The following is a 144,179-nucleotide window of genomic DNA, read 5'->3' on the forward strand; positions in this document are numbered from 1 at the left end:
TCCCCTGGATCCTCCTTCTTGCCCTTCTTGAAGGTAGTAGTGGCATTTGCTTTCTTCCAGGAAAGATAATCAAGAGTGGCCTCGCAATGACATGCTATTAAGTCATCTGCACTTATTTATGTCCAGTTTTGAAATGTTCCCTAATCTGATCCTTCTCCAACAAGGGTAGGTCTTGTTGCTCCAGAAAAATGCCGTAACAAGAGTTGCCAGAGTGTGATGGGGTGACCGGTCTAATGGTATACAGCCCATTTTCAGGTGGCGATGTGTTCACAAAACAGCCTTTTTTTTTTTGTTAGAGTTCACTTTAATGTAGGCTATATTATTTATTTCAGCCTTAATTTTAAAAATCAGACAGAAATACCCCACCATAAAATCCAATCCAATGATCTTTCTTATGAAAAACATAAGCCCAGTCAAATTCAAATGCATAAATTATATCCTCTAACAAAGCTTGTTTATTCATATAAAGTTAGGAGGAGTCATATTATAATACGAAATTGTCTCCTGAGGAATATGGTAGAACATTAACTTCATTCTGAACAGGACTGAATAAAATATTGTTCTTTGTGTAGAAATATAGAACAAGACATATTAACAAGAGAGTACTCGATGACCATTCACTGATCCATACGTGTACACAGGATTTTTTAAAATAAGTAGGGATGTTGTGAATATAATTCTGCCTATTTATTTGGAATACTGAAAAATATAATTGGTATTTACATGTCTGTTCCTCTTAGAATGCAAGGTAGAAAGTTTTCCTATAAATTTAAGATTATTTCGATTTGAAAGATTTACACCAGGGGTAATGCAAGAATTGGCTGACAACTTTTTTTTTTTTTTACTGTGCCCTTTTGAGAAACTCTCTGCAGCCCAAGAAATCAGAATGAAATTTCAAAAAGAATCTTCTAGATTGGAACATCATATCCTAGATCCAGGAATTTCCTTGCTTTGTAGAATACACGGCAGCAACCAGGAATGGTTAACTGGCTGTGGCTTCATTTTCTCCAGATAATGGAGTGGTTCATACTTCTGGAAAATATCCAGTACAATATTAAACAAATGAGTGAGATAATTCCTCAGCTTCAGTTCTCCCACCTGCTTCTGCAGATGAGTAGCTGTCGCTGGGGGCTATGGATACAGGGAATGCTGCTTCTGTGTCATTGCAGTCCTTTCCATCACTCCCAGAGCCCATGACTACCCTGAATAGTTTGGACCCCAGAGTTCTGGAAACAGAGATAGCCAGGATGGGAGAGCAAGAATGGCGATTTATAGCAGGCTTCCCCCAAGAAGGGTGGATATCTTTTCAGATGCCCATACGCAGTGCTCCAGTAGCAGCATGCTGGCAGTCCCCGTGGACAGGGGGTCTGCTCAGGTGTGGGGTGGTCCCTGCAGGATGTGTGCCCGCAGAAGGCACAGGAGCACAGGGGAGCATTCTGCTGGGCAAAGCTATCCTTGGGCTCATGAGTCAGAACACTGAGCTTTTCTCCCCTTAAAAGGCAAGATTTAGTACTTTCTCTCCAAGAGGTCCCTGTCTGCCCTCTCTCCTTACTAGAAAAGCCTGAGAGAGGCTAAAAGAAGTGCTGACTTCATTACTTGGACCAAAATCAATGGGAGCAGAACCAGGCTCTCTGGGGGTTTAGATAGGTTTGGATTTACAAAATGTATACTTTGTACACAAAGTGTACAAATGTATTTCATTGAAAATGAAATACAAGTAATGATGCCATAATTTTTTATTCAGTAGCTGTCTGAAAAAAACACAGTTGGTTGTAATGCAAATATGCCAACCCATACAGACTTTCTTTCCAGGTATATGCCTTATGTATTAAAAGCTAATGCCCTTACAGTGCCTTCTAACAATTTGCATACACTGAATCCACTATGTAGAGCAAAAAATATGACTTGATAATGAATTGCACACACTCAAAAAAGAAGGTATGCAAAATAAACACATCAACTAGCTGAATACTAATTACCTATAAGCAAAATCTGGAGACACTCAGTATGCAGAACCAATCAGTTATTGCAGTGAACACCTATAACTAATTTCCTCCAGGAAGAAAATTTTCCATTAGCTTTAGTGAATTTATACCCATTATAGAAAGGTTGTAGCTAAATAAATATTATTTTAGTTTAATTGGATTAAAAATTAGAAATGCAAATTCTGGTGCACCATGTCTCTAAGTCCTTGTCTCCCTTTTTATGGTAATACCCTTCTAATGGTTTAAGCCTATGAAGAAAAAACACTGAAGATTTTAACTAGCAGCTTTGCAGGGGGGCAGAAAGGAGCAAAGAAGATTTAGTGGTGAAAAGAGCAAATAAATAGGTGCTCCAAGATTAAAAAGAGGGTAGAAGTGCATGCTGAGCTGTTGAAAGACCTCTCTGTGTTTAAAGAAAAATATTGTTTGGTTCTTTCACCAGTGCATGATCAAAATAAGAGGTACAAATTAGTTCATGGCTGCTGAAGCTACAAAACATCATGCAGAGAGCTGTCTTTGGGAACGTTTTAATGAGGAGAAGAGGTCATCAGACTGTGACATTGCTTTTCAGAATTCTTCAAGAACAACACAGACTTCCTGTTCCAAATGTGGTAAAGAATAAAACAACCTTAGTAGTAATCGTACAACTTTTGAACCGTGTTCCTTGGAAATACTGTACCGTGCTCATTTTGTAGCTTTAGTTAGCTATCTCAAAGGAACTCTTCCATATTTTCCATGTGCCCTTATTTCAAAAGTACAGTGAAATGGTAGAGCTTCAACAAGGATTATATTTATAAAATAAAGTTTTATTCAGTCTTCTGAAGAGATTTTAATGTTTTCATTGCTCTAGGTGAAATGGTACACTGTGGCTCTGTTCATTAACATTTAGCATCAGTGCAAAAATCAAGGATTACCACATACAGTTTGAAAGGACATCCAAAATGACTTTGAAATTAAATTCACTACAATCTTAGTTTTGCAGCATTTCAAACATGATTTTAAAATGTATAAGTTAAGCAAATGGCATTCCGGGTCAAATATCCCCAGCCCCCTAAGAAGTCCCACATAGAATGTAATTATTTAAATTTGTGTCATACTGTATATGCTGATTAGGATTAAGAAGTCTGCTGTAAATTTAATAAATAAGATGTATACTACAGTGCAGTTATTGGAGAAAAGCTTCTTTGAGGATATTTAGAGAGACTATTAGCAGTGAGAAGATACTGGTGAGTCAAATAATTATTCTAAGTTATGGGCATCATTAGCAGAAGTCTCACAACTGGAATGGCTTCAGGATTGCCAATAATTATAAAAATGCCAGTAACTAGCAATTGACAGTGGTTTTTACTCCTGATAAACAATTGCTCCTGTGAAAGAAATAGGTATCAAAATCATGATTTCTAAACCTCTTTTTCAAAGGTTTCTAACAGTAAGAAAGAATACAAATATATGTCAGATAATGTTCATGAATCAGGTGCTATAGTTAATAATTTGGCTAAAAACTGACTTACTTATCTATTCATTAAAATAGAAAGAGCTGTATTACAAACCAACCCTTTTTCTTTTTAGAATAGTTGTAATAAAATTGCATTTGGAAAAGCATCAGCAACAACAATACAAAGCTGGTGTAGATGGACTATTGCTGCTGCCATAGAAATTCCATTGTAATTCTTTCATTGCATATTCTTTTAAATTATAATCATTATGTTAAGAGAAGAAAGGATAACATAAACCATACTGTATGCCACCTGTCTCTTCCTTTTCCACCAAATAAAGGGAGAAAATGGATTTGGTAACTGTCTTCTGTAATCAGAAAGGAAATCTCTGTCATAGTGGTTTAACTCCCCCCTTTTTTCAGGTGTAAAGAGCACTGGCAACTGTCTGCCATCTGAAGTATGTAATTCTAACCTGAATATTGAAGGTCTACAAAAGAAACATATATGTATTTGTTAACAAAGGCCAGTAACTGTCATTGCCATACATTTTAGTAATAAATATTTATTTTTATGCCATTAATCTTACAACTTAAAATATTAATGATTACCAGGTCATCGCACCTTGCAACATTCTCCCATGAATCAGTTTACTTAAGCATTTGCACTGATTTTATGTTCTGTGGTATAGTTTTCTTCTCTTTCACATGAGGTACTAAGTAGGCATTTGGAAATATTTTAGTTGTCTGTTTCACCTCTAAAAAAATCTCAGTGCAAATTTTTCCCACAAAGGCTAACAAGTTTGTTGGTTTTCAGTTAAAACCTTTAATCCTGTTTGAATGGATTGATGTCTTTTTCCTTGATTTACCAGATTCTTCTGTCAGTGATTAGGGCCTGGGAGTTTGGGCTAATCTGAGATTTCTCCTCTTCCTGTATTGTCATTCTAGCACCCATTATTCTTCTCTTTTTTTCCTTTCCAAGAATACCACTGTATTCTATTCAATAACCATTGCTTGCTGAAAGAAGATGTCTTAGATAGCCAATTAGCTGTTATGCATAGAGTTTTTAGCCAGCATGGTAGCAGTATTTGTTACAGGACTGTAAGCAAAGCATTGAAAAGTAAATGTTAAAAAAGAGAGAGGAAGGAAAAGGAGATTCTGAAATTCTGAATTTTGCTTTCAATTATCCCAAACTACATCTACAGGCAGTTAATGACAAGTGTAAGTTTTGTGAATCAACATGATAGGAGAAAAGAATCTTTGATTCAGTGGATAAGCTGTGATGTAGAATCCTGCAGCAGTTTTACTAGTAAGTATGCTTTTATAATTAGAGTATCAATGGTTCTCTGTCTAATGCAAAAGTGTTGTAGGGTCCTTCGATATCAAATGTGGGCAGCTCTTGGAAACTTTTATTTAGCTGTCATAAAACAAGACACTACAAAACGTTCCTGAATTAAATGCCATTAAATCCAATTAATAACTTCACTGACCGCAACAGATTTCTACTGATGTAAACAAAATCAAAAACTGCTCCTTGATACATAAAGATGTAAGTTTTGAAAAAACCCCACAATTACAGACAGTTATAAAATAAATGGGTATAATCTAGGGAAAAAAACGTATATATGTGTTTGCTGTAATCAGAGTTTAAAGTGCCAGTCTCTGTCAAAATCTTTTTTGGGTAAAGAAAACAAGCAAAACCCATAACAACATCCAAAAGCATTATTTTAATTTTTTCATCAACATGAAGTGATGTTCTTCATTAAATGGTAAACATATATCCTCAAAATGGAATGATACATAAACTAAAATATCTGTAAGATTGTATAAACTTCATGGTATATGCATATAACTAACATTATGTAGTATTATTAGTTGAGTATTTATTTGTATTACTATTAGTGATTTGCTATTTATTAATAAGCTTATGGTTTTCATGCATATATTTTATCTTTTTAATTGAAACATATGAACTGTAGTTTGATATTCTTTCATCTATCATTCATTCTATCAAAATATTCTATCAGAATATTTGATAGTCTTTCATTTGACAAATGACTTAAGATGTTTCAAGTTTTTTAAAACTTAAAAGTTTTAGAATATTATGTAAAATTCATATCTTTATATAACTCTTCTGAAATTTTATCAAATATCAATTGTACAGAAAAATCATTGATACTTGTATCAAAATTATTTTTGCAGCTTTATGTCATCCTGTTTTGGTTTTTAGTGTGAATTTCTTTTTTTTTTTTTAGTAAAAAAAAGTCTGCAATATTTTTGAAACAGACGTGTGCCATTTTGGGCAAAGTATTACAGCAGATCTTGAAAAAGGAAGGTCAATCCCTATAATACAGAAAAGATTTCTTGGGAACTTTCTATTCTAGAACACGATGTTTTAAACACAGCATTTTCTATGAAGATGCCACTCTAAATGTCTACTGGTACTAAAGGAAATGTCTGTTGGTACCAAAGTAACTGCACCCGTGTTTTAATATTGCTGGATTAAATCCAGTATATACCACATCTTGTTGGATTGTTCCTTAAAATTTTAACTCTGTGAAAACGGACCATTCCAGTGAACTACACCTGAGCGGTGCTTAGCAAGCAGATGTATACATCTATGTATATTATTGTGCACTGCATAAAATAGCACACTGTGTTATCATACCGTGCATGCTTTATGATCTTGTCAGGGCTTATGAAAGGTATTTTATGAATGTGAGACGTACAGAAGGACAGTCTAGGTGCTGTACGCTGCTATGGAAATGATTAGTTCATTATCTTAAGAAAGTACCAGTGTTACCATAGGGAGCTGTGAGACATTATGCATTGCAGAGTTATTGTCTGGATGAAACATAAACCTAAGATTGGGTTTCATTGCAATTGCCACAAATTACATTGTAGTTTTAGCAGGAGTAGGAATGCTGACCCCTGTACCCTAACCAGACTCCAGATGAATTGGTTAGATTCTACTATTGCAAGAAAATACATCCATGGGGTTTCTCACTTCGCAACGTATTGCACAGTGCTGCTTTGCTCTGTAAAAAGCTGTTGTGTCACAGGTTGCAAGCCTCTTAGAAGGCAGTGCTTTGTACATAAATGGGAGACACCATTTCTAAAATGTGTTTCCATAAAGAACCCGTTAGTGCTGAGTACCTTGAGACAGGTGAACAGGGAGGATCCTAAATCAGAACATTCCATGAAAGGTAGCAGCTGTAATTAATACAGAATAAATCTTAAGACCTCAGTAACTGGTGTTTCTTCTACTGATGTTTATTTTTTATATATATATATATATATTTAAACCTTGATGTTTATTTATAGTACAACAGTGTATGTGTAATCAATCACTTAATTATGTTCAAGGTTTCTACAGTGCCAAGACAGGCGCATTGATCTCTGCTTCCGTCAGCAGAGAGCAGTTGGGTGGCATTTAGTCTTCTCTTGAGAGTAATTCTGCTTGTCCTCGGGACCCTCTGCGCATTCCTTCCATGCAGCCCTGTGGTTCATGCTCAAAGACTGAAAGGTGAAAGAGAAGAGGAGAAAATCTTTCAGAAATCTAACAGAAGCAACCTAATCGACAGTCAAAGTGCAGTGAGGCAAGGGCAGCACAGTGCTTGAAGGGGCCCTGATGCGCAAAGGTAAATGGACTTCTAGTCTGTCATAAGATCCAGTAATTTAGGAGGCCAAACTTCCATTTTGTGGCAGTCAAGGGAAAATAATCTGTATCCCAGAAGAACAAGAAGGAAACTCTCTGAGTAAAAAGTATCAGCCTGTTATCCCTGTCAGTCCAGCACGGAAGAATATTACTCAGGGAGAATAATGAGAGAGAAGAAATAGACCCAGAGGGAAGGCAAATAGCGAGACATATAAAGAATGTACAAGGTCCTTATAACTGATGTTATTAGCCTGATGCTGCCAATTTCGTACTCACACTGGTAGCTTAAACGTAGTAACTATGCATCTGTGGTGGCATTTATTAAAGCCTCATCACTAAGATTTTAAATCCTGGTCTTAGGACTCATTTAGATGCTTATAACTATAGGTAGACAGCGGCTTTGATCCTCTTCCCTAGCACTGAGTCTCACTCCATGGCTGATTGCTGGTGAGTTGAGAGAGAAGTTCTACCTGGTGCCTTGCACACACCATATCAATACCACCCAGTATGAGAAGTTAGGTGGCATTTGCTTATATTTCTTTCCAATCTACTGCAGGACACTTGTCCTACCTATATTAAATAAAAGTTTCAGACATTTTTCTGTTTCTCTTTTTCTCATACTTGCAGACACATATCCTAGTTTTAAAATTGGGATGTGTGCCCTGCATGTAAACCCTTGTTCACTCTCTAAGCCTTGAATATGAGTAATGAGAAACTGTGTATAGTATCCACAATCCCTAAGTCTTTTCAGCTACCTGAGGGGATGCTTTTCTATTCATATGCCATGACTCTTCAGAGTTGAGAAGGCAAAAATGAGGCATGTGTAACAAGAGGAAGGTAAAAACATCAGGTTTTTGTTCCTCTAAAGCGGTTTGCTGTATTCACAAAATGATATTTATAATCTTGTCCAGGTTAAAGTTTGACAGTTTCTGTAGATGTTATAACTTTCTAGCAAGGAAGCTGCAAAATTGCATATATCATTTTTACAACATCACAGATTGGAGTAGAATTATGAGAGATCAAGTGTCCTGAGAAGTGAGCTCTGCATGCAGGAAGTACATATCAACATAACTCAGCACTGAGTCTATCCATCCACCTCCCTTGTCATACCAGCACCTACCATGAGGGAAAAGAGATCTCGAGCAAGAAAGCAAGATATCACAAATAGATAGGGCACCCTTAGAGAGTGATATTATGCTTAATGCCTGAAGTTGTTACATTAGAATACAAATTATCCTGAAACTTACAGGAGGAAATACTTGGGCTACATTAAAAGTTTTTTAAAAATATCTCTGTATTCTGGTGAACCTGACAGCAGCACCTATTGTTTAGATTGTCTAAAATTGTTAACCATGTGATTGTTCCTGAACTATTAACCGTTTGTGTTGAAATGTTCTCATTCCTGGACATGGCCCCAGGCAAATTTCTGTGTGCATGTTTCCGTAGAAAAAGCACCATCATTTCTGAGAGCAAGGTTATGGAGAAAATACATTTGGCCAATGTTCAAACCTCTTACAGCTCTCTATCTGAAAAGCAATTGTGCTACCATGAGGTGGAGATGGTACTTTACATTTGCCCAGCAGGCTACTGAGGATCAGAAAGCTCTTATATATGTAAACCCCCCCATAATAATAAAAAAATAAAAATCCCGGATTATTAGATTCAATAGTTGTAGATTGCATATAATCTTGGGGTTTGTTAAACTATAGCAACAAAACTCTTGCATCCCTTTGAGCATTGCTCCAGCATATAGTTGCAGAGACTAAGGAACAATTTTTGCACAGCTGATCTTTTGCCTGCTAGAGGTCACAAAAAGAAGATCAAAGAGATGCTTCAGCTTCGCTTCCAGGACTCCCCTTGGTACAGAGACTGGGAGATGGAGAAGAACATAGAGGCAGGAAAGTCAGCTATTGAAAAGTTGAGAAATGTCAGGAACTTAAAACTGGCCAGCAGGTATTCACACTGTATAGGTTAGGCTGTCTGCTGGAGGAATTTTTGTGCTCTTCATCTTATTTAATATGTAGCAACTGTACTTCTGGTAGCAGTTCTGCTGCACACCTTGTTACAGATTCCTCAGCAAAAATGTAAGAATGACAGGATTCTGCCTTGCTCTCAGTTTCTGTGGTTGGCTGCTGCCAGGCTAGCCCATGGTCTAGAGCATGATGACCTGTCATTTTTTTCCTATACAAAGGAGACTCAATGTATTAGAGCGCAAGGCCATTTTGGGACATCATGGCATGACCATTCATGTCACTGGCAACTTTTATCAACTGTATATGCCTGTTTATTGAACGTGTTACTTCCTCTTCCCCTCCTTCCTCAATATTTGGCCTTAAAAAGTTTAATACTTGGTGTAAAAATACAACCAGATGTATTCTTCAGCGATGCAGCCCCTAACAAGGAGTGTGATTGTACATACAATTAAGGTATTTTTGTTAGTATTATGCTCTTTTCTGTTTTTTTTTAATGCCTCACTCCCTCAAGTTATGTGAGTACAATAGTATCTCACACATTCTCTCTTCCAAAAAAAGCTTTTGGCTCTTCCAAGACTGAAAAAATCTGAAGAGTTAAGAAGCTTAAACCCAAACTATGATCTTTTAAAATTTATTTCATGAAATAGCATGGGTTTTTGTACAGTTATTGAACTCAATGGATTCATAACACTGTTTTAGATATACTTTGGATAAGGAGGGACTGTCAAACTTATCTGATGTGAATTTATACTCTGGACTGGACACAGTGTATTTTCATTAGAGGGTCTGTGAAACTTGAATTTGTTCTTCATTCATCCGAAAGACCCTTATTCTAACACAGACCATGGAGACTATTGCATTGCATTGCCTAGGAGGTCCTAAGGCCCGTACTGAAGGGACACCCAAGGGACTGCAGGAGGCCCAGCTTGGGTCAGGAAGCAGCCTGTGCCGTGGTGGTGAGGCATCCACACCAACATAAGGGTGACTGCTTTTGGGTGGAAGTGGGAACTCTGGAGGGTACCACATGTCGTGCCTTTTGATTTTAAAGAGATGCTTCTGTGCTAGTGTGTCACTGTGCTTGCAGTGTGGTGGTGTCCATTGTCTGGCCATGGGAGGGCTGGGAAGGTTGTACATGGTCGGCCTGGGCAGTGAAGCAGCCCCTGGAGGAATCCAGAATCAGAGTTTCTGGCAATACACCTAGTTTTGATCAGGATGCATGCAGACTATCAGCAAAGGTGGACTATCTTGCGAGGTAAGCTTTGGGAATGAAGGTGGAGAGGGCTGTGTGGAGCCTTCCTCACCATCTCTAGGCCATATATAGCCCCAGGCATTTAATGTAAACTAATCCCGCTGCTTCGCTGAATCAGACTTCATGATGTGGTGCCACAAATCAGGAAAGAGAGGTTACTTCTTCCATCTGTTTAGGTTAGACAGGACACTTGTCTTGACAGCATCAAGTGTATTGATCAAAGGACTGTGTGTTTATTTCTTTACTGTTGGTGGTGGAAAGCATTAATTTCTTTTATGGAGTTACACAGTTCTTTAAGCATGTATCCTTATAGGCTGTATTATTAATGTGCATGCTTTTATATTTTCAAACATAACTAGCTGTATTGATTAGTGAGTTATATAAATGGAAGAAAACAATAAACTAAATTGAAGAGCTACATCATTCATCTCTGGACTCTAGATTGCTGGTGAAATTTGCTTCCTTCAAATAGCCCCGAGAAGCCCCTTCCCAAGGGCTGAACTGCCCAGCACAGTGGGACCACCTTGCCCCCAGCAGCCCTCACACAGAAGAATTGCCATTGTACTGGTAATTACCAGATCTTCTGGTTTTGGCTCTGTGGGCTGGAACCCCAAATCTCAGTGTATAAACAGATTCGTCCCAAGCTGAAAAGAAACTTTTCAAATCAAACTATACATTCAATGTCAATATCCGGACTGATCATTTACAACAGCTATAATATTTTTAAAGAGATGCCTATACGTAATATTCAGTCCCTAATGTTTTCATTAACAAAACTGACAGTACTAATCAGCATTTTAATATACTAATTGGCCATGTGCTGTCTTCATTTCCACTTTGAGTGCTGTAAGGCAATGTTTCTCAGTTATGAACTGTGGATTGTTGCTAGTGTGTAAGATATCAAGGAGTGATTCATGAAATTATTGCAAAAATACCATATATGCAGATGTACAATTGAAGAAAATAGAGAAAATAAGTAAAAAAAAAAAGAAAATGTTGACATTTTAGCACGTTTTTTAGGCTAAGAGATTAGATGGTCTTTGATTTAAAAAACCAGAAAATACTCTTTTTTTTTTTTGGTAGTCCAGAGAATGGATTAATATCAAGGACTCAGGGACAAATACTCTGAGGAACTAAAACTCCTGGGAGGTTCTGAACACCCTCCACACTGGCAAGCACTGTGACAGCTGAGAGCATCCAGAGCTGGTGATTTGAGGTTCTCTATTAATCATATTATAGTCCCTGATGTCTGTTATTGTGTTAAAATACTCCTTTGAATAAATAATTGGGATTTTATGTCCTGTAATCCTGAATCTGCCATTGATGCTGAAGTCAGGAAGAGGCACTGATGTGGAATTTTCAAACCCCCTTGCTGACTGAGGAGCACATGCCCTACTGAAAGGCAGTGGGACTTCTGTTATGGAAACACTCTCCTTAGACTTACACCACAAGATTATGTTAGCTAATAAATGTAGTTCAGGTTGTAAACTAGTGGTGGCTCTGATGCATTTTAGCTTGGGCAGAAAATGTGCATGTATTTACATGAGTGTGTATTTACACATTCAAAAAACACAACGAAAGTTGAGGAGAACAGTATCACAGTATCCACAGAATACAAGTGGATATAGGCTATTCCTTATTAACATAATGCTAATAGGGTGAAAATATCTAGTTGTTATATATTGGAAAATAGAAAAAATAGCTGTTACCTTGCAAAAGACTTTGTGACTTTATCCTATGTACTCCTTTCCATGTTCAGCCCAAGCTGCCACATCTTTGTCTCTGCAAGGTTGGGGTTAACCAGTAAAATCCCCCAGTGGCTACTCTGCAGGTTTGCAAATACACAAGAACTTTGCAATGGTTTTAAGCATTAGTTTAAAAAAAAAAAAAGTTATGAAAACCTGCTACGTACTGTAACATGTTATAACTTGTTACGAGCTGCCTTCATTGTTTCATGTTACCTCTTCCTTGCACGCTATTTCCTTCGGGTTACGCTGCTACTGCTGTGACATGCAGTAGCTATGACAGGAGGACAAAGAAAGATTTCAGTGAGGTTATTAAGTTCTGGTGGGGATGGACCCCATTATCCTCAATATAAAAGCCACCCTTACTGAATCCCTCAAAATAAAATAATTTTGGAAACATTTAAAGATGTCCTCTTGAGCTGAAATGCCTGTTAGTCTTCTGATGTGTTTGCTGTTTGTTGCTAACCATTAATGCCACAAGTCAAGAAACACATTTATTTTTAACCTCTCCGTGCTTCAGTACTCCTGTGCAACAATTTTTCTGGCCTTTGAAAGCTATGTCAAAGCCAACTCTTTCCTCTTTTTATGGCACAGAGAACGTGGGAGCTGCGTGGCTTGCTAAGGACCTTCAGGTTTGAAAAAAATTTCATTCTGGAAGAGAAGCCAAATGATTTTCTTGTCCTACTGGTCACATTAAAGCTTAATGAAATTTATGGCAACTGGGTGCCTGAAGGATTTTCAGTGGCTGTTACGATATATGAATACCTTTTGTAAGGCTAGTACTGTTCTGGTGCAGTGGGGCCTTATACAGTTGGCTGATTGTTAAAGGTATTGGTGATGTACACTGCACAGGAGACAATCCCATCTCCCCAGAGATGCTCTTCTGTGTTTCCTTATAAGAATGTAATAATTGACCATAGTGGATCACACCAGGCATCCTTCTGGCTCAGTACCCATTCTTCAGCAGTCAGTAGTAGTAGAAGCCTAGATAAGAGTCAAAGGATATCTCCAGAAAGCAGTCATACTCCTCCAGGAAACAATCCCATATTCAAGCAATCTGTAGCTCAGGTAATTCCTGAGCCAGAGATATGGTATCTTTGTAATTTACAGCCCTTGATGTTTTTCCATTAGTTAACACAGTGACTTTTCAAACCTATGTAACTTTTTCCTCTCTACGTAATCCTCTGACAAAAAAGTACCACAGTTCAGACATAAGTGAAAATGTTTTCCTTTTGCTTGTTCTGAGCTTGTCCTGTGGTCATTTAGTCATGGATGTGATGGTCTTACTTCTTAACTAATGAAAAGTATGAAGTGTTTTCTCTTCACCTTCTTCACTCCATGCATGTTTTACACATACCTGTATCCTATCTTGCCTGAGGTGTCTTTTCTCCCAGATGGAGAAATTTGTCTGCTTACCTGATCCTCATGAAGAGTCACAGTATATCTTCAACCACCTTTGCTGTGCTTTTTAGTACCTTTCCATTTCTGCAGTGTTGTTTTTACACAGATTGACAAGAAGGACACAGTATTTGAGGTATGAATGCACTGAATTTAATCCATGACATTACCTTGTTTTCTGTGTAGTTTGTTTCTTATACTGTGTCTGCTAGTTTGACTGCCACTGACCATTGGATTTGCCATCTTAGAGAACTTTTTAGCTTCAAAACTCTTTCCTAAGTGGTAACAATTAGTTCCATAAGAGCCTCTGCCAATAGTGTATAAAGTTAGAAATGTGTTCCCCCAAGTACATCACATAATTTTTGCTGACAGTGAATTTCATCTGCCATTTTTTAACTGTTCAGTCAATGTCATGAGACCCTTCAGTTATACTACTTTCAATAACCAGCAAATTTTGTTACTTTCCTCTTTAAAGTTTTCAGAGACTATTTCTGAACATTTGGAGCATCCAGTGATGTCTCTGGGGTTTTGCTAATGGCAAAAAGGGATCTAGATAGATTGGAGCACTGGGCAATGATTACTGGGATGAAATTTAACAAGTCCAAATGCTGGATTCTGCACCTAGGATGGCATAACGCCAGGCACAAGTATAAATTGGGAGAGGAGCGGCTGGAGAGCAGCCCTGCAGAAAGGGATCTGGGGGTGCTGGTCGACAGCAGGCTCAATATGAGTCAGCAGTGTGCCCTGGCAGCCAAGAGGGCAAACCACATCCTGGGGTGCATTAAATACAGCATAACCAGCCGGTCAAAAGAGGTGATTATCCCACTGTATTCAGCGTTGGTGCGACCTCCCCGGAGTACTGTGTGCAGTTGTGGGACCCACAATTTAAGAAGGATGTGAAGGTCCTTGAATGCGTCCAGAGGAGGGCGACAAAGCTGGTGAAAGGGCTGGAAGGCATGTCCTGTGAGGAGCGGCTAAGGACTCTGGCCTTGTCTAGTTTGGAGAAAAGGAGGCTGAGGGGCGACCTCATTGCTCTCTACAGCTTCCTGAGGAGGGGAAGTGGGGAGGTGCTGGGCTCTTCTCCCTGGTATCCAGTAATAGGACATATGGGAATGGTTCAAAGCTGTGCCAGGGGAGGTTTAGACTGGACATTAGGAAGCATTTCTTTACCGAGAGGGTGGTCCAACACTGGAACAGGCTTCCTAGAGAGGTGGTCGATGGCCCAAGCCTGTCAGTGTTTAAGAGGCATTTGGACAATGCCCTTAATAACATGCTTTAGCTTTTGGTCAACCCTGAAGTGGTCAGGCAGTTGGACTAGATGATTGCTGCAGGTCCTTTCCAATGGAAATATTCTGTTCTGTTCTATTCTATTCTATTCTATTCTATTCTATTCTATTCTATTCTATTCTATTCTATTCTATTCTAATTTCATTGAGAAAACTGACAATTTATCCTTACTTTTTGTTTCCTGTTTTTCAGCCTGATATCAATCCTGGTGAGGAGCTCTCTTGTTCTGTGCCGCAGTCCTCTTTAGCCACCTTTAGTGAAGGAACTTTCTAAAAGCCTTTTGGAAGTCGCAGTGAACTGTGCAATCTGCCTCCAGTTTTTCCACATGCTCAGTGACTGCCTCAAAGAAATTTGAGATTTGTAGGGCAAGGTTTTTTCCAGCAAAAACGTCATCAACTCTATCTCCTTATATTGTTACAGGTATTGCATGTTTCTAACAGCGTCTCCCTTTTATAACTCTAACAGTTTGTCTGGCACAAACATCGGATCCACACATGCAGTCAGTTTAAGAAAGAACTAACACTAATCTTTCCCTCAGATGAAGCTGGCAGCAAATCAGAGGGCTTTCTCCTCAGTTTCAGAAGGAGGCAAGATAGAGTGGCTACATGCACAGCCACCTCCACTTCTGTACGTCATCAACTGGAGGCTTACTGATGCTGCCCTTTCTCTGTGTCTTTTTACACTTGTGCTTTAGGCTGGCCACTTCTACACAAGGTCAGCATGACACACCGCCTTAATCGTGGTGTAGGCAGTAATATTTAGTTGTCCATTCACATGCTGTTAGGCTGACACCTAATGCATTTGAACACATTTCTGATGTAGAGTGGAGGTAGGAAGCCCTGAGTGAAATCTAGGGCTGATGGTCAGACCCTATGGTCACAACAGACCCAGGCATTACAGACCTTTATAACCAGTAGTTGCTATCCTGTCTCACCACCTCCCGCCTTCGTAACAAGAAACCCTAATTGTCATCAGGGTATTGAATTTTCCTGAACACCTTCAAATGAAATAGCTTTCTTTGGTTCTAGGTTATTTCTCAAACATTACTTTCTAATGCTGTCAATTTTTAAAGAAATACTGGAAACAGCGTAGACGGGCAGCAATAAAGGTTTTGGTAGGAGCTTTTCTTCAAAAACTTGTTTCTATGTGAATGGTAATCAAGAAAAAAAAGTTTGTGCATGAAATCCTGCTACTGCCTTACCTTTAAGACCTGCATTTTCAAAACGTTGATGGCAGGGGACTGTACATTTTCTTTTGCTGCTACTCCAGCCTGATCCCTCTGCAGTAGTGACTTCTACATTTATTTTGCCTTTCAGTGTCTTAAAATTTAGTTTTCTGTGCAGCCATTCACACTGAGCCCTGAAAAGAAAATACTTATATATTTATAATGATAAAAGAGAAAGATTTATTGACTGTCATGGGCTTCTGATATTTTATTAGCCAAGTCTACGTTCACCCTCACCCTTATGGGTCTCCCTGTGGTAGCACTGAGCTCTGCTGATCTCGTAGACAAATGATGGAAGCATCTGACTTAGAGCCTTTTAGAATCAAAGAAAATTGAGAGGGAAAAGACCTGCTAGGTCATTTTGTCCATCCCCTGCCAATACAGGATCATGACCTACTATACAATAACTTCACTAATGTTTTGCCAAGTCTCAATTTAAACAAATCAAATGATGGGGATTATGCCACTTTCTTTGGGACAATATATCCCTGTTGCTCCATATTCTCTATGAAGAATTGTTATGATATTCTACTTAATATTCTTAATATCACCATGATTACAAGGATAACTTATTTTCTTCTTGTAATAATTGTTTCTTTCTTAGTGTTCGTATTTTTCATATATATCATGTTAAAAGCACTGTATTTGTCATGTAATTCTTTCCAGCTTTCTTCATAACTCAGCTCCTAAGTCCCTTATCAGTGTTTGCTGTTTACTTTCATTTAACTTCCTTCCACTTTATTCATCTTTCTGGTATAGGCTGCTCAAAAAGATATGTATTGCTCATTAGATTATTCTAGGTGTGATTCTCAGGTATTAATGTTCTACAGCAAGGCTTTTGCCTGAGTCATAACGTGATGCGTCTGGATATGTAATTCCAAATCTCCTGGGTGTCCCCCTTTATAGCTTAATGCAGCTCTCTCACTAGTTCTCATTCTTGCCTTTTATTGCACCAATATACCTTTTACACACTGCTGAAATTCTATTTTAGTGAATCATCCTTCCAATTCTCAAGTAAGCCCACTTGTTCATTATCTTCATCATTTAATATTCTAACTCATCCTACTTATTTCCCTATGCCCTTTTGTAAAATATAAAACTTTTTTTTGCAGAATTTCTGTATCTTATGTTTTACTTAAACTGGAAATAATAAAAAAAAATTATGCCAGACTTTGAGTTACATAAACTGTATTGAATTTTTAAAAATAATTTTAGTCTTTTCTGGAACTGCAAAGACTAAACTGCTATCGACATAAACATACATTTATTGCTTGGCATTGATACAGATCAGAGTTAAGGTTCTTTGGATAAACTAACTGGATATATCCAAACTAGTATATATTTGCCTTTCATTTAAACATAACCTTCATGCAAAATTCTTATGAGATTTTTCTACTTTTAAATAACTCATACATACTTTTAATTTTAACACAGCTTTCAAATTTTTTTTGTTTCCATTGGAATTCTTTGGCTTAGAATCATAGAATCATTAAGGTTGGAAGAGACCTCTAAGATCATCGAGTCCAACCGTCGACCCAACACCACCATGCCCACTAAACCATGTCCCTAAGCGCCACATCTACATGTCTTTTAAATACCTCCAGAGATGGTGACTCAACCACTTCCCTGGGCAGCCTGTTCCAATGTTTAACCACTCTTTCAGTAAAGAAATTTTTCCTCATGTCCAAACAAACCAGACTTGTTGGTCTGACTAGAAAATTTTTAAAGCCTCAAACTATCAACAAAAATAAAAATATGAAAAATATATTACATGGGTTTTTTTGGGTGTTACTTCTTGATCAATTCTGAAGAAAGCAGCATGGGAAGAGGCAAATTGTATTTTAAATGACTGCAGATATTAAGTAGGATTAACTTTGTTTAGCTATTTGTAAGCTATTGTGCAAATCCTAAGTTGGATTTCAGTTTCAGATTATTAATTAAACTTAGTTTTTACTTTTTTAATTGCAAAATTGCTGAGATAAATAAAACTTTTCTAAATGGAAATATACTTGAAGTTTCTGTATGTCTTTTATACATAACATTTGTATATGTGACTGTCCTCCTCCTCCCCCACTAATATAACTAAGGGATCATAAGTATGCATTCCTTAATAAACACAGATTCCTTCACTGTCAAAAGTTGCTCCAGGCAAAAAGTTGGCAAGCAAAGAGTTAACAAAAAGGTCAATGAAATGTGAAGAAAACTGGTCCTCAATGTGTACAAAAATAATATTTGTAGTTTTAGATATCTTTTATGTTTCTATTGCTCAAAAATAGATTTTTTTTGATTGAACATTTTCAGCCTTCCATTGACTGAAATAGATGACTGCCTTAGAGCATTTTTGAAGAGGAAAACTAAAAGAAAAATAACTGAATTCCTTTGTTCAGAACTGCTGCTCTGCATATCCAGTGAATTTTTTAATACAAAGACATACCAGTCAATGGGGAGTTTTGCTTGCAAAAGGACTGCAAGATTAGGTTCTTAGTATGCAAGTGTGACCACCAAATAGGCATGATAAGGCTGCAGTGACCAGGAAGGGGCAGTTACAGCCGTCTTCTCAGTTTTCGTGTTTCAGAACTTTGCAGGTATTCACATTGGAGTAGTCTGGCCAAAACAGGAGAGAGGGCCAGTGAGGGAAGGAAGAAAAACCATTCACACTGCAGAACAGCTAGGAAGCAACACTAGCTAGTCCCATGGTTGAGGCAGCCTGGTGCTCAGACGCAAGAACAAGGTGACCTTCCGGGAACGTGGGAAGAGTTCAGTTTTTGCTGAGCTTTAGCATGGAGCTGACTATTCACGTACCTGCAAAGCAGGTAATTAATCCAGGCACAATGGATCAAAGGCTGTGTACTAAAGGACTAACCATTTACTCTTTGTGGCTAAGGAGCAACATTAGCAGTTAGGAGATATAGCACATTTCTGTTCTTACTTTATTTTTGAAGCAGCACAGATGACTTAGCTAAACTGTTCCTCAGCTTTCCCTCTTGCTTGTATCTATTAGAAGAGGCTGCTGTGAGAAGCAGTGCTGTAGTTTTTGTTGTGTATTTACATCAGAGCCTCAGCTGAAGATGATCTGAAAGAACAAAGCCAGATCCTTGTCCTGACATTTATTCTGGTCACGCAAGGAGTGCTCTATGCAGAATCGCAGGGGTCAACATTACTGGAATAAGTTTTAGAAGTGGTGTTTATTTTGTGAGCAAAAAGAAGAGGTGATGTTGGAGTGTTAAAACTTACATTTTTCTTTACAGTTATCCCCTCTTTAATGCATATTAGCCAGTAAGAAATACACTGTAAAAGCCTTGATCAAAAGGAAAAATCTACAAGGCTTTCTTCTTCTCCATGGCTGCTGCTGGCACTACCAAAAATGTTCTATGTAATGGTTTAAAATTTTTGTTACGTTCTTGGATATATATTGACATCTTAGCTCATAACAGTTACTTAATGGCTATTACAGTTTAACAGGTTCATAAAATGCATTTTTAAAAAGACCATAAGCAGGCATTTGTATAAGAGGGGAAGGGATTCTAAGCGTCAGAAACATAATACACATTCTAAAAGGTCCTGTTGATATACATTGAAACATTGGCTAAATTAATAAATTCCATTTCAATAGAATAGAATAGAATGGAATTAGAATAGAATAGAATAGTTCAGTTGGAAGGGACCTACAATGATCATCTAGTCCAACTGCCTGACCACTTCAGGGCTGAAGGCGGTTGGTTGGTTTTTTTGGCGTTGAATCTGGAGAGGGACATGAATGGCATCACGAAGGGTTTCTACAGCTAGATCAACAGCAAAATGCAGACTAAGGAAAAAGCAAAATCATGCCTGACCAACCTGATAGGCTTCTACAGTGAGATGATGAACTCGGTAGACAAGGGGAGAGCAGTGGTTGCTGTTTAGCTTGACTTTAATAAGACCTTTGAAGCTGTCTCCTATAGCATCATCATAGACAAACTGACAAATTATTGACTAGACAGTAGATGGTGAAGTAAATTGAAAATTGGCTGAACTGCTAAGCTCAAAGTGTTGTGATCAACATCACAAAGACTACCTGAAGACCAGTAACTAGGGGTGTACCTCAGGGGTCAATACTGGGTCCAATATTGCTTAAAATCTACATTCATAACCTAAATGATGGGACAGAGTGCAAGTTTGCAGACAACAGGGAATCAGGAGGACTGGTGGCTATACCACATGATTGTGCTGCTCTTCAGAAGGACAATCTGGAGAAATGGGCTGACAGAAATCTCAAGAAATTCAACAAATGGAAATGCCAAGTCCTGCACCTGGGGAGGAATAACTGCATGCACTAGTGCAGGCTGGGGCTGACCATCTGGGAAGCAGCTTTGCAGAGAAGGCCCTGGTGGTCCTAGTGGGCCATGAGCCAGCAATGCACCCTTTCAAAAAGGAAGCCCAACAGCATCTCCTTAGGTGCATCAGGAACAGCACTGCATCACCTGCAAGTTAAGGGTGTGATCCTTCCCATCTCCTCAGCACTGGGGAGGCTACAGCTGGAGTGCTGGGTCCAGTCCTGGGCTGCCTGGTATGAGAGGGAGATGGATGTACTGGAGCGAGTCCAGCAAAGGGCCACAAAGATGCTGAAGGGCTTGGAGCATATGAATTACATGGAGAGGGTGAGTGAGCTAGCATTGTTCAGCCTGGAGAAGAGAACGCTCAGGAGGATCTTCTTCATGTGTATAAATACCTGTTGGGGGGGGGTAAAAAAGGTGGAGCCAGGCTCTTCTGAGTGGTGCCCAATGACAGGCCAAGAGGCAATAGGCACAAACTGAAATGGGGGAAATTTCAATTCCCCCATAAGAAAAAACTTTTTTTATTGTGAGGGTGGTCAAACACTGGAATGGGTTGCTTGGGGAGATTGTGGAGTCTCCATCCTTGGAGATATTTAAAACCCAACCCATGGCCCTGAGCAACGTGCTGTGGCTGACCCTGCTTTGAGCAGTGCAGTTGGACTAGATGATCCCCAGAGGTCCTTTCCAACCTCACCCATGATGGGATTCTGTGGTTCAGACGGTTCATCGTAATATATTCTGCTGTGGTCATTAAAGATTTTGGAAAACTTCTTTACTCCTCTTTTTTTTTTTCCCAGAGAAAATCATGTCATCAATAAACAAAAGGCGGCTCACACCATGGTGTACCACTTCCCTCATTTTGCTTCCTATTTATCTGATAATGCTTTCTGCCAGGGCCTGGGCCAAGGAGCAGGAGATCTAATGTCTCATGCTGTTCACACTGCAGTGAATTAGTGATGGTGTTCAAGCCTCATTGTGTTTCCTGGGGGCAAAGGCAGTATACACGTACTGCAGTATAAATGTACTTTTTTTTTAAAGGGTTGGAGGCTGATCCTACAAACCCTTTCTAGCGTGAGTAATTCTGATATAAAGTTTTCTTCCCCAGAGCTATTCACTTTTGAAAGGGTTACTCTTCGCAGGAACCAATCCTTGTGTTGTATGTGGCAGTTTAGAAACTGGACTGTGAAAATATTTCTTCTTCTAAACATAGAATGATAATGTGGATGGTTGTTAGCAACGCAATTCCTCCAGCAAACAGGAATGATTACTGCATACAGAATCAGTTTTACCTTCATTACTTTTCAGAGGTTACTTAAATACATATCATATCTGCTATACAGCAAGTAGGAAACAGAATGTGGAAAAATGAAGGCTTCTCATATCAATTGTGGTCCTTTTTTTTTAACTGGTAGTTGTTCCTATTTTCAAGTGTTTGTTTCTACTTTAATGAGGATACCAACTTTCATCCAGTGAGATGTGTGGGTCACTTTGTTAGCGCACTTGCACACACCAAGGCAATACACCAGCTGGAAATTTTGACTTTTAGCTGAATTATTTTTCCCCAGCAAATGGCTTTCCTTTTGACATATTTTAATGTACTTGCACACTGAGAGGAAGAGTGGGTGAACAGAAAACAGACTGTTTTATTAACCCAGCAGTCACCTTTGAGATTCATACATGTCCACTTTTTTCTCGCCTTTGTACCTGATCCCAAGAGACTGGTACCTGGCTTCCCTTGGAATAACAAAGTCAGTCAGAAACCTCCAAACATGATTGTTAACTGAATGCCAACTGTTTCTTCTCATCTTTTTTTTTCAGTAGTATGTTAGGGATTGTGTCCTCATGGGTGCCCTATAACCATAACATTAATTTGGTTTTATATTTAAGGATTTTTTTTTTTTCAATAGTAGAGGTACATTGTGCAAGAAATTAAATTGCTGCTTCTATTTTGTGTGTGTGTTTTATAGTGATTTTTTCAGCTCTGCTAATAGTGGAAAGGGAAGAAATAAAGCAATGCTGCAGGCGCTGACTGGACTACAGTTTCAGCTCAGAGGAAAGCTACAGAATCAAGAGTGGACAGACAAGCGCCCTCGAGAAGAAGCCCATGCATGTTATTCACAGTGTCATGTGCCAGTTTCACAGTATCCTGGGTTCAATGGATTTTTTCCGGTGGGAACACACTTTTCATCAGACAAAGCTCCAGCAATTTCAGAGGTACCTATATTACCAACAGATATTTACAAAGCAGATTTCTGAATGCTGTGTTACCTGCAGAAAGCTATTCTTAATTGTAACATAATTAGCTCATTTTGAAGTGCACCTAAATGAAATCCAGGAGGGAGGTGAGGGGTGAAGCCTTTGGAATTAACATGTTCTAAAAAATACGTAGACCTCAAGCAAGCAAATGCTGGGGTGATAACTAACTAGGTCTTGTCCCCATGCTGTGTCAAAACATGCTCCTTGAATTATTATTCTTAGGATCAGCTCTCTAATGATCTAGGGCTGACAACTTACACTCCATCTTCCCTTTGGATAGTGGAATGTCTTTGGAGTTTTCTTTCCACATCACGCCGTATTTCCAGGCAGCAGACAGACTGAGGTCCAGCTGGGGGGGAGCGGGAACAGGGCCCAGCAGCTCCATGTTTGCTCCCTCGCTCTGTGGCAGAGCAGGCAGCTTCTCATGACATGGGGACAGAAGATGCTGCCTCCTGGAAAATCTGTGTCTGGCAGATGTGGTTTTGGCATCAGCCATTTGGGAATACATTTTTTTCATGCAGTGCTGTTGACAGCCTGGGGCCGTCCTGGACTGTTGTCTGCTCTCCCAGCTCCAAGGACGAGCGATAAGGAAGTGGTTTGGTACAGTGGCCACAGTGTCAGGGGCAATGTCGCACAGGCTGCCCACTCCTCGGCCTCAGCAGGGTGTGCACAGGGGTGCAGAGCTGCCGCACGTCAGCCATGTCATCTCTTGCGAGCTGTATGTTACCGAACGGGTGCTTAAAACCATCACTGAACAGATCAGATCACGCCACCATATTTCTCTCTATTCGAATGGGAAATAACTGTGGTATTTCAGATACCACATGGTGGCAGCTGTTGATAAAGGCTGGTTCTAGTTTGTTTTTCATTTTTAAAACTGAGAAGTGATTAATTGCAGTGAGTGGAGCAGCCAGGTAGCCATTTCAGAGATGTTACATCAGGAATGTTCTGATAGCTTGGTATCTGATGCATTGACCCTTTCTTTCTCATTTAGCAGTGGGAAGGAAAATAAAAAGATAAGTAGAAATTCAGCTACTATCCAAACTCTGAATCCAACAATGAATATTTTAAACCTTTCTTTGACTGCTAATAAACTTTCCCTCCAGTTCTTGCCACTCCCTTTCTCTCCTGGGCTCTCTCCGCTCTCCTGTTCCTCCAGTATTCCTCACTGTAGCCTGGGAAAAAGAAGTTTAAGAAAAATAGTAACATTTTTATTTATTCCTTACAGCTTTTCTGCCTCTGTGGGCATTTGTCTTCCTGTCTGGCTAATGTGCTGTAATGAATCTGCTCTCTGCCATACACACACGTATCACCCTATCAATCAGTGAGACGAAATGCTGAGTATGGTGAGCACTAACAAGCACTCAGAGGGGTCAATACACCGGTGCACTACAGTGGCATGCTACTTTCCCTACAGGCTGCTTTAACTGGGGAAACATAAATGAGGCGGCATGTGGCTGGCACCATGTCTTCTTGCCAATGTGCGTGCTTTGGCAAGCTGACCCTCTCTGCTTCAACTTTCAGGGCAGTGCTAACCCTCCTCTTGCTCCTGCTGGAAGGCAAGTCCCTCTCAACCCCTTCGGAGTCTCTGTGTTAACTGGGGCAGGTGGAGCTGCTGGAGGAGCTCGCTTGCAGAGGCTAACAGGTGATCAAAGGGTGCTGAAGAGCCTGTGGGAATAGCACTTCTTTGCAGGCTGGAAATCACAAGGAAAAGAGAAGTGGGAAAAGGTGGAGAAAAAGTAAGGAGGGGGCTGAGGAAAAGTAAAGCAAGGGGAGTTAGGAGAGGGAAATGGTGAAAGAAATAGGAGATAGGGAAACTGCAAGGACTGAGGAAAACTGGTGAGAAACCAAATAAGAGGAGAGGAAAAAAAATAAAGCAGCAAGGACAAAAAAGATGTGGAAAGTCATATATTACTGGAGAGAAATACTAGAACCAGAAAAAAAACAGAGAAAACTAAAAATATTCCTGTGCAGAAGTCAGGGTGGACAGGAAGCAACATGTCCAAAAGGTCTCAAAAAAGGTCAGTTCACCAGAGGAATTTTTCAAAGGCAGGTTTCAGGTTTTAGACAAGAAATCATGCCCAATCCATAATTAAGTAGCAGTGTTTTAAGTTATATTCCTATAGACAGGTTGACTTCTAGACATGATTTCTTTTCACCCATTTGTGGGCTGCCAGCATGCCATTAAGGACTGACTGTCATTGCTCTGTAGCAAGACTTATGATTGAGTAAATTTTCTACTGGAGGCTTCACAGCAAAGCCAATCTGTCCTTTGTTGGCTGGCTGGAAGGTTAAAATGGGATTTTTTTTGAAGAATAGAGGAATTATAAATCTCTAGGGGTTATAAAGCCTAAGGTGGGAACTTGGGGTTAACAGCATGTAAGGACAGACTTATACCTTTCTGAAAGTCCCACATTTTCTTTGCATGCACAGAAGTTCTGGTGTTGGTAGGTGTAGCACATTTGCATGGCAGTCAAATGATAAGAAGTCTTACCGCAGTTTTTCATTGCCCAGAGTGAGCACTAACGAGGAATCCATCTTGAGTGAAGATTTACCATAAAATACCATTGAGAACACTGTCTTTGAGATCAAGGATTTGGAAAGGTATCAAGAAAGGGTTAGTGTGGTATTTTAGAAAAACAGTAGCAAAGGCCTAAGAAAGAGAGTTCGAAGTCTGAGGCCTCTTGCTGAGGCCTCTTTTTGTGACACAAAACCTGGGTCCAGGTTAATTTCTGTGTTGATCAAAGAGAGTCACCTATACTCTCCAGGAAGGCAGGTTAGCCTATAGAAATACCAGAGGCAGTAAAAGAGCTACTAGATTTTCTCCTGCAGTATTTGTAAGCCCTATAAACTAAGAAACTTCGACTTTAGCAAACATCTGGATTGGAGATTTTGAAAGAAAATCTAGAGGAAAGTAGGATGCCATTTGTGACTATAAAAGTGCGACTTCTGCTCTTGAATGAATGCCTGATGAGGAGAAGGGCAACGTGTAGTGAGAAATGCCATCCTTCAGTCAGTGGGCAAAGGCCAGGTTCCTACTCTCTGTGTTTACATCCTGTCACCCTTTTCTCAGGAATGTTCCAGTATCTTAGTCAAAGTTCAGCTTAGATAATGACTAGGAACACCCTTTGAAGGAAAATTTGTTTTCTTTAAGAATGGCTTTTATCAAATATTAGTTTTGGTGGAAATTTTAGTGTCTTTTATTCTTCAAGCAATCAATCAAAGCAAATTAATTATTTAGCATTTCAGGTTGCAACTTACCTTGTTCCCTGTCTCATCCTTTAATGGATACATTTGAGTGGAGGTTAAATTATTTAATTAATATATATATTCCTTCTCCAGCCTCTCCATTCTCCATGGCATGCCTCTGTTGTCAGTGATAGACTATGTGTTTGCAAGTTCAGGATTGTGCATGTCCTTTGTAAAGACCACCGGCGACTTTTAGGTAAAAAGAGCAATACAATATTATAGTAATTTTCATTGCTAAAACCAGAAATAATCATTAAAATACAAACATTCAAACCAAGATATATTCCCTGGTGAGAAGGTGTTATGACTGGAAGAAATCTATTGTTAAGGCAGTATTTTAAGAGAGTTAACAGGTTATTCATCATAAATAGCAAAAGAAAGGCTGATATGGGACTTGCTTAACAAAGAATGAAAGAAAGATAATGTGGCTTATGGAAAATTGATTTTATCAAACTAACTTTGTATCTATTTTGATCCTATTTCAAGTTTGGTTGATAGAGGTAAGATTGTTAATATCATATAGTCAGACTTCTTTAAGGTGTTTGGTTAGTACCCATGGCAAATTAACTTTCCATGCAATAATTGGATTAATAAACTAAATAACTGACAGATGTGAAAATGGATTTGGAAATGGGGGATCATTGCTGATTTCAGTGTAGTCCTTTGGAGTAGCACAAGAATGAGACCTTGGCCCAGTGCTACATAAATATAGTATCAACTACTGAAAACAGTTGACGTGTCAGTGACTTCTTTGCTGGAGTGGAAAAGAGTGCAGAAAAATGCCACTGGTATAGAACAGCATGGGCTTTTCAAACTGTCAAACTGTGTGCACAACTAAATAATGTGTATTTTAATGAGAGGTACAAAAACTGCACCTCCGGAAAATGAAAAGCTCTATCAGGCCATAACAAGATGGGGGCTTTATCCTGGGAACCTGTAACTTTGTCAAAGACTTGGGAGTCAGAGACCTGGAAATGAGCTGCCAGAGCAGCACTGCAGCAAAATAATTAATCAAATTTGTATATTTAAAAATGTCTAGAAATAAATAAATAAATAAATAAATAATCCTTGAATAGGACCGGGGATACTGGTTTACCTGTGTATTTGGGGATGGTCTGACCATTACTGGATGCTGCATCAATTCAGCTCTCCCCAGATCCAGTAGGAAACTGGTAAGAAGGTAAGAACTAGACAGAGAGTCCAGTAAATTATTAAAGTATAGAAAGATCTAAACTATCATGAAAGATTTGGGGAGCACCATCTGTTTAACTAGTGTAAAATGAAGTTTAAAGGTGACCTCCAGAAAATGCACCAACAGCTGTAGAGATACCAAAACATTGAGAACAGGCTCTCCCATATACACAGCAAAGGTATGCAGGGGACAGTGGTTGGAAGCTGAAGCTGGAGTCCCTGGATAAGAATCTTTTCACCCGATTTCAGGCACCTACAAAATAGGTATTTGATAAATACTTTCCCATAGTTCGCAGTGAGGCCAGAGTGATGCTTGCCTGCATATACTCCAAAAAGCTCTGCATAAGGGTCTGTCTGTTAACCAGTTTAAAATCCCCACCCTACTATGATCTTCTGTATGAGTGGATAAGGAGAATAATACTATTGCAGTGACCTGGGACACTGAGGAAGCTTGGAGGTAAGCATCTCACACAAACGTGTCTATAAATGGCTACCTTTCTTTTGGAAATAGTTGTTTTAAAGCTGCTGGGGCTTAATTTTAAAACTTACTCTTTTAGAACCTTTCTGCAGGCAAATTTTATATTTAAAAACAGAACAGGTCCAGCCCAGAATTGCTAGAAGGAAAGTTGTGGCTTTTTTAAAGTATTCTGAAAGGCACAAATATCTGTTATACTTAAAAGTCCTGTGCTGCCTGCCTTATATTTCCCATGTAGGAAGTCTCATTTACCCAGTGTCTACTACACTGACATCTTTCTGGTTCCTTTTCTCATGTCCTCTGTTGGTTGCAGTGACTCCCACATTTCATACAACAATGTAAATACTTCCTAAAGCCAATTTGTTTTTTGGTGGATAGGCACATAGTTTGATAGATTTTTGACAGATTAGGAGACAGCATGAAAGGGAGAACAGAATGGCAGTGTCTTACTACTCCCACAAAAATATATCATTTGAAAGCATGAAGATGCACTATATAGCCAAGAAGATCCTTTTCGGATCCAGGTATATATCTAATCTCCCTCTGTAGGCTCTGTAATACCATCTTAGGGCTTTGTTCCAGGCCACAACTCCTGTGTAAATGACATATTAGCAGCACGCAGGAACATAAGAATACTTAAGCTAGAATAGATCAGCTGTCCATATAGCTCAATAATCTGTTTCAGAATGCCTTCCTTGGGATCTCCCCTATCTCTGAAACAAGTGTCTAAATCTGAACTAGATGCCTTAGTGACTTTTTGTAGGCAGTGGGGCAAGCAGGCCCTTTTAAGATCCAATTTATCTGGTTTATCTTAGGCATTTACTTTCAAGTAAGATGGATTGCACCCTCAAAGTGCCTTTTTTCTCCCTGTTGACCGAAAGTCTAGATAATTAGCTTGGACGTAGGCATCTTCATTTTCTCATACACACAAAGTCAAATGAATTCCACCTCTATGTCTTTTGCTTCACAGAAGTCTCAAAACTTCTTGATTCCACTTTAAAATTAGCTTATGAGCTGATGCTTGAGGGATAAAATTTAATTTTATGTCAAATTACCACAAGTAAAGTAATTGAGGTTATTATGCTTTTTAAGTCTTCCTGAACTGTTTGCTGAAGCAGTTTCTAGCGGCACAGCTGTCTGTGTGTTCGCTGAATTCACATAGATTTTTTCATGGCAGTCATTTGAAATATGTTACTTTTTAGTTCTATGGACTATAATATTTTTAATGTAATACATTTATTGATATTAATAAAATCCTTATATTTGGTATTGATATTTATACCATGAGAAAGAGTATATAAAGAAGATGAAAGGTGGAAATGAGGTGAAGGGGTTCAGAAATAAGAGGGAAAAGGAAAATAAGAAGGAGAGCAAAATACGTTTTGGAAGATCTGGAAAGAGGAGGAGCAGAATGGAGACCAAAAGATACGGGTAAGTGGGAAATAAATAGAGAGATCTGTGTAGGATTCTCAGGCTCACTCATTATTTTGTAGACTTTTATAATATCTCTTCTTCTCCTTTTCAAACTTCACAGACTTCATCTTTTTAACCTTACAGTGTGTAAAGTCCACAGTCTCCATTCTTCCTCCCATATACCTCATCATTTTTTGTCATTTTTTTAGACCTTTTTATTTTTGCTATGTCTATTCTTGCACACACCTCTTCACATCTGAGCACAGCTGTTGACCTACTTCTGTGCGATAATTCCCGTAGCATGGAAATCACTGATGTTGCTGCTACTGAGAGAGTAAGTTCAGCAGGTCCATCACCTTCATCAGTTGAAGAAAGCATTAATGCTGGATCAAAATTTGATTTTTGACTCAAAATTAGAATCACAGGTAACGATTCTCTAAGGACTTGAAGCTGTCTACTGTTAGGATGGTTCAATCTAAAGAGTGATTCTTTGTATGAAGGAGGCCAAGAAGTGTGGATGACAGGTGTAAGAAGAAAAATAAGTCATGCTTTAATCACAGGATCTCCTGATTTCTTCCCATTAATTCTCAGCTCAGAACCCTGAGCAGCAGTGAGCTGTCTGTCCACACTTGTACATTTAAGTATGTCCAGGACATGTCCAGACAGTCATCCTCTCAGCAACTCTTAGAAGAGTTCTTGGCACAGTTTTGGCCTATGCCAACTAGTGCTCTCCCTCAGTGAGGTTTGGAAGTTACATGCTCCTGGGACAGTTCATAACTGGCATTTTGCAAATCATTGTGTTCTTGTAGTTGGTAAAGAATTTACTGACAAAGATATGGGCTCTTCCATGACTTCTGGGCTCAGTGCCCACCGTCATTTCCAAGCATATCAATTTTATGAATAAAATTATAGCTTGAGAGGGTCCTGTAAAACTTCTCTTTTGACAGCCATGTGCTGTTCAGTGTATATTTCAAAATGGGTGGTGCAAATAGGGGCAGAACCCATTTGCAAGAAAGGATGAGCAATTTTTATTTTTTTTTTCCATGGGGAATATTAACAGGTCTCAACTGGAATTAATAAAGGTTTTGCAATTGTAAAGTAGAGAACGATAGTGCAAACACTGCTGTCCCTACCTTGAGGGTGTGCAGGCTTTTCCAGTGTTAATGAAAGGAGGCTCAGTTTCTTTTCACCTGCAACAGAGAAAATGAATCAGCTCCACAGACTTGCAAAGCAGATCAGCATTTTTTGAAATGCTGGCCCAGGATTAAAAGCATAACAGGACTCCCAGCTTCCTATTGACTTCAGTGGAAAGGTAGGAACCATGATGGGAGTTAGGAGTCTGATATAAGTCTGTACTTGACTTGACAGTCATACTATTCCTGAACTGACAAATGGCAGCCAAGTAAGAAGTAGTCAAGCTGAAGGGTCACTAGGGAAAAAAGAGCTTTGAAACAGCAGTGCTAGTCTCTATGACAAGAGCTATAGTAATTGAATTTTGAAGAGACCTGACTGTTGAAATATTATTATACACTGCATTAGTAATTACATAACAGATGATATTAATGATTCTTATGCAAGTGTTTGTTAAACCTGTAATTCAGATTTAATGAATAACCAATGGCCTTTGTTATAAGAAGGAAACCCACACTTCATTTGTGAGATTAATCTTATTTAAAGCAAAAATTCTCTCTCTGAATAGCTGGTGGTATTCAGCCTAAATTAGCATCTGCTGAAGTGAGCAGTTGAGCTTCATCTGATATTTATTAGGACAAATGCATAAAGGCTGTCCTGTGGCAATACCATTTAATTGTCAGGGCAATTAGTTGCCACTTTGGATATCAGAATTGTCACTGAGTTAAAAAAACAAAATTAAAGGAAGAAGCTGTTGGTTGTTATGAAGACCCAGCAGAAATGGTTTCCTTTTTAACTGGAAATTGTGTCTGAATTTTACATTGCTCATAAAAGTGAGAATCTGATGGTATAGACCGGTCTCAGGCATAACAGGGAAAAAGTAATCATTTTAACAGTGGTTGGTCTACTTCTTGTGACTTCAAACCAACTCTGACTTTTATAAAAAATATGTAAATCACTGGATGCTAGGGGCAAAGTCCCTGTAATGTTTATGGTTCCCTTACCTCCCTAGAAAAATCAGGATTATTTGTTTCCTTTTCAACTGTAGTAATATATTAAAAATAACAAACCTTTGTGTCCTCATGCATTATTCTGTGAGCCTTAGTTAATTTGCTCTGCAGTTTGCGTAGATCTCCCTAAGCAAATCAGATGTGCAAGTTGTCCAACAGTTTGACTCTTATCTCTTACTATAAGAGCTTTCTTATTCTGAAAAATATTCATATGGTTATATTCTTCCAGTATAAAAGTAAACTGGCCATTGCATGAGAAACTCCTCTTCAGCTGCCCTCATTTATTGCTCTTTTTGTTCTCAGATGTTTTCTAAAGATCTTTGCAATCAATGTTGCTTATCTATGTTACTTTCTGTAAAGTTAACATAGAAGAGCCAGAAAAAATCCAGCGTAGAAATGGGAGTCCATTTAGCTCAAGGCTCTAATCACAAGTGCAGTGTCTGGATGCCTATACTCTGGCAGCTTGTACAATGGCTGGCCTTTGGATTAATATAGGAATGCAGAGCTACAAGTCCCTTAATCTTCATAAAGAATGACAACCATCTCTACACAGCTGGAGTCTCTGTTGTGTGTTCATCCTGTCCTTTTCCCCTCCTCACCAAAGTGGGATTTATTGGTTCCAAATCTGTCCAGATCAACTTCTACAGCCTGCCTTTTTCACGTGTTGGTCACTTCTGTAGCTGGACAGATCGGAGAAGGTGATTAGGTGATTCTCTGCTTTATAAAGGGGGAATTTTAGATCAAACTCTAGAAAGAAGATAGTGAGATTTTTATTTTGGATATGCCAAGACCTCTGGGCTATGTTGTGATCTGGCTGTGTAGAGGAAGAATTTTGCTATCTCAGCTGCCATTTACTAGCCCTGCAATGGTGGTAATGCATCTCATACATTCATTCAAAACTAATTCCAACCATCCCCAAAAGTTCAGTATGTTTTTACCATGAGGCAGATGATCCTGTCTAATTAAGTGGCCTGTCTACTTTCTGAGCAGTGCCAGACAGGGTTAGGTTCATTTAAAGCTATATTATAATTGAATTAGCTTCTGTACATTATTTTCTGAGCAAAGATCTAGGATCTGTGGAGGCCAGCACTTCAAAACTTGGCAAAGTAATACTTTTTCAGAGGCAGAACATTAAAAATGTCTGCTACAAAAACCAGACTGAATCCTTGCAATTTACAGATCAATTGGTTTCAGGTTAACTTCTTTTGTCGGAGTGAGAGGCAAAGAGATTGAAATGAATAGAAACTCCAGATAGCCTCTACACGTAGTTGAAATCAAACTGAAATATGATTGAAATAGTGTCAAGATGTCATGATTTATCTGTGATTACCTGTAGTCCAGCAAAACAACAGAGGCTGAAGCCGATCAAGAGATCGCACACTTTTTCCTTATTTTGAAGGTTTGGAGCTGAACAGACCATTTTCTTGGTACTCCGGAGTGCTGCAATTGGTAGCCCATATGAGTTGAGGTATCTCTCTGTATCTCCATCATGGTTTTTCTGCTCCTTTTATTGCCAGGCCTGTTTCTTCTAAACCCTTGTTGACCTCTCGCACGTTGTGATCTTGACTACACCATCTTTCCTCATACTGATTGCTGTTATACCCACTCCCATGAAAATTTTTTGTTGGTGAACTTAACTTAACTTAAATACAAAACAGTCTTTAACAACCTTCCTGGGTAATCAGCTTTACTCATGGAAGTACTATTCTCTCTTTTCTTTTGTGGAGTTGTTTTCTGTCATAATATTAGGGCCAGATTTTGGAAATATGCAACCACTGATGCCCATTTCCAAATCTCTGTAGCATCTTCTTGTACTATTTTGAAAAAAGAGCATTTAGTCATTCTCTGTTATTTCCTGAAGTGCATTTTTCCAGAAATGAAACACATGGTTATTGTCAGCAGAAACCTGTGGCCAATCTTGGGCTTTATTTCTCCACTAGTTGGAAGGAAATAAAAATAGCTAAGTGTGTCACTTCCATCTGTCCTGACTCACAGCTGGTTCTGGATCTCTTTAGCTATACTTCAAATGTCCTGCTGTATGAGTTTTTGATAAGTAAAATATGATGTAAATCTTTCATGTTTGCCTCTGAGAAAAGGATACAAACAGCTCTTTATAACTGAGGTCAAGCAATTTTGGGGAATTTTAGGACATTCCAGTTTTATCTCGGAAGTCAAATGTACTCCCTAAAACGGAAAGCATCTTCAGTTTGGGGCGTTGTATCGTACCCTGTAGAGGCAGATACTCAAAACACAGTGAAAATGAAATGATTCATTGCCCATCAAATGCAAATACAAAACAAACCACAAACACTTCAGCATGGGTAAAGTAACACAAGAATTCTCTTCCACCAATTCAGTTGCCTGCTGTTCAAATCTGTACTATAGACACATAGCTTTGGTCCCCATGACACTTTTCACCTATAAATGGGCATATTTATCCTTTCTCAGGAGACAGCTATTTGAATGCAATAATTTGCATCTGTGGGATTGCTTAAATTTCACAAAGCTGAGAATAATACAAATTTGGTAATGGAGAAAAGTGTAACAGACAGAAATGGCTTTGGTGGTCGTCAAAGGAGAATACCTGTTGTGAATGGCAGCAACTTTTTCTAGTGTCTATAAACCTAAAGGAAGAAAAAGTAGTGTTATTCTACAGCCATGATAGTTTTCAAAGCAATGCAACCTGCAGAGGTTGTCAAGAAAGCAAAAAACCCACAATAACCCCCACACCTCTAGCATTCCACATTCCACTTATTTCACCCAGGACTGCATATTTATTTTGAGATTAATTTGGTACATGTAGTGTACATTTGCCAAGTTTTTTTTTTCCTATTTAAATCTTCAGTTCCAAAGCTATGTTTTAATCCTATTACTGCTAATTGAGTGAAGTCTGCAGTCTTTTTGAGTTAGGTGAAGTTCAAGTTGTAATTGGTATCAAAGAAAGGCACAATGCAAGAACTGAATATTAATATTTAACTCTTGCCATTTTATTATTTCCACTTGAAAATCACAGCAGTGGTTAAAAGACCTTTTTATGAGTTCATGAGGGTAGTGAATTGGAGACTATGGGATAAGATTTTTCATTCATGCAGCAAGATTAACAAAAATTACTTTGTAAGAAGTGTAAATGAAATATTATACTAGTGCCCGGTAGTACTGGTTATAGCTACAGGTCTCTCAGTATTGCCATTATGAAATTTTGCCTGTAGGTTAAGTAGCTGCACTGTAAAATTTTGCTCAAGGCTAATACAGCATACCAGATTCTAACCAAGGAGCTATTTTGTTTCAAATCTTCCATTTAGCCTTTTGCAGATAACTGAAAAGTATGCCAGTTTTGGATGATGTTTTGGATTTGAGTATTTTTTAAATGACTGTGATTTTAAAGCAGAACGTCTCATAAGATATGCACACAATGGTGGATTAATTGCTTATGACTGAAAACAAGGACAAAGACCACCCAGGACAAAGACCACCCCTTTGATTTCAGATCCCTAAACAAGTACACTTGTTTGCCTAAAATAAGTTGTTCAAAGACACAAATGGTTAATTTGTTCAAAGGTCAAAGAAATTAAAAGCAAAATGGCCATTGACTTGGTGGCTTTGGAAATAATTTTTACCTGACTAAAGAATATTTGGAAAACCAGTAAATGATGAATTTCTGTAAGTAAGTTTTATTTTCTCTATTATTCTGATTTTTTTTCATTGGGAATTACAGGCTTTTGCTTTAATCAGACTAATAGTGCATATTCGCCATTACACCCTTGGGACTGCTATAATCAATGATTTGAGGTCAAACTGCTTAGAGACCACAACACAGGAATCATTCCAGCAGCATAATAACAGCAACTATATTTCTCAGAACTTTATCTTGCTGAAATATCACGAATAACAGGAAAAAAAAAAGGTGCCTGAGGGGAAGAAAAATGATAAGAAGTAATGCTGGAAGTCAGAGTAAACAAGCAAAGAGATCAAAACATAGAAAGGAAGCAAAGAGGAGATGAAAAATTAGGCAGAGAGAAACACATTGAAAACAGCAGAGCAAAAAGGACACAGCTGGAAATATTGTATCTCCACCATTCACTTTACATTAGATGTGATAAAATGTGGTAATTGTTGCTTATTTTTTTCATTGAAATTGTTGTCCATCACATGAACATTGCAGATTGTCTAAACAAGTCATTTAGCCAAAATGTATAACTAGCAATTGTAGCAAAGCTGGTTCCAGAGTGAGGTATTTGATTCTAAACACTTGCTCTGTGCACTGTGATTTCAGACCAATGTACAGATAATCAAAGCTTTGTCCATTTATACACCAATTTTTCCATTAATATTTTAATATTTATATGTTAATTTACTGCAGAGTTTATTGCATTGAAAGACCTTACAAGGTTGGATCAAAACTGGGGTCCATTCAGGTCTAGTAACTTTGTGAGGTTCATTAATGCATCTGTAGTCACAGACAATTCCTTATGCAGAACAGATCTCAATTGCTTTCTAAAGATGGGAAGGTTTGGGTTTTGTTTTGGTTTTTGGGTTTTTTTTGACAAAAGATTATGAAACTAAAACTGGATTGGAACCACATGATAAATATAAGCTGGTAACTTTCATTAGTGCTGTTACGAACCAAGGACATATTTCTAAAGAAGAACAGACTTCACATTTTCTTCATATCTAAACCATAAATAACTGAACTGTATTCTGCCTTTTTAGAATCGAAAGAGGCAGATTACAGTTATAGGCCAAAGGGTGTGAATAATTAAAAATAGGTTACATTAGGTCTTGGGATAAGCTATGGTATCCAACACATCGAGAATGAAAAAAAATAATGAATATTGCTACAATCTCCAACTGACTTAGTGAGAATTTTGCCTTGAAAAATGCCTTGAAAATTTTGCCTTGAAAAATTCAGTGGGACTGAATACAAATAAGCAATGTCATCCACTTTGTGCTACTGAAAATGTGGATTTTGTGGCTTAAGTGGTAATATTAATAGTTAAAAGACATTTCATACAGAGTGCTTGAAGTATCATCCAGTTCATTCAGACTCCAAACTTAGTCCTGTCTCTAGATTTTTCCTTTAGTTAGTAAAAATGCCAACAACATTAGAATACAAACATTCAGTTCATACCTCTTGGGGGTTGGGGCTCATTGCCTCCAGCATCCTTTTCTGTCTATTTATGTCAAGAAATTTTCTGTCCCGCACTGACATTTTGACAACATCATATAAATTTTAAAGTTTCACCCCTCACAGTCTCACTGTAAGGAAGGTGTCACATTTTACAGGTGAAAATTTAAGATACAGAGACACAAATTCAGCTCCTCATAGTATAAGGCTTAGCTTCCACAAATACCTAAATGGATCCAGCTTTTTAGTCATGTAAATAATAGGTGTCTAATTAAAATTAGTTGCCCATTCATCCCCCTGTGATGAATGGTAACAGATAGGCACCTCCAGGGGAATAAAAAAAAAAAAAAAAAAAAAGTCCTGCCTTTATATAAAGTCTCTCAGAGTTATCTGAATGTGATTCACTTGCTGGAGGTCCTTTCTCTTGCTATTGTCCAAAAGACAGACTTTTTCTTAACTTAGACTAGAAAACTACCTCTTAGAGATGAATGTCACTTGTGATGAATGCTCAAAATTATCCAGGGACCCATGTTCAGGTAGGAAATTGCACCAGACTCTTTGAAATCTTTGTGTAGCAGGTAACCACTGAGCCATTCTTCGTGCAACCCAGATGATCTTCCTCCAGAGACTCAGTCCACTTCTCTCACATCCAAGTGAAGCACGAAGTCTTTTCTCCCCTTCAAGTCAGTAATATGTACTTCATTCTTTCACAGCAGGATCAGCACCTATTACAACAAATACTGCTCCACAAATGACTGCGGGATGCTAAAGCTCATATTTTAGGATAGCGATACGGACAACTTTATGACCTGCCTGATAGTATGCTCGTCTTAGAGCCTTCTGCTCCTCTGGTGCTGACCACTGGTAGAAGTAGGACAAGACGAACTGGTAAATGTGATGTCTTCCAATATCTAACACAAAGTATTTCATGTTAGATGTTGTGTGTTAATTATGTGGAGTATTCACAATGTAAAAAAGTTTCCTACAGTAGTTCTGCAATAAAACAAATGTAGTTTCCCTGCAGGCTGGCTAAGGATTGTCACCTGCGAACTGAAAGACCTGGGACCAGTTCCAAAGCCCACTGAAAACAATTTGACTTTACTGAGCTTTACTTTCAGTCTACAAAAGCAGCATTTTTAGAGTTACAAGAAGAATAATTCTGTGTTCAAAAAGAAAAATAACTCTGAAAACATTTTGAAAGCATTCCAGCCAGTGATACTTCCAAGAGACTTGGTCTGATCAGACACTCTGCTGATTTGTATTTAAATCATTATTAAAAAACCATGCTATGGAAGGTATTATTTTGGATCACAGGTAATAAAACTTAGGGGGAATCCAGCTCTTTAAAGCCCCATGACTGTGTGAATAAAATTGAACACATATAAAAGGAAAAAAACCCCAAACAAATCCACAAAACTTTTCTGTACTCTTATTTGAAATCTTTATACCGAGTCAGGCCTCCATGTGTACAGGGCTATTTTAAGCACACTTTCTACCTAAGGAAGTGCTGATGACATTTCAGAAGTGATTTCCTCACTGCTGTGCCACAGTTAATGGGCCAGTCTTGTGATAACAGCAGTATTGCTTCTAAAAATGTGATGATCCTCTGCAGATAGAAAGCTCTTTCTCTGCATTATGCCCATTGATTTAAAAAACAATACTAAAACACTTCTCCGTGGAACACGGATTTGGAAGAAATAAGGCTTAACTGGACTTTATTCTCAAAAATGACAAAAGAATGAAAAGAGAATCTACTAGAAGGGGTAGGCTCTTGCCAATCATTTTTTCTCCTTATTATTTGGTATTACCTAATATATAAATATACATATCACCCCCTCCATGCATACATATATCTGCTTAAAATATCTTCTATATGTATGTGTGAATGTGTGGAAGTGTATATAAAAGTCAAAAGCTGTGAGGATTGGTCCATTGTCACTCCATGGTATAAGACACTGTAAATATGCATATGAGCAGTCAGTCAGGGCCGCCAAATCTCTGCTGCCTAAGGGTCTAATCTCTGGCTATTCCTAATGGATCAACAACAGTTTCATTACAGAAATAAGGATTCCCTCACACATAGCACCTGGTAGTCAAACAAACAAGTTGACATATGATTGCTGTTAAGGTGGTTGCGATAAAATATTTACTACGTTCGCATTTTTATTAAAAAAAAAGCTAGTGGCTAGAATTGACCTACTGGTTATTGTTGCAGAAGATAGACATTCAAAATTAAACTCCTAGATCAGATGTGCCTAGATCTTAGATGAGGCACGTTAAGCTGAGATTCTCAAAAATGCCTGCGTGACTTAGAAATGCAGTCTCAATGACTTCAGTTAATTAATGAGTGCCAAATTATGCAGCAACCAGGTGAATATATGTAATTTTCTTCATTCAACAGTAATACCTAAATCTCTCTGATGTGTCAACAACATTCATGTAGTTAACCTGAGCTACACTACCAATTATTTTTTTCTACACTTATTTCTTTCACAGTTGGAAGATGAAAGTGGATTTTCTTTATAGCTCTATGATGTTCCTCTAAATATAGGCATATTATTAGTCTCTTATGCAGTTTCCTTGCTGCCATTGCTGGCCGTATGCAGCCATTCGATTCACTGGCTTTCTTTGCAGCTCTTAAGTTCATCATGCATGTTATTTTTTTCAGAAAGTATTTCTGAAATACTCACTGAAAAGGGAATTTTCCCAGGTGAAGTATTAAATGGTGCTCTTCAAGACTTCAACAAATATAATATACATCTTTAATGTAATGTGTTTCAGTAAGCAAGTCACTATAATTTCAATTATTAGATATTAGTCAGCAACTAGATCATACAAGACACTGATGGTATGTTTGAACAAATCCTAATACTTCAGAAACTTAATAGAAAGATTTGAGCTTCTGTCCACCAGCTTGAAAATCCAGTTTAGTGTAGATTGATTAATATCTGATTTTCAAGAGGTTTTTTGGTTTTTTTTTCCCCTCCAGTATTTTTAATATTAGTGTTTTACTGCATCAGATTTTTTTTCTTATACATGCCCTTGCCTAAAACCTTTTCTACCTTTTCTGACTGCTATTTGCTACATATTAAAAACACTGAAGTTATATTCTCAATCATATCTATTCTTACCTTTCAGTTAGTGTTAATATTAGACAGTTGTTCCACAGGAATTCTTCACATTATGAGAAAATGCAATGGTTTTTCAAAATAATAATATTTGCTTAAAGAATATTATTACTTCTGTATTGTCTCATCTTCATATCATTGTAGATATGTGGTCTTGTAGCTTGTAGCTTTTCTGGGATTCAAAGGATACTATGGTGTCTTCTCTGAAATCAGTTGAGAGTTTTGTATTTTGGGTAAAACCCCCTAAAATGTCTATAAAATCAGATTCAATAAATAGATCTGATTTTTGTTTTTGTAAGAAAGTACACTATAGAACTCCAGTTTTTCTTCTGTTATCTCCCACAGGGATAAAATCTGTGGTGCTTCTTCAGGTTGTGTTGTATTAAATAAATAAGAAACTTTTGAATATGCCTCATAGTGAAGCAGTGTTCCAGGAGGCTCAGTTTCAAAGTGGCATCCATCACTTTCCCAAGGCAGCAATATTTGACCATTTTTAGCATAGCTTCCTAAAGAACTGTGGCATTTGTTGACAGCAGTTGCCATCTGTTTGCTCATCATCAACCTTTCTTTCCTTCCACCTCAATACTTCTTGAACCTGCAGGCCAATTTCAACAGAAGTGCCTTGAGATGTCATGGAAATTCACAGGTGGGTAGGAAAAAAAGCATAAATTGCACCACAGGGAAGGAAGGCTGTTAATGACTCCGCAGAGTCGTGAGCAAGGGCAGCTGGTGTGTGTGGGCTCCTGGGCTTACGTGGGGCTCTGGCTCAGGAGCCCGTGTGCTGCAAGCTCCCTTCCCAGGCAGCAGATGTGATCAACCCTTGGAAGGTGCAGTGCAGTGATCACGAGAAACAATCTAAAATAGGGTAACTGAGAGTCCTGGGAAAGAAAGCTTTAAGGGAAATATAACAGAAATCCATAGGAAACAGCACTGTATTGGTTTCAGTATTCATGGGCCAGCTTGTTAATATGCAATATTAAAATTATATTGTGCATATGTAACGTTGTCATGAGAAGAGGGACAACTGCTACATTTTATTTATCATATTTCTTCAGCTCACATTCATTTTGAGGCTGATCGTCTGTGTCTATTTTTGTACTGCAGGTTGTTAAGGTGGTGTAACAAATCAATGCTTTTAACTGGTGAGTTGAATTTCGAACCGGGTTTTGTATTTAGTTGCTATGCTTACAATGTTCCACATGTGAAAGTAGACATCCTTTTCCTCTGAAAACTTGAGGTGCCTCATTTACTTTATCAGAGTCCTGTGCAGTGCAGAAAGTTCATAGAAAATGTATAAAAATAATAATAATAATAATTCCTGTAATTATTATTAAGGCAAAGTTCCTAATCAATAGCAAGAATTTAAAAACAGACTGGTAGGCTTTTGCCACTGTTTAAATAAGATATACTGCTTATTAGCTAACAGAAAGGATCTAAAAATAAGATGCAATTGCCAGGGAAAAGGCTCAATTTCTGAATTGCGTTACTGAAAGAAAGGTGCGTTCATGTGGCTAGTTTCAGAATCATATAATATCCTTGCTGTATTTAGCAGACAGCTAATTTTGGACTGTAGCATTTTAAATTAATTTAAGAAGAAGGTTGATATACTCCTTAATGTATCTTATTTATTGTATTACTGAGAAGATATTTAATTTGTTTCCACTTTGGAAAAACAGGTGGGTTTAGCCTAATGATACTCAGTTCCTACAAGGTTCAGATACTCAGGCTTAAGTCCACTAGGGCAACATAATTTACATACAGTTAAGACTCTAGTTGAGAATAGCTTGGACTTTTTCTCCGAGCACTTTTATTGCTGTTACCACTTTTCTTCAAGTTCGAATCAATTGCTCCTGTGGCAAATCAACCCCTATTTCTGTTCTCTGCCGTATTCCATATCTAGTGCAAGTTCAGCTTATGTCATGGCTCTTGGAGGCCCTTTATTAGTGTGTTCTGATTTAGGAGTTAAATATTAATCTGTAAGATGTAATAAGTCTATTCACATATGAATTTCTGTTCTTCCTAATTACTAAGGGAGGAAATAATTTACGTTCCATACTGCTTTATTTATAGAGAAAGGAGTCTAGAAGGCTTCCAAACTTAGCTACCACACATGAGATGGGACTTCTGAAAGACCTCTGCGCGGGGCTGCTCCTGCGGAAGTTGTAAGGAATTGCTATTGACCTCAGCAACAGAGCACTTTCAGAAGCCTCAGCCGTGCCTGAAAGAGCTCGTAGTCAGAAGTTATTGGATAATTCTGGTTTCTTCAACCAGATCAGTGCCCCAGTGTGCAAAGCATTATACAGACATAGTGAACCACTTCCTTAAGGGCCTTACAGCTAAAAGGACTTTATTGACAGAAAGCACATCTTAGACTTCTAAAGTCTCAATGTCAAATCCAGCAATACAGAAAAAAGTGGAGAGGAAAGCAGTAACCAATGTAAATCCTTAAGTTGTATGTTTGTTTAAGTCAATGTCTTACTTTTCTACATTAAAAAAGCAGTTGGAGGTATATCTAAAAATAAAGAACTGTTCTCTGAAATAAAGAGCTGTTCTCAGCTCTGGGGCTCACTTCAAGGAGTGGGCTGGGGGTTCTGGAAAGTCCTGAAATATTTCTGTAACAATTAAATCTTCCTTAAAACTAGGACTCTGTGCAAAGTATTTTTTATTGGATCCTTCAGTGTAGAAAAGCAATATTTAGAAATTTAGAAAACCGATGTATAGAGATTATCTGGTGCACAGAGTCTGCAAATTCTCCGCGGTATTGCCCCAGAGTGGGTTATTTCATCCCTGCTTTAAATGCTGTGATGTGGTTCAGGAGAGTGGGGTGTCAACCTATGTGGTCAGATGCCCCCGCCGCTGAGGGTTGTGTGATACTGCCTTAATTTAGCAGCAATGTAAGTAGTCATGCCAGCTGCGTTTTTCAAGTGAGAGAGGAGAAACTAGTGGGAGAAAGCAGCCACATGCTGAGCTGTGGATAGTCTTCTGTGAACAGCTCTCTGAGGTTAGACCCCAGAGGACCAGAGCTCCTCCTAGCCTCCTCTACCCGGTGAAGGTGTTCCTCAGCACAGCCGCTGATAACACAATATATGGTGGCTCCCCCTCTTATGTGATATATTCAGCATTATCAAGGGATTCAGAAATCGGAGGCTAGATTTTCCAAAACCAATTTTAGCCATTTATGGATTTGGCATAAATCTCCATCTCTTTTAAGGAATAATTCTTTGGGAATATTTTAGCCTTCTGAATTTTTAACTTTATAGTATCACAAGCCCAACTCTGCACCATTGACTCAAGGTACTTTTCTGCTTTAGAGTTAGATAACATTCTCCTATTTCTATAAACTATCTTCATTTTCAGATATAAAAAATTACTGTTATTTGAAGAGAAATGACTTGATATCTGGTTTACCTGAATTACATATTAATGAGACAGAAACCTTATCTTTGTTCTATTCAATGAGGAAAAAGTCAAGTCATGGAGTGTGAAAGATCCATATTTTATGCATGGACACAACTATGTAAAAATAAACTACTTCACAGAACTCTTTGGTTTTAGTTTTGATGCTAACGTGGCTTATGAAACCATGTTTGAAATTGAACGCTTAATAAGTATGAATTAATGGATGATCAGTTTTGCATTAGTCCAGTCAACAGGTCAGCCTAAGAAGTGAGGTCAGAGATAGTATTTTGTTTAGACTAACAGAAATATTTTGCACACCATTCACCTGACGGTGGAACTTGAGTGGTTCTGAATATATATGCAAAGTATAACTCGTTTCACAGAACTGTGATTAATAACTTTCTGTTTGGACTTTGTATAGGGAAAGAAGCACCACCTTAAACTTATTTAGATTCTTGTGGCAGAAAAATGAAATCTATAAACAAACTTTCTTTCTTTAATCTTCCTCAACTACCCTATGCTCCTGGGTGTTTTACACATTCTTATATGACTCCTGTAATTATTGAACTGTTCTTTTGACCTGGTTGCTTGAAGGATATTGGATTTCTGTTACCTGCAAATGGAGATTAGCAGTCAGATCACCTGAAATGCTAAAACACTGCTAATTTTTTAAACAGATTTATTACAAAATCTTCCCCCCCCACACACACACACCTTGGACTTCTGTATTCACATTTAACTTATTGTAATATCTGTTCAGTGTAATTCAAGGATGACATTCCCTGGGTAAAATTTTACTAAGCACTCTAATGTCTGCAGTTCAATGTTATAAACTAACTGGTATCTCTGAAAAACAATAATTGCATAGTTGAATAATTACCTAATTAGGTACCTAATATTATGATTTAAAATAATTAGAGCATGTTCTCTGTGGCTGCTGTTTTCTGTTTTTTTCAGTGACAACTTTCTTAAAGGACCTCTTGTCTGTGCATACTGAATCTCAGAGTATTCTCTGAGGACCCAGTTTTACCTCTTTTCTTTAGCTTCCAGCTTTTCAGGTAAAGCCATTGATTTCACAGTTCCCAGCCACATGGCAGTGACTATGAGGGCCTAAAATTACTGATGTTGCCTGTGGTGGAACTACTTAGAAAGTCGGATATACCTAATTATGAATAAGCTTGGTCTTAATTGTGCCCCTTCTGATTTGTGCCCCCAAACTATCATCCCAAATTCCTAATTTTCTAGGGCTGTAGGAGCAGGAATGTGGGTGTCTGTGGCAGCAGAATAACAAACATGGAATTAGTGGCCAAACCCAGGAAACAGACATCTTCTTTCCCATTTTGGGTGAAAATGAAGAGTCCTAAGTGCGCATTTTCTGGAATTGGAAGCCCATGAACAGTTACTGAGTTTGTGAACAGGAGCCCAGGCTTTGACCTCACAGAACAGAAAGTTTTTATTTCCCTATTTTGTAATCTCATGATTACAATTTATTCCTTTTTTGTTACGAAATTTTGAACATGGAAGTATTGCTAGCACTAATATCAACAGAGAGATGTGATATTTTCCTTTTGTTAACAAGACTATTCCTAGAAATTGTCTCTTAAGATACAAAGCGATATCTACCTCTCAATTCAACAAAGATCCTTTCTGACAAAAATGAAGAGTGGGGAGGGGCAGGGACAAGAAAAATGAGATATTGTAAAATAATTCTCATTTCTACATATGCAATAAAAGTACTAGACACTATGCTTGTAAATAAAGAGACAAGCATGTGGGGATGAAAACAGGGTTGCTAAGGCCAGTGACCTCCACAAAGAATGAAGAAGACAATTGTAAAACATTATCTATCCAGTTCACGAATCTTCTTCAGCCTCTGTTGTACAAGCCTGAGTGAAAACATTTTAGGCAAAGCTTTAAAAGAACCTGGAGGACTGTACAAAAATGCCAAGAATTGGATTAATTGGCATAATACAAGGTGGCTGGGCACAGTTGGGGAAAGTGTCAGTGTAGGGAGAATCCCCACCAAGTAAGACTGTCTGTGCAATTAGCTATCTGAACTCTAACCCTTCCAGAATAATTAATGAATAACAGAGGGGATCAAGACAAAGACACAAAGTGATTTGGTGGGTGCTAGCAAGTAATACATCAAAGAATGCTGGTAATTGGCCCTGTGGCTTTCATTCTTTGCCCTATTTCTTTCAATTCATTGACTCAAAATAATGGGTTCAGGTTCATTATCAACAGGTTTTAGCTGCAAGAGCACAACACTTCAACAAAGCTATGATTGTAGCAGTGCTGGTGGCTAAGTAAAAAGTTGTAGGCTGTAGCACACTCCCTTGAAAGGGAAAGTAGCAGCATAGTCATAGTCTTTGTCTTACATGAAACACGAATTTGCTCTGAGTTTTCTAAGACTTGGTGTTCACTGAGGTTACAATGCTGGAATACAGTTGGTATGGGCAGGTATGTATAACTCCACTTCAAACCCTATTATAGCAGCAGCATCTATATTCTGTTCCTTCAGCTGTAAGAAATGAAATAGAATTCTTGACATCATGTGTCACATGTACATGACATTATTTGCATACTAATGGAGACAGTTTAGAGGCTTCCCCCCCCCCCCGCCCCGTTTTGGCAGCATCGCAGTAAAAGGAAAATTAATTATTTTTAATCCATAAAAATATCTTCCTGATCCGCAAAATTTGACTTGGGGGTTTGAGGGGTTTTTTGACCAAAATCAGAAATGGAACCTCCACTGTTCTGTTTTGTTTCTAGTGTAAATGCTGTTGTAAGATGTTGATGTAGCTGATGAGGATGTATTTAGTTAATTAGAATCGCTTTTCATAAAGAATAGAAGCAGCAGAATATTAGAGCAGTCATCTTCAATGAGTGAATGATGTGTATTTTTACTCTGCTGTTTCATTTTGCCATGATTGTTTCTCCCTATTTACAGACTATAGCATATGTTGTTTGTTATTTTATTACCATCACATTAAATACAATTGCATTTATGGTTAAAAACTGTATGGCACTATGGTTAAAAACTGCCTTTTTGGTTTAGCATTTGAGAAACCTGAGAAGTAGTTTAAATTTTAGAAACATGCTTATGAGCACAAATGGATGTGAAATTATTTTTATTTTAAGTGAAGAGATGTTATTTTGAATTTGGGTTCATAGCAAATAAGCAAAATGCTGTAAATATTTTAAATACCAAATTGTGCTCCATATTCTTATGGACAACAATCTAAAAACTTCCCATTACCTCTGACAAGTCTGTTAGGAGGTAGCTGCTGGTGCAACTATTGGCTGCCTAAGTGTTACAGGTCAGATTCTGATCTCCATTATATCACTGTCTTTTCTGAAATAGCTTAAACAAAATTTATGCAGAATTTAATTTCAAGAGGACTGTATTTTGTAATTGTGAAATCATAAAGTAGAATCTTGAATACTAATAAAGTTAGATAAAAAGTTTCTGATACAACTTGCAGTATTTCATTTTGATCTTAGTTCTGTTTCTGAGAATAACAATTATGTATGAAATAGTCAAATAAAGGTATGATTTACCAGTGTATAAATACAGCTATAAATATGATGCATGACCAGCAGCCTCCCCCACTTTAAATGCACTCATACTGTTTGAAATAATGTTGTCATCTATCTGTGTGTAGTACTTCTTTGTTGTTATCTTCTATCATGCAGATGCATCCGTTAGAATACATGCCTTAGCCATAACTTTGTCCATGCCATGGACAAAAGTATTCCAGTTTTGGAAAAGCTTTATTAGCACATATTCTAAATTGACTAGTTGTTTTTGATAAATTTGAAGTAACACTTCTTAGAATTTTTTTTAAATTTTAAATATTTGTAGTAGGACACTGCTTAGCACTGGGAACAGTGCTACAGGGCTAGTGTGACAAAGCTGTTAGTCAGAATGTTTGCTTTCCCCTCTCCCTGATTCCAGCTGGTTTTGGTAGAGTTTTCTTGTGTAAATCTCAGCATGACTTAGACGAGGTATGAAATACTTTGAGACAATTTCAGGATTGTTGTTCTTTTAAGTTCAAATTCTAGTTCTTATGGAGGCTTTTCATAGCACTGAGGAAGTCTTTTCCATCTGTTCACGTTGGGACATGGATGCCATAAATATATCATCTTCACAATAATTAATGTTAAAGATGGCAAACAAACAGTAAACTGTGATTTATTTTAGTCTTGCCACTGTTATATGTTGTTAAAACAAATATTTAAAAACTATTTGTATTGTGGAGCCATACTCACAGTGCCTTCTGTGACACATAAAATACTGGTTGATCTTGTCCCAGAGGTTCTCACACTTTTTCAGAAAGTTGCTCCTCTTTTTGTGTAATTTTACCTTCAAGTGAATAACAAGACTTTGGGGGAGAAGGAAAATCATTATTAAAAGTACACACAGACTTGATCAAAATAACTTTGATGGCTAGAATGATGAGAACAGTCATTCCCTCCCTTTGACAGGCATTTTTTGGTCTGAGATTTGAGGGCATCAATATTGATTTAGAAAGCTCTGTGGCTCAATTTTAAATGAAATGTAAAACTTTTCCATTTTCTCACCTATCAACCTCCATAAAAGAGCAGCTGCTCTTGCAGGGAAAAGTGCTATTCTCACTTTGGTTATCACAATGCATTTATGATGTGAGGCTTACCTAAACAGCTCCCCTTTATGTGACTAGGAAAAAAAAGCCTATCTTTATTTAGGGTAGGAGTTCTGACTGTAGCAGCTGGATACAAGTCTGGATCCCAGGCTGGGATGTGGGATCTGGACCCTCTTGAGGGCATCCTTTCCAGCAGCTACCCCCTGCTTTTCTCCTCTCTCCTGGAAGTGACAATGGTAGAAGGCTATTCTCTGCTCTCCCTCTCCTGCGAGCAGCTGCACCCCTGGTCCTGACATCTACTCCTTCTCCTCTCCAGAGAAATGGCAGCAAGCTGAGTGTGCCTGGGCAGTTGCTTGGATCCTTGTTATCCCACAGAAAGTTTCCCAGAAACACACAAGGAGTTTATACTTTGTACCCCTGATGATCAAAAGTACTCTTATACACTGAAAATGGATTAGGTTTGATAGCAGAACTCAGCATATATGGGAAAGGCAGAGGAAGAGGAGCCGAGGGACAGTCCTGTCTCTCAAACGTGCTCAGTTCCTGTCTTTTAGTGAGAACAGGAACAACTCCAGGCTTTTAAGGACATTTAGCAGATGAGAATTAGAATATACCCCATTGCGTTGCTTTCTAATAGAAAGTGCACGAAGACAGCAAAAGAGAGGAGAGCCTTGGTTGCTGAAGGTCAGTTCCTGTTTCAAAGGCTGACCTCCTTTGAAAAGAGGTCTCTCTGCCTAGTGTTCCCATAGGAAGGGACCCAGCAGCTGGATCCATGCTGGTCTGCGGTCAGGGAACTGTTGAGGTTCTGTTCAAATCACTGTTCCCTGAAAAAAAGGCATTTCAGCATACCCTTAGGTGTCTTTGACTAAAAAACAGATGCTTTCTAAAGTAGGGTCTTAATTTGGCTGATATTATGTGCTTGAATATCTCAAAGGCTGTAACTTAGCAAAATCCAGACTCTTCTTAGACATGATTTTTTTATCTTCATTTGGTGTGGTTTCATTTGTTCTGTTATCCACTGCATAGTGCCTTACCAGGACTGTTAGTAAAATACGGGCTAAATGGGTCTGGGAGAGAAAATCATATTGTTTTCAGATTTTTAGGTGCCAGAAAGGGAAAAGCATAGGATGGCAGTAATTAGACTCAGGGAGTGCAATCTGTGTTTCTGAGTTTTATTTCTAAACTGTGTCATATACCGATTTTATTACGAAGTGTCTCAAAGATGACAATATTTACCAGGACAAAGCCTTTTGAGATTCTTAGATGAAAGGTTTATGTAGCAGGGAAATATTACAATAATGACATTTTAATGTAATTATTTCTCTAACAGTGAAAAAAGGAAATGTTCATAGCTTGGGGAGAGGAGTGAGCTGACCTCTGTTATCAGTAATGTTTGTACTTTCTCACAAAGTGCATTCCTTAAACAAAAGAATAAGGAATCACCTCTGGATCTCAGGGAAAAGGGTGGCAGGTTTCTGGAGGGCACAGGGTTGCTGAACAAAGAGTCCTGATCAGCCATTTCTCATGGAAATCAGTGAGGTGGAAGCCACAACAGGGAACACGAGGAGAATGTATTAGATGTTGTATCTGCTAACGTGTCATTGGCCAACCAAGAAGAGAGTGACTAGTCCATCTCTCCTCTCTCCCCTAAGGCCAGGCCTTCCATTTCTGTCCCCTTTGCCACCCTGATCTCCTTCATGATGGTTTTTATATCACTTGCCAGAATTTTCTCTGGCTGGAGGTCCAAACAGGTTTTCTCATGAAAAAAACCCCAACCTTCTGTGAACACTGTCTTGTTTGTGGAGCTTTGAATCCATCTCAGCTTTTCAAGTGGCCCGTGGGGAGCTAGGCTGTCCCTGTCTAGAGCAGAGCTCAGGTGAAGGCAAGTGCAGGTCTCATGATTTTTTTTTGAAGCTTTGCAATGCTGTGAGAGTAGCAATGGCATCTTCAGCAGCTTTAAGAGAAAGCAGCTCTGTTTCAGTGTCCGAGATGGACAGTGTCCGAGTGTTTTATCTCTGATGGTTTTGTGCCTGTATAACTTTTTGCCATATTGGACCTCTTTCTTGCTTGGTGAGATCAGAAGCACTATTAACTTCTTTTAGTATTGTTACTAAAAATTGTGAGCTGCTGTTTGAACCACAGCCCCCTTGCTTTTAGTTTTGTGCAATGCACCAAAAACTTGATTGTGAGTGTGAGAGCTTTCAAAGTATTTTAGCGTCTTTCAAGTGAAGAATAATTAAAACAGGAAAATACCGTGCTAGTTGTAGCTCATCTGTCAGTGCTCGTGTACCCCAATTCTTGCCTCTCATGAAGGGTTAGATGAATCCTTCACTCTAACTTTACACAGAGAATAATACAGTGTGAGAGAAAATGGGTGTTTCCCAAACAGGACTCGGGGATGTAACTCCCACCTTTGAAAGTGTTTGAATGTGAAGATTCAAATATACCCATAGCACTTACAGGAGTTACAAAAACCGGGCTTAAAAGAGACAAAATTGCCTCCCTCAAGGCTTTAGCATATAGGCACTACTTTAAGAAAAAAAAAAAGGCTTAGGGGACTTAGTGTGATGTCAAGTTATTAATAATTTGGAGGAAATCATTGCATTACAAGAGCCTATCCTGATTACAGAACTTTTTAATCTCAATCCAAGATAAACATGTCTTCAACACCACGTACAGCTGAGTTGCCCTTTTAAATACCCCAAACCTTGATCCATATTCAGGGTTTTTTTTCTCGAGTCTCCTTGCTGTGATGAAAGAGTCATCTCATCTTGTATTAATTTTGTCTTGGTACACGGAATATTATTGTGCTATAGCTTTTGGGGCAGATTTTCTCATATATTTCTGAGAATTTTAAAGCTGTTAAAGTAATAGCTAAAATTTCGACCTCACTTCCAAAAAACATGTTTTGTTTGTGAGAGAAAGGTGGTGTTACGCAAACTTTGCCCTGAGCAATTGTCTTTAACAGCCATCAAAAGTCAAATATAGAACCAAATTTCGAGCAGTTCCTTAAGAGACGAACCTTGTCCCCACCCTTTATGGGAAGGGAAGCAGGATCTGTGAAACCCCCGGTGCTTGCTTCCCTCGGCATTACTGACCGCCAGCTGGCCGGTCACGTCTGCCCCCCACGGTATGGCTAAGGAGCTAGGGTGAGTATGGGGACAGGCAAGTACCTGCCTCCAGGGATCATTCTGCTTCTCGGTGGTGGGGACGACTAGCTGGCAGGGTCTAACCTGGGTTCAGGGACTGCAGGAGAGGGTGCAGGGCCTCTCAGCGGTGGTGGCAGCCCTGGGGAGAGCCCGAGCACCCATCCCAGCCTGGTGGGCAGTGCCTCGCTTCCCGGCAGGGGTGCGCGAAAGCAGCAACTGCACAACAGGGCTTAATTGTGTAGTCATTAATAATCGATTTTAATGCCTGTATTTTAACTGCCATTGAATTTGCAGTGTATTTTTGTGGCAGGAACTGGTTGGTTAAAAAGACATTTTCAATGCCGTTTGGATTTGGACCGCATTAAAATTAGACTGTTGTACTTCTATAGCCATAGCATTGCACCATAGCTAACGGGGTTTAAGTTAGAACATTAACTTAATAAACTGCTTTCTGAGGAGACAAGAAGATTTCATTTCCCTGTTTTATAAAATTAAATTTGTTGAACTATATAAAACAGTACGTGCTCTTTACTGCTTATTTACACAAAGCTTCTGTTGAGTTCAGTGGCAGTTTTGCTGACAAATTCAGAGCAAGACCGTATTCAAATAATACATCACGCCACACTTTTCCATTATGCAGTTTACCCCTTCCCCTCATACATTTTATATTTAATTATGAAAGAATTTTTAGAACTATGGGGACTTTAACAGTCTTGTATATACAGATGTTAAGTCCATTTATATGGACGTATAGACAGCTATATTCATTCAAAATTAAACTCTCTACCATAAAAACTTGATTCTAAATATAGACAATTTGTCCCTGAGGGAAAGGAAAATCTAAGGAAAAAAAAAATAGTGCCCCTCTGTCCCCCAAACTTACAATTACTATTTGGTATCTAAAGAATTTAATCATACTTGGTCTTTTTGCCTCCATGGTCATGGACAAATCTCTCAAATTTGGATGTCCAAAGTGTAGATGAATTTTCAAAGCCTGAAAGTGATTTAAGAGCATGGTCTACAATAAGATCAGTGGGGACTGGCATTCTTGAGTCACTTCTGTAGTTCTCACAAGAATATCCTGAATGTATAATTTCACATCAAAGTCAATATGCTCCCTGCAATGCTGAGAGGAGCAATTGACTTTTGGAGAGCTATACACAAAGCTATTCTGGTACTACTGTGGCAACTGACAGGACTGAGTACTAATTTAAATGCCTAATTTTAAATCAACATAAATTAAAAAAATCCATACTTATTTATCCCAAGTCATGTTATAAAGCTGCTTCTAGTTAGCTCATCTTATCTGGGGGGTTATAAAAGTTTGACATCTGGGCTAAGCCACTTGTCATTGTGGAGAAGCAAGATCTAACACAGAGCAATCAACCTGCCAGTTTTAGACATAATCAGGTCACAACTCCCTAATTTAATCCAAAACTTGTATTCTGGAACCGACATGCATTTGTATGGAAGAAATATAGCAAAAAAAAATTGGTAATAAGGTTAGATTTGAAGCCATTCTTTTCTCTTCATATTGACCTACTGCATGCTCCCCAACCTCAAGAATGCCCAACACCTTTGCTGACTGGGAGAAGACAAATGTGACCACCAGTCTTGGGGAATAACACTTGTTTACTAGAGACACACTTACGTACTCTGCTCCAGGGTAACTGGTCGTGTTGGATGAATGCAGGTGTGAGGGTGTACACAACTGTAAATGCAAATGTATTTAAGGAAACGAAGGTGCAAATTAGAAGTTTCTAAACCAGGTCAGTAAAAGGCAAGGTTGCCCTTGAGCTGTGCTTTGCCCTGGTGTGTTGTGTTTTAATCCACCACTCTAAGTTGCTTCACCTTTATAGAGTTGTACTGCCAGTGCACAAGACTGTAAACTTTCCCTAGCAGTCGTTTTCCCTGCAGCAAAAGAGAAAGGGAACATCTCTGTGAGGATCCTTTTGCACAAAGGCATAGGAGGGTTGTGTCACCAGAGTGCTGCAAAGCCACCTTGAAGCAGTAAGTGGTGAGCAAGTGGGCAGAGGCCCAGGATTTGTTTCGCAGTCATTATGTTACTTTTGGAGGCTCCTTGGGGCTGTACCAGTGTGATGCCCATCTAGCTGATAGGTAATCTGGTCTGGGCAATGCTGCGGTCACATCTGCCTGTAATCGGCCTTGTTCCAATGGGACAGATTCTGCTGAGTCGTGAAAGCAGGGGAAGCAGCACAGGGCTGCAGGCTATTGTCAGCACGAGGCTGGGAACTGAACAAACTCTTTCCTGCAAACGATAATTATACCACGGTTCAGTAAAGGAGCGCTTGCAAAACCAGGCACAGCCAAGCACAAAATAACCTTGCTGATCAAGCAGCCATACCCACTGGGATCCATGAACTTTTCGTCTTGCCAGAGACTATATAGGTGTGTTCAAAACCTGTTGGTTTGATGTTTTTTTTCAGGAAAAAATTAAGTGTAGGCTAAGGGGAAGCTGCTTCTCAAGTCTTAGCCTACACGTCGTATGAAATACTTGTCATTTTCCTGAGTTTTGCATGATGTTTCAAAACCTCCCTTCTTCAGAGGGTGTTCAATGCAGCTGCCCACCTTTGCATAAGTAGAATCCGCCTCTTCACCTCCCTGCATGGCTGGACGTGCTGCAAAGGCTTTAGGGGATGAAGCGAGATATTGGAGCACAAAATCATTTTCCCCTTTTTAGGTGTTTAATGAATTGTGACTTTGAAATGAAGAGTAAATCTGCTCAACTAAAGCAAATCTAACCAAATTTACATAAAACTTTACTTAGGGTTGTATTAAGTGTCTAAATGGCTGCACAGGTTGTATTTGAGAGACTTCATCTGCTCTCATGTCTGTGTCCAGAAGTTGGATGTCTTAGCCTGAGTTACTAATGCCAGGTTGCCTTCATAACAAATGGAGTAGAGGAGAGAACTCAGGAGACCTCTGTGCAGTCCTCAGTTAGCTGTCTACAGCTGGTCAAACAAATCACCTCCTGGAGATTTCTTTCCAGTAAGAGGATCACCTCAGGTAGAGATATCTATCTTTGAAGTATCTAAACTTGGGCAAGATGAATCCCGTCACGTAAAAATGCATGGCAAGAAATAGGGCTTGCCTTGAAGAATTTATCATTTATCTAGGGAAGGCAGGCAAAAAGGCAGCAGAAGGAATTGGCCAAAGTGACCCAGCCCCTCAGTCATTGCATGGGAATACACCCTTGCTGTCCTGAGACAAAGTTCTTCACCATATATCTTGGATCCATTTTAATCTAGTGTATATTATTAATTTTGCCATGCTCCTCCAAACTTCCTTGTTAAGACAGAGTCTTAAGCAATAGCTGAAAGCCTGAGGGTGGGGAAGGGGAGAAGGAAGGATGAGAGGAGACTTCTCACACTTCACAGCCTAATCTGAAAAAGGAAGTGCTGAAAGTTTTGCAAGATAATCAGACCCTCAAAAAAAAGTTCAGCCTGTTTTGCAGCCAGTTTCAGAGCCAGTTTAATGGAGGCAGTGAGCCAAATGCAGTTCCACTGCAAACCAGTTCAGCAACGGACTTTACTGCAGCTGCTTTCACTTGTACTGATTTGAAAATGGCCAAGTAAACAAAGGAAATATTATTTTTTTCTGATTATTATACAAACTGATGATGACAGTGCTGTAAGTGGAAATTCACATTCTATAGCACATGGGTTATGGGTTGGAAATGTGGAAATACCTTTCAGATCATTTTGCACATTTTTTCTTCTTGATTTCCATTGGCTAAGTGCAATCAATATGCCTGATAAGCATGAAATATGCTTCCAGTTTTGTTTTTTGCAGAAATGTAATTGCTTTAGGTGCATCATAGATGGTATGTGAATGTAAATAAAAGGGGTCAGTGGACTATATTGACAGTCTTCAACATTAGATGTGTTCCACACTGGGAAAAAAAGGAGGGAAAGCAGGAAACAAAATGAAAATAATTTCAAAACCAGGCAATTCACCACCCAACACAAACATGGATGAGATGGCAGACTGAAAAGATGAAAATTATGAATGATTTGTAGAATTAAATAAAAAGATGTTGATAAAATTTAAAAACATCAGCATTCCAGATGTTTACTTAAACAAAATTTAACCTGTGAATCAAAATTTTCCCTCCCTGTTCTAAAATGAGTCTTCTAATGAAAAACTTCAATGTTCTTTTTCATCTTAACTTTTCTCAATCTTCAGTCTCCGGGCTTGACGTCTATTTAAAAAAAAAGTCTAAAAATAGGACAGTGAAATGTAATGACTTTGAGCAATAATGGCATGACTCAGACTACTTTTTCTTAGAGTCCACTGTCAACTCAAACTATGGGTGGCCTCTGTTCAGTTTTAATTGCTAATATTAGGCTATCTTTCTTGCAGAACTTTGGTAAAGACAGCTCAAATTTTTGTTGTATAAATTATGATGCCATATAAACTTTAATTAAAGGGATCCAGATACTCAGCTACTATATCTCAGGATTTAATGAAACGAGTTATAGCAAGTCATGATCTGAGCCAATGTGACCAGCATACAAAGATAGGGATGGTCATTTACCTTACTCATGTGAGATAACTCCAAAACCATATAATTGACAGCATCTGTAGCTCATTGGCATTAATATATTTAATGATGATAAAACAAAGCCTTTCCACTGCAGCGTGGGAAATTTTCACGTTCTGTTTCCATAAATGTTGCAGGACCTTGGGGGTAACATAATTCCTGCTGCTGGTATCTGCATGTTTGAGACCCCACTCAAGGAGGGGTGTCTTGAGGTGGGTGGTGATAGATGAGAGGCTGATACGACAGTAAGAGGAGCTGTTTCCCAGTCTATTTAGGGAACCACAGGCAACTGGGATTGACTCTGCCACATGTGCGCCAAATGCCTCTGGGGTGTTTTCTGCTCCCTCTCACAGTGGATGATGTTAGGGTTGCTGCTCAGAGCACCCATGAGCTGTTCAGCAGCTGGAAAGAAAGTTACTCTTTCTTAAAAGAATCCCTGAGAAAAGACAGAACCTAAATACTGGCTGTCTCCCCTGAGGAGTAAATAATTCTGGTAGTGCCTGTGGCTCCGTTACCTTAGTGCCTACAGATGTTTGCTCAGGCCTGCAGCTTTTGGTGCTTTATAGTGAAGTCCTTGAAAAAAGATGTCCAACCAATTATAAACACCAACAGGAATTTTAGTTTATCTTTATAGTTACTAACATGACAGCAAGTTGAAATACTCCTACTTTTTAACCAAACTGAATTAATCAAATTTATCTTTTTCTTTGATGTTCACGACTCCTGTTTATTCTGCAAAATGCTCAAAGGGTTAAATTAAAGATGAAATAGAACACAGTAACATGCAGGAGAGCCTCCCCCTCCTTTAAATCATATTTAAATGATAAAAAGCCTTTCTACAGGGTTAGATCCAAACTGTAGATTTCCTGTTACATTTAATAATGTAACCTCATACATAATGATAAAACTTAATTCTTATAAATTCAATTTTTGGAATTACCATAATTATTTATGTCAGAGAATAATTGAAACAATTTATTTTCTGTTTGTTTGAGTATTGTTTAAAGTTGACTATTTTTATGCACATTTTTCTATCATTTTTTTTCACAGGAATTTAATTTTAAAGATCTTCTTTAATGTTAATTCTATTGACTTCATTATTTTTCTCCACGTTGCTATTTCTGAATTCATACCATTGCAATTAGAATTTATTTTAAATTTTAGCTGAGGAGAAATTATGTTACATTTGTACATTAGGGAGCTGTGCCAAGAGTGTGTGACAATGAGGACAACCACGATTTCATATTTGGAAAATGTCAACAACTTTATTAAATGAAATTAAATAAGATAGCTTCAAAGACTTACATATTCAGCAGCTACTGAAAGTCTAGGAGTACCATTGCTTTTTTGCTCCTTTTCATCAACCAGGTGCAAGGAAGGCTGTCAAGGAAACTAAAAATATCATATAAACATTGTTGTTATTTAAGATTTTTGAACATAAGTTTATATGCCCGTGGAATCCATCACTACAGATGTGCAGACTTTGTGCAAGTGAGGAGCATTCATAACTGAATGTTATGGAACGTTAAAGTAAAACATCTTCAGAGAGCTCCTATTCAGAACTTCCTATTTCACCCTCACTAACTTTCAGCTGTAAGTTGCCAGTCACTAACTTTCAGCTCAGTGAATCCCATTATTATTTGGATTGTCTGTACAGCTGTTCTCATGGTCATATAATTTCCCTTCCTTTTCCTGAATACCTGGAAGTGGACACCGTTTGAGACTAGTAAATAAGTTGGACTACTTTTTCTCATTGTTATGTTAGCTTAAGCTGCCTAAACTGAGCCTGATTTGTCCAAAAAATGTAGGAGCTCAAGGTTAAGTGACCAAAACAAACTCTGATTAGAGATGTGTATATATATATATGTAAATATATATATTTAATTCATGAGACAGGATTAAAACTCAGATCCACAATGGTGCTTAGGGTATATTTAGGAATCGGTTTCTACCGGCTTCCACAAAAATTAAGTATTTAAAAAGGAGTGATCCAACCGGGGCATGGAATAGAGCTCTCTTGGTCTGATGATGGGACATGACAAACACACTGCTCTTCAAATTACACTAATGCCTCTAGAAAATATAATCACAATTGGTGGAAGTGATATTTCAACTACTCCTACAAAGACCAGAATAATATAATGTGATAAGAACTAATAAACTGCCAAACTATTGCAATCCTCATAAAAACTAACAGTGGGATTGAGAGTTTGCACAAGAGCCCAACAAAACCGGGTAGTCACTGTATGTAGTATCCAAAGGAATTCTCATCAGTCAGCATCAAACAGCCATGTTTCTATTTGCGTGGTAAAGATCAACACCCGACTCGTCTTTCTGCTGACTCTCACATTTCCTTAAAGTACTTCTGTCTGTACGGAACATGAAGCTGCTACCTGCATCCAGGACAAAAGAGATTCAGAGACTGATCCTAACTTTGTTCTCCTGTAATGGCCTTTGTTCTCTGACTTGAATGTCAATGTTATGTTTTGTTGTTTTTTCTAAAGTGTGCATATTTTAGGTTTAGCAGGATTAAACCTAAACAAAATCTAATGAATGCTATCATGCAATTCATGTTATAGGTCACTTGAATCTATGAGAGCTACCATGCTAATTAAGTTTTGACTAAGAAATTCAAAGCACACTTACTCCCCAGGTGCATGAACAGATGTCTAGGATAGCAGAAGCATGTATTTAATGCTAGTTTCGCGTGTCATGTCTGCACATGGTCTTTAATGCCTGAGCTAAGGTTGTCTTATGTCCAGACTTCCCCCTCTAATTTCACATTTAGAAACCTAGATAGCAGTGCTCCTGAGAGTGGCCACTGTCTATGGTATTTTGTAGCCCATATAGCTTTCCATGGTGGTGATTTTCCATACTTGTAACAAGCAGTCCATTTGCACTGGATGTCCTAAAGAAAAAGTGAAACATAACTCTCAAAGGACATGAGTTTGAATATTTTGCTCCATCACATGTGTGAAGTGCATTGATCCGCAACTTCAGTGGAGGAAAATCTGGACATGAGCCAGCAATGTGCACTCACAGCCCAGAAAGCCAACTGTATCCTGGGCTGCATCAAAAGAAGCGTGGCCAGCAGGTCGAGGGAGGGGATTCTGCCCCTCTGCTCTGCTCTGGTGAGACCCCACCTGGAGTACTGCATCCAGCTCTGGAGCCCTCGGTACAGGAAAGACATGGACCTGTTGGAGCAGATCCAGAGGAGGGCCACAAAAATGATCAGAGGGGTGGAACACCTCTCCTGTGAAGAAAGACTGAGAGAGCTGGGGTTGTTCAGCCTGGAGAAGAGAAGGCTCCAGGGAGACCTTATTGTGGCCTTTCAATACTTAAAGGGGACGTATAAAAAATATGGGGACAGACTTTTTAGTAGGGCCTGTAGCGATAGGACAAGGGGGAATGGTTTTAAACTAAAAGAGGGTAGATTGAGACTAAATATATGGAAGAAATTTTTTATGCTGAGGGTGGTGAAACACTGGAACACCACCAGAGAGGTGGTGGATGCCCCATCCCTGGAAACATTCAAGGTCAGGTTGGAGGGGGCTCTGAGCAACCTGATTTAGTTGAAGATGTCCCTGCTCATTGCAGGGGGTTTGGACTGGATGACCTTTAAAGGTCCCCTCCAACCCAAACCATTCTATGATTCTATGATTCTATGATTCTATGATTCTACGAAGTGTTGTCAGGATTGTTAGTTCCATGTGTCAGCCAGTGTCCTGCCCTGTGTATAACACATGCTGAAGACTAACAGTATGCTTGCATCCTGTGAAATTCCACAATGGAGAAGAAAATCTCATTCCCATTGTGATCTGTTCAGTTTGTTCATTAGGGTTGTCGAAGCAGCTCTTGAAGTTTTTGCATCTTGTTTTCACTGGGTAGGAATTTAAATAGTGCTTGACCCACCTCAAAGTTTTGACTGCATGAGGAGTTAGTGGCTCTATGTACTTACTTCAGGTATTTGGGTGTGGTTTATTTAGATATGTCTCATGCTCATTAAAGCTGTGTTTTGCAGTTTTCTTAGTTGTGATCATGGACTGATTAGTAGGGCTGACTCCTCCTGCTCCACTCTGAGAGAGCTTTTGTTGTCTACAGAGTGCTACTGATGGAAAAATGGTGAGATTGAGCAGGGAACCAAGCTCATAATTTGAAGCACACAAAGAAAGCAGACTTTTGTCTCAGTTTGAGGGGAAAGCTAATTTAGAAATATCAGTAATCATAATAGACCTGACTTTTTCATTTCAGGATATAAAAAATACATGTTGAAGCCAAGAAGATTAATTAATATAATAAGATGAGAAAGTCAAGTGCATGGAGAGTTTTGAGATAAACCACAAGTCTTTTTTTCTGCTTTAAAAGCTCCCTGTGTGTTTGCCCATCTATAGGAAGGCATGTATGAGAAACAGAAATACATACATATGTATTTGTATATTATATATATACTGTCTACAAATTACCATTTAAGTTTATAATTTCATTTACTCATTCTTTACTGAACAGAAAGATGGGAAGGAGATTTTCTCTTTTACGGTTGGGTAAAGGCGAGTTGTGTTGACCTGCCCTACAGATTCGTCATCGCCTGTTGGGGCATCTGTTACCAGCACCGTGGTAGAGGTGGATGTGAAAAGAGGGCCTGTACAGGAAGAATATTTGTGGAAAAAGTCAGAATAAGAGACAAACTCACCAATAATAATAGACACTTTGATTTATAGAGAATTGTTTATTAGATTTTTTTTGTATGAATAGAATATTACATAATTATGTTATTGCAATTTAATTCAATTCACTCAGTCATGAGGAGGAATTCTGATAAGTGTGTAAGATCCAATTAGAAAAAAAAAAAAATTCATCTTCTGAATGCTCTAAATGTATGTCTGTCTGCCTTTGCTCTGTGCTCAGGGACAGACCTCTCGTTTGGAAGGGAGGAGGGAGGTGGAAAGGAGTAACAGATGTCTTCAAGTTAGGCACTGCCTGCCTAGCTGTATGATATCTACATCCCTTTATGTAGCTGAATTCAGAATTCCTGCATCTAAAAATGAAAACCACCCTTTGCAGGGCAAGTGAGACTGCCAGAGACAGTCTTTTTCATAAACAGCAGCTTATCCACTCTGCTTTCTCTAGAAGAATAGGAGTCATGCTTAAGTGGGAGTCACTGTGCCTTTGTATGTTTACCATACCTCTTAGATACATTTGGAAACCGTATCCCTGTTGATATACTTGTTGTGGGAATGTAAAACTTTACATAACATTTTGGATCTAAACTAGCCCATAAATGGACAGCATTATTTTTTTTGGTGTCGATCCTATCGAGTGCTATTGTTTCAGAATTCCTACATTGAAAGATGCAGGTCTACAAACGTGCTGTAGTTTTGAAAAATTGTCTGCATATGTTAACTAGTCCTTAGCCACGTAGTCCTATTGTGCAAACGCTGCATAAGGTTGTGTGGACTGTAGAGCTAAACCCCAGTAATTGAATAACTGGTGTTCCAGGTGGAGCCTGAGGTGGGATGCAAGTGTTTGCGGTGTCTGCCTGCCTTCTTCCTACATCTGTCTCACTTTCATGAGCAATACAATTCACACACAATTATTTTTTTCTGTTAGAAAAGTTGAACAGTTGGTGCCAGCCTACATAATGGCTGGCTATTATAGTGCCTTCTTTTTTATTAACAAAAGCACTCTGAATATTCATAAAAAGTTGACATTATTTCATTAGCTGTTGCAGGTGTATGAGTAAGCCTACTGAAAATAGTATCATGCTCTCTGCTGGATATGTCCATGAATGTTTCTAAAACACGACTTCCCACAAGCACGGAGGACCATATAGCAAGGCAATTAATAGGCACTGAATGTGTATTCCCAATCTCTTGTTCCTGCTCTCTTTCTTGTTAGTTCAGAGCTGTATTTATTATTACTTCTTTCATAAATCTGCAGGATCCTAATCAAGTGCTCCGATAGAGAGACAGAAATGGGTGTTTGTCAAATTTCTCAGCCTTTTTGACTTCCTCAGTTTTAACAAAGAGGTTTTTATATATTGGATTTTTTACCACTATTACAGAAACAAGACTTTCAGCGTTTATTTCAAAATCAGAGTTGCACTCCAGGAGCTCAAAAATTTCCAGTCATGTTCAAAAAGCAGGAAATCTGCCACATTGTAAAGCTGGTCGTTATAACTATTGGCTGATTGTGCCTCCTGAGCAAACTGCGATGTGGGGCAGAGCCTGAAATTTTGTTCTGAGTTTGTGAAATGTATAGCATGAGGGTTTTCTGATGTATTACAGGCTCTTAGGAGCGACATGGCTACTGAGTGTCCATACACTGCAGCTGCATGGATCAAACGGCTTGCAGGTGCTGGGCTGCCAAGATGGCGGGAGGTAGATATAAGTGGTGATGATGGGCTGGAACCCCATTTCATTCCTTGCTTGTGCTCTACCACTGCTTCTCTGTGCTGCTATAATGTGATTAATAAATAATAATAGGGTTTAATGGACAGCTTTGGCCTGCTGACATTTTGAAGTAGTGTAAATGGGTGGAGAGCTTCTGATGAGAGAGTTAGGATGTGCAAAAATCATCTTGTATTGGGCTCATGGAAGAGCTATTAGAAAGAAAGATCCATAAATCTCTGCTGTAGTGAGCATTAATCAGTCTGGGGACCTGATGCATATAAGCAAATGTACTGGTTTTCCCATGAGATTTAGTTATACTTTCAAGAATAATAACGACTTTCTGAATTTTGGCTTCCTGCCCCAATAAAGTCTTCTGCTCTCTGGCCATACAGGCATTGCTGTCAGCCTCAAATACACCCTAGCTCTGTGTCCTGGTTTCGGCTGGGATAGAGTTAATTTTCTTCCTAGGAGCTGACACTCTGTCACATCCTATACTGAAAAAGAGAGTGCCCATATTCAAAAGCAAATAAAAATGACACAGTAAAGACGAATCATCAGATTTTTTTTCTATTCTGTGCTTTGCAATAAAACTCCAGCAGTTGAGGTTTGTGATTCTGTCCATTATTTCCAAGTCCCTATGCTAATTTTTATCCATTGCTTTTCACCTCCACATGGATTAGCAGCTGCCTGTGAACTTACAGCCTGCAGATTCACAGAACATGTTGTAAGAGCTGCAAATCGATAGAAAGCAGCTGCTTAGCATCCCTACATCACCCTACACAGAGCAACACACTCACAGCACATCACTGGGGGATGAAGCAGACATGCAGAGGGAGTATAGTGATGCTGAACATTTGTTATCTCTTCCTCGTCCTTTTTGTCGAGGGTTCAATGGTTCCAGAAAACATAACTGCTGTAATAATGATCCAGCAGGAATAATTTGCAAGAACTAGACCCAGAACATTTTTTTACATGTACTCTTCTCATGAACTAAATGGCCAGATCTCTTATTATGGAAATCAATTGTTCCCATGCCTCTCTATATGTTGTCTTGCTGCTATGAGGGGCAGGCTTACTTCTAAATCTTCAGTATGACACTGTGGCTGAGACTAGGTTTTAAAAAAATATACACACACAGAGGTATAACAGAAATAGGTTTTAATCCCAGTTCTATCTGAACTAGCTTTATATGAACTCCCAGTTATTTTAGTTGTAAAACTGGTGAATGATTTTTATCCCCCAACGTATGAAGCCTTTTTGCATATTAATGGCAGTGAGCATTAGTGAAATATCAGGAGCAGTCGGTGGACTTGCTGGGACCACAAGTCGCGGTGTCTGGGTCTGGGGTTAGCTGGGACTCGTAGCCAACTACTACTGCAGGGACTGGGAGACAGCCATGTCTTCCTGGGGTAGATTCATAATCTGTATTTTTTCCTACGGCAGGCTACAAAAGCCATAAATTTGAACAGACAGGCAGCTGTGCTCCACACAGGGGTTGGGGTTGGGGTTGAGGTGAGACTGTGTATAATTCATTCAGTTCTGGAGTTTTTCGCATGGTGGTGGTTCTGTTACTTGTATAAACAAAGCTTTTTAAATGCAAGTTTTAGGGTTAAATAAGAAACAACGAATAACGTTTTCCTAATAAGTGAAGCCAACTTAGAGATTCTTGAAATACTTTTGGGAAGCAGGGTTGACAGAACGATATTTTGGGGACACGCTCCACCACTTCATAAGAGACTTGTTCTGAGCTACTAGAACTGTCTACACTTCTTATTCGGTCAGATCCCAGTACTCCGTTCCGCAGCTCTCATATAGGTACAAAAGTGGAGAGGACTAAAAAGCCTGAAATATATATTTTTTTGTTGCTGAAGACAATGACTTCAAAAAATATAAAAGTATAACTTGTCATCAGGTGTAAGTGGGTTTGGCTGCCTTTGACTCCACTGCAGCTGCATTGATTGACACAACCTAAAGACCCGAGTCTAAATTTCTTTATATTTCTCTCATAGTTTTGAAAGCAAAACCACTGTTTGATTCTTTCTTTTAAAACAAAGAATACATGTAAAAACATGTCCTCTGTGTTCATCAGACATACTGTTGAATTTGATAGTCCTATCATTTGTAAGCTACATATATTGTTGCTTTAATGCATTCTCTCACTACTTTGATAAAAGCCTTAAGATGTTGCCACTCGTCCTTTGATGTTTCCTTCTGATGTTACAGTACCTCTTTTTTTTCTCTTCCAAAAAATCTGTTTTGCATAAACATGAGTGGGCAAGTCATTTCTAGTTAAGGATAGAAACATCAAGTTCTATCAATAAAAGGACAAAACGAGAAGGTATATCCAGACTTTTATATACTCTTGCCAAGCCCTTATAGATGAAAAAATACCCTGCATGGGTGTTTACATTGTAAGCATATTAGAGCAAACATATTTCACTAGTTAAAAAAAAAAAGCAACTTAGGCTGCGGTGAATTTTTGTGTGATGTAACAATTCATTTTCTAATATGCTGTTATAGGAACTCTGGGAGAATAAATCTTGTACTGGTAAGAAAATACTTGCATGTCTAGTCTTGTCCATAAACTACCAGTCTACTAACAGGGATTAATTGGTTATCGTACAAGAGAAAAGACTGAATTTTTATATTTAGTTTCAAAGCTGTATGTCTTATCTTGAAAAATAAAATTGCGTAGTCTGATTTTTTACTGGGAATAAGTAAGGGATTATTATTATTATTTTAGTAGTAGTAGTAGTAGTAGTAGTAGTAGAAGAAGAGATGTTTCAACTGAAGGTCCCAGTGAAGAGGTGGTGCCATTGTCCCAATGGGACTGAAATAATCCTTGCCCCAAAGGTTTTCCAAAATGAAAAAGATATAATAATAGTGATAAATAAATATTATTATTCATATTTATCAAGGAAAATAGATTAAATGTTTTGCTCAAGCCCATGCAGGGAAAATGTAACAAGGCAGGGACTGAATACACAGAACTCCTGAGTACCGATCCACTGTAATTTAAATTACTGGCAAGTGTTGTGGAAAGAGTGATTTTCCTATGAATGGCATCACTGTTTTGCTGCATTCAGGAAGAACCCAGTGTAGTGGAGCCACAGCATGGTCTGGTGATTAAAGAATGTTAACTTAAGCCAAGAAATGCCAGCTTGTCATCTTGCTTCTTCCAAGACATACATGTCCTTTGGCTAGTCAAAATGTTATGATCAATTCTCAGTAATGTAAATAGGCATAAAATATGACTTCTTTGTCACACAACCAAAGCGTGGTATACTTCTTAAGGACTTTTTTCATAGCTCACTAATGCAGGATGCCCTTGACAATTACTGCTTAAAGCTTCAGTCCTACAAGCAATTGTCCATGTGAGTATTTCCCTGAAATCAGTGAAAGCCCTTCATAGGATAAAATGGGAAAAGTGTAGGCAGTTGCAGGATCAGGGCCTAGAAAGGTATTAGCAAGGATAAAGACATTCTTGTACCAATAAGCAGTGATTAAACAAAAACAAACAATTCCCCCACTTTCACCCCCCCATGAGATGGAAGTAAGTAGAGACAAAGTAAGCTCCTACTTAGCTAAGGGGAAATTTGGGAATTGGAAATAAGTAGGTTAAATAAAAACTATTTAACTGTAGAATCAAAAACTATGCAACCACAAAAAGTTCTAGAGGAACAGAAAAATGGAAGGAACCAAGTGATTCTTGAGAATTAATATTTGTTAAATGCATTTATTTCTTCACCCTACCTCAAATCAACTACTGCTTTTGTGTCCACCACCTGTCTTCACTGTGTTGTTAAAGCTACTGAGTTCGGACTTGGGAGGATGGAGATGTGGCCTTCAACTTCCATTGATCACTAGTAGAGAAAGTCACAACTCCAAAAGGTCCCTTTTTTTTTCTAATCTGCAATACTCTGTATACTCTATTTTAATACTGATTGATTTTATTGTACAGCTGTAAAACAGAATCTGGAATTCATGCCATTGATTAGAATGTGAATGATCTCTATATCATAGATATAGATCTCTCTATATATATGTGAAGGCTTATATGTAGACTTCTATTTCCTACTGCTGTGCAGGCCACTTCTTGCTGTAATCCTCTGTTTTCACCTTCTTACCAGCCTTTCTTTTTTGCTTACCCTCCACACATTTTCCTCAGAGACGGTGTCCATATCTGAAGCCTACAGTAAAAAGACTTAGAATTTTACTGTACAGCAGTCACTGGTACCATGAATCATTTTAACTGGCCTTGCTTCTATGCAAAGACCTTTTTCTATATCTGTCACATCAAGGGAATCCCAGGGTGTCTTATACCAGACCTCCCAGATGGTGGGCTTTAAAGATAGGCTTAGGAAACTAAGATCCACGTTCATCTCTCTTGTAACACACACTTATTCTTGAAGTCTAAATCCTAGGACTACTGGACACCCCGTACACTGAAATTGAGATCTGTATACTGGAACTGAGAGAAGAAATGTTTACTATGGAGTTTTCTGTGGTTTTTACCAAATCCTCAGCCAAAAAAAATCCCAGGTCGCTCACTTCTCAGTATCTGAAGTATGGTTAGTAACCAAATTACATGTTGCTCAGGGCTGCTCTTCCATGAGACACCTTTCCCCTCCCATCCATGGCAGTTTTTGCACAGTGGACACACACCTCGCATACTTTGACATAAAATCTATTTCAAGTAAGTTTCTGTGTACATCCTCTAAACAGTGTAACCATACTGCTGGTACTGCCTTCTTGTTTATGAGGGAAGATAGACTGGGATTTGCTTTAATGAAGCAGTTAAAGCTTTAGATTATTTGCCTGCCTATTCACTGTCTGGTCCAAAATTTGCCATCTTGAAGAAAACCCTAGCAACAAAACAACCAGATCTACTTTGGATACATAAGGTGATCAAAAACTCTGCTGGCAGCATCACTGTTTCTTGTTTTGTTGGTAGTCTTTTGTATGATCCCCAGCCCATGCTGGCAAAGGACTTTCTGGCTGATGTAGTCCTGTCATCTCTTCACCTTCAGGTGTAACATGGGGACCCTGTGTTCTGTGCAAATACAGAAAGTGAGCTAATCAGGATTTTCTGCATCCAAGCTTGTTTTTATGTTGAACACATTCTATTTCTTTGTTTTGTTTAATAATTAAACATTTCTTCTACATAAACACCCAGGACATTTTCTTGTGCCAAACTGGGAAATCCAATCCTTTATGTTTATTATGGCAGTACTGCTTTGTGCTGCTTACTGCCATGGCCAGTTTTAGACTTGGCACCTAAGTAAACTATCCACTAGAAAACTGGAATTGGGTCTAAATTTCTTCTTATTATTATTATGTTCCAGCATTCTCTGGTTGTTATTATTTTGTCTACTTCCTGGCTTGTGTACTTGCCTTACCTTGGTTTTCCTTTTCTTCTTTTAAGGTTGTTTAGTTTTCATTATGATGGCAGATTCATCTTTCTTTTCCTTCACAGTTTTATTCTACCTATTTTCTTGGTGAAGATCTTTATTTTTGCTTTCAAGTATTCTGGCTAGGAATAGAGGGATACCCAAAATACCTTCTAAATAGAAACTGAACATGTTCTTTCCATTGCTTAGTCTTCTGACCGCTTTTTATCGAGCCCTAATTTTTTCTACTTACATTATCAGCCTAATCTAGCCAGTTGGTCTAACTTTTCTAATTTTTCTTAGTCATAGTGTTTTCCTCTTTTGTAATCGTATTAAACCCAGTTCTCATTTTGCGCCTATTCATCCTGAGTCAGCATTTCCTGCTCTTCCCACTACTCTGAACACTGCCTCAAAGCTTTCCAGCAAATAGGAGGATAATGCCATCTGCAAATCTCAGGTGACTTGAGTATTCTCCATTGATACTGCTATGCCTAGTTTCTCATTCGAGGTTTATGGAGACCTTCGTGCAAGAGAAAAGGGGGTTGGTGATATAATTGAAAAGGACCTTTTCACTTACCTTGTCAAATGTAAATTTCAATTCAACTGCAGTATAAATGTTTTTGGAGAGAGAAAATCTACAATAACGTAAAGTGAACCTTTGGAGGCGAAAATGAAACTTTAGTAGTCCACATTAAAATCTTGCTTCAGGAATTGAAAATGTGGGTTACCTTTAGCTGGGCTGGAGACTCATGGATTAATGTGACAAGCTAAATTCTTCTGCTGGAGATCCAGCTGTGGGGAGGGACAGCAGGAATTCTGCACTTCAGGTAGTGAGATTTTGTAATCTTTAGGGAAGGATACCTTTGCCCATTATAGAGACCATCCTGACTGTAACAGTGAGCTGTGCACTCGTGCAGCTGTGGTCAAAGAAGCAGGGACAAGGCAAACAAACAGCTCAGAGACCAGCACAGCTACAGTCTGAGGCCACATTTACCTATGCTGTCCTTTCTGTCAGTTTTCTGTAAGAAAGCCTTCCCCACTCTGGCAAGCAGTTATGCATCCATTAATTCAGTGGGATGGTCCTGAGGGCCACCAATGTAAGGATAAAATCTGGACTTGACTGAGAAAAATAAGAGTGTTACCAAAATGTAACCATCTTACATATATGCTCTGCATATAGCTAAGGAAAAGGTAATGAGCCCCAGTAAATCTCAGTAAATTGTGGTGTTAAACTGCTTTGAAACAGTGCTGAATAAACTGGGACTGTGAACAGGGTTGAGCATAACCCTAGTGTTTGATGTTGAAGATAATTATCTCATTCTAGATTATAATAATGAAAGACTGTAATAGGAAGAGTTCCGCCTCTGTGTTTAGGCTTTGTGGCCTTTTGAACGGCAACAGTGGTGACAGACTGACAGAACGATTGAAGGAAACTGCTAACATGGCCATACTATTATGCTATTGATTTCTTTCAACATCTGTTCCTCAGTTAATAATGCATTTAAGACACAGATAGGAAGTTACTTTCCTTAAAAGTGTTGTATCATTTCTTCTTCTTTAACTGAAATTCCAGCCAGAGTTAAGGAAATACCCTTATGAACCACTTCTCCTTTCTCTCCCTCGAACCAACTGGATATACACAAAGAGCGACAGACATTATTCATGGCCAGATTTGTACTGGTCTTTTCTTGTTTGCTGTGCTGTGTTCAGGTACCTGGGCTCTGGGGCGATGCTGTTTTGTAGAAGTGATAAAACTGATAGAAATCCAGCCACTGCCGGTAGGTAACTATGCTGGCAAACCAATGTTTCTGCACTTTAACTGTGTGATGAATATCAGGCTGATCGGCTCTTACTTTATTTTGCGTGGGTGACAGAATCACAGTTTTATCTGCCATCTTCTTAAGGCAGACCAAAGAGACTACCGTTTGCCTTCTTTCCATAACATGGCCTACTGATTATGCTGATAAATGCTAATTAACTCACTTGATAATTAAATAAATTTGTTAATACTAATAAACTCACTAAATCTTAGCATTAACATTCATACCACTTTGTTGCAGTACAAACACTGTGACATGTTTTCCTGCTGAAAGTTCTGTGGCAAAATACTGAAGACTTTAAAATACTGTTATCATTATTAAATATTCTTACTTTCAACTAAAAAACATAATTTTGGGGGCAGAAAGATTTCACACAGATACGCAGCTATGACAATCATTTTTCTAGGCAATTCTAACAACTTATTTTTAACTTGTACATTCCTTTCCACATTAGGACCATTGCATTTGAAAGACTTGTTCTGTACAATACAGCTTATAATTAATGCTCTTAATAATGACTTACCAGTAGTAATCTTTAATTCCATATTCACACAGAACTCTCATTTAAACTAAGTGGGAGTTCCTCTTGATTAATCCCAGTAAAATCAATCATCTTTTGTTAATTAACGTTTTTATTTAGTGGATATTGGCTGAAAACTGTTGAATAGTTTGAGCTTACCCTAATATCACTCCTCCAGCTCCTATTCTGTAGTGTCTACTACGTGAGCAAATGTTTGTTGTACCTGAATTGAAATGGAAATGCTGTGAAGTACAACCCTGACACCAAAGGACATGTACTTGTTTCTGCTAGGCTGCCTTCTGATTCTATTTATGGTGTTTTTACAGCAGTTCTTGTTCTAAAGGTTTTTAAAGGCTGATTTCAGAATTTAAGTAATTATAAAAGGAACTGAATTTTGATCTGTTGTACATTAGAAATGGTATTAATATCTTCTCTTTTTTTTTTTTTTTTGGCTAATTGAGTTACTGCTGAATGGAACATGTTGTGAACTAAGATTAGTTTAAATACATGTCAAAAGGCAAGACTGCTTGCCCAGTTCAGTACTGAAAGTACCGTTTATGCTATTTTTGTGAGATTTCCAGTCAGCTGCAGAGTACAGCAAAACGTGTTTGGAGCCTGCACTCTGTAAGTGTTCCCTGAATGAATTCTCCACTTCCCTTCTCCTCTTTAGTAGATATTCATCGGTGTTAGGCTGAAAAGCATCTTTTCAGACTCAAACATGCAAAACATATTTTAACACAAAATGGACCAGGTGGATTTAAAAAAATGCTCTTAACAACTGATATGAAATATTTTTTGTTACTTTTTTCTCATATAGCTATCCTTGATGTGCCATTCCTGTTTTTGACAGAAACATCACCTACTGCTGTCAGTTAACCCAACCTGCTCCCCTTGTATGAAAGCACACTTTGTGGCCAGATCCTAAGCTGGCTTAAAATGATGTTGCTGCCTTGATTTCACAAAAATCATGTTGTGAAGCTGAACCTAAGATGCCTACTTTGAAAGCTTCCCCCCTTGCCCTCTTTATCATTCGGAGACTGAGGAAAGCAATAGAAAGCACATTTCCTAGGCTGAAGCTGGTTTTGTCTGTGTCTGTACAGAAGCTATAACCCTTCACAGACTTAAAATAACTTGTCCAACAGATTAGCCTCCCTGATGCGACTACCTCACCAAACCACCTTATGCCACCAGCTTTGTTTCCTCTGTTCTTGCAGTGGATGGGCTGGGGTGTGCATACCTCAGTACAGTTTGTTTTCAAAATGAAGGAGGACTGAAACACACAAAAAGGGGTTAGTAGTAAGCAGTGCTGACATCTGGTGGTGAAATTGTTACCACTTTTAACAAACTGATCATACTTTTCAACCAATGGGTTTCACTTTTTTGGGAAAGTTGATGTAGTCCCCTTGGCATACAGTCATGAATCTTTCATATTAGAAATAGGCAAAACCAGTGGTTTCATCCTTTTGTACTTACTCTTTTTTTTTGAAGAATAGCACACCAGAGGTAAGCTTACTGTGTTCAGGTTTTGTCTTTTTCTGCTTTAGCTTGTGCTGCCAAAACATGACAAAGTTATTGGAAAGCACATTATAAATGTTATTATTTGTGTGCAAACACTACTTGTCCAATGGAATGAAGAAGTAAGGACAAAAAGACATACCCCTCCCTCAGAAATATCAGCATACTCAAATGCCAAAGTACTGTTTTCTCCTCTTACAATTTTACCATCAGTACCGTTTTCCACATTATATTTGGTATCCATATCCTTACATACCAGGAAAATACACTTTTCAGATCTAGCTTCTAGGATTGTTTTGCTGTCTGTAACTGAACAGGAGGGATATTACTGCCATCATTGCATCTCAAATGATACAGTGTCTGCTCACCTGGGGAGCAAAATGTGGGAGAAAAAATGTGTAGCACACAATAAGAAACTTATTACTTCATACTCCCTCTTCACACTGTTTAAGGCTGACTACTCTCTGAGTTCCCTTAACCTTTAAAGTGAGATACAAGTGAGAAATGATAGTTGTCACATGAAAACAATTAGAAATCAAAGAACAAATCAGAGTCTTTTGAAACTATTCAGGAATTTACTAAGGTAGCCATCACACCAGTGATCTTTCTTCTTTCGGTTCACTCATTTTGAAGTTCAGCCACCTGACTTTCTCATCTACACATAAAGGTAGTACACACACCGACTGGTTCTCTCCAATGTTAGACCTATATTCCAGACTTTACCTATGGATAACAAAATAGACTATATGGATCTTCATAATACAGTCATCTTTTGTCTTTTCTGAGTGCTTTCATCTGAAGTTAAATAGTTAAAAATGCTGACATTAAAATATAAAATTTCATGTCTGCAAGCATTTTCATTAATCCTGATCCCTATATCAGCCTGTGTTATATGAATCCTATATTTTGGAGTAGATTTCTTTTTGACATACGGTATTTGTCAGAAAATCTTGAATCTCTGAAAATAATACATCATTCTAGTTACGGATTTCCCATGCTGCTATAACTGTAATTTTTATGGATCTGTGTTAGTTGTTGCAGTTGACAAATACAGAAGAACTTTTAATGCTGTTATTTTGTTTCTTCTACAAGGACCGAACAAATTGCACTGGTGGAAGTTCATTAGCAGATGATTTTTAACTAAAAACCAGATGATTGTACTTTCCATATTAAAAACTGATTTTCCTTGAATACCTGTGTGATACCCTCTTTTCCATTTAATAGCATCTTATTCACTGACCTAATTTGAATGACTTCTGGAGATAGAGACAAGTAGTTAAGTAAAGGTATCAGGACCTAGCTCTTTAAACATAGCTAGCCGTACAAAAAGTTTCTTTCCATTCTTCAAATGCAAGAGTCACATTTGCTGTCCTTTAATAACACCAGCAATAAAGAGGAACTGGAACAGTAAAGATTTATTATATTCACAGATCTCACGAATCAATGAGAGCATGGACAGGGTCACTGTGCAGAGTCAAAGTAAGGATATTAGCCGGGGTTTCATAATTTAATTGTGGTCCATTGTTATGCTTGTGTGGCCTATTAACTGTAGTGGTTGGTTTTCTTCACAGTTTAGATTTTCAGCTTAAATTCTAACTTAAATCAAAGGGATAGTTTTGTAAAAATACTTCCTGTCGTTTGCTTTGCTTAACTTTATAGGCTGTTTTTATAGGGCAATGTTAAAAACTTGAGTCTTTTCTGCCAGTGAAGACCACAAAGTCATCGAGACTCATTGTTATTTTAAAACATGACAAGCTGGCCTTAAGACCTTAGGGATCCTTTCTTCAGAAGTCAAGCTGGTGATGGATAAGGAGCCATCAGAGCTGTGTGTACCTTAACTGCAGGAGTTCAATTAAGAAGCCAAGAGTGTCTCAGGTATAGCGGTGCAAATGGAAGTGCTTGCTTTGATAATGTCTCTGTAGCTGCTCAGTGCAGGTAGTTGGCTTCCCCCAACTCATTTCTGATTGCACAAGAAGGTTAGCACGGAGGAATACCTGAAAGGACTGAGCTCCATCAATGCTCAGTGAGTGCTAGAGAATACCACAATGGGGAAATGCTATCAAAATCCCTGCGTCTGCACGGGTGTTTGACAAGAAATGGCCAGCTGTAAGATCTAGCCTCTAATAGCCACAGCCCTGAGAGCTCTGCTGCCTTTCTCTCCCTGAGAGAAACGCCGTTCTGCTGCCTATGCTGTGCAGAGAAAGTTTCCTTACCCAGCACTGGTTTTTGCAGTCTCTGCAGTTCTTTCACTCCCACATTCCTCTCGGTTTTCATAATGGTTGGCAGTGTGATGGAGAATTTCCGATTGCTTCCATCCTACCCCACGTTTATAATTACCAGCTATGTTTAGACATTGAGATACCAAAATACAGAAGCTGTAGTCATTGTTGAAGACATGGCCTTTGTCAAAGAACTCTAAAATGTTTCTTCTTCAGTCTCTTCACCCTTGAAAGAACATTCACAAGTTCCTGATGAATATGATGTCAAAGGTGAAATAAGATGAAAAATAGTGCATTAGAGTCACATGAGAATTTTTTCTTAACTTGAAAGCTACTATAAGGCATCAACTACACACAGCTGTGAGTTGCCAGACTGGATGTCTTTTGCTTTGTATTATCTCCTCATGCATATTAATGGAGAAGGTCTCATCTAGTCAGATCAAACTTTCAATAAGAAAAATATTCAAATTTAAAAATTAATTACTGTGTTTAGCTTAAGTAATTAATTGACATAATCACACACACTTTTACAAACCAAACATTAAAGTGAACAGCTACATTATTTGGTGATAGTTTTTAAGATAGAACAGAAGTGTATAATTGCTAAGTCAAATTGAAATTTCATTTTATTATGAAATAATTTCACAAATACACTTTTCTTAAAAAGTTTAATAGAAAGAGCAGGACAAACAAACAACTGATGTTCATTTGTAATAGAAGTTAAAAAGGATTATTTCATCACTAAAAATGCTTTTTTTCCTAACCCTTAAAATCCATTTGAAAGTCCTCAGAAATAGAGCTAAAATAGTCTGTGTTGTGACTGTGTTTCTTATCTTAAAAAGGAATTAGACTTTTTGGGTACTTACAGAACATTTTAATAATTAAAAAGTTCATAATTAGATGCTTATTTTCTGGTACAGTGGCTGAAAAGAACATGAAGCCCCATAACTCAAACAGTTTCAGAGAGGTGTTGCGTTCAGGAATAATGATAAATGATGCGATCCCATCAGGGTGAGAAATTTTACTTCAAAAGCTATTAAAAACACTGGAACATCCAGCATAAATGGCAAACTGTAATGAAGTCTACTGAGTTCTGTCCAGTATACTATGACCATATTTAAGCATACTATTTTGTAGCAGAGATTTAAACATTTATTAAATTCAGAGTGAATCAAAGAAAAAGTTGCTATTATAATAGCCAGTTCTCAGATCCAAAAATCCATAAAATTTAAACACATAAAGGGCTGTTAGACCACTCATTCTAATTCCTCTAAAATCACAGCTTTTGTATTCCATTCAGTTATTATCCTAGTACTCAGCTTTGAGTCCAAGAATGTGTTTGAAAAAAGTATATCTTGGATTTGGCTAATGCATCTCTTCCAGAAAGTCATCAACCCTTAGTTTGAAGAAAACAGCAGTTAGAGCATTTCCTTTTGAGTATTTCACTGTTTATTCACATAATTTCCGATATGAACTTGCCTAACATCAGCTTGTGGCCAGGGGCTCTTGCCATGTTTTCTGTGCTAGCTGAAAGACCCTGTCACATTCAGCATCTCCCACAAATTTCACAAATCTCAATTTGACAACAAGAACATAGCTGAGTTTCTTTAAACTTTCATTGAAGCACCCTTTTCTCGGTCTTCAATTACTTCCATAGTTGTTTTCTGCATCCTTTCAATTTTTTCAACAGTGTTTTAAAAATGTTTAGGGTAGAAATATTTTTAGGATTCCATTATTGATCTCTCCCGAGCCATAAATAAAAACAGAGTAAAGCCAGGCTCCTATTCACTACTTCCTTTATGCCATTTTCCCTTTCTTGCTATAACATCCCCTGGACACTCCTGCTGAGTTGCTGATTTGTTACAACCCCAAATTCTTTACAGACTCATTGCTTCCAGTGTTTTCTCCATTCAGTTTTCTCCATTATTGCATCCTGTATTTCTTCTTCCAGCATATGCAGATGTGTATTTGGCTGACTGGGAACACATTTTCTTTCAATGGGATCACTACTCTAAAAAATATTTATTCTTTTTAGTCGGTTTTATTTTTCATTAGTCCCAAATCGCTGATGGAAACATTAGTAGTACAAGACTGAAGAGCCCCTCTTTCTAATGCCGAGCCTTTGCTGATTACTTTCTTATGCATGTTCATTAGCCAATTCTTAATCCAGTTAAAACATGCTTTATTGATATTGTGTAGTTTTTAATTAGAATATTGAATGATACTAAGTCAAAAGGCACACAAAAGTTGAAGTGTATTATACCTACATCGTTACCTTTGGCAACCTAACTTGAAATCTCATCAAAGAACAGAAGTAGATTTGTTTGATAAGGCTTATTTTGCACAGAACTATGTTGACTAGCATTAATTATATTCCTATCTTTTAATAATTTATTAATTGAATCTCTTTTCAGTTTTCCTATTATTTCTCCCAGGACTGATGTTGGGCTAAGCAGCCTGGGACTACAGGTATCACCTGCTTGCCCTTAGTGGAATACCAACACAAGATGTAGCACTGCTACCTACTGGAATATCATTGACATTGTTCATACCTCCTTTAGGTCCCCTAAATATGCCCTCTTTCTTACTTTTGGCATGCTAGGTATTCTTTTATTAATGGAAAAAAAATCTCATCAGCAAATGTGGAAGTAAAATAGTTTATGTAAATAAACTACTGAAAGCCTAGTTACACCATTGTGCAATATATTAGAAGTGAAAGTAAAATTAGCGTGAATGTAGGAAAAGATGTTACACAACTCTACCACAGTTTTACAACATGATGATGTGTGCTCAAATTAGAAAGAGCAATTGAAGAAGTTTGAATATGCATCTGTCATTCTGAAAGGCTGTTATGTTCTTGTTCTCAGAACTGGCTTGTCAGTGAGATATAAAATAGAAATAGGTACAGTCAGTTACATGTGCATTGGGTTCTTTTCTGGATTACATAATCCATCTCAAAGTGTTCATTTCTGTTCTAGCTTTGTTCTGGTGGAATTATAATATTTGAGTTTGGGCTGGATGCCTTTGGCTGCCTGCATGCTTGATGTTTCTGGTCCTGCATAGGCTTTAATTTTACTATGATTAGGAAAGCCAGATAATAGACAAAAGCAGTGCCTAGGAGGGAGCGGATAATCTATTTATGGTTCAACTTTATGCTGTCCTTCACTCCTCAAATAACCTGAAATAATTAGCATTTAAAGTACATGGCCACAGCCGCTGCAAGAGAACGCCTGGGAGGAGAACCAGCACTTCATCTGCACAAATTTGTCACCTTGTTACACCTTGCACACACAACAGTCGAAAGAGTCTATATAACTTCAGGAGCACTTGACAGGAAGGGTCAGGTCACTGACTATACCAAGAGCTAGAGCAGGTGTGCCAGTAGGAAAACACTAAGTCCTGGGCTGTGTCTGAGGCTTGTCTGAGCCAGGATCTGGATCGTCAGGTGGTTGCTGGGTGCCTATTTCTGCTAGGGATTCCCAGAAATCAGGCATATCAACGAGCAAGGTCATCCATTTCACAAAAAAATAGGAAGGCAGAGAGACATTTAGTAGAAAACGATCTGCTGAGAGCTAGAAAATATGCTTTATCAAATCACACTGCTTAATTTGTGTCAGAGACGAGAACCCAGATTCCATGGAGCCGCCAGGTTTTTGGATGCTCTACCCTGAAAACCATCTCAGAGTCTTCCTTTAAAGCTGTTCTGCTTTAAACAAATGATTAAATATTCATTGGCCCAGAGAGAGGAAAAAAAAAAGGTAACCCTATATTCGGACTGTTGTGGCAGTAAAGGGTGTGTCAGCATCAACATTGCAGGTCCTTGGTCCAAAGAAGCTTTAATGATTTTATATATGGGAGGACTCCTAGACTGTAGGGATTCACATACCCTCACCTTAAAATTTCACATAGTCTCTGATAAAATGTTCTCACAGATTATGGGAACTCCTCAAAAGATGAGGAATTAGAAAATTAGTCTCCCAACACTGCTAGAGGATACCATACTGGGGTTATTGGGTGAAATAAGGATGCTTCTACTCTAAAAATCTTTTTTATTTTTTCAATTTTCTGTAGAAGAACCTTATCTAATGGATCTAAGATATGCACATGGTCAAGGTCTCTAAGCAGCTAAGTGCATGTTGCTCTGGGCTGTTTTACTTGTGGGATTTCTTATATGTAGGAGTGACCTTCCAGTTATTTTTCTTTTTGCATTTATTTCACTGAACCCCTAACCTGATACCATTTTTTTCCCAGAGTTAAAAAATATTATCCAGATTTTCAATATTTAGACTACCAATTCAAATTTCCCTGGCTATTTCTAGATGTCTTTTGCTTTCTCAGGTGCTCAGGGCCTTGTCCAGTCAAATTTTGAAAATCTCCAAGGATGGAGATTCCACAACCTCTCTGGGCAACCTGCGCCAGTACTTAGCCACCATTGAAAAGAAGCTCAAAATCAAGTCAATGTTTAAAGTTTGTAATTACAGGAATAGTTTTTTAAAAGAGTTTGTTTAATCTAAAATTTTTAGAAAACCTAAACTGAGCTTAATAATACTGATATAAGATAATAAAACTCATCCAGCGTCCCAGTGGAGAATAAACCAATCATACTTGGTATTTGACACTTGACTATTGGTTTTATCGTTAAATTTAAATTATTAAGTTTTGAGTTTCTGCTCTTATTTCACACGTATTACAGGGCAGTTTTAACTGTCATTTCTAATTTTTGAGAGCTTGACTTTGCAATCTTAGTATTCCTTTGGAATAGCATGACTTTTTCTCCATTTATTATACGCTAGCAGTATGAATGTAAAAATAAGGGTCCAATTCTGCTTTGTCTTTACACAGTGGTTTGACTTTCAAAAGTGCTTTACTTCTTGTTATTAGCATTGACTTCTAAGACTTATTTAGATATATAAAGATGATCAGAGATTGCAACTTTAGGTACTTTTTGAAAATCAGGGCATAGATCCCTTTTTAACCTCAGTGGTTCTGCTTTGTAATGACTGCAACTGGCACAGTAAAGGGGATGGAGAGGTTTGCAAAAGCATAGCAACAGATCCCATCAGAGAAGCTTTAAATTCTTTTCCTATTTGTGGAAGTTCAGGGCAGTACTGACAGGATATAAGCACTGAAAGAATATCATACAAAATAAGCACTCCTGATAAACTCGATTTTTAACTTAGTCAGCAGCTAGCTGATTGTCTTTCACAGATCCTCCCCCCACCCTGGTGGGATGGCCCTGTGGTAGTTCACTAGGAAATGGGGCTGCACAGAAGTTTCAGTCTGCCATGAACAATCTGAAATCCAGAGAAAGCAAAAAGCAAGCCATTGGCTTTTCAGCAATCTTCTTGTGGCAGAACCCACTTCCTTACTAAAATTCCTTATTAAGAACAAACTTTGAAACAAGGTAGTATAGACTTCAGACACTGCAAATTTCTTATGTTTCCCATTTAATTTGAAGATATTTGATATTCTGGATTTCGTGCTTCAGGTAGGCCTGTAGAATTTCTAAGACAACAATTCGTTGCTCATTACAGAGTGATCATCAGCTTCATTTAAGAGAAAAAAGCAGCTGGGCTGAAATGCGGTAGATGGTAGATGCATTTGTAGCCTATGCACTGATCCCACTCCCATTTATGCCATGCAAAGAAGCTGTGCCTTCAAAGGTGTTGATTGCAGTGCTCTGCATTGCTGGAAAGAGATCTTCATCAGTTTAGGCACTGCAAGGGTCAGGGTAGTAGTCACTTTGCATGGATTCATTCAATGACCCTAGAGTCCAGCACAAGCACAAAGTGTCTGTGGGTGCTTCTGAAACAGCAGCAGCAAACAAGGGTGCACAGCAAATCCCTGCTCTGGCCATACAATGGGACATATTTTCTTTCCCTCAGCACATTGCATTTCACCCAAGATCAATACTCTTGTTAAACTGGCATGCAGTAGATTCTGTGTTTGGATTCCAATTTAAGAAACTGCTTGAGTGTCTAACTTTCAATATGAGCTGAAGCTGAAGGAGTAAATAGATGCATAAGAATCTGAATGATTTGGGATGGTTTTACATGTATCCTTACACATGATAAATCAGAGCTTAAATTAACAGTACATTATACACTTTCTAAAACTAACACAAAGAACTCCGTTAAGACAAGTGCTATCATGATTTAAGTAAATCCCAAATACACTTGTCATTTTTAAGACCTTACATGGGATGCATACCTTCCTAACATAAAATAGGGGAAAACCTAAACAGTGTATTTAAAATTTTATATCAATATTTTAATGGAATATTATTTAATAACTTTAAGGCTTACATCAAAATAATTAATATTATATTCATTACTGCATGGCTTAATCTTTTTTATATGACTAGAAAATTAGTTTAAAGAAACATAATTAAAATAATTCTAGACATGCCACCATAACATGATTAAAAATAAAGTAGGTACTGCAATATTGTACAAAAATATAGCTAATTTAAATGCAAACCCCTTTTATGGGCTATTTATCTCTGCTTATATATGTTAGGGGAATTAAAAAGAAGTTTGTTTAAATGACTGAAATTTTTTTTGAGAAAAAAGGGCTACAAAGCAAGTCCTGCTATTATTTAACAAATATTAATCATGCTTACACAGAGGCCACTTGAGAAAAATTTATTACAAGAAATTTGTGACCAGTCATGCCATAGGAAGAGGAGAAAGCCACAGGGCTGAAATGACAGTAAGGTTTGTGTATGCAGTGCTCCTCTGGTAGTTAAATTGCAGGAATGTGACATTGATCTGAAATGGGAGCTGTTTGAAGTAGCAACTGTCAATCTCTGTAATCAAAGGATGGCCCAAAGTCTTAGCCATTTTGGCATGACCACTCAGTTTATAAAGTCCTACCAACTCAAAAAGTGGTCTTTCCTCAAGAGGCACTTCAAGAAGACTGTGCAGTTTGAGGATAGTGAACAGTCATCCAGGACTATAGCTTGGACCCCCCCTTTTTTTTTTTCCCAAAAGTGCAGCAATGCCTCATTTAACTGGCTGTACTTATTACAAGGTGAGCCAAATGTGGATTTAGGTATGAGTGAATGTCTGCTGCTGTTATTACTTGAAGTTGGTTGGATTATGTTTTTCTTTATACATTTATTTACTCTTTCAAGTACCAAAGAGTAAATACACTGTGATATTAATTTTAGAGTACATATATATTTGTGGATTTAATTGTAATGATCAGTGATTTCAACAGAGGTCATTCTTAAATGAGAAGAGAAAAATGTGTAGCATACTTCTGGTCTTTTCTCAGGATCATGTTTATCTTTTCTAATTCTATTTTTCTTTGATAGTTATTCAGAAGGTTTATTAGCTGTGTTAGGGGAAAATAGTACACAAATAAGAAATGTGTAAGGGTGCAAAACTGAAAAAAATATTTAAAGTTAATAATAAATCTATCCAAGTGTTATTAAAGCTAAATCTATTGTTTTGAAGTTTTTTAAGTGAACATATGGGCAAATACTGGTACCAGTAACTTGAAACTTTAGCAATTATTTCCATTCCTTCTCAGGTACAAACACACTTGGAAAATCAGTCTAGATACCACATACAGCAAAGCCAGAGGCACCAGGTGAAGCAGTATCTGACCCTTGATACCAAGCTGTCCAGCCAGACGCTCTCCCTCTCCCACTCCCACACAATCCAGCCCACGGGAGTGACCTCCATTTTGAGAAACGGACACATGCCTCCCGTCAGCGATATTGGCACACCAGAAAGCCCCGTTACCAAGCTTCTGGCCCTTGGAGGAGAACATGAAAATGCGGTAGGGCTGGGCTGGCGAAAGGAATGGGGAAATGGGCTTTGCATACTTCTAGAAAAATGTTACATGACCCACATTGTATTGGTAGTGGGCAAGAGATGACTTTCTTTACTTTCATGGGGCCTTCAGTTGCAGCACTTGCTCCCTGAATCCTTTTGGATTGCATGAGAGATTCCCTTGAATGCCTGTGAATAGCTTATTGCATGATCAGGCTTCTAAATTACTGCCAGTTAAAATGTACTGTTGCATCTTTTTATCTATGTGTCATATATTGCTGTATGTTTTTTGAATATGTACTTTGCAATGCAAAACATTTTTTTTTCCAGATGAGAGTTATTCCTGTCTAAAAGTATTATCCTATCTGCATAACAGAGTTAAATACTGATTACCTTAAAGACATAACTGAAAGAATCGCTCATTCATTTTCAGTTAGCTGATATATCTACATATAGGTTATCTTGGGTAAATTGGCCTAGATATGCTAACTTTAGTGCCACCATTGATTTTAGTAGAGGTACAGCTATTATACAATGTCAGATTCTCAGCCAGTGTGAGATGTAGATCATTATGCCCTTTAATACTTCAATAGATTTCAAGAGAGAGTGTTTATTAGGCAAAAGGAGAATTCCTACAGAAATAAGAAATGGAGATGCTGTATCATATCTTGGGCTTTAGCAGAACAATACACTGTCACCCATTTGAGCATTTGGATGTTATACAGCTAAGCATGAGGAAAATGAAAAAAATAAATCCAACGCTTCCTGGAGAGCTCATCTGGGACCCCTCCATTCCTTCTGCATTGACAACTGATATTTTATGTCAGGGTTATGGATTACTGGAGCCACTAGTCTGCAAAGATTGTTTTAGATGGCCTTTGTGGAGGCCTCTGTGGTCACCTCTGTGCTGGCAAGCGCAGCATGCAGGAGCCGCTCTCAGGCACTTTGGGTATCTGACCAGGAACAACTGGTGCCTGCCCTAGTACCATATTAGTAAATAATACAGAGCCAACACACAGGTTGGTGCACTGAACTGTATTCATTCATATTGTCTAATCGCTGGCATTTCCTGGCATCCTTTTGGCCCAGACAGCACTTTCCTAAATAAGTCTGGGCACAAGTCCTCAGACAGCACACGCCTGGTTTTTGGACAGGGAGAGGAGTGCACGTATGAGCTGTGCTGGGCCACGTGGCCTAGAAGTCTGTGTTGAAAGGTCCCTGGCCTGTGTGATACTTTATTTCTTTGCACAGGACCCTCTACATTTCCTTCAGCTACAGCTCTTCAGACAGCTCCCAAGAGCTGCTTGAAAAGCCTCAGAGCATGAGTCAACTGCTCCTGCAGACGGTAGAGTTAACAGTGACAGGTTCATCACGGGATCTTTCCCAAAGTTATTTTGTGAATGGAATCAGACCAAAATTACCATTGAAAACTCATGCTGTACCGTGTCCAAATCTACGTATGTCTATATACGTCTGCAAAGAATTCACTGTTTCATCCCAAGTAATTAATTAGCTATTCCATCTGCTTCGGTAGCTTTTGATCCAGATTAGAACAAAAGCGGGCCCAGAAGGCTGGCTGGAGAAGCATGCAGTGTACTGCCAAACACAACACAAACCTCTGCCTGCTGAATCTTGAGAGTAGTGTGTAACACCAAATCTTGAGTGACTCATGCTCTTGCAGAACCACAGGTTCCTTTCAGCCTTCCTGCACCAATGCAACAATACACTGTGGATATGACACATTTGATGAAGGTGACAGATCACAGTTACAACTTAGCAATGCACTCCTGTCATCTGATCTTGGTGTTGCAATAAGGGGTTAAAAAAGGGGAATGGGCTGGTGTTTGGGAGGAAAGAACTAACTTGCTAAACCACAAAAACTGTTTTCACAAGAAGCAAAAAGTGTGAATACTGTGTAAAAGTGCTTGAATTATTTGAATTTTAAGATATAAACTTCTGAAATTCAGTTTTATTGACGTATTAAATACTCAAAATTATTTCCTCTGTATTTTCAGAATAGCATTGTTTCCATTATTATTTTTAGTGATTGGTCTTAAAATACTATTTTATCAGATGGAAGAGGTGATTGAAGACATAATCAATATGGAATCAAGTTTTAATGATGAAGGGATAGGTTGTTCTGAAACTCCTCTACTAATGCAAAGAACTGTAAGTATTTTGTGGAATTCCATCTTGCTGTTTATAATAGAGAATTTCATTGAGTCATTCAAGCACGTGTCACACTTCAGAGGCTAAAGCAGTACTATCAGTGGATTATTCTTATTTCTCTTCAGTTGCTTGTCTTTTTGTCAAGAAATATTACAGGAAAGGGTTCCAGTGTGGTGGGACACAGCTGTTTTAAATGGTCTGAATAGCACTGGGGGTTCTAGCCCAGCACCAGGTCCGGTGCATAACCCATTGGAGGTACTAATTCCCATGCAGGACTATGGATATGAGGAGTCTCTAGACCCTAGAAGGCCTTTTAAAGTCTTGCTTAAATATCCATCTACTTCATCTATAAAAGTCAAAGCTTCCCCATGTAATAGTTTCTACAGTACAGTATTTTCTTCAATGTCTTATGCTGAAGCAAGGGTGGGCTCTATTTCTTGACTTTCATAAAGGTAAGTTGCACTTAGTCGAATAATTTCAAGAACAAAGATGACAAATGTCACTTTTCAGATGAATTGTTTTATAAGAATAATTGTAGCAACCTGTTATAATTTTGTAATGTCTTTTTGTAAAGAAGTGACAGAGGATTAACAAAGGCTACTTACATTTCCACATATGCTACACATTTGAAGAGGGAGGATGGAACTTTTCTGGATACAACAACGCATAGAGGATTATTATTTGTGAAAATAACACCTATCAATAACTGTAATGCAACACACTTTATAGAAGGGATGTTCTTTGTTCTCTCAACCCCGATTTATCTTGGGAACCTTTTTCCACAGATTTTGTCCTCAGGGCCTTAAAATGGGTACTGATAAAGGGAAACTTCACTCCGGTGAAGGCAGAAGGATTTTCACAGGCTTTGACAGCCTACAAAGCTCATTTCGGAATACAGAGTCAGGTGCTTGCTCTTAATCACCCACTGGAGGAACATCTTTTTCTGACTATAGAACATCACTGGCTACAAAAATACATTGAGAAATAAGATCTCTAAGCCTCTGTGTTGCCCACTACATAGTCCAATATTAATGGCAATTAATAGTTCCGTGAATACCTGGCATTTGCATGCCAGCTACAGAACTAATAGAGTCAGCCTGATTAATACATACCTCAGTACAGAACATAGCAAAGAAAGGCTCCCTGGGGAGTGAATTAATATTTTGGCTCAAATTAACATGAGGCAGGGGAGGATCCTTTCAGGTATGGTACTGTGGGATGGTGGTGAGAGGCATGAATTCTGGGTTTTGGATTAGACTCACACTCCCTTAACACCTTTTAAAACTGGATGATGTTAATCTATGCTAATTCCAGCCTCATTAGCCTTTATCTTCAGCCATGAAGGACATATCTCTAAAATGTCTTGAATACCCTGTTCTTGATGAGCAAGGAAATATGCGGTGACTTTTTGGCCTAGCTGGTATCTTACCTGCAAAGATTTGAGACTTCTGCAATGCCTGTGGGCCAGGTAATTGTATTTAGATTTTTGTTTGTGCTGAGGAAATCACCAGGCTGCTAGGTAAGCCAGGGAATAGTGTGTATTTCCAAATCTCTCTGTGCAATACCATGGCAAAACGAAGCCTGCCTCCAACAAGGCATGCGAGCTGCGCCAGTGTGGAAGCAATCAAGCAGTGTCTCTGCCTCTTCTGTCTTCTCTTTTGGCAACGTGTACTCCAAAAATATATGAAAGAAATGGGCAGATGGAAGTGGTTTCAGGCATTTAGCTTGTGACTCAGGGTTTTATGGCATCTTTCAGGCAACATTCTAAACCTGCCTGCAAAATTGTGGTCATAAGCTGTGCAATAGAGAAAGATAGAAAGGCAGGTAGAAAATATGTTCTTTAGATCCAGTTTTTCGTCATCACATCAAACGTAATAACATTTTCTTTATCTGAGTTAAAAATGTACATATTACAACAGTGTTGGACTAGGAGACATGATCAGGAATGAGAAAACACCTAATTCTCCTGAGAAGAGGAACTGGGGTTGTGCTGTACTTAAACAGAGGTTCATATTACTTCTTATGTACTTCTGCACAAGGCGCCTGGCTATGGTGGCTGCCATCAACATAGAGTAAGTGAGATCGCAAATGAGACTGGGTTGCCCATGTGCCTGGCTGATTTGGTGTTTGCTTCCTCCTTACACTTCTCCAGTGTAATGCTTAAGTATTTTTAGGATTGCATCTTAGATTTTTCCCTTCTTGGCATTGTCTTGAATTTGTCCAAACTGTGCAAAGTAGTTTCTCTAAAATTCTGAAAAAATCTGAGTCTCCTGGTTTTCTGAATATCGTATAAAGCTTGAGTTTTTTTCAGCAAAATCTTTTCTTGAACAAGCCAAATTCATGAAGCCATTTTATTTTCTCATTTTTCTCAATAGATAGTGGCTGATATTAGAGACTTTGCAGTGCTGCCTGTTGTGTGTTGCAGTGAATTAATGTTTGCTTTAGTTAGATGCACCCATGTACCATTTTAATGGCACATTAAATGAGGACATTGAATTCTATGAGACCACTCATGTGAATAATTGCTCAGAGGCTCATTGTCTGACCCTGAATTAATGAATTACAGTCATGTATTAGTAGAATCAGAGAAGTGAAAACAAGAACATCCCTCCATCTCTCATTAAAATTATTACAGCTTCTGAAGAGTGGATTGTCTGGCTTTTATTGTGTTTGGCCCCAAATTCATAATTTTATAAAACACTCTGGTTTTGGGTGGCAACTTAAGAATTGCTCAAAGTAGGGAATTCTCTGGCTGTGTTTCTATTGCTCTTAACAGTACCCTAAAGGTAGAAACCTACTTTTTATAATTTTTTTTTGGAAGTTGAGTTGAAGTACAAGACTAGGTCCTCCCTATATGCAAGAGGTCTTGATTCTTTTGAAAGTATTTGTAAACTCAGCTACATCTTTGTCCAGAAAATATAGCCGAAATCAAATCATAACTATTCTTACGAACTATCACTTGATGAAAATTGTTTGTTCACCATGAAGAAGGTAGGATTTAATAAAGAAAACTTGAAGATACCAATTTAAAGTCATTTTTCCTTGTCATAATAATTTAGTCTTATGAAACTCTTTACTAACAGACAGAAACGTATTTATTTATATTGTAAGAAATCCATTTCTTCTCTGAATATCATATTAGGAGCAACAGGTTTCTTCCTGACCTTACAGGAATCATTAAAAAAATGAAACAAAGAAAATATGAGTGAGTATGAGCTAAATAATGTTATGTATGTCAGATATGGTGACAAACATTTGAAAAGTAAACATTTTTCGTTTTTATCAGACTTTCATTCTTATTCAAAATCCCTACAGTCTATTCAACATTCTGTAGTGAATTTAAAGTTTATTAACCTCCAAATGCTCAGAACACAGGAAATGTGGATGTGCAGGTCTGTTAGTGTAAAACATACGACACCGTCATTAAAAGTTTGGGGCAAGTTCTAAAAAGCTGTGGTCTACATTCCTTTTAATATCTGAAAAAGGGAAGTTTAAGAAACATGCTGTGTCAAGGGAGATGTGGAGAGCATTAGTCACAGTGAAGAGAGCCAGAAAAGAGCAGAGTTAAAAATTAGCATCTCTGTGCTTTTAGGGTTAGATTTGGCAGCGTGTGACCTAGTGAGTCTCTACTTGTTACTAAATGTTGTTTTGTTTTGCTAATATATGTGTACAGCCCTAGGACTCACCAGAAAACCCAGTAATTTAGCAAGCACAACAGTGATCTCTGTGAAAACATTTGGCATTTTACCAGTACTTTCATTCAGAAATAACTGCTGTAGCCCAGATAATCACTGTACAGCTACTGGGATAATATCCTCTACTTGACATGCAGTCCACTAAAACTTACATCAAAAGCATTAGGAGATTGACTGGCATGGAATGAGAATAAAATGAGAGGATATTAATGTTCTGCAAGGGCACAGGCTTCCCTTGCACTGTGCTGGGTGGGACAGGCCGGAAAATAACGTAATTTTGTGAACATTTCCAAGGATTCTAAGTTGTCTTTTGTTCTGGTGCAGAAGAAAACAAGAGCTTTCAGAAGTATTCTTGAAGAAGCCCAGGGAGAGAGACTGTAGCAGTTAGATGGCTGGTGGTGAGAGCTAAGAAGTAGTGCAGTGTAGTGCTTGGGGTGGAGCATTACCATAAAACTGGACTTAAAAAAATCCCTCACAGTGGCCCAGCTGGTGACCTGTTGAATCAGGTGGGCTCACTGGTGCTGGAGTAGTAGGTGTTGAATGACTAAACAAAATGGAGCAGTTCCTTTCGGATCGCTTAGGAGAAAATGGAAAGCTTCTCCATGGAAAACCTTTTCACTGATTTTTTACCATGTCCAGTAGTAAATAGAGCCAAGAAAAAATGTTTTTATGTTGATTTATTCATAATACTTAAGAAATGTTTTCTTTAATTTTTCCCCTGAATAAGCTTGCCAGCAGGAATGTTTCCTGAAAGCAATGGCTTCTAACCAATAGAAAGCACAGATTTTATTATTATATATGAATAATGCACCATAAGTGTGATCTGAAGAATTATTCTCACTCAGGGAATAAAATAGCTTTGGCAGTCCTAGACAAAGCTGGAACAAATAGCTGTTAAAACAAGTTATTTTAAAAAAGAAATCTGCAAAATATTTTCCAAAATTGTTCTTTCCTTTAAAGGAAAGAAATACTTAAAGATTTGAAACAGCATTAATTCCTTCAACAGCTCCAGCTCTAACTGCATACTGAAATCATTATGGTGTCATCGGTGCTTTGAAGTTCATATCACCTCAGAGATTTAGAGCTGTCACAAACAATGAATCTGTTGTTGGGAACTTCGTCTATCTGTGAATCTAACCAAATTTCTTCAGTCCTTCTTTGAATCTGACTTGATGTATGTGGTATTTATATGCTGGGAAAAGAAGAATTAAAAAACCAAATGTTGTTGCTTTTTGTGCCATTTTAATGAAATGGCACTGCACCTCAATTGAAACCTGGTTTAATTCTTAGATAATCAGCAAATAATTACATAACACTAAAACATTATATTGGATAATAATCTATTATTATTTGTTATGATTAGAAGCAACAGCTAAGGGGCAGCAGATCCCACAGATCCCATTGCTAGTCATCTCCTGGTTGGGTGGTGTAGGAAGAAACAGAACAGCACAGATCTGGCTTGTCTGGTACTTCTGGGTTTGAATAAGGGCAGAAAGAAATAATGAACTACCTGTTGTGGATTGTGCATTTGCTGGGCCATCTCCATACAACTCTGAATCCAAGACAGCCACTCTTTTCCTCTGCACGCTAAGGAGCTCCGTGTTGCCCAGCACTGTAACAAGGGAAGGTGTAGATTGATTCTTCTCGGCTTTCACATCTGCTTTGCTCCCTCTCCAAGAACTCAAGTGGCTGGCTGTAAGATAAAGGGGCCTCTAGTGAAATCATTAAAAGGCCTCTGTAACTGACTGGGTGTAAAGAGTGGGAGAGAGAGGAATCGCTAACAGAGAGGGGAAGCAAAAGCACCTGGGCATGCTGAAAGGCAGGGGTTTTGCTAGCTGTTAGATGTCAGGGCTGAGCCGGTGGGCCAGCCGGGCACGGGGAATGGCAGCAGCACAGGGAGTGCTGTGCAAAGGCGTTGCCTTGCAATAGGTCACCTCTTGAGGGATCCTGCAAGGTTTCACTGCTTCATTTGCACCACTTCATTCCATACATTCACAGCGCAGTTTCATTAAGATTGGGAGCTACAGTCTGCTTCCAGTCCACTTTGGAGTCAATTCCATTGTGATTGCTCCACTTCTGTCACTCTTGCAGGAAAACAGTTTATGAAGAAAATCCTCAGTTGCCCTGTGGCTCACTTGTATTTGGTCAGCTCCTTTGACATTTGAAAAAATCTTGTGTTGTACAGGCATGGACTAGAGGTTAGATCAGGACAAGACAGGATAGAGGTTTTTCTTCTTTAATTTTTATGATTCTGTTAACTACAGCTCGTATAAAGTTCTGATTGAATCTGTTAACTCTGCATTTGATTTTATGGAGACACTATTTATTGATAAAAGCACAGTGCAGTCTGTCTGCAAAATCTCACTGCTATTACAAGGTCTTTGAGGTCACAGTTTCTCATCATGGCATTAATAATTTGTATTAATTATTCGTCAAATACTGATGGTTACCATCTGGATGGATTACAAAAACTGCTGTCTCTTCCATTCCTGGAAATAATACAGAAAAAAGAAATTCAAGTAGGTATCCTCCAAATTATTTTATTCAATAATTTCTGTGATTATTCAATCATGAAGTCAAACCAGGTTTCCATTAGAGGTGCATATAGTATTGCTGATCTAGGCAGCCCCCTGCTGCATAATCGTGAGTATTTTTTATTTAGTGAATACCGAGGTCATTTGGCAACCTTTATAAGTTTATAAAATCTGCTAAAGTTCAAAACCATTTTAGAGAAAGGGCCAGAGTAAACATTACCAACCTCATTTGCTTAGGTTGGGTAACCTGAAAAGGCTGCATAACATCAATGAAAATGCTTTGTCAATCACATTCTACACTAGATTAGTCTTAAAGTCCAAGGAAGAATCAAAGTTCACCTAAGTATATAAACTTCTGTCTAGCACTCCCCGGTATCGTTTCCAAGTTTAACGAAAAAGAAAAATGAAGGAGAAAGAACAGTCGGTAGCTATTGAGGAAATAATAGACTCCTCAAAAATAAAACTGGTGAGCAAATATTTTCTTTGTCTTTCTTCAGTAGAGCTAGATAGGAAATGGTGTCTTTCAGTTGCAGAGAACTAACAAAGAAATGCACAAGCTGAGAACTCTTCAGGCCTGTTTTCTGCAGCTGGGGGTGTCTTTTGCTATCACTGCCAGTGCTGTTTTGAATGTCATACAGGTGCCAGATGAAGGTTTGTTTTCAGTATTTCATACGATATAGTAGTTTGAGGCTGAAATGGGCAGTGTACAGCTCTCTTGTATGCTCTGAGTATTCCATACAGGTTGGGTATGAGTGCTTGTAATTTACCTCATGCTGTAGAAAAGGTCTTCATAGCATAGAGCATACAATACTTTGGGTCAGGAGAAGAATTATGGTCCACTTTTACACAGCTGCAGCACTCAAAAGCTGTGCAAAATGCCCAAATAGCTCAGCTCTGTCTCTAACGCTGTAACAGCACAATGTCTAATAACCCTTCTCTATTTTGGGGGTAGACCTCTCTGGCTGAAGGGAGACAGAAGACTCAAGCTTCATGCAACTGGAGTCAATTTTTTCATAACTATGAAACGAAGGAAAAGTTCCATTTTTCCTCTTTGGTTTTCTCTTTCAGAAAGGTAAATAGACATAAATGGAAGTATTATTCTAAAATATACAGTTGTTTGTATGTAAATACCTATTACAAACATGGTCTTCATCTCAGAGCGTAGCACATGTTAAAGAGAGGTAAGAGAAAAGGATAGATAAAACAAGTTTCTAATTCTAATATGCACTCCTCACTAATTCTAAGCTCCTGTGCAGCAGGATCTGCAAGCAAATTCCTGCTGTTTGGGGCCACCAGGCAGATTCTGTCTTATCACAAAGCCCTGATGTGCAGCCTCTGCTGCATGTCTCGTGTTGTTGTCTGTATACAGCAATGCAAGACCTGAAGTCCTTAGTAGATGACAGATAATAGAGAAGGCTACATTAAGCTCCTTGGGGTCTGTAACGTATAGGTTATGATCAGTTCTGGAGCTAAACTTTATGAATTTCTGTCAATGGCATTTACATAGGTTGTATAAAAGTCTTGTGAGCTCAGAGGCAACAACAGTGGCCACTTACTTTGTCCTCCAGGCACAGTCAAGCTTCCTACTGCAAGATAATGCTAACTTGTGGAAAATGCAGAGATTTCTTGAAGGCCATTTTGAGAAATAAACTCCTGAAAGATTCAATTGCTTTTCTTAGCACCTCCTTCTCCATCAGCCAAGGCCTTCTATGACCTTTACTATATGTGTACAGTAGTTTATGAAGTAGTTAACTATGCATTTATATTTACACTATAAATAAACACTTGTGAATATATCTGAAATCAACCGCTACAGAAAGGTATTTCAACCAAAAGGAAACTCTGCATGGTACATGTTAATCCATCTGAACACACTAGATCACAGAAATCAGTAAATACCTTACTGTAATGTATTCAGATACTTAGGTGATATATGAAATGTAAGAGGATATAATATAAAGCATATAATGTATATATAAAATATATAATATAAATACTGGTAATAGAGATGTTAGCATCTATATTTAAGAGAAAATGCCCCATATTCTAATCCTGCAAAAAAATCTGGTTTTCACTTGTCCCTCAGCCTCAATTTTTCACTTTTCTTTTGTTTTTGTGCTGATGGTTGGTCATTGTTTTTAGAGGAAGAATTTGAATGATTTGGTATATGCATTTACATATGGTAGCCAGAGAAATAGAAGAAGTTGGATGGAACCAGGAATTAGTGCATTAGCTGGTGTTACTAGTGAAATAATCTTAGTAAAACAGCTAACAGAGCTGTCATTTAATTGCCATCTTTAGGTTTCAGACCCTGGAGGTTAGTGGGACAGTACTCCTGTGACGTTTGATTTTCAGCTGCAAGTTGGATGGTGACAGTATCACAACATCACTTCACTTTTGGTCCATGTCTGTTATGTTAGTTTTGTAACCAGAAAAGCCAAGAACAGCTAAAAAAATATAATTAAGAGATGATAACTGAAAGAAAAGAACTCTCCTGCGAAAGCCTGATTGTCCAGAATATTCCTTTGCTTGGTCATATTTGATCAGACATTTATCTAGACAATGGACTTCTATGTATATGATCAGGGCAGGAATGTACTGTAACTGGGAATATGAACAGTTCATTTTTCTCTGATGAATAATGAACCAGCTTGATGATCATTATTTGAAGATAAAAAATGAACCAGTTTTCATGCATAATATATAATATGTAATATAATATATCTGAACATTAAGTCCCTGGATGAGGAGTGTGTAATTATGAACCATGTTAAAGACAAATATAGAAGGAGATACAATTTGTTCAAAGGAAAACAAGACTGAAAAGGGAAGCATTTGCTTTTCTGCTGTTCTTTTTAGATAATAAAAAGAGGAATTGGAACATTTGGGTATTAGTTATTACTAAAGACTATCTATTTTCAAATATAAGTATTTTGTATTGCAATTACAAAAGGACTTAAAACATTTATCTGTGAATGGGATCTTCTTGTTCTAGACTCTAAAATCAGTATGCTACACCTTTTTTGACAGTTGACAGTGTAAACACATCCTTACAAAGAAAAAGGATATCACAGCTTATGTTGTTCAACTTTCTTCAAGCAACACAGCAATTGCAAAAGAAAGCCAGAGGTTGAACCACAGTCTTCTCAGTACAGGACTTGTATTCACCCACAAGATTATTCATCCTGTCTGCAATACCTTTGAATTAGGTGAAAAGTCACAATTTACTAAAACACACATTGAAGATACAAGAATTACCCCAGTTTTCCCCTTGTCAAAAATGGAAGCACCCAGTGTACCAGATATTACTATTTAGAAAATGGATTTGCAATGACTGGGTTATTATACACTTATTGATCAACTCACTATTTGGCCAAATTCAGTGCACATTTTGAAGTTCATCCGCAAACTTCAAACACTGAAAAATAGTTTTGTTTACCTGTCATGAATAAACAGGAAAGGAATGACAAGGATTTAAGTATGAGTTTTTTATGTTTTGTACCCCAGTAACACAAATAGTGAACAAACTTTTACTTGATATGTAAAATGAGCTGTGGACACAGTTCCAAATTTAGATTTCTACATTTGGGATGCATATATGGGATAATAGTATAAAAACTTTGTAAAATCCCTGCTTTGATTTTTTAATTAAAATGAATAAGCAAGAAAACATTGAAAGGGATGGATGCTAACATTGTTTTGTGGCTAAGGAGAAGTAGCCTTATTTTACAAAACTGTTCTTTGAAGTGATGCTATCAATTAGGTTCATGAGAACATGATTTAAGTGGGATATATTTTGGGGGGGGAGGAGAATAAAGTATTGTATTAATATTTCACTTGTGAACACTTTATTCTAGATGGAGTCTGAGCAAGTACTAATTTTCACCAAGCACCAAAAGAAATTTTCTCTTGCGTATGTAGTACTCAGCCTTTCAGGTTAGGCAGCCACATAGTTTCTTCTTGTGACAAGTAAAGCAGCGTGTGTTATGCTTCCCTGTTACGTGAGTTTGCCAAGTCTGTAGGTGCAGTACAGGCAATCTGACCATGTGTAATAGGGCCAATGATCCTCAGAACCGTCTGTACTGCACATCAACTGCTCTGCAGGTATGCCATACTTCTGTTACTGCAGAAAATACAGGCATGCAGACACACTTGATGAGTTGCATGTCTGCAGTTATTAACCCTGGAAAAGAGGGTATCAAAGGAAGTTTCTGCTAGCAGGGCTATTCCCGCAGCTTGCTTCCCACTTGCCCTCTTTTTCATGGGCTCTTCTGACCTGGGCAGAATGAAGACCTCTGGTAGAGGCAGTCTGGTCCTGATCTCTGTATTTTCTGGGGGCATCCTGACCCTTCTGATCCTAAACTTGGGCTTGTGAATGTGACTGTGAGGAAATAAGATCCTGGGAGAGATGGTAGTTGGAAATAAGGCTCCACTAACAAGACAGTCCATCCTGCTGCCTGTTCCCAGGTCCCTCGAGGGAAAGCAGACTAGTTGATGAATTGTTTTGACCTGTCAGGACAGTCCAGATGCCTTTGGTGAAAAGTTCTTGCTATCCTAGGCTTTAGCCATTTTAGGTAACTAGAACATGTAAGGTGTCTGCTTTTTAAAAATGTACATACCCTCCATCACTTCCATGATTAGTGACATCCTTTTGGATGTATGGAGAGCTACTGGAATTAGTTGTTCTAGCTAGCCCTGCAAATCCAGGGTTTGTTGATTATAGCCTTCTTTTATGAATGCATATTAGTAAAATGCAATAGAGATTATATAGAAAGTAACTGAACAGGATTCTTTTCAGGTTAAGGGGTGAGCTAAAGAGATGATAAAGTTTTTGTTAAAAGAGAATATATTAATGAAGTGCTCCAAGAATCAATCCTGAGCCTCAGTTTATTTAATATTTTCATTAGTGACCTTGGTACAAAAAATACATTTATGCTGATGAAACTTACTGCGGTAGCAAAAGTAGAAAGTATTGCCAATACGAAGGAGGATGAGCATATCATAGAGGAAGAATTATATGACTGTGATGACAGAATAGTATAAATGGAAGGAATGTAATAGTACTGAGTGCAAGGTCATTCATTTAAATACTAATAACAGGAATGTCTGCAGTAAGCTGAGAGCTCATTAACTGGAGATGACAGAGAAAGATCTGGTTACATTAGTTGCTCAGAGGATGACTATAAGCCATCAAAATGATGGGACTGCAAAAAGGAGATAAATATGATCTTAGGATCCATCACGAGAGAGATTTCCAAGAGACACAAGGAAATATCCACTGAGGAATTCACTGGGTACAAAACTTTTAGAATGCTGTAGACAAATAATGGTGTTGACCCTTCAGAAAAACTAATTCAAGGCAGGAAAGGTAGAGACAGGCCTGTTAGGTCATATCATAGCATGGGAAGTCTGGCTAAAGAAGCATGGCCTGTTCAACTTAGTAAACGAAAGGCTTAAGGGAGCTGTGGTCACTCACAATAATCACATGGGGATGTTAAACAGTGAACTATATAAGTTAAAGGAACACAAAACCAAAATAAAATTTGTCTAGGAACGGAAATAAAAAGAAAGCTTTTTAACAATAATTTGCTGTCATTCAACTTTTGGAACATACTCCAAATAAAAATATTGGAGGTTTGAAAACTAATTGATTTTAGACAGAACATTATTGGTTTATAAAATGGATTATGTGATGATATGTTAAATGAACCCAATATCCAGGAAATGCTTTCTAGTCCAGACTGGGCATTACCACATTCAGCAGAATTTTTAAATTAAGAAAAATCTAGCTGACTTTGGAAGAGGGTTGGGCTGTTATGTTCTAGCTGTGCAACATTGACTGTGATAGAGCCATGATCCTTATAGACTTGAATGTTTCTGTAATGCAAACACATCATGCAAAGATCAGCCAAAATGGAAAAATACTCAAATAGTATGTGATCATGTAAGTGAACACTGTCGTGACATAGAGCTGTCTAGGGACTACAGGTGAACAGGCACAGACAACCCTTATCCATGTATTTTATTATCCTATTAAGAATCCTTCTCTTTTGTTCCTGGAAGATATGGGAATGCTATTTGGTTTAAGTCTTCCTTGAAATTACATGGCATTTACCAATAGCTGCCATGCTATGGGATTTGGAATACCACATTATTTCATTAATGAGGCGACGTTTTTCCTGGCTTAGTAATGTTTGCCTTTAAAAAAGAAGCATGACTTGGTATTAGAGACTGCAATGTGATCACAGCTGTCCATTGCTAGACATCCATGTGGGTAACGAACCCTTAATATTTGCCACACAATCCTGCCTGCATAGCAGTTCAGACCCAAGTATTGAATATAACAAGCTCCTCTGGATGAGGCCTTTACAGTACTTGTCTTGGACACTGCCAGCAAGCACAAGGTCACAGGCTCTTGCGAGGTGCTGCTGAGCTCAAGCCAGGCACTCGCGCAGGTACTTCAGCCGAAGTTTGCTTTTATAATTGGTCTAAGCTTCAAAGTTGAGCATCTTTCAGGACTGAGCCCCGTGAATGGAAATTCTCATGTTCCAGTCTTTGCACACAGGCATTGAAGATCCCATGACACTTTATACAAAAGGAAGAACGTTAACCCCAGTGTCCTTGCCAAATGCTAACTTTGTTAATTACAGTCTGCTTTCTTTAATGCTCCTTGCAGTTGTAATTAGATATGGTATTATCCTCTTCCTGTACCACATTGTCACTGGTTATTCCCACTTAACCATTTGCTGTGTTAAAGGTTGTTAATCTTTTGTCCAAAGCTGGTTGCATTTTAGAAGCAGGAAAAATGGCTAATTATATACTGCTATTTTTACTGTGTGTGGGCTCACCCCTTACAAGCCACTTGCATCTAAATTCTCAGACACACATACATAAATATGCGTATCATGTATGGAAAGATTGGAATTGATGTGAGTTACCAGGACCTCTCAGAACAACACAGGTGTGAACCAATATAGCTCACGACACCTGCAGGATAAATAGATTATTTCCTGGGACTTATGAATGTTCATACCCAAATGTACATGTTTCCACATCTCAAATGATCTCATTTGAGTCACCATCCCTGGAAGTATTTAAAAGACATGTAGATGCGGCACTTAGGGACATGGTTTAGTGGGCATGGTGGTGTTGGGTTGACGGTTGGACTCGATGATCTTAGAGGTCTTTTCCAACCTTAATGATTCTATGATTCTATGATTCTAAACCGAAAGCAAGAACATGCTTTTGACGCAGTGTAATCAACTGGAGTTTTAAAGTGCTTTGGGGTTCATCAGGTTTGACAGTGCTATATAATTGTAAGATCATCATTGTATAAATATCATATAATTATGCCATTGCAAATGATTTGTACTTTTAGTAAGATTGCATGGGATTTTTGTAAGATTATGTCAATGTATATATTTATCTTGTAATGTAGAACTGGAAGCTATTTGAAGCCTCAGTACTGCAGAAAATTTCCCCGCTTACATGACATTGTAAGAAATAAATTACATTATTGTGTATGGAGTTTTAGTGCATATCCAAACAACTAGATGTATTTTGACACACAATTTCTATAATATATTGTGATACATTATAGATATATTATATATATCACAATATATAGAATATATATTGTGATATATATATTTTAATTTTATAATTTAAAGATCAGTTATTTCCCAGATGTCTACATTTCTAAAAGAACTTCCTGCTTTGACAGATGAAAAAGTATCTTTCCTCATGTTGTATCAAGATTGACCAATTTCTATTTTAAGATTGTTCTCAGTGTTCAGTAACATTAGCAAGGAAATTCCTTGGGATTTTCCATGCTTGATATCAATGCAGGGCAAATACAGGTAGAGAGTTTCAACAAAATAGTTTGATACGTTTTTTACTTTGTATTTTTAAAATTCCTCCATAATCAGAAATGTGAATATTTGTCAAGAAAGATCCAGTCTGATTTGCTTTGTTTTTCTTATGTGATTTTTAAAATAAGAGTTTATTTGGAAATTTTCACATTAGGAGCACAGTGTGGTTTCGTGAAGGAAGGTACATGTGGAAGGCCTGCAACAGTCACCCCAGGCTTCCTTTGGAGTCAATAAGAAGAAACGGAGGTGATTCGGTTCACTCTAAGTGTCCAAGACAGGTCAGATTAATCACCTCCTATTTCTTCTCCTGATCCTGAATCCTGACATTGAGAGTTATTCCTCACACACTAATTCATAGCAGATTTTTCCATGTGTCACCATTTCTGTACGAACACAGCGACTGTCAAAGGTAGTCTAATTTTCTGGTGCTTTATACCCACTTTGCCCTACTGTAAGTGCGAAAATGCTGTGCTGGCTAAATGAGAATGAAGACGGTGTCCAAGGGAGATCACCAGTGGCTCTGTCCACAGAGAAGCCACTTACCCATTGTAGTGGCCATTACAACGTACTTGAGATTTCTACTAAGTAGAACAGGAAGAAAGAGGCAGTTGATAGTGCGATTGGCACAACTGCTTTTGTACTGAGCAGAACCACCCAGACAAATGCTGAAGGGAGACAGCAAACCTAAGTCTGGAAGCGTTGTAGGTATGAAGAAAAGAAACTTTTTTTGTGTGTTGTTTTTACAGCCAGATGAGTAAGCTGTTTATTCTGTTATCCAATCCTTCAGTGCACTGACTGAGATGATGACAGACTTAAAGAGGGTAAAACCTGCCGTTCTCTATTCCTCAAGAGTACCCTACCTATGGGTTATTAAAAATGGTCATATTTGTCACACCTGTGAATGTTTCAATCAGAAAGACAGATTCTGCAGCCCAGAAATTAGTGTTTTCAGACAGGTAAATGAGTGAGAATTTTGTAGGCTCTCTGTGACAGTGCTGTTGAATAGAGTTATTCTCTGATGTCCAGGTTCTGGAGAATAATTTAGGACGGTTAGCACTAGATCAAAGTTTCTCTTTAATGGAGTGGCAGAACGCTGGTTTTGACACTCTTAGTGATTAACACATATGTGAATCATTCTAATTAGCAAGGTTATAGGATTGTAGCCATCAGTAGATGAATGACTTGGGTTTGGGTTTCATTTTCATCATCTCCGCATGGAGTTATGACTCTGCTTTCCTAATGAGTGATAAAAATTGCCAAATGATGAGGGGAAAAATGCTGGAGACCATCTGTGTGAAACAAAGATGATATGGGACAGCTGGGAAAATGTTTCATGCCTTCCACTGCTTGATGGAAGCATTAGTGCAGCCAGACATAGACCATGGACAGATACTCGCTTGCAGCCCTGGCTGTGTGGAATGACACTGCCCCAGCGGTTCTGCTGATGGAAGGAGGCATATGAACTCTTATCACTCCAGACAATGGCGGCTGAGTTAGGTGGAAGTACCTTCATCAACTGTGTAATCAAATTCAGCTGAAATGCCTACCTTTGGCTTTAAGTTGAGTTTACTCACCCTCTTTTGAACCCTCACACACTTCTGAACTTTCAGGTGTGTCAGTATTATTTTTTCATTATCAGCTAAGCTGGCCGTCGATGATCTTTTCTCTTGGATTTGGGCCTTGTTGTTTGAATTCACACCTTTGTGAATAGACTATAGAAATTTAACTATATTTCAAGGATAAAGATGAATTACTGCCTGAAAATTAGAAGTAATCATTGATGTATCTCATGTGTGTGTGTCAAACTGTGGTTTACAATTCTGATTTTTTCATGAATGGTATTCATAATCTTATAAATTAAAAAGGTTACCACCAGTTTCATGCAAGTTATTGAACTCACATGCACAGCTGTGTGAAATATGTAAAATATGATAGATATGCATTTCTCATTTGTTAGATTATTTATTAGATTATATTATTTTCAGTGATTACTATTTCCTAGCATTTCACAAAAACAGTAGCCTAAACCACACAACAACCTTATCCAAAGTCCACTGGAATAAGTGTAGGAGTCACAGTGACTCTCAATTTTTTATATCAGCACTAAATATGAAAATTCTGTTTTCATATCATTTCAATAAGCCAAATTCATTTACATGAATGTAGGAAGTCATTAAATATGTGTCTAGAGCTAATATGAGTTCACTCTTGTAATATAGTTATACTATCCCTGGAACAAAGAAAATGCAAAGTTAAAGCTGCAGTGAATTCTGTAATACTTGTCAGTTTACCACTCAGGAATGAAACAAAGGTGCTTAACGTGCGAATGCGCTTAGCGTTCAAATCCTGCATATTAAACATAGCTTGTTCTTGAGTAATACTCAACTGAATTCCAAACATTCTTTAAAAATGTATTTTCATTGAAAGATCAAATATGTAAGCAGATTTTCAAAACTGACTTGGTGTTGTGATTTCTAATGGTATTTAAGAATTGTCAGTTCTCCTAAGTAATAAACCTCTACAAATTACTTTAAAAATGAGCATGTTATTTATGTGTATTTAAAAAGAATCCTGATTGCTTAATTTCATTGTGGGTTGTACAACTAGGAGAATTTAACACAAGCTAGGTTCTCAGATAATTTAGTGAAGTTATTAGCTAATTTGGTAAAATTATAATTTAAAAATAAAACTTATTTACAATTTCAGATTTAATATAAAAATATAGCAAGCATGGAACAATTTTGCACTAAGCAAGTCATTGGGAAAGTGTCTTCATTCAGAATAACTTGTGGTGAAGCTCACAGTCTCTACAAGAAGAGAAATGATCAGAGTCTAAAAAAAGCTGGTTCCCAGCAGAACTATGCTTGGTGTCTTGGTGACCTGCCTGAAAAATTCCAGGGTGTTTCAAGATCCATGGGTGCAGATCTGTAAAAACATGTTTTCTTGTCTACGAAAAGCAATTTTCTTAAATAACTCCTCATGTTCTTTGATGATTTTCTGTCTCAAGTCAGTAGTTTTAGTCACAATTTTCCTCACTTTTTTCACCCACTTTTTCCTCGTTTTTGTTTCTTGGCCAGCTGGACCCAAACTCAATGTCTGAGTCCTGTATGTTGGCCCCAAAAGGAGAAAAAAAATGTCTGCACAAACTTTGTATGCATGGTAAAATGAAAAAAAAAATGTTCCTTTTATCACCTTAGAAAGCAATTTTGTGAACCTGGACTCGGACTCTTTTTACACAGCTGTTTTCACATGAACATACAGAAATATATAAGATAATGACCAATGCTGAAAGGTTGGTTATATGGTCATAGAAACTGAGTGAAGCCTGAACTGTTCTTTACTAAACTTCTACATATTTTACAGTTATCTCAGATATGTAAAATTATTCAAGTAAAAGTAATATTTGGGTAATTATCTGGAATCCATAGAAACATACTTTATCTTTACTTCTCTTTAAGTGCATTCTATGAGTTTATTTAAATAATGTTATATTATATTTTGGAAAGTAATAAGGATAATGGTATACATGATCATATATGTTATGCATGTTATAACCATTAGGTTATCTGGTCTGTCCTGACAACAGCACAGTTTCTTTCCTTAAAGCATATTCTTTGATGTTCTGTCCACTCCAATTTTAACTATCGCATCTAACTGGGTCACTGAATCTTTATACTGTTAAACCAGGCACAGTATGAAGTACCAATTCAGAGTTTAGTGATGTGGTTAAAAAATCACTGGGGAGTAGGTCAAAACCAGCAAGGTTATTTTTACTTTCAACCTAATTCATGTTTGAAGTGCGGTTGTGGTAACCCTGTTATTGGAAAATAGTGTATAGAAGTAATTAAAAAACAGGTACTGGGGGCCATATCCTGCCATCACTCTGCATCTGAAACCCACACAAACGGCACTTAGAAGGCTGCTTGTGGAACAGTGGCAGACTGTGACCCTTCACTTTCAATTTTACTTGATACTACATAACAGCAAACTTTCCCTTTAGACACATATACACAGCTCCTTCTAAAGAACGCCAGACTCATATTCAAAGAAGTTTGCTCTTTGAATTACGTTTTTTTAAATCTTTTACATCTTTAACTTATTTTTTTTTTTCTTATTCTTCTTTCCTCCCCTACCCCTCAAGCTATCTAGCAGCATTTTGGATATATATAACAGTGACCAGGGAATGGCACCAGCTAATATGGGTCTCACAAATGCTTCTTGCCCAGCTAACCTACCGGTAAAAAGGGAACTCACAGGTAAAAGAACTCTGAGATTTTAGTATTTTATAATTTCAGAAGTGATGGTGTTTCTCTTAAAAGTTGAATAAATCTTACCCATGAAATAGATGTCCATAATTAAATTCCTGAGAATTTTGCAGTTTGTAGTTTCACTTAAGGAAAAGAACAAAGACCAAGGAGAAATGTTCTCTTTCTGTTCTCCTCTTTAGCAATTCAGAAACCATGTTTGCCCCCTGTTTTTTATGAACATCATGCTTCTAATAAACCTAATTATTTTAGGAAACAGAGTGGATTCTTCCACATGTTGGCTCCTGATCAACAGTATAAATAAATTATCATCCATTAGATTTGTTCCAGGGTAGAACAAATGTTTCTTTTGAAACCTTACAATAAAGCTATTCAAGGTAAAGCTATATTAGTGGATTAACAACTTTAAAAGTTACATTCAATTAATCCAAAGAATGCTAACAACCATGTACAGTTTATTAGTGTCACTCAGAGGAAACAGTAAGTTTGTTCAATATCTTACAAATCTGATTAACTCTTGCATTATGGGATATACAAGTCTATATTCACATTAGTGTATTATAAGTTTTATCCTGATGTAAAATACAGAAAATTGGAGAAAAATGCCCCTCCATAGCATTTCTATGTTCTTCAATAAAAAATGTGCATTAAAAAAATCTTAAGCAACCTGCTAGTGTTGCTAAAAAATTTAGTACTGGTAGAATATAGATTTGCTTATCATCCTGTTTAATAATAAAAAGAGTAATGAAGTAAAAAGACTAGAAGGCTGCTCTTTGTGACAAGAGGCCATTTTGAAAAGGTGAAAGGAGTACTGAAATTGCAACTTAAGGACTGTTTTAATAAATGTTACTTTCTGTCAGAAGCAGATACACGAGCAATGGCAAAGGAGAGACAAAAAAAGGATAACCACAATCTCAGTAAGTATATGTTCATCTTCCATCTCATTAAATGGAATGTATGGGGAATGCAGAAATAATATACATTTGCTACCACGTCTCTGCTTTTCTAGATCAGCGCCTTACCAGAGTAATCAAATTGAACTCAGTCTGCAAACACAGCCAACCGCACAGCTTTCTTCCCTGAAATTAATTTGTCTTTGATTTTTGTCTTTCAAAACACTTAGCAAATTGTAATGAATTTCTTTCCATATCATCTCCTGCTACTATGTTTTTATTCTACAGTTGCACATGTATCCTTCACACTTTACTTGATGTTGTCTCTAAGAAATACAGTGCAAAACAGACAAGAAAGGAGGCAGATGATGAAAAAAACAACAGTGAAAATCCAGAGTCTTCACACCCTCCGTACTGAAGCACCCAAGTGAGAGGCTGTATCTCTCTATGGGTGATGGGAAGGAAAAAAGAAATTGCAGAGGATATCAGTCAACTTCTAAATGGTAGTTAAGCACTTAAAGTTGTGGAAATTGTTTGTCACAAAAGGAGATCAGGGCAGGACTGGGTGAGACTCACGGTGCTCTGACTCTCCTCTGATACACAAGCCCCCTAACCTCTGTAGGCTGGGATACACTTCTGTTTCCTTTATGGAGAACAGTGCAGCCAGGTACAGATGTTAGGCATTTCAGTTCTAGAGGAATAGTCTTCTGTAGTTTAGGCTTAGAACATAGTGAAAATCATAGTTCAGTGTCTAAATATTAAACCTATTAAAATAAGCAACAATTTGGTTTATCCAGAATAAAAAAAAATTTCGTTTTTATTGCTGAAAGAAGATTGCCTATAAAATTTCTCCCTCTAGAGAGTAATTTGAAACAAAAAACCTGAAGGATTCTTTTTGGAAAGTGTTGAATAAAGCAATTACATTTTCCAGTTCTCCTTTCCACTTTTTCCAGCAGAAATAGTCTGAGAGTTGGACTCGACGATCCTTGACTCCCTTCCAACTTGAGATATTCTATGATTCTATGAATTTAAACCTAAATTGGTAATTAGTTAATAGCCACTATTTATACCTTTGTTGTCTTATTTATATCTTTGTTCTCTGGCTATTCTGTTAATCTTAGAGGGATTTATGGTTTTACTTGCATGAAATTATGTACCTGGAAGTATATGTCCACTGGTACAATGTGCTAGCAACCACCGTGGACAACTTTCTGCTACTTAGACTTTCCAGAAGGCATCCTTATTTCTGTCTGTATGTTTTTGTGGATTACAGATAGACCATGTAGATTTTTAGGCCTGTTGCTAGCACGTCTTTGAAGTGCCAGTGCAGCTGCTGCTTGTCTTGTTTGGGCAGGAATGGAGAGTTTTTGCTGGACTGGGAAAGGTGGGGGGGTGGGAGTTGTCTGGAACTGCGAGAAGGGAAAAGACAGGCACATGCATACATTAGAGATGCCAGGACTCACCTCCATTGTTTATTTTGGCTCTGAGATCATCCTTCCTGAACACAGAAGACATGTCTGAGAACTGTCCCTCACCACTGGCAACTGAGCTGAAGGCTGTATGCCAGGATGATAGCACGCAGACATGCAACATCTCTTCTGGTTTGGCTCCAGGTGTATACTTCAGAGCTCAAAGTCTCTCTGGAGATAGCTCTACTATCCGATGACTTGGACATATTAATGCATTACATATAAAGGCTTTATTAATTTGATTTACTCTTTTATGAGTACCATTTTTTTTAGAGATTGTCTGAAAAAGCAGGTTTCAAAACCTGATTTTTGCAAACATTCATGTTTCAGGTTAAATTAAGGTCCACATTTTACAGAAATGTTCTTGTACCTCCTCATACCAAGGAAGAACTAGAAAAACATTCCTTTTGAAAGATTGGATCCTCAATGAAACCATGAAAAGGGATTCAGGTCTAAGAAATGGAACCTCTTCTTGTAACAGCAAGAGTTTAAAATATTATTAAATGTATTTTGGTTTTGGTTTTGGGTTGTTTTATTTTTCTTTTTTTTCAAACAAAGAATTAAGGGTGTAATGTTTATTTGCTATATGGTCATCCTGTCCATGTAGTTTAAAAATTAATTTTCTGTTTTGGCTTTGGTGTAATTTAGTACTTGGAATATTATTGATAACTCAGGATACCACTGAACAGCAACAGACATAAATCAAGAAAATTCTATTGAAACGCTATTCCAAGCTTCAGAATTTTCCCCCTAATTCACTAGCATAATCATTTGGAGTTTATTTTCAGGAAAAACTACAGAAATAGAAAGAAAAAGAATATTGTAAGTGTCCACTTGTAAACAAATTTTTTTCTTTGCCTTGTTTTATAGCCAATGTTTAGTTGACTACTTTTTGATGAGTCTCTTGCAGAGCTTTTCCACACTGTAAATATTAATTAAACAACAGCTAGTATGCCATATGACTGTATAGTTAATGCACATTCTTTAACTTCTTGCCCTGCCATTATTTTGCCAACATAACTGAAATACATCTTTTAAATTGCTCAGTTGCTATGCGCTTACGTACAGTGTTCTCCTACAAGATCTAGCACATTCATGCCAATAGGATGCAAGGCGTTACTTAACAGTACACCCAGGAGGATTATAACCCTGTCTCCTGAATATGTGAATCAGGACTACAAAACCTGAGATGGTTTAATCTGTTGAGTGAAATTCCTCTTTCTAGAGAGAGTAAGACAAGATAATACGTCTCACCAAGGCAGAGCACTTCACCAGGGTAAATAATAACACCTAGGGAGTTCCCTGAGCTGGAATCAACTAGGGAGGAAATAGCTGGCTGCCGCACAAACCTAAGAGCCTCATACAGACAGGAAGAAAAAATGTCTTTACATATTGGAGGAAATAAGGAACTAAAAGTGATCTATGTGGTGGGGCTGAGACTGAAAGCGATATGCTCATATGGCTCTGAGAAGGTTGAAGTCGGTCTAGGAAGACCCACAGGGCTTCCCTTGACTGCACACTTCTAATTTAGCTCTACCAGGCTCTAAGGAACGGCTTTTTGCACTTACAGTCAAAATTAGGACATCAAACTGCAAGTGTACGTCTCCATTCATGGATGAGGGGAGCATGTATCCATGTTCTAGGCTGCCCTACACGGATCAGCTCTGGTCTGACAGACTATAGTGGCATTAGCATATCGAGCCCAAGGTAAGGTCTTCCAAGAAGCAAGGGATAACAGAAATGGCTCAATACAATGCTAGCGATGTACCAAAGCTGAAACCTGTCCATTCAGTGAGGTTTGGATTGAGTCAAAGTAAAACGTGGAGAGAGTGAACAAAAGTGCAAGTTCACGCCAGTAGAACATCACTGCTGGTTTCTGACAGTTGGCAGTACCACAACAGGTACACTCCTACGGCATTTGTCCTTCCTCCTCAGAACATTTTTTTCTGGTAGAAAAAGAACTTTTTGCCATTTGTACAGGGTTTCCACATTGTCTTTCAGTCTTGTCATAACTAGGCTACCCAGGAGATGGGTATATACAAGAAATCCCCCAAAGCAATGAGATGTCCTTCGGGCCTATCCACTAGAAAATGTGAGATTTCTGCATGTAAAAGCAGCTGGAGAAAAACTGGTGAGAAAGCAGAGAGGCATTCTCTCTAAATTAGTGAAATGGGAAGCAGGAAGGTGACCGACCCTTTGTGCAGAGAAGGGGCACACACTCCAGTCTGGATACCAGTCCAATGCTGATAAAGTGGACTGAGAGCACAGAGAGGGGGAACTAATAGGCTTATCTTGTCTTTTTTTCTTTCTAACTAAACTGCAAGTAAACCAAGATACCATACATAGTTTGTCTTAGGAGAAGCATAAATTTAAATACAGAAAATATTTTTTTATTGTTTAAATGAGGTTTTTGTTCATTTCTGTGTGTTTTAAAAGTTATTGTAAATACACTTGTGCTGTCCATCCTCGAAGGAAACACGTGCTGGGGATGAAGTGTTTCTGGTACACAGTCTTTCTCAGTTTCAGTGAAGGGATATGGTTGCAGTTATGTCCTCTCTGTGGTTTGCAATGCTGATAACAGTAGATAAGGGATAACAAAGCTGTTAACCACAATCCGTAGCAGGAGTTGTGACAAAATATGAAGCGCCGGATGCATTGTCTTGTGTCCCTGTTGAAGTCATCAGCAAACTCCACTAAGCTGAAAACTCTGTTGTGTGGGAGCAAGGTGGAGAAAGGGTGCACAAACATCAGAAGAAAAAGAAGTGTTAGCTCACATTTAGACAATAGGTGTGAATATTTCATTCTCTAGGAGTCTAGTTGTAAATGGGGGAGAAACCTACAGGCAGGGTAAGGTACAGAGATGGTACTAGTCATGGAGTTTGTCCTGAGAGTAAGTCAGAGACAGGTATGAGATCATGTTGGGACTTCTACTTGAGGAAGAAATTTTCTGTACATTGACTGAATTGTTTTTAACTAATTAAAATGTTTTGTGTTGAATTTCTCCAAGAATATTTCACCATAAAAATAGTAACTGTTTCTTTTTAACAGTTGAGAGAAGAAGAAGGTATAATATTAATTACCGAATCAAGGAGCTTGGCACACTCATCCCCAAGTCTAATGATCCGTGAGTTCAACAGTCTTTCCTATAATAATGTTTATAGTTTAAATACAGGGAAAAAAAAGACAGTTGCATATACTGGCTATATGATTGAGTAATGGAATACAAAATCTTCCATACTGGGTCACTGGCTCAGATCAGGCTGTTAAAGTAGCAAACATTTGACAGATTTTTGGCGCCTGTTGGGAAAACTTATGTGAAAGGATAATAAAATGAAAGCAATTCCAGGGTGTTTAAGAGACACTGCCACAGCAAGGAAAAAAACAAACAAAACAAACAAAACCAAAAAGAAGACAAAAAGTAGATAAGCCAAACAACACAAAGTCCAGCTCTCTGTCCCTGGAAGCAATTGTGTGGTGTCCCTGGAGAAGGAAGGAGTGATGCTTTTAGCCCTTGCCATGGGCCCTCTAGTGGGATAAAACAAAATGCATGTTGTCACTGTCTGCCCTTTGCCTAAGAAAAAAAAATCAGCTTAAGAGTCTGTAGACTGAGCATTTTTCAGAAGTCCTCCACTCAGCACAGGGAAAACAACAGTCCTAAAATGCAAGGATAAAAATAATAATTGCTATAATTGCTATAATAATAGCATTTTATACTAATGCATATACTTACAGTAACACAAAATGCATATTGCTTAAACTTTACCTGCATTCCCTTAAATCTTATATTTGTCATCGATATGAAAAAAGCTGCCTTGGTAGGAAAGCCTATTGCAGGATTAGCAATAACAATTCAGTGTGATATTTACTGCTGAACTTTAGCTTTAGATTTCTCATGTCACTCAGGGAAGCCTTAAGACCATGCACTAGCATGATTGTGACTCACATAAAATTGATTATACAGATTTTGTCTTTATCATTTGCATGTCAATACAGACCTGCATGACACTTCAAATGAAAACATCTATTGATATTTCAGCCTTTTTTTTTTTCTTAGAACTAAGAAACTTTTGATTATATTAAGGATTTCTATAACAATATAAAGCTGTGTGAGACTGACATAAGTACAAGGTTGGCATAACAAGCCACTTGGAGTGAAATCACCACAGAGAAAGTTAACATACCACATCCATTTTAGAGAATTCATGAACTCACTCCTTCTACAACATCTACCCAAGATTAGATAAATGGGCATGTTATTAATATAGAATTAGGTATTACAGCTGAGTTAAAATAAGAAGTGCTTTAAGTACCTAAATAAAGTTTTGGCCACATGTGATCTGTTGCAAACACAGACTGGTAAAGAGTTTTAATGTTGCTGGTGCATCTTTCAGTATTTAAGAACATTTGGGCAAATAATTGAAAGATTTCTCAGAAAAACAGTGGATGGCACTGTTGGTTTGCAGCTATAAAGCAATAATGGAAGCAAGTTATACTGCAATTATAAGTGGGCATGAGGTACAAATTCCAGTTGCGATTTTTGATTGCTTACAGAGGTGTTTCAGTTACATGTTTTGGTTTGGATTCAGGTCTAGTTTATGGACTTATTCAAAACATTAATACCTAGAGCTATCTCTTAAGCTCTTCTTAAAATGAATGATCTGGACCTGTAATTTTGCTCCAGTAAGTGGATGATGGATTTTATCCACAGATTTTGGTGGTGTTGCCTGATGAAAACGTTTCAGGTATAGATCCTGAAGACATTGCCTTTTCTTGTTTTAGCCTGCAAACCCACGACTGAGTTCAACAGTGTGCCAGCCCCAAAGTGGCTTATGTTTACAAAAGCATGAGGTGAACTTAAGTGTCTCACGTTCTGAGGACTGCTGTCTTCAAAAGGCTGGTAATCAGTACTCCTTTTGAAAATAGGCCTATTTAAAAGCTTTTAAGTTGGTGTTAAGAAAAAAAAGGCATCAAAAGGTGCAGGATGCTTTTGAAAAACTAGGTTATAACATAACTTTGCTATAGCTTGGTGCCAGGTTAAATTAATACAAAGAAGCGCAAACACTTTTTTTTTATACTTGTAGGTGGAAATACATTAATTTGACCATGTTGTTTTGTTGGCTGAGCAGATCAAAATTATTATTTCTTTCTGGTACGGTCCTGTGTTGCCAAATCATAACTCAGTGTCCTTACCCTCTCTTTCAGTTCTTGCTTTTTCCTTCATAACACCTTACTGTGCCCCCAATCTGCCCTCTTCTTTGAAAGAAAGAGATGTATCATCTCTTACAATACTTTATCTGTAATATTTTATCACACATAGCATTTTCACCTCATATATTGATTTTAGAAGATTCTTCTTATAGTGGGAACTTAGCTGTAAGAGGAGAAACATTACTGATGTTTGGACTAATGACAGTGAAGCAAATCAGCCTTTGCATTGAAGAGCAAATACTACTATAACTAAGCCATTGTGGTTAGCATGCCTGTCCCAGATGGCTTGCTTCAAGAAGATTACATTCAGACTCAGGAACAGAAAAGGACATTTTTGATGCTATTTGGAAACCTTTTATGATTTATATTTCTTAGAAGTGGTGTGTGAGGTTTTTATTTCACTTTTGTTTTGTTAGTTATATAGTGAACTTGTTTGGCTCCTGCAGAGCTTCCGCAGGGACTTTCTTTTGAGTGGCTTAAACCCCTATTCTTTTCACTTTTTTTTTTTTTAATTTAATGATGAAAAGTGTGGATTACATTGCTTAAATGAATGGGTGTTTTAAGTTCACTTCATCAGCATTAGAAAATGGAGATAAGTATAAGTTGCAAAGAACTTCGACTCTTTTGTTTAATTTTCAATGCTTAGATATCCAAGTGGCAGGTGATTCAGAAATGCAAAACAGTTATACAGAATAATTCAAAAATAGAATTAAAAAAGGCCCAAAATACCCAGTCATATTTTGCTGAAAAAAGTCATAACCTGCTCCTTTAAATATACCTACCTTTCCATTCATGGTTCCTTTGTGTTCAGCCTTTCAGAACCCAGTTTTAGGTGGTTTACAGGACTTCACATTGTGATAGAGTCCGGAAATGCCTACACAAGAACTGTTTTATGGTAGCTGGACAAGAATTGCCAGAAATACTAAGAAAAAAAAATCTTTCCTTTAAGAATTCTAGTTGTTTTACAGAACCGGGATGTTAAGAGAACACTGAAGATTTGGGTAGAAGTAATGGGTTGCTCTCCCTCTCCCTTTGCTCTCTACAGCTGCCTGTGCCTGACCTTCTGTCTGTTGTCTGTGGACAGACCTGCTAACGGCCAGCATGGCCATGTTTCTTGTAAAGGAAAAGCTTGTGTACACTCATGCTATTATAAAATGGAAACTTGCTGCCCCTTTCAGGAGAATACACTTTGTAATTGTGGAGGTCATCAAAACAAGTACAAAGTCCTTCAAAGTATTTCTTTGAGCAAGCATAGTTTAAAACTAATTTCTCAGAAATAGGGAAAGAAATGGTCTGCAAACATAGTTTCAACTTCACAAATGTATTTGTTATTAGTGACTGCTCTGTGGCTGGCAAACTCTGTGACTATCACCCTCTCCCAAACTCTGTTTTCGTTAATTAGTTTTAATCTTAGATGATCAGATGTTCTCGTCCTTCTTACAGGAGTTCAACTTGTGTAAACTAGTGAAGCTCCTTTGACTTCAACAAAGTTACCTTAATGGAAATGAGCTGAAGATCAGTCTCATGGCTATGTTTCTTTTCTCCTGAATGAGAAACTCTCCTAGGTGAGAGTTACATGTTTTGGTCTGGGCATTTGAGATTTGTAGAGAGATTCAGCTGGTAAAGTTAGGAGGAGCTAGGGTTCAGAGACTAATAAAACACAATGTGTTTTTTACTTATGTGCTACTTTTCCATGCAAATCATGTTAACTGTGGTACATCTCTGTTAATTAAACTAGGTAACACATGCGTAGTTTGTTAAAAATTTCAAATTATTGTACCACAGGCACACAGAGAGACAAAGACACAATCCTCCTTTGCAGAGGTCATTGCTGATGACCAGATCTGCAAAACTTCTTGCTGCTCTCAACTGACTTGTTTCACGTGTGGTTTCCCATGTGTTTCAGTATTTACAGGATGGAGCCTTACATACATACAATAAAAATGAAGAATAAAGAAAAAAAAATGAATTAATAAGCAGTGAAAGAGTAAAATGAAAAAAAGAATTCCTGCTGTCTCCAAAGACTAGTTGATCTATATCGAACTTCGTAGGTTCAAAACAGTTATGAATGCAACTGTTTTGTCTGTTTTTATAAAGCAGTTTCCAATAAAATGACTAACAACTGCCAAGGGCTGCTCTGTTCTTGAAGGTTCTCAAATGGGTTTGTAGGCCTTGTCATTTCAAATTTTATCTCTGTTATATACTGAGCAAGCACAATATATAAATCTCTAAAAAGCAAACCCCACAATTTCCTAGTGCCACTTTTATCATTTTTCAGATAACTTCATTTGCACCCAATTTAGAATTCAGCATTTTTAGAGAAATAACAGAAAACCAATAACTGATCAGAGAATTTCTGAATTCTTCTTATGCGCTTGCTGCGCTTGGATTTAATCCATCTTCAAATGCTGAGGTGGTTTTTTTCTTCCCATCGTAGATGAACCTGCTTGCCTGCCTGCTAAGCAGAGCTAGATGCATTGCAGACTACTGCTATGCAGGCACCTCCCCCATGCTATTCCCCCCATTTGTCTTCATCCTCACCAGTTATACTGCTACTCTTCCAAGCCTGCACATCTGCATAGAGCCTCTGTTTCTCCATAGCAGTGTCCTGTGACTGCTGTATGGTGCTCTGGGCTAAAATGGATGGGGAGTGTCTGCGATGCAGAACCAGCACAGACATCTTCAGTATTTTCTTTTGCTCCCAGTGTAACTAGAGAGACATGGAGTGAAAGACATGTTGACTTCTAAGGTCACAAGCTGATCTTTTGCTGTGTTGCCTTCAGACATTGGAATTTTTAACTTCAATATTCCTCATTCACTAAGACACCAACCAGTATATGTATATATGAGTAGAGAAGAAGATATCATAGAAGATATGTGGGATACACGCACATGCACAGACACACACACAGACACACACACACATAAAATAACACAGTCATTTAAATGATAATAGTAACCACAGCATTTTCATCCTAGATCTCCCTGATAGCTTTGCCTCTCAAATTTGTAAATATTACCACAAGAGATATCTATCCTTACGTTTCTCATGCAGAAGCTGACCAGATCCATCTCTCTGGCAGTTTGAATCCAGGAATTAGCCCTCCAGTGAAGATTTATTTCAACCTATGAGAAAAAATATCATTACCACTTACATAAAAATTCAAACTATCAAGGCAACATGAACTAAAAGTAAGCAATATCACAAAGGTTGTCAATTAGGTGTAACATGAATTAATTTCATCACGAAAAGATTCGAAATACAGTCATGAATATATGGCTTATTCATATGTCAATCAGAAAAATTAACCAAAAATATTTTTGTCTGAATTTGATTTTGAATTCATAACATTTTATAACTGACATGAAATTGTTTGTGAAATCACTATGAAATATTTGCCAAAGATGTGATATATGCATATTTTTCTCCTGCTGTTACATGTCTTAATTATTTCCATTTTGCCAGCTATGGATTAATTTCTAATTTCATAGTGCTACCTTTTTATGTTCAGACCGTCAGTCCAAAACTGGCTTAGTTTTGTCTTAATTACATGCTAGAAGGAGCTGACCCCCCTTGCCTAAGCAGATTGTGTTTCTCCAGAGTTTATGCTATAGGTTTTCTTATTACTGTAGCGCTCTACAAAGTTGCCATGAGAATGTCCTGAATCAGTCATTTTCACTTGAAATTTGAGATTTGTAGAGATGCATGGTGTTTGTGCTTATTTTAAATACGATTTTCACTTGAAATTAAACAAAAACCTACTGTAATTCTGAGCTATATATAGCACATATAGCTCATATCTGAGATGGTAGTGGAGATTCCCAGTTTGAAATGTTGTTGTCCTCCTGACTTTAGCTGCTCCTATTTACTCAGGAGTGCTCTGCCTTTCAAACTCCACTGCAATTCAGGTGTAAATAGGGACCTCTCAGTATTTTACCTAACTTTCCAAAGAGGTCTGAAGAAAACAATTATAATGTGATGATGGCAGACAAAGATTTGTCCAGAAAATAAACATCATGTGTACTAAAAAATTCCTTAACCTTTACGGTCTGAACATAGGTATCCCACATGCAAGGAGAAAATCCTCTCCTAGGAGGGAGTCCATGGGATTCTGGCAGGAAAATGTTCTGTCCTCCCACCTGGCCAAGAAGTACAGGGAAAGGAAGGAGGAGGCAGAGGGACTGCCAAGAGATGATTCAGCTGTCATGAGGGAGACAGGTTCTGCCCTTGGATCTTACTCCCACCTCTGCTTTAGTTTTTTTGACCAGGGATGGTCTAAATGAGAATACGTAGCCACTTCAGTGAACAGCCTCTGATGGTTTGGCTTTGTAGACAGCAGGGTCTGAGACAATAATTATTTTCTCTCTGACCTCCTCACCTTCTAATCCCGAAAGCTGTGCATTCCTGGCCCACATCACTGAGACGAGGGGAGGTCCCAGTGTGCTGGAGCCCTGCGGTTTGTGTGCTGCCCAGAGAGGAGAGAGATGTGAATTCGAGCCCTCTCTGATTAAAAAGCTGGTTCTCCCAAATCTCTAGCAAATGAACTAAGATATGGTTAAACACTGTGATGCTTTATCAATATGCAAATAATTTTGCATATTCTTCTGAGCATCTTTAAAGCTATCAACTCCATAAGGTTTTATTCCTAGTACAGTGCATCAGGAGAGGCCAGGTGGTCTGGGTCCCCAAATCCTGTACCTGCTTGGCTTTTGCCCTATACATTCAGTAGAAAGACAACTGCCTTAGTGGAAGTCTTTAAGGGTGCTTAGCTTTGGGGTAAGGGTGCAAGGTTCCTTAGGCACTTAGTCTGAGAGGCTGAATGTAAAGCATTGACACTTCTGCAATAAATCCACTCCAGATCACAGTTTTACTCACCACAGGTAAGCACGTGAGTAGAAGCAAGTCTCATTAACTAAAGCAACCAACGAATAATGGAAAGTGATGATTGGCTGGAGTATAATTTATATTTCTTTTTTAATCTATAAATGCCAGTGTATAAGTATATGTATTTGGAATAGGTACTAAAAAAAAATGCGCTAAGGTGGTTACTTGTCACTCCCAACCTCAGATTCTTACCGGTTTAAATAGATTTTTCCCTCTCAGGTTGCTTTATAGGACCAGAACCTCTGCCAATCTTCTGCTCAATCTAAGCCATCTTGGCAGTGAAGTAGATAGTTTGGATAAGCCCTTCTGTCTGTATACTTAATGCAGCGGGCCCATCCTGTATCATAAAATACTGAACTTTATTAGAAATCAAACATTTTCAGCAAATTTCATTCTTGTTCCAAGGCCTCAAAGACCTTACATAAAGGAATACATGGAAAGTTGATAAAGGGGTACATGAAAGTCCTTGAACAGATGCATTTGAACAAGCATATTGTTGTTAGTAAGACTGCTTGTAAGCTGGAAATTAAACCATGATTTCCTGAATGATGGACAGGTTTAAACTTATTTTTTTGCAAGGCTTTTATTTTGAGTTGGGGTCTGCATGTAGCTGTGGATTTCAACTTGATTTATATTGTTTCAAGATTTTTGAACAAGATTTTTGTCATTCCATAGCCATTATGGTTACCAAAGTAACCATAATGATTTGTCTGGTCTATCATCAATGAGGAGTGGCATTCAGCACAGACCACTTTTTTCTCAACAAGCATAAAAGCAACCTCATTAGTAAGTCAGGTAAAAGGAGTAGTATATTCAAAATGATCTTTAAAAATTTAGGCTTAAGTCCTCAGTAATGTATATTTCCTAGTTCATTAATGCAGAAATACTGCACATAGATTTTAATCTTAGAGTTAATAATAAAAGCAATTTTCACTAAAAATATAAAAACTGTAATGGTAGAATCATGATATTGCATTTAGCTCTCCCACAAAAAGTCACTTTATTACTTTCTTTTGACACTTATTTTCATTCTGGGATTAATTTTACTATATAAGGGCTTCTTAACTATTCTATTAAAATTTCCATTCAGAAGCAATAATATCTAAGAGTGAATAATAGTCATGTAAATCATTATTTCATATTAATGTAAAAGATTTTGTAAGTTCTTATGAATTCTGCTGACATGCACAATTGTGAAAAGGTTATCTCTACATTCTGCAGTGATATGCGCTGGAACAAAGGAACTATTTTAAAAGCATCAGTGGAGTACATCAAGTGGCTACAAAAAGAACAACAGAGAGCCAGAGAATTAGAACACAGGCAGAAGAAATTAGAGCATGCTAACAGAAGACTTCTACTCCGAATTCAGGTTTGTATAAGAGCGTAGCCATGAACTACAAAGCTTTCTCAGTACTTATTCCTCATCAAATTTTATTAAACTGTATAATTTTTCCCCGAATGGCATTTATTAAAAATGAATTGGCTTGCTTTATTTATTGCTGTGTATATTGAGGAGGGGGTATTTTTTAGATTTCTAGGAAATTCCTTTGATAATTAGACCTTACATAAAGGAATACATGGAAAGTTAATAAAGAATTTGTACAAACAGTTTTCTTACGTATGTATTAGAGCCAGAGAAAGACAAAAAAGGAAGCAAAAAAGTATATCCCTGCAGCCAAAAATCAATACTGGACACAAAATTCCCTTCAGCATTTTCATTTTCCCCTTTGTAATCATTTCGCACGTTACACTTCCTGGGTATAGTGTGCCATGTTATATCTGCTTGTGACATGAAGCAGCAGAATATGGCCCTGCATGGCTTGAAATGCAAGATTTGAATATAGACACATATGAAGATAAGATAGATAGATAGGCAGACAGACATAAAATAAATCATCTTATATATGGTGATTTACACATATATCTGTATATCATAAGCATCATCAAGTATCTTCTGTTTCTCTGGATAGCAGTGGATAATGAACTAGAAAGTTGCAACGTTTTTCTGTCACCTTTATTGGGTTCACTACACAATGGTTTTAGAGAGGCTGTCCTACCTCATGTAGGTAGCAAGACTGTTGCTTAATGCTTAAGCAAGACTGTTGCTTAATGACAGGAGGGAAATAAAAAGAAAAACACTCGAGTGGCAAATTTTCATAGATTAACAATTTCATATTTTAAAACGTAGTCTCACAACTGGACAAAAGGTATAGTTACTTTTCATGTACGATCCATATACTTATTGCAATAGTTCTGAAGACACTGTTTTGTCTTTTAAAGTCATTATCTAATTGTTTTTGTTTGAATTGTTAGGAACTAGAGATCCAGGCACGTGCACACGGCCTTCCAGTCATGTCTTCACTCGGTGCTGTCGATTTAGCTGCACAGGTCATCAAGCAACAGTCTTACCCAGAGGACAACTCTGTAGACTACTCTCAACAAATGCCTCTGGCACATGGACCAAATTCTGATGTTTGTGATGGATCTACAGCTTTTTCTGATCCACTTTCACACTTCACGGATTTGTCCTTCAGTGCAGCTTTAAAAGAAGAGCAACGGCTAGAGGAAATTTTATTGGATGACACAGTGTCGCCATTTGGAACAGACCCACTCTTGTCCTCCACGTCCCCAGCCGCATCGAAAGAGAGCAGCAGGAGAAGCAGCTTTAGCACAGATGATGGAGATGATTTATAAAACCAGAAAGGGCCTCATACTTCTCTAAACCACTTGCTAAAAGACTGAGTTGAACGTAAGCATGGTGTTTGTGCTTATTTTAAATACAAATAAGGAGAGCCACTGTGAAGATAAGTTGCTACATGGCAAGGGTTTAAATCAGCCCTGACTTCACAGGAAAATGAGATGGACGTGAACTCATATCACTTTGCCCCAAATTCACACCCTCTGTTCACAGCTGACATTTGCACAAATCTTTCTTCACTGGGATGTTTTTACTATCGTTCCATGACTTTTTACACCACTATGAAAATGGTTACCACAAAAGGAATACCCATGTTACAAAAGTGTATTCAAACTCTCTCTTCAATCTACATTCTATTCTCTGCTATGAACATGAGTTTTAGTCATTTTTTTAATTTCTTTTTTTTGTATAACTAAAAATTCTACAAAACATGAAGCAACAGGGAACTATTTAAGCTGGGAACTATAGAGATGTTACAGGTTTTAAAATCTGAAAAAACAGATGGTAATGCTTTCGCACAAGTGAAGTGAGCATGCAATTTAAACTGTGTAGGCTTCTCTTTAAAAGGACAAAATCCATTAAGCTTTTTATGGAATTCCATTTTTTAAAAATTTCATTTGTAGAAAAAGAACAGACTTTTAATATATGTTTTAATGATACAGAAGAAAAATGGAAACTAACATAATGACAGAGACTCAGATGAACTCAGACAGAAAAAGATATGATATTTCAGCAGAAAGACTGTATGGATGTACAAGACTCGACAAAGATACTCCATGTTACAGTTAGCACAATTTAAAACAAGCACTACCAGTAACAGTGCTATGTCAGCCGCTTATTCCAAGAATATTCAAACTGTGTCCTTTTTTGTGTGGAAGGGATCAGAATTCAGAGACATGACAGTGTGCTTCTGGACAATGCTTTTAGTGTCCTTTGGCAGCACAGTAAGGTTTTTCCAAAGGGACTCTACTTTATCCATACGCATGTCTTTGATCCATTTGGAAACGGAGGGAAATGACAAGATTCCCATTGCATACACTTGAAACAAAGAGAATTTAATTTCAAATTTGGCTTTGGATTCACTACAGAAAAGCTGAAAAGGAAGACTTTCAAACCGAAGGGGCTATTCAGAAGTGTTGATGTGATGCGCTGCTTCTTATAACTAGCTTGCTAGGAGGGGGCGTTCAGAAAACGTGTTTTGATGACTCAGTAAAGGCTTGGCAGTTAGAGGGCAGGTAGAAGGCATATCATTTCTATACATAGTAAAATTCTGGAGAGTGATGTATGTTCCTGGAGGACATTAAGTGCAATCATTCCAATTGTAATATTAATACATGGGAAAATAAGCTGGCACAGGTTCTTCGCAGCTCTTCCTCAACCGGAGCCAAAAGATCACATTAGGGAGTTCTCTAATGATTCAAAACATGTTTCAAAAGTGTGTATAAATTTTGCTGTCACTTAGCCTGCCTCACACCCCAGAAGTGTCACAGGATTGGAAATAGTAAGAAGAGATTCAAATGGATTGTTGTTTGCGTTAACATTTTAAATGTATTTAAACATATTATCCAAGAACACAGCAATTCTTTCTTCCTATTGCCTCTTCTGTTATTGGTACCTGGGTCCTCCTCACAGTCCTTGTGAGGTTTGTGTTCCTCCAGGGCCGTAGCCCATTCCTGCCCAACTCAGATAGTGTCACGATAGTTTCTTAATTGGAAAGTTAGCAGTGGGATAATAAATTACATCCAGATGGCTATGAAAGATAATGGAATATCCAATTTCACAAGAATATTTATGTTTTTAGGGAACTCAAGGATTTCTATGATCCTATGCAAACTACTTGGATGTAAGCTGAATAGAGCAGAACTGATCTTGTTGCATACGTGTGGGGTCCCAGACAGCCCAGCACACACCTGACCCTCAGAAGAGGCTGAGGTATGCTTCCACTGCATGGTTAAAAATAATAGCAACAACAACAAACAGTCTTCTGGCCATTTTATTTTTTTTTTTTTTTTAGCATGGAAGAAAGGAATGGAAAGACAAATGAGTATTAACCAAAGGTAATTGAACATAGAACTGATCAGCATTTTAATTGGAGTGCTTCTATAACTTAAGCTCATTAGAAGAGGAACCACTTTGTCATAGTTTTGCGAAAGACTAGCTAATATTGACATTTGAATACAAAATATGATGAATTAAAAGTAACATTTATGCCCACATTATGTCTAGTGTAGGATGCGCATTGTCCATTTCAGCTGATGAAAGGAGGGGATACTTGGTTGATATCAAATGCCATTTGTCCTTGTACTGCAGTTTCTACTACATTAGTTTTAAATACACCAGTGTGGATTGCTCATAATGGAGAAAAAGAAATTAAATATGAATGTATTACATGATTTTCCCATTGAACTTTTACATGGGAGTTAGACCATACTTCTGAACTATATTGACTTTAAATAACATCCTGAATTTCATCACTTTTATAAGCACTGTTCTAAAAAAACATTATAGTGCATCCATTAAATTTTTTAAAGTTGATTTTCATTCTTCTGACAATTGCTTCAGTCTGAAGCACCAGATTTTTTTTTTTGTCTTCCTGCATGAGAAATTTAACAGAAGATAGTGAAAGCTTCTTTTGCAATATACCGTATTGCATCTATCATTAAACATATTCAAGCTCTCTTCATTCACACAAAAACCCCAACCCCCTTGCCCAAAACACTAAATGTATCCATACCAGTAGGTGTGTATTATGGCAATGTTGTTTCACTACCATTACATTTTTTCTAGTAGGAAGTCATCATAATTAGTATTTTAGCTAATAACTATAACCTGTATTACAGCATCACCCTTGAAATAAAGTGGTGATACAGGGTGCAAGAAACAGTAATCTAGGGCATTCTGGGGATAAACAGGTGGTACTGAAGGCATTTAGGAGATGTGTGTGCTGGTAACCATATCGCAGACTTTCTGGAGTAAGCGCTCCCTCTCCCACCCCCAGTTTGGTGAGGCTGCTGTGAAGCTGAGAGGACTGTTTGAGCAGAGCAGAGCATGGTCCTACCAGCTTGCACAGAGGAAAGGGACTTCATGACTACATGGACAAATCCTGACGTCCTTCCTCAGGCAGAATTTCTTTGCTGCCTGTGCAAGTTTTATTGGACTAAAACGTGGTGCAAGCGAAATGCACTTTTTAGCTATTTCCTACAGAGATCTGTTTAATGAAATCTCATGAAAGAGATGCATAATATGCCTGTGGCTCTGGGCCTAGAAAAGAATTTGAAGACTTACGGAGTCTGACCTCAAGCAGGGCAGGGGGTGAGGGGAACTGGCGATTTTTGTCAAGATGTATTAAATGAGGAGTTCTCGCTTGTTTTCAGTAGCAGCTGTTCAAAGCTGGTGAATGTATTCCTACAGAATACACAAAACAGCAGACTGATGATTACACAAAAGGAAAGGGAGACGAAATATTAACATCCCGTTTAATTCATGAAATGGATATAGATAATATACGAAGAACAGAAACCTAAATTATTTTGTTGTGCATAGCGTGGATAGTGTGAAAAGCTACAGTAAGTGCAAACAGTTTTAACAGTTGCTTTATGTAGTAAAATAGCTAAATATAATTCTGTCATTTAATCTTAATAAGAACATCATTATTATAATATCTTTTGACTTTTATAGGGCTGTATATATGAATGGACGATGTAAAATTATTGTAATTTAAAATTATGTTAAGTTTCTTAGATAAGTAAACATTACTATTATGAGACTGTAGAATATTTTTATAATAATTGCTATTTTTCATTGTTAACCGTATAGTATCTCGTTTTCTAAGTCAATGTATGCAGACAGAATGTACTTTATTACGCACTGTACATGCAATGTTTTTAAAATTACGTTTTATACATGCTGGTATTTTATGTTTATTATATGAATACAATTAAAGGACTGAAATTAAAACATCTCTTTATATGTCCCTTGTGAAACTTCACTATCTGGTCCCTCAAAGAATGCCATCACAAGACAATATAATAACATCCGCTAAGAACATCTGAGATACCTAACAGACAAAACACTTCACAACTGCTAAACATTTAGTCCATTATGATACATCATGATCCAGTAGCCGCCCATTAATAAAAATAATTGATACATTCTTTAATATGGTCTCCTGCCATCTGCTTATTCCTGCTGCTAAGGCTTTGATTTATGGAAAGTGTTTTCAGAATGTTGCAAAATTGCTAGCAGGCATGATGATATCAGTTAAATCACTAAGAAGCTCTACAAAAACCTTTTAATGTACTAGATGTTCCCCAGACAATCTAGGATAAACAGAATATTGTATTTTAAGATGTAAAACATTTTTTTAAAGCTGATAATTAGGCAGCATTTGGCACTAAAAGATACTTTTACTTAATGAATTAAGTAAGGATTCGGATTGCATTTTGAATTCCTAATATCAAAAGTGCTGCTTTCTTTAGAAGATATTTGGTGCTTTCTGTGGATGAAATGATGCAAAAGTTGTTGAGTAGTAACATATATTTCAGCTATAGTTTTGTAATAGTTCATTGTTTCATGTAAAATAGTGCTCATTGTTTGTGTACATCAGATAAACATTCTATTTGTAATAAAGATGTTGTCCAGGCTCTTTATTTCATCAAATGATTAAGACACCCCATCAGTATTAAAACAGAATATTATTATAAATATTATTTAAAGTTCAGTGATTAGCCATGGAAAGAAGCTTTGCTTTTTTACATATTTATTATGCACTTAGGATTTGATCATAAAAGGTACTCAGCTCCTTTGTGAGGGACTGAGAGCCCTCAGTTCACTTTGAAGAAAGGCAATGCTCAGCCTGTTGCAGACTCAGACACTTAACGAATAAATAAACAGCATCAGAAAATCAAAAGTTATTTCAGAGATTAGAAAAGCACTGTGATTCACTGCTTGATTAAAAGTAGTGATATTTGCAATTGACAGACAAACAGATTTAATGTCAGCATCATTTGAACTAACAACCAATGGGAGATTAGAGGAAAATGTATGAAGTTGTGATAATAATCAGACCACAAGTCTAATTATAAAGGAGGCTGCAGCAGTGAAGTATGCTAAGGTTTATTCATTAAATCACTGGTACCCATCAAGTTAAATATATATCAGTTTCATTAATTGGCAACCACAAGACAAATGTTCTATATTCAGGGTGGTGATGATTTTTATATAATCCACCACATTGTGGTTAAGTATATGATTCATGTAATAAGAAAAAGGTGCCTCCAGGCTATTGTTCCTAGCATGGATTAAAATTTACATATTGCTTCTCCTTATGTCAAAACATCTGGTGCCTACAACTGCTAACATTTTGTTAAAAAGTTTCACAAGATAGGAAAAGTGGATTGGAAACATTGCATGTGAATCATTCAAGCATTATAATGGAATAAGAGGCTGAGTTATGAACAGGCAGATTGAACAATAGTATAGTCAAAGAGATTCATACGCTTATAAGTTTGATAGACAACACTTTGTATAAGAAGGGGAAATGCCCCAAATCATAAGAAATAACCAGTATTTTTTTTCAAATGTCATTGAGATATATCATCGCGGTTACTTTCCAAACTGCATTTTTCTCCCAAATAAGATCCCTGTACCTAAGTATATGTATTTAGTGCTACGACCGTGGCTAATACGTTCATTTCATTCATGCGCTTTAGTATGTTGGCATTCCCACCTGCCATGTAGTTTCCTCGGAAAATTTCATGAATGTTATTTTTACTCTCCTGTTTTGCAGCAGTATGTTAGGGTATAGCAGGGTAGATCCCAAAAGATTTGGCTGGCCAGTTATCCTAATCATCTTACTTCCTTGGAAAACCTAGCAGTCCTTGCATCGGCACCTAGACCCTAGACTTACAATCTTTTTCCCTTTGATTTCTAGGTGGGACTTAAGATGTTAATTTTCACTTATTAAAAAAATAATTTTTTTGGTGCTAAGTTATCCAGAAAGCTACATCACAGATTGTTGGGATTAGCAGATACATTAATGTTGGAAACTTCCCTCTGTGTGAAAGGAGGCAATAAACATTGTTTTCTGTGAAGTGCCTTGATTCAAGTGATACTATATCTATAAATTTTCTGGAATCGAAACATAAACATTCTTAGACAGGTGGTGTGTTTGCAAAAGAGGAACCATTCAAAAAGTAATGGCTCCCCCAAAGTGCTTTTGCATTTTCAAAACATACCCCTTGGATTAGAAATTTACTTTCTCTTTTAGGCCTCTGGAGTTCAAGCATGTAACATTTATATGCCCTAAGTCACCCCCCGACGATACCCCAGGGATGTCCCAGGACTGCGTGTCTGTGCAACGCAGACGGCAGTGATGGCAATCGCTCTTTTCTGCAACCAATCCCACCGCTGGCAGAGTCAAACGAACACAGCCTCTGGTGGTGAGCCCTGTCCTCCCATCTCTCCAGGGAGGGACACCTCTCCCCAGCCTCACTTTCCACCTGGATTTCTTCCTCGGAGCTGGCACAGGTCTCCTAATCGTCCTGCCTCAAATCCAGAGTGGGGTCACCTTGCAACCCTGCTAACACCTAATAGGTTCAAAATCCTTAAGGACAAAACTGAGGTTACACAATCTGGTTGCCCATGATAGCAAGCAAGGATTTGGCAATGCGCTTGAGCTCCTCTGCAGACCTCCCAGGCTTCTTCCCACTGAGCCTGAGGGGGGTTTGAACAAGAGGGCAGCCAAAGCCCAGCGCAGGCCAAGAGCTCTCCCTACTACAAACCCTGTGAGAACATTAATTTTGTGAATGGTGGTTAACAGGAGTTTTGGGGGAGTTTTTTAAGCATGTTACATAAACACGCATTTGTGCATTGTGTTTACTTGTAATGGACTTGCCTTCAGTTACCAAATGATTCCAAATTATTTAAGTTTAATATACAGAATTGGGAAAAAATCTGTTAGCTAAATATTTTACATACTCTCCCTGGAATAGGCTGAGTTAAAGAAAATGTGTCTTTTTAAAACATAAGACAATAACATTAAAAATTCTTAATATATTATCTTCTTATCAATTAGGTGATCTGTGGCATGGGCACCTTTCCTTATCATTAGGGGGAGAAAAAATCCTGCATTGCTACAGACCCATTAGGAAGCTAAAGTGAACACCCAAAGTCATTGCAGGAATACCATTCCATCATTTCCACTGGAAAACAGTTTCTACTGCAGGACAGCTAATATACACAGCCAGCTTGCTATAAAAACAAACCGACACAAAGCAATTTAGTCTTACTGCAAAGTAAAGTAAGCATGGTCAACCGTAAGCATGGGCCAGAGAACTGACTTCTGCAATAAACACTCAAGGGGCATTGTCTCCACTTGGGAATTTTACTCTCTAAATTACACTAAATTTGACTTGCTCTTTTGCAGCGGGTAGAGCATCCTTTAGGCAGTGAAAGCAAAGCCTGAGACAACTGAGGTTAAGGAGCATGGAAAACAAAAGAAGGTACATTCTTGATCGCAAAATATCACAAATGGGATCTGAAGGATCCTGAAGGAAGATCTCTGCTCAAGGGCAAATGTCAGCCTGAAAAGCAGGCAGGGGAGTACTGGGCTGGGCTCTGGCAGAGCCTGTCCCTTCCCGCAGGAGAAGAAAGGAGCTTATTTCAAGGGTATTTGCAGCTTCCAGTGGGATGAGTTATGAGTACCTCTCCTCACCCACCTCTCTAACATCATTCTTTCCCTTTTCAAACTGTGCAAAATTCTGAAGGATAAAAACCAAATATTCTTCCCTCCCGTTCTTACTGCTCTTCCTCCTCCAGAGGCTGGTGCAAGTGTGAGGAGCATCAGCTCCTCCTGCTTGTCAGAGACCAGCTGCAGCCTCAGCTGAACCTGGCAGATCAGTCAGTGGTTTAACAGGTTGGTAGCTGTGAAACAATGCCACTGCACTACTGGTGACAAGTGATTATATGATTATTTAAAAGGCCAGAAATGGTTTTCTACATATCTTGATCCTCATTGATCCCAATATTACCAAATGTGGGAATAAACTAAACTTATTTGCCCTTTAAGCCTTACCATTTCAGAGGAGCTAACTTAGTTTTGCTGCTCAGTGTATTGAAATCAAGTAATAAATAGACGATTGGTTCCCTTAGGCCCCTGAAAATCCCAGACTGGATGGTTGTTGGCTCCAGGCACTTTCAGTGTTACCAGGAGGTGCATGTGGCTTGCTCTTGATAACCTTGCTGTTGGGAGCAGGCTTTACATCAAGGGCCCGTTGGTTTTACTGGGGACTTTCTTCTAAATAAGGGTGTTAATGCTTGAGCTTACAAAATTATCTTTTTGATAGGCCAATAAAAATATGCTTATTACTGCAACTATCAGCCTCATGTCCTATTTTTGCCAGTGTAGCAAGGCAGAGAAGTAAGTACATTTCACATGAAAATATTTGCAAAAATGTGCTTATTTGGTCTTTCCCCTTCAAAGCCCATTTTCTGAAGCAGATGTCTGGGCTCTCAATACAGGCTATGCATCATTTTGTTTTGGGGAACTAAATTCTTAAGCGAACTGACAGCAAGTGATTTGGGACCGTTCACAGACTGTTTCTGTGAGACTACAGCTTTCTTATTATTCTTTCTGTCTTTGCGCAACTGTATTTTTAAAGTGCTTGTGCTAGACCATGGTACCAGCCAGAGATTTTAAAAGCACAGAGACAGTGACCTGATTGACAGCTATTGCCCAAATCAGATTTATATATGTACTCTGAAATATGGACACAGATTCTGTGTACCAAAACGATTAAGATCTTCAGTGTTCTCCTCAAATACAATTCTGCTATGCGGAGCAAAGATGTTACTCAGAGAGTGGCACAAGGAACTGATCTTGTAGAAAGCATTGCAGTGATACTGTAATTTTCCAGGCTTAGAGACCTGGGTTTCTTTCCTCCTTTATGAAGTAACGTCATAAACAGCGCTTTTCTGTTCCATTATTGGAGCACATCTGCTAGCAAGAGGCTGTGGAAATCCTATTCCTATTTAGCACAAGGTCCTATGGTATCTTCCTCATCTATAAAATATAGGGACACTTAGGTCTGTATTATAAATAATAATACATGTATGTGGTGCATGATTCTAATGATGTAATTCAGTTTCAGGTTTTTACTGCCATTCATAAACTGCTTCAGCAGACTTCTTGTAATTTATGATATCAATAGAGCCCCTTAAATTACATCCTAGATTCTGCCATGTACTGCCCTATGAAAGAAAATGGCTTTGTATCCAATATCACTGTAAGAGGAGTGCTAAAGGGAGAATGAACCAAAAGTCAAGTGCCCTTTATTGACAGCAAATATTGCCTTCACAGTGTGCAATATGTGAGAACTGAACACTTGAAAACAACTGCTGTAATCCTCACCTTAATTGTTTGCTTTGAAACTATGTGGAGTTTCCTAGCAGTGATTTGAAATAAGCTTGTCAGGGTCACAAGAAAGGTGAGGTCATCTTTCACTGTGCTGTACTTTTTGGACCCACAGCTTCTAACTCTGAGAACGTCGGGGCCAAAATAGCTTCTGCAAGTCCAGTCTGACTCAGGAGATTCTTTCTCTTGTCAGGGGCTGGCTGCCATGCCAGGACCTGCTGGGGGAGAGCAGAGCTCCCTAGCTGAAAAGATTGGTCCTGAAGCCCACGTTGCCCAGGGTAGTGATGGCATTTGTACAGGAGCCAAATACTCTTGGCTGTAGCGTGAATCTGCACCGGAGTTTTGAATATTTCCAGTCGTGACCCAGGTAGAAGTTGTCCCTTCTGCCTTTGTTAGGCAAGGGGATAAATCCCAATGCACCCATTAGGAGGTGGATCACAGCGTGGTAGACTATTGCCTCCGCAGCTTTTTTTTCTCTTTATTCGTCTTCCTCGTATAAAACCCTCTAAGGAGGTCAAGAACTGCAGATGGTGAGGGGGTGGAAAGGGGACTCCTCAAAACTAAGCAGAGAGAACTGGCCAATTTAGCACTGAGTTATTTTAACTCAGGTGCTTTCTTCCTCTGCAATGTGTAAACCTTCCTTGAGCAGAGGAGTCCTGGGGGCAGTGGCCGGAGGGGATCCATTACTGCCTTGGCTCCATCAAAGCCCTTCTGGGGACAGGGAGGCAGTGTGGAGGCACTGAACCTCACTGGGGGACTGCTCATGTAGTTTCCCATCACACGAATGCTTTTATTCCTACCTAAGGAATGATCTACTACTGCTAAAAATCAACAGAAAATAAAGCTATATAGAAGCTGTACTTGCAGAACCAGCTAAACTTCTTCTGATTTCACATTAAATTCAATTGTTTGCTGTGATTCAGCAACAAAAGCCATTTGTATTACACGTTAAAGCTGGATTCAGAAGAAACACTGTGACCAGTATACTGGCCAAAATATTTGAAATGTTAATAGGATTTTTAGTAGTTTATTTTTAATACTTGCAGATACTTCTGATTTTTCAAAGTATTTAAATGGGGTTTGACCTTGGTTGTTACCTCTGAAGGAAGGTAGCTTTACAGCTGTTCTCTTGCAGAAGGTGCAAAAAACAACCTTAGCTGGTTTTATATATGTAGGGAAACTCCTGTAGTTTTCAAAGCGGTTCAGCTGATATTAGGGGAGCATAATCAGATTTATTTTGTCTAAACAACAGAGGAGACCTGAAGAAAAGACTTATTCTGAACATCCTGCAAGTTTAAAAATACTTGGTCTTGGACATAACTTTGAGTATTAAATATACTGATACCTGAAGAGCAGGAAAGGCAGTGGAGACAAACAAGACACAGCATGTGAAAATTTCTTGGCTTTTTAAATAGTCCCCTAATCTTATTGTAGCTGTACTTAACTGTTTATATAGGACAACATACCAACTCATAGGAATGTAATCTAGACTAATTTTTATCGCGTTTACCGTTTTATTTTGTTTCTTTCTTTTCTTTTTTTTTTGGTGTAATTTAATTCTAGTGGCACTGTGTAATTTCCATCAACAAAAGAAATGAAATGTATACAGTAGAAAATGGATCCTGTTTTAAAAAGCTCAGACCTGTCAGGTGTCCATTAATCTATATATATTCCATGTAGGAAGTAGAAAGCAATATGAGTTTTCACATCCTTTGTATTTAATATTTACCTGTGGGCATGTATAAAATAATTCTAATAAATCCACAGCTACTTACGATTTACAGAAGGGGACTAATGCTGGTAGCTGATCCTAAACTGACACAAACCAGATATTCTCTTAACGTTACTCCAAGGAATTTTAAACTGACTCTGTTAAAGCCAAGGTTATTTGCCTTGGGGATGCCTAATGGAAGGGTTATTATAACACTGTCCACAAATAGGTGTCTTGAGAGAGCCAGGGCCATAATACTTCATTGACAGCTAATAGATTGTGCTATTGCTGTATCATAGTGATCTTTGAGGCCAAAGGTCATACCTCTTCCTTAATATTTAAATAAAGATACTTGACTAGAGCAGAAAACAGCTTATTGCCAGTGATGGCTGCTGCTCAATTTACAAGAACCTTTACAAAGTCATGCTAATTCCCGGCCTCCTTAGAATGCACGATAACCTTTCATAAATCCATCTTTTCCAGATGTCCTTGGAAATGACAGTTATAAAACTACAAATGATTTGTAATGCAAAATGGGACTGACAGACTTGGAGATTAGTTCTCAATGTACTAAAATGACTAAAGACTATAGCTCACAAAAGACTTAAAATGCATCAATAAGTATCTGCCAAAACAGCTCATGAGTATCTTAAACATGCTCAGTAACGGCTGGAAAATAAGAAATACTCATGATTGTAATATGACAAGTGGCCATTTTCCCTCTAAGGGTTTCAGAGCAGAACTTTGTTTCTGTGGGTTGATCTGGAAGGCAGATTTTGAATTGCTCATGCTGAATACAGCGTTTTATTTGCCTGTATCCTCCTCTTCATGAACAGGACTGTTTATGAACCAAACAGAATTGTTTATGATATCAACTTCTACTTCTACACTCATCACAGTTCAAATGGATTATAAAGTGTATTTAAATTTAGAAAGTGCTACAGAAAATATATTTAGTTAAAATAAGAAACACTCCTTCCACATTTAAGGAAAATATCCTCTTCAAGATTTTGGAAGTATATATGATCAGGGTTTCTAAGTTTCACTGAAAATATGCACTATAATTTGTATTTACAAATAATTTCATTTTTCTGCTACTCCAGGGGATGCTTTATAATTCAGAAAAAATTATGAATTTTTAAATATACCTGTATAAGCAATCTATGAGTCCTTCAATATTTCCAAAAGTCTATAGAAATCAAAAGAAATACCAGGTGTTGACAGGGTTCCCTAGAAATACAGTCTTCTAGCTAAGGCAAAAATACTTTCTAACGCTAAAAAAAAATTAAGAGGAGCCCACCGCAAGGCATATCTGCACCCTCACACTCAGAAATCCCTGCAGGGACTGCCTGGCAGTTAAAGCATTAGGGTGACGGCAACAGCTCTTAGAACCATCAGGACCTGCTGTAGGAGAGCATCCTGTGTTAAGACTTGTATTCACCACTCCTCTCTTCTTTGATTTTCTCTCCTACTTTCAATGTACTTGCTCTCACTTTTGTTCTCAGATCCTTTGTCTAAAAGACTTTAACCCCGGGAAACGTTATTTTTGGAACTTGGAAGCATTCATTGAGTTAATGAAGTATTTGATGAAATAAATAATAAACGTTATCCATCATTCTAAGGAAGTATGTTATTTTGAAACGGTCATTTTGTTCATCTTTTCATACTTTTAAAGCTACCTGGGAAAATGATAATATATATTAGAACCAATCACATAGCTTAATTGGTCACAAATGTGTTCCCAGCTTTTGTTCATTTGGGAATTATTTCATAGTCCTGGTTTCTGCAGAAGTATTTGTAATTCCCCAGTTTTATATGGATTATCAAAACATATTTCAGCCAATTGTTCACACACATTTTACCTCACCTGTACAGCATTTCTTTCATGGCAATGATTGTTTGCCAAGATATAATGGTGTTGTTCCTGCTCTCAGATTGAATTAGTTATTAATCAGTCACTCCCTGGTTTATGAACAAAAAGCTATTCATGTAGATATTAAGGAATGGCATTAATAAAGAAACCCATTTGAAAAAAATAGCTCTTCAGACTTTGATCTAATGTTTGTGAGCCATGATCTTATTTTCCTCCCAGCTCTATTTTGTTTATTTTCACTAAAAAGTCTATTTTTGTATTCTGGAGCTCAGACACCAGCTCTGTGATGTCATTTGTCGTGATAAGTCAGCAAAGTAAGGGAGTAAAGTCATGGTGCTCACTGCACCCCTGCGCAGTAGTAAGTTTGCCACATCTTTTCCTTTTATGGGATATGTTGACCCAAACTGGAAAGTCTTTATCATCTGTCACTATTTGTTCATTCTCACTGAATGTCCTTTCTCCTCTTTCTCTGGGACCTTTCAGCTTGCCTCCCCACATCATTTATTCCCTCCCCAGCAGGCTGAGGCACCTCTGGACGTGGCGCCCAGCACAGGGCTTTGCAGTGAGGTGCGCAGGGCCTCCAGCTCAAACTCACCGTAACAAGATGAGGGGAAATTAAGCATCTCAGGGTAGGGAACCAGGGACCAACTGACCAACACCAGAGGAACCTGCCAGAAAAAGGGAAGAACTTCTACCTTTTTCTGCGTGCCTGAGTGATGCACTTTATTTTGTTTTTCTTGCAGCCATCAATTTTTCCTTGGCATGAGGCATTAGTGGCATTTAGATGAAAATTCAGAAAAAGATTTAACCACTAAGCCCTCCTCAGCAAAAGAGTGTCTCAAGCAATCAACCAAGGGTAAGAGACCTGGCTTTGAAATACTTGCTTTGCCTTGTCTAATGTCAGGCTTAGCACTTTTTTCCATCCATGTCACTGATGAGCACTTTAAATAAGGCATCGATCTCTTCCAAATTGACTTTGGGTTTGGAGTTTTTTTTGGTTTAGTTTGGGTTTGCTTTTGGTTTTTTAATAGGACATGAAATTGTTTCAATCAGGAGAGATTATTAAAAAACTCAACTGTAGATAATAGTCTAGTGGTAGGAGCAAGCTAGCTTCTTTGACAATGAAAGATCTCAGATCAGGCTCCTCTTTCAGAGCAAGTGGCATTAGGGTTCAGACATCCCGTAAGAACCCCCAGAGCACTGCTCTTTGGATTACTGTGTACGGTCTTCTTGTCGGAGTGTTCCTGGTGCAGCTTAGATGTGCACTAAAGGTATGTGCCAAATTGGCACCGGTGGGTTAAGTGGAGGAGGGGGAATACATGGAAGTTGCTAGACGGGTTTTGACAGGATCTGATGCTCTGAGTGACTGAGGATCTCCAGGACTTTGGTAGTTTTGTGTATGTTCATGAAAAGAAACTGTGTGTAGGAATAAATTTGTTTTGCAAAGCAGCTACAGCAACGTGAGATGCAACCGCAACTCAGTCGCTGGTTGTCACCCTTCAGGTTTCATAACGGGGCCCTCCGATGGTGGACTCCAGTGCAAGGAAAAACAGGTTCACTTGAGTCAAGCTCTGAAGAGGCTGTAGCGAAGGTGAAGAGCAATAGCCTCAGAAACAGAGCAGCGACAGCTATCTTGCAAGCAAACGTCTCACTACTATGGTGCAAGCATGTGAGGCACGTACAGACCTGGAAGACAGATGAGCAGAGGTTTGTGAATGCCACAAAATGTTGCCCAGATGTTTAAAGAGAAATTTAGGTGCCCGGTAAGACTAACATGAATTTAATGATTACTGAGATATTCTTTCACATTTACACTGGAATATTTGTGTCTGGTGGTTTGTAATAGTGATAAAAAGGATAAAAATGTCTCTTAGGTGTTTTCCCTGATAATTCAAGTAATGATGATGTATGTGGTTAACCTAATTCCCAACAAAAAGCGTACTCCTAAACATATTCCTCTCCTGTGAGGGATATAGGAACAGAGTTTGTTTGCATGTACAGACATTTGAGAAAAATATACTCAAAAAGTAGCAAAAGGACTCTCTGACATTTTAAGTTTACAAAGTCCTATCTGTTTGTATTACCAGAAAATGAAAAATAAAAAGTGAGAAAAAAATATCACAGTGAGAGGATCCTGTAGTTTGGGATCCCTTCACTCCAGAAAACAATCTCTGAACTTGCCAGATATATTCAGGAGATTAAAAAGAAAGGGAGGGGGTACTAGATGGCTACATATGAAATGGTTTTACTCTGCCAACCTGTCCTAAACCAATAATTCACTTTCAATAAGAATATTGAAACCATGTGCCTCTCTTTATAGGAACGATTGGTAAATTACATTTGGTTAACCATTTTTTTCCTACTTGTTCCCAATACGGTACACTTCTTCAATTTTTTTACCTTTTTGCAGGACTAGCAATGAATCTTTTCATATTTAAAAGATCAGCGCGTATTTTAAGCACAACGATCGCAGTGCCAAATACATTTCTGCAGCAGACCACCTCCAGCAATAGTCTAAATAATAGGAGTCCACCTGTAAGGGACAAGTAGCCCAGACACCTATCTGGTCACAGATGAAGAGGCAAAGATGATGAAGTTATTCGCTAAAGTAGACCCCATAGTTCTTCTGCCATCAGCAGTATATTCAAGGGATTGATTGATAGGGCTTGTTTTAATGCCATAAAAGTCTGAAGGATGAGGAAGGAAAAACGAGGATGCACCATGTAAGAGTAAATGCGGTCGGAGCACAAAAGCAGGTGGCTGACAGGAAGTAATACAGCGTATAACCTGTACTGTTAACTTGTCTTTTGTCTTCCAAAAAGAAAACAAGTAGTAAAAAAAAGTAAAAAGAAAAAAAAGGTAAATTCAGAAAGAAGGAATCAAGCTTTTTCTGCCTCTTTTAGTAATGTCATTGCTTACTTAAACTACTATGTCCTTTCCCCAGTGATGTCATATTGTCACCTAGCAAACAAAGCTATATGAACAAATTTTATGCTGTTAGAGTCTATTGAAAAAGATAAATGCTCTCACTGCAAATTCCAAAGTGCCCATTGTCCGATTCATGGGCTTGCTGAAATACTCACACACAAGTAACAAACAGGTTTCCTCAGCAAATTGCTGAGAACTGTTGGTAAAATTCCTGAAAGAACTGTGAATAACCTGTGTGATGAACGGGGTCGAGAAATCTCATCATCTTCATATATCTGAGGAGAGCTTAATTAATTCAAATGAAGAAATTAAAGGTGTATGAAGGGGATTAAGGCAAAAGCTGAAAATAAAAATAGATCTGAAAAATATTAGATCTCTCCTAGCCTCAAAAGAGATCAATTAAATCTTTACAAGAGAAAAGGCACTGAAAAGGTCTCCTGTGGGGCCAGCAAAAGTCTGAAGTGTAATATTTTGGAAATGCCATAATTTAAGGAGACTACAATGCTTTATTTTTATATGCTGCAGAACCCCACAACTCCACCTCCCTCTCCTGCTAAAAATGCTACCCAACTAGCTTAATACTCGCAACTCGTTGACACAGTGTCCTGGATTTTAACACTTTCTGCCTATTTTATTTTCCATGTCTGCAGCGGTTCCAGAAGTCAGTCACCCCAGTGCTATTATTCTCCATAAATCAGAGAGGAGTGATTGATTCTTTTATAAATTATGTGTACCACACAGGAGACTGGCTGGTAAACATTGCGGTAGTAAACAGGCCGCCTCTTTGTACATACATTTTTGAGAATCCTGCACAGAGAGTTTAAATTTCTGACGAACTGCTTGCTCCATCTCTAATTAGCATTAACACTAAAAACACTACTCACTATTCATATTTGCTCATCTCCTTATCTTAGATTAACCACTGTTTAATATGTGGTTAAAATTATTCTGCACATCATCAACTGATCTATGTGAAACAGCACAGAGAACAAAAGCAGCTTAATCTTGCATGAAGCTTCAGTCAAGTGAAACTGTACATAATCCAGAGACAGTTTCTTTTTGATAACCTGCACTTAATACACACTGCATGTCTCCTCTCTCTCTGCCCCTGCATATTTGGAATCTGCTTATTAAAATAAAAAATAGCCCTGATTATTATTTTTTTGCCAGATTTCATACACTTTGGGCCTAATTGTGCAAACTCTTTGCATCGGGCACGATGGTTGAGCTGTCCCATGGACAGGACTCTGTGGTTCCAACGGGACCACTTGCAGTAACATTACATCCAGGAAGAAAGAAGACTTTCTGAGAGGAGGCTTTGAATAGTGATTGTAGCTGCGAATGACTTGAGACAAATAGTTGCCGTTTGGGCTGCTAAGGTGAAATAGAAATTAAAAAAATAAGCAAGATCCTTCCCATAAACAAGTAAAGTAAGAGGACATTAATATACCGAATTGTTAACGTGTGACAGCAGAGGGTAGGCTCTTGTTAGCAAGAACATGAATCGCGTCACTGAATCCTGTTTTTTTCCAAATTACTCACCTAAGTAAGTAAAAGAGGGCTCGACAAACAGCCGCAGTACAACACAACCAATTTTCTGTACCTTGAAATATTTTCTATTTTTAAAAACAAAGTCTCCTGGGAGTTGCAGCAACATTTTAATTTTTAATGTCGCGTCCCCCAGCGCACCGCTGCACGACGCGGTAAATTAAAGCCTGAAACTGAGCGAAAGGCGTTTTTGCCCGTTTAGCCGAACCGTCCCCTGGCGGGAGCAAGATGCCGGCGGGCATCGCATCCCCGCAGAGAAGCGCGGCCCCTTCCTCCGCGGCCCCTGCCCCGCAGCCCGCCCTCCGCCCAGGGGCGAGCGCCGGGCGCGGCGGGGCTCAGCGGGGCGCGGCCGGGCGAGCGGGGCGCGGCGGGGAGCGGTGCGGGGCGAGGACAATAAGGCCCTTCCCGGCCAGGGCGCGGTGCTCCCGCCACTAGAGGTCTCTCTCGTTACAGCTTTCCCGCTCCCGCGCTCGTTAATTATTTTACTCAAAGGAACAATTCTGCCTTTTAGATTGGAATGCCTCACCTTAAGTGGTGTGCTGGAGAAAGATATAATGCCTCCTTAGCTTGTTCTCCTGCTGATGAGTAGATGTTGGGTTGACTGAATGAATCATCCTGGATATTTTAGTACACAATGGATATACTTTAGCAAAGAAGTTTGAGCTTTCACCTTGGCTTCCAAAAGGTTGAAAATTTGACCAGATAAAACAATATGCTACGGTAAAAAGTGCCCTACTACTGAGAGGCAGACAGCACGATAGTTCAAACTCTCCTGAGGACACCTAGGATCTGGTGTATACTTAGATCCCATAATTGCAAACGTGAACCCTTTTACATTCATTTCTATTTCTTTTTTGGCGAAAAAAAAAAAAAGGCACCTTTTCCCATACGAGTTGACAATAAAGTTCTAGTGTATAACTACTTCCACTTTGTCATGCATTTTTATTTCAATAAAAAATGGAACATTAACTGTGGTAGTCATCTTTTTTATTGTAACCTTATTATAAAAAAAACCCCAAACCATCAAACATCTTTGTTTACCATGTTCTTACTGTTTTAAATTCTTGTAGGGTGTTGCTTCCCTCATACTTGCTACACAGATGAAACACAACATCATCCAACTTACATAAAGTTACGTTCTTCTGATTAATAAAAGCAAAGGACATGAAGAAAATTGAACGAAATGCAAACAGAATCCCATCCCTATAAACAAGGCAAACCATGTTTGAAGCAAGTACGGCAAAGCACATTGATATCAGCTAGAAGCCTATATAAATATCCATGGGACAGAAAGAATTTTCCTGTTTCCAAGAACGGTGGTGGAAGAAAGGTGGAGAGCATCTTCTTAGCGCAGGGAGTTGCATGTAGAAGAACATACTGCAGCAAATCAATGCCAGTATCACACTGAAGGAAGTCAGAATGAGGGAGGAGATTCCCCTGTTAAACAGAGAGGTAGGCACTGTGCACCAGTGGGGGGAAACAAAGGGGTTTGAGTTAGTAGCAGTAGGGTGATACAACCTGGCCAAAATTAGGATATGAAAAAAAGCCAGAAAGTTATGGAAAAAGATACTGTAGCAAAAGTTACTGTGAATTGAGCAAGAAGGCACTGTAAGGAAATATGGGGCAATAATCACACCATTCAGGCTGTGCTGAAAGAATTCAAGCTGGTCTATTTCCTACTAACAAACTGTGAAGTGGAGTTACAACACGAATACATACTCCCCACTATATCTTATTGGGATTGTTAAAATGATAATGTAGGTCCGGATTCTGATTTCACTTACACTACTTTCACTGTAGTGCGGCTGAAAATCTCAGTGGAGTTACTGCTTATTTACAGATGTTCTCGGTATCATTTTATGATTCCAAATTACTTGTTCAGTAAAGAAAATCTTTCTCCTAAAGATTTTAAAGGGCCTGATTTTCCATCTCCATCTCCCTCACTGTTCCCACCTTTCCAGAGTGGGTGTAGAATGCTACCTTCCCAATTTTGCCTCTTGGCACACAGTTTGCCTAAGCACATAAAGCTATCTAGGCACTAGGTAGTAGAACATCATGCAGTTGTAATTCTTAGTATAATTATGTTGTTTAAATGTTTAATAGACCAAACTTTGGACCGTGATACTCCTACTACATGGCTTACGCAGAGCCAGACACCCTGACTATGCTAAGGTAGGCTGTTACCTATTGGGAGACTATTGGCCTACTTTAATGAAGCTGCTGGCACCTGATGAGACACTGTTGTTTTACCTCTGCAGAGGGGAATGGCAATTGTGCAGCCGCCAACTTGTGTGTTTAAATTCTGTTGTTCAAGTGACGAAAGAAGTAGCTTTTCGAAGTCAGAGGGGACAATGCTGAGGGTAAAACCAGTAGCCTGTAGGAGAGCGAGATCACTAAACTCAGAGCTTTCCTGCAAGCAGTGAGCATCTCCTTGACTCAGCGTGGAGAGGGAAGTCCCTCTTTCCCTGACTAGTGTAAATCCTGGGAGGCTGAGAAGGCTGCACAGTCCTCTGAGCCCACCGGCTGCAAATGTCTTTCCATTATGGAGGAAGGTGGAGGTAAGAAACCTTCTTCATCCTCTCCTTCTGCATGAGGAGGCCATTTTTGTTTTGAAATCCTGGTAGATGTTCAATGCAGTTAATTTCTCCATCCTTTACAGTAGTTCCACACGGATCGTTGTAGCCTGAGGGCTGTCATTACTGCTAGGGCTTACAGAAGGGGAAAGAAAGACCAGATTCATTATTCGTTTGTACTGAAGGGAGAGGGAATGAATCCAGAGAGACAAACCGGTCATACGCAGAACCCAGCTTTCCTGATTCACAGTGTATCCACTGGGCTATTGCTGCCTTTGGCATGCGTCAGGGGTAAGAAATGCATTAAGTACAAGTGTCTGTCCAATAAGCTGTACTGCTTTGGAGTAGGTAATGCAAAGTAGCAGCTAAGGCTGAGAGCCCCTGCCTCGCCTGTTTGGGGAAACATCCCAGCCTAGTAAGTGGTGGGGAAGGGCTGCCATGTACTTAGCCGGAACTGGATACAGCTGTAATGGTGATACAGAGAGAGCAGCATTTTCTTCAGCTCATGACCCAGAGTATGTGCCCCTTAGTTTCTCCCGTAAATCCATTCCTGCTAACTGCTGCATTAAATAGACCCATGACCCCAATATTTTTAGTTCATCTTTTCCTGGACTCTGGCTTGGCTATTACTATAAATTAGGAAAATGAGAAAGGATTGTATTATCTCTGGAAGTGTCCTTGTTCTGCAGACCCCTCACCTGGTGTCAGTAGTAGCTACAGCTTTCAATTAGCTACTCCTGTGATTTGCAGGGGGTTTTTGGTTGGGTTTTTTTTTTAACATTCACGTAGGACAAAAAATATGTGGTCGGTGTGGGAGGTTTATAGGTAATGTTCCTTAGCAGCAGTGCTAGCCAAATTGTTATCCTAGGTTACTTTTTTGGTGAAGATATTTCTCTGCATGTTAGACCCCACAATGGCTTTAGTGGAGGTATCTGGGGAAGTTTGCAATTGTCAGAGGAGAAGGCCACCATGCACCACAAGAAGGTCATTTTACCCAGAGTGGGAGGAAGGACCCCTCCCAAGATGCTGTGGAGAAGATGTGTGCTCTGGAGACAGGTTTTCATCTTGTAAAATAAAAGAGGAGAGAGAAGTTTGCAAATTAAAAAGCTCAAAAGAGAATAATATTGGGTAGGGAAAACATCCTTACATTTTGATGCAGAGAAATTAATTCCAGAGGCTTCAGTTTGCGCGTGTTGCTCTTTGGTGTTTTCTGATCCAAGCTGGTAGCCTACTCACTGCTGTATGGACTGGTAGAGTTGCTGGTTTTGCTACCAGTTTGGTAGGATCAGGTCAGGTATCCGTCAGTGACTTATTGAAATATGGGTTAAGCTTTACAATTGCCAGCCTCGAAAAGGGAAAAGTCTATGTGTATAGTAACTCCTTTGCCTGGGAAACACTAGGTGTAATAGTTCATGTGTAACCACCAAAGGTCCAGGATCCAATACCCATGGAGAGCTTGAGAGAGAGAGAGAGTCTGTTTTCATCCCATTTGCTGAAAGTATCACAAATGTTCTCACTAAGGTAGATTTTTTTCATTGCCATTCACTGTTAATGGAAGCTCCCCATTCCGCCCATGCAAACCAGAATATTGCCTTCTGCTCACATAGTTACAGATTTTGCAGCAGATTATAAGGCTTTTGAACTTTGCCTGTGACCCTACTTCACCAGGACATATCAACTATCAGTCAGCTTAGGTATAAGTCTGCATAGGTAGTAAGAGAGTAATATTATAGCTGAGATCCACTGTCAGTCTAAGGAAACGAAATACGATAATATTAATTCTGACTTAAAGGAAATATTTGGAGATGGCTTCTTTCCCTGTACGAATTGTACTATGGAGACTCCTTAGCCATCACATTTGCATTGTTTTCGTGTTTGGGATATTACCAGTCTGTTGGGTTGGCATTAAATTTCTGTTTATGAGGAAAGAGAATCAGACAAAAACAACCTCTGAATTACCATAGAAATGTCTCTCTTAAGCTTGATTTCAACCCAAAAAAGTATAAAAAATACCAGCATACTTATTTAAAGTGTGGATATATGTCTGCGCATTTGTTGGGACTGAGCTTTCAAAAAGCTCTTTGTCAGTAGCCATCTGATACATAAATGGCTTTGTTTACAGCAAAATGCTGGCATAAATAAATAGGAATATTGAACCAGAACAATTGCCTTTAGCAGCCAGTGCTGTAAATCATACACAAGCTGTCATCATGAGTTGAAACACGTCTGCATATTTAGTACCATGTTTAGCTTGCTTAATCAGAACAATATGTAAACCGTTAGTACAGAGGAGAGCTTGCCAAGCCAAAAATTATTTACAAGTTGCATTTTGTGTTTCTGGAAATTTTCAACAAAGAGGAGAGGAGAGGAGAGGAGAGGAGAGGAGAGGAGAGGAGAGGAGAGGAGAGGAGAGGAGAGGAGAGGAGAGGAGAGGAGAGGAGAGGAGAGGAGAGGAGAGGAGAGGAGAGGAGAGGAGAGGAGAGGAGAGGAGAGGAGAGGAGAGGAGAGGAGAGGAGAGGAGAGGAGAGGAGAGGAGAGGAGAGGAGAGGAAAGGAAAGGAAAGGAAAGGAAAGGAAAGGAAAGGAAAGGAAAGGAAAGGAAAGGAAAGGAAAGGAAAGGAAAGGAAAGGAAAGGAAAGGAAAGGAAAGGAAAGGAAAGGAAAGGAAAAAAGTTTGTTGTTAAATAAGAAAATATAATTTATAATTTAATAGATATAATAAACTATAAATAAGTAGAAATACATTGTTTTTAGTAATCAAGCAAACACAGAATGTTTTCCTTGATGATGCAATAGTGTGGGCCAAATCCCCAGTTGATATAAATCAGAACAGTCAGTGAAGCTGTACAGATTTATACCAGCTATAATTCTGCCTGTTAAATTTTTACTTTCTGTTAAATTCAGAGGAATATAAACAAATAATTTCAAGCCACATGTATTTTTCAGCTTAGGAGGAGCGACATGTATTCCTCTGTACAGCCACCCAGGTCAACCGGAGGAAAGCGGCATTTGGGCTTCGGATTGGTTTGCCTGGTGTTGGAGCTTGGAGAGAAGTCCGAGGAAGGGAAATGAAACTTTCCTGCTGTCATCAGCTGGCACAAGGACCAGGCATTCATCACTATACAAAATAATATGATCAAGTACACAATTTCCACTGTTATGCGACCTGAAGAAAATTTCAATAACCACTCTCATTTTCATATGATAAATTTTCATCTATTTTTACGGACTATAAAGAGCGCAGAACTGTAGCACAGACTCCTGCCTTGAGTATTTGCTGTTTACAAATCAGATATTCTTTTGTTTTTGAGCATGCTATTCCAGCAGAGAATTCTTTGTAAATGCCTAATTGCTTTGTAGGCCACACACTATTTGATCTTGGTGGTCTATGAAGAACAATAAAAGTAGACTTACAATAGCCTTCTTTAAATCATGCTTGGCACTTGACCATGAACATGCATGTATTCTGAGGTTTCCATTTATTAAAAATCCAGCACTTTTTATTGAGCAAATTAATGGTTCAAAATCACAATGAAATACCACTATTACAGCTGATCTTACCTAGAAAAATATGGCACTAAACCTAACGAGAATGAACTGTTCTCTCTCCATTTTGCATACGCTGCCGACATCCATATGTGGCATTACAAAAACTGTCTTTGGCCTTTTTAGAAAAATCTTAATGTGTATTTAAATGAAAACATAAGTGGGCTACAATCCTCTGAAGTACTTTATTCAATTAACTCTTTTTTTTCTTTCCTCAGTAGAAAGATTTGAATTATTTTATATTGTTTTGCTCCCTGAAAGTCTCCAGCGTGATTACTGTGATGATGCCATTTGTGCCACTCCGGGTACATTTATGTCGTATTTTTCATTTATAACTCCTTGATTCAGATTTTTATGATGAAACCATTAGGAGTCCAGTCCTGTAAAAAAGACTTAGGCCCAGGTCCTGGAAAAACACATATGCATATGCTTAACTTGACTGCTGAGAGTAGTCCTGGTAGCGAAGTTAAGCATGGCTGTAAATGCAGTACTGTGGCTTTCTCTGTCTCAGTAGCCATACTAGCTGCAATGGGACAAACCAGCACATGAAATTAAGGTTGGGCATATTGTGTAGGTCCAAGGCTGAAGTTTTATCTGGGATGAAACTATAGGATCTTATTTCAAATGCAGCTGATCTTAAGAAAAAAATGGAAGCAAATTGTTTCAGCTGTTATTATGTCACATAAATGAAAGATATAGGAATGGTGTGATATTAGATGCCTTATTTAGTTTATGAAACTTAAAAAAATATTTTTAAATTAAATTTTGCAGGTCATTAGTCTTTAAAAGGCAGAGAAGTGTTGAGGGCTATTTTGAAAATGCCAGATAGCTAATATTTTTTCTAACTGGTCATTCATACACACATACACCCACAACCTAATTTTAAAAATGATAAATTTCATAACTGCTCGCAGATTGTTCTGTCTATGCAGCAGCCAAGTAGACATGAAATGCTGAAACAGATTTAATGGAGCAGTTGTAGTCTATTGGGGTTAAAAAATCTCGTGTCTACAAGAATTTAAATATGCATTTAAATAATAGCCCATAATAATTCAAAGAACTCCTATGCTGTATAGAAGAAATAGAATAGCTGATAATAGAAAGTCAGCCAAGTTATCATAAAGATATTTGGAGTACCTTGTAGCATGGGGGTTTGCAGGGTAGGGAATGATGCCACGGGCAGCAGTGGCACTTACTCACCCAGGCTCTCCACTTGGCTTGCAGAGAGCCGATTCAGTGGCCAGATTTTGAGCCTCTTGCTCACATTCCTCTGTGGTTATTCATTCACACAATGAGTCCTATTAAAACCAAAGGGACTCCTTGGGAGAATAGCATTTCTTGCCTGTGGGCAATGGGTTCTTGATTTGACTCCAAGAAAGTGAGATGTAGCAGCATTACACTGCCCAGCTGTGGTAAAGTGTTTTGGCAAATTGGCATATAGTTTTGGCAAATGAGACATGCTGAAAGACATCCACTCCAGTACACCGCTTCCAAATTAGCACTTGCTTTATCATCTTTGTTTACTGAACAAATGTAGCAAATGGGGGTCATAATCCTTGCCAGCATTTTGGGATGCATTTTTTGTATGTTAACAGTCCCATTTGCTCTTATTCTCTCCTTCTTGGTATATTATGTTATTTAATGACATCTGTGAGCTTCTATGCATTTTCTATACTCATACATTCAAGTCCTGAGCCTGGTAATGAACACTCACACAAACATCTCCTTGATTACAAAGGCACTAATCACAACAGTAAAGTTATTCATGAGTTTAAACTCATGAAGAACTGTGCCTGTAGGATTAGTGCCTTAATTTCATTTCCTCTTTTTGTTGTTTGTTTAATATTTAAAATTGATTTAAGTAGTTTTTGTCATTATGATTAAATACAGGTGAAGAGAAGCATTTTTCGATACTTATCTTCCTTTCATCTTTATTAAAGTTTTTCCTTTATTGAACTGGAAAAATATTAAACTTTTCACCTTAGACAGCAGGTTGAAGTATGACAGTGTAATCCAGATGGGAAACACAGGAAGACTTGGATAAAAGAAAATGAACTGCAAAGGGGCTCAAGCTGATGAAGTTGACAATGCTGTAATACTACCTTCGACTCAGTCTCGAGCTGTTTGTTTTTGCAATGAACACAAGTTTTCATTATAACATTTGCCTGTATGAAAAACTATGGCAAGATTTTGGTTTCCATGGTGACACTTCTCTTTTTCATACATATTTATCATTAAAAAGCAGGAAGCCCACCCTTTTCTATCTGAGAATGTTACTTTTAGGACTTAATAATTGAAGCCAAAGCTGATGTATTTTTTATGTCAGGGTGTCTTACACACATTCCTTTATCAGTGAAAACTCCTGCAGTATTACAGTCATTTATTGTAAGTAGTTTATTCCATACATTACTTCAGGAAAACATTACCAGGTTTTAAAACTGGAGAGTGGCCTGTCTTTCCTCCTCCCAGGTTCAGTTGGCACCACAGGGTATCAGGGCTAAGCTTTCAAACTATTTCAGAACACACACTGCTCTACACACAAAGATTTCGGTTTTGTTAGTATGATGTGCAAGAAACGCAACATTTCTGGTTCCTGCCAGTGACCAGAGAATACTTGGAAGAGTCAAATGTTTTATGAAATTAACCTTTTTGGAAACAGAAATGCTCTGTCTTTACCTGGCTGGCAATCTTTTGCATTTACACAGCAGCATTGCTATTTTTTCCTCCTCCACAACAGAGGTGAAACTAATAAATAAGCTAGGATGGCCACTGTGTCAGTTTTCCTATTCTTCAAATCCATACTTCAGCCGGCAATTTGCTAACATTTCTCCAGTGAAAAAAGTTAGAAACTCAATCCAAAACAATTTTTCCATTCTCAGGTTCCCAAGCTGATGCCTTTTATTAGCAGAGCTTTGTATGGTGGAGGAAAGATACCCTGGTGAAATATGTTGTCTAATTAGTTTTGAATCTAAAAGCACCGAGGATATGTGACACAATTAAATATACAAATGCTACTCGAACTTAAACAATTCTTACAGAAATTGAGGCAACATCAGAATGATACATTCAGAAATTTATTAAGTGGCAATGAGCAAGGTCTGTACACTATGTATACTTTCTGCAGTGGGTCAGTCACCTTAAGTGCCTTAGTGTGTCCTTAGTATTTACAGTATTCTGCATGTTTCCCAGTGTTTCCCAGCATAACTGAAAAAAGGATCCTGTAAATCCATTACAAACTGGTGCAGTAAATCCAAGCTGAGATGTTTGGTCAAACTGGTGGAATAAGCTGTGATTTGGGATACAGTTACCATGCAGTTATGGTGATGAGTACAGTATAAAAATGCAGGTATTTTTAACTTAATGGCTGGGAGTCATTACAGCATTACTCACGTCAATGAGTATTTTAAGTACAATGCAACTGGAGATGAGTATCAGAAAAACGAGGATTAAAAAAACCTTAGGAAGAGTTGCTACATGTGAAAAATCATGGGTACTTCTGTCACGGTTTTCTTTCTGGCTTAAATCCAGACCACCCCGTCTGGCCAGCAGAACTGAGCTGAGCGATGGCTTAGGCACCACCAGCCTAAGAGCTGCAGTGCTGTCCACTGTGAGGGCTCCTCGCCGTGATGGGAAGGGGCACAGCGAGCACAGCAGGTTCCCCAGCCAAGGGACCATTTCACCGCCTCACGTCAACTCCTCCGGACCTCTGGGGATGGGAGATACATGTCGATGAGAAGAAAGCAGCAATGCAACGCTGACATGTCTGCACCGCACAGATGGAACAGTGCTGCCTGCACAGAAGTGAAGGGAGATGAGACACCTTTGGTTTTCCCCTCGAACATCTCCTTCCAGGTGTAGGGTGCTGGGGGGAGCTGCTCTCTGTGAGCAGCCTCTGTGAGGACTCTGTCCCCTGATGGAGCAGCATCTCTGAGAGACTGTGGTTTCCCCTTGTTTGGGGGATCAGATATTCTCATTTAAGAAATTATTTTGTTTGTGTTTTTTTCTTATTTTTGGAGGAGGGTTGTGCAGAATTTGTATACTGTTATGCATCTAGGAGTAAAGAAATAAAAACTATTAGAAAAATAGATCAATTGTTAGATTTACATTGCAGCAAACAGACAGCTAGATAGCTAAATAGATGCACATACACATATATGTACTTCCCACCTACGTTAGTGGTAATGTATTGCTGAGCAATGAAGCAGTAAGAAATATCAATAAACTTACTAATATAGGACAGGCCAAACACAGGATTATATATAGATATGTATAAAAACTGTAGAATTTGTACA

At 38.3% G+C, this 144,179-nt stretch overlaps 1 protein-coding gene across 2 annotated transcripts; it reads left to right on the forward strand.

The window, feature by feature from the left end:
• The first annotated feature begins 22,275 nt into the window (after positions 1-22,275).
• Positions 22,276-117,572, forward strand: TFEC (transcription factor EC). 2 transcript variants are annotated; one of them, XM_076328646.1, is made up of 8 exons: positions 22,276-22,476; positions 80,367-80,618; positions 82,685-82,780; positions 101,022-101,136; positions 102,006-102,062; positions 106,556-106,631; positions 114,822-114,969; positions 115,914-117,572. In XM_076328646.1, the coding sequence occupies exons 1-8, from the start codon at positions 22,276-22,278 to the stop codon at positions 116,292-116,294; spliced, it is 1,326 nt and encodes a 441-aa protein (XP_076184761.1). In that variant the 3' UTR covers positions 116,295-117,572. The 2 variants fall into 2 exon arrangements, with proteins under 2 accessions (XP_076184761.1, XP_076184762.1); XM_076328647.1 differs by lacking the exons at positions 22,276-22,476; positions 80,367-80,618; positions 82,685-82,780 and adding an exon at positions 89,389-89,475.
• Positions 117,573-144,179: the final 26,607 nt, after the last annotated feature.

This window comes from Aptenodytes patagonicus, chromosome 1, assembly GCF_965638725.1.
Source record: "Aptenodytes patagonicus chromosome 1, bAptPat1.pri.cur, whole genome shotgun sequence".
Lineage (NCBI taxonomy): Eukaryota > Metazoa > Chordata > Aves > Sphenisciformes > Spheniscidae > Aptenodytes > Aptenodytes patagonicus.

Bases quoted from the DNA above. Each gene is read 5' to 3' on its own strand.
- TFEC (XM_076328646.1), top strand. From the start codon at position 22,276: ATGCTGCAGGCGCTGACTGGACTACAGTTTCAGCTCAGAGGAAAGCTA. The intron at 22,477-80,366 runs GTACCTATATTA...ATTCCTTCTCAG, and splicing joins AAGCTCCAGCAATTTCAGAG to GTACAAACACACTTGGAAAA. The intron at 101,137-102,005 runs GTAAAAGAACTC...ACTTTCTGTCAG, and splicing joins GGTAAAAAGGGAACTCACAG to AAGCAGATACACGAGCAATG.